The sequence below is a fragment of the Mastacembelus armatus genome, chromosome 1 (assembly GCF_900324485.2).
Source record: "Mastacembelus armatus chromosome 1, fMasArm1.2, whole genome shotgun sequence".
In the NCBI taxonomy this organism is placed as follows: Eukaryota; Metazoa; Chordata; class Actinopteri; order Synbranchiformes; family Mastacembelidae; genus Mastacembelus; species Mastacembelus armatus.
In genome coordinates this window covers 8045619-8167514 of record NC_046633.1, presented here as the reverse complement: position 1 = coordinate 8167514, position 121896 = coordinate 8045619, and the positions used below count along the sequence as shown (strand labels likewise).

The following is a 121896-nucleotide window of genomic DNA, read 5'->3' as shown; positions in this document are numbered from 1 at the left end:
GATCTTCTGATTTTATATATAGCCCCATCAATAGATCAGAATTTTTATTTGTACTTTGGTTAATGAACAAATTCATGCAAAACCAATAACATTACCATTAATCCTTTTGCATTATGTGCTAATAAGCACATGTAATCATACTAACATGGGAGACTCAGTAAAACATTATAGAGGCTAAAAATCAGCATGTTTTTATATTATCAGTGTGAGTGTGTTGCATTTAGGACCAAGCACAACTGTTCTGTCATGGCTGAGGGTTCAGAGCAGGGTCAGAAAGGACCAAAAAACAGACAAACAATCGTCCAGGTATATGGAAACTTTTTATTAAAAGAATATTGAAGCCAAATTTATAATGTAGATAGATAGGTAAGAGGTAGAAAATAACTCCTATTAATCATATCATATTCAGATCAAGCTGTTGCTTGCTTGCGGTGTAAAACAAACAACAAAAAAACATACAGTGCATACAGTATACTGTACTTCATAATAAAACATGCAATGATTCATTATCATTCATTACCATAATCATGTGCTGAGACAGAAAAGAAGAAATTATAGTCCTCACCCAATACATTTACATACATTAGTTTATATTGTAGTACCCTTAATCCCTTTTGTTAAAATGAAGCTGAATTTGGCCAACAGCTTGAAGAGGCCACACCTCTTGATATTCAAATGGACACACTGTTTTCTACCTCCGCTGGATCCATGAATGTGTACGGGATTTCCAGACTCTCGTTTCTGGCTTTGATGGCTGCACTTAAGACTTTAAGCTGTCCTTGAAAAGCCTTTATCAGCTTGCAGGGAGTGTCCTCACTGAAATGGCCCTCTGGATACTGACCAAGATAGACCTAAGAGCAATAATACATTTAATTTTCTTTGGGTTTTTTGATACTACTTTGTTTTATATTCAATTGGCAATTTAACATACAGGTGTAAGAAGTTAAATTTTAGTCTAATGATTGAATATAAAGGTTGAATATAAATGTGATTTCTGTAGTTTTTTATGAAGTTTTGATTACTTACAGAGTCAGATGAGTGCTTGCTGAGTAGCCACACAGTAGCCATACTCTTCACTGTTACATTGACATCAGGGAATGTCTGCAGCATTTTCTCCTTACTTGTTTTCCCCTTTTTGGTTGGTGGAGGAAGTTGTAAGGAGGAGGGAGTGTTGGGCATCCAGCCACAAAAATCATACTGCAATAAATGAATAATGTGAGAATAACTGATTAATATGTTTTGAGGAACTGCTGGTGTTTAATTTCTGTTAAAATTATGTTTAAACCAAACAAATTTACTTTTAAAAACAAGTTTGTTCATCCATTGATGGTGCCCTGAGCGTGAAGCTTAATGATGTTGGTGATCTCTCTTCTTTACCTTTAGCGCCACGATAAGGCCTATAACAACTTTTGTGATCTTCCAACTTTATATCTAGTCCTTTTATATCTTGATCAGAATTTTTATTTGTACTTTGGTTTATAACCAAATGCCTGCAAAACTAATGACATTACCATTAACCCTTTTGTGTTACATACTAATAAGGAAGTATTAGCATGCGAACATCCATCTATCCATCCATCCATTTTCTATAACTGCTTATTCCTTAACCAGGGTAACAGGGATCTGCTGGAGCCTATCCCAGCTCTCTTTGGGTAAAAGGCAGGGGTACACCCTGGACAGGTCACCAGTCCAACACAGGCCAGCATGCTAACATGGTGAACTAAAACATTATACAGGCTAAAAATCAGCATGTTTCCATTATCAGTGTGAGTGTGTTGCATTTAGGACCAAGCACAGCTGTGCCAGAGTGCAGCCTCAGAGTCATTAGCCTGGCTGTAGACTATTAGCCTTGTTCATGCTAAAGGCTCACTAACATTCCTTAAAGTCATTTATTAGGGTCAAATTCATCAACCTCTTCTAGTTTCAAACAGACTGAAACAACTCATCAACCCATTCCACAAAAACAGCAACAGTATAACAGTTGATGCAGGTAAATTTAGGGTTCACCTGTCCAGAATTCACAGCTGCGTGCTGCGCTGAGCAAGTGAAGATCACCATGGTCACAAACTTGACCAACTCAGCCACAGTGGTAAATCTCTCTGGGATTCCTGAGAATTTTAGAGGATAAATTTCATTAGACTGCTTAAAGACATCATTTAATCTGAGTGACTAAATCAAAGTTTGATTCATGACTGCATTATAGTAATATAATGATGTACATATATGCGAAGTATGCACAATTTATATATGAAAAGTTTGAGATTCTCTTTAAAACCCACCTGTGGCTGCCTGAGAAAGGAATCCATGTTCAAAAATGTCTGAAATCCACTTCTGCAGCTCAGGGTCATCCTGGACCTCAGTGTCTTTCTTGTAGTAGTAGCTGAGTACTCCCTTCACAAACCTGTGAGAAATGTGGGTAAGTAGCTAAAACTCTTTTTTTTTATACACACGTAGTAGTGGGAGGCTCATTCGTGAGATATTTTAATTTCTTTAGCGGAAGATTCTGAAAAATTATCTGTTATGCTATTTTTCTTTTCTGGACTTTAGTGTAGCATTTAAAACAGTGGAATGCTTTTTGAGAAATGTGCTTATGTGTGTTCTTGCTGAATTAGATGAGAAGATTGATATGGTAATGAGAGAAACCGCGAGCCTGGGAAAAAAAATGATTATATTTTGTTGAAGGATATTACTGTAGTTAAATCTACCTGTGTCAACAGTGATTGCTATATAAAAGAACATATGTTTTCACGTAAACTGCTCAGAGGCAACTTCATTACACTGAGATGTCTGATGCAGGGAAAACCAACTGAACAAATGCTAGGTAATAAACAGGCTCTCTTGCCTATTTCAGGACACCTCATTGAGCATGGTCACTTAATTCAACAGTAAATTATCTCTGCATAAATATATATTATATACAGTGTGCAAAATTGACAAAAAACAATCACAAAATCATTGGCATTTTCTGTAAAATCATGTGACCGTATACTAGTTATTATATCCAGTATCCAGGTTAACACAGCCTCAGCCAACTGTGAATGATAAGACAGATACTTGAGTAATTATAGGTGGCAAAATAAAACCCTGACTCCAAAGAAACAATCTCATTAAAATCATTTGGTAACAAAATGCCTTATCAACTTGAATTTCATGTCAGGCTTTCAATGCTAAGTAGAATGTCCCATCAGAAATCCTTTACTTAGAGGGCCAGCCTCTAAATACATTTTAACTGACCCAAGAAAGGTGTAAGTCTGTACATGTAACATGACAAATACATGTCACTACAACAGCTATGATTTGACACCAATATCATGATCATCACCTAAAGCTGAATGAAAACATCCTATAATACCTGTGGATGATATCCCAGAGCTTGAGTCCATCATCCCTGTAGTAGAAGTTTGGCACATCTTCCAGTCCACGGTCGGCTATGTCTTCTGGTATACAGAGGGATCTGTAGGTCAGTGAGGACAGTGATCTCTTCAGGATTGTGGTCATAGCCTCTCCACCAGAAGCTGTAAACTAGGAGACAGTCAAACATGTGAGAAATATACCTAGACAAACACTGTTCTTAATATTGAAAAAATTATTAATAATAATAACAAGATTGTTTAGGTCAACTGAGTGTTGGTCTTTTCATACCTGTGTGAAAATTCCAGTCGGGGATATCAGAGTAACACGGGCTAAGACGTTGATCTGTAGAGTGTAGCGAGTGTGAGGAATGAGGAGCTGAGGAAAAGAGGAAAACACACTATTATCAGTGTCACATATTTCATTGCTGAGACATTCTTGGTTATTAGATTAGAAAAGTATTAAAAATCAACAAAAATACAGTAAGTTCAGTATTTTCTCATTTACCTTGTACAGTGGATGCACCATGGGTATGTTGCGCAGCAGAGACACTGCAAAAACCTCAGCCAGCAGGTGAGTGCGCAGCAGATGAACATTGAGTTGATGCTCATTGAAATCTGCACTTCTGACAAAGATCTTGGCGATCAACCAGTCGTACTCAGAATCAGTGGGAAGAAAGATGGGGTTGTCATCTGCTGGGGTCTGCTTCAACTACAGGAGAAAGACAAAGGTTTGTTCTGCTTCACCTTAATGGAAATTTTACATTTCTACTGAATCAGTTCTGCCAGAGGTAGCTATATTAGAGTACTAATCTCACCTGAATAGCAATCGGCATCAGTGTATCATCAGGTCTTTTGTGAAGCAGGACGAGTGGAGCCATCAAGTACTGCTTCTTCCCATTGATGGTGTTTGCCTTCAGTCCATCCAGAAGCTTGTAGTCACACAGGAATATGTTGCCTTTCTGTTTCAAATTGCAGTGAGGATGAGAAATGACTTGATTCACATGTATACAGTGTGGATATTACATTTACAATGTAACATGTAATTACAGTCATGGGCCAAAACACCTCTCTAATCCTACTAGATACAAAGTTCACATCTAATTTAGTTCACAGTTATGAGACAGTTACCTTCATTTCATCTGTCAAACTACCCTGACCACTGAGGAAGACCATGTCATCAGTGACAGGAAAGTTTTCGGGCAGAGTGGTACAACGTTGGATCATCATGGGGTTGATACCGTTTAGAAACTGGTAGCTGAAAAAAGCGTCTTCCTTCCAGTGTTCCTGGACATAGTCTGGAAAAAGAACTAAGTTGAACATTGAGTTGCAGACTCACAGACATGACTAGACTGTTTTTAGTCTTAATAGTTGCTAGTTTTTTTAACAGCAAAGCCTAGCATTACAGTAACTACATGTTTTGATATATTCAAATTCCCTCTGTCATATTTTTTTGTATTTAATGAGCAATGTTAAGAAGTCATTAGACTGTTGTGAATTCAGTTAAATCTAAGCTTATCTCGGGAATAAAAACATTCATAATATTTAACATAGAATAATGGAATACAGCTGAGTTCTTTAATGAATGCAGGTGAATGTATTTCTACTATGTAGCATCAAGTATTCTATGAACCCACAATGATGGTACATTACTTGGTATGTGACTCAGCTTGTACCAGAATGCCCGCTTGATAGCATCCATGTCAGTCCACTTGGCCTTGTAATCAGCCAGTCCCTTCAGTTCCAAGTCCATCAGCCTGGAGAATGAAAGCAAAGATTCACTTTTCTGTAATGCTCTAAATTAGATAGAGATAGATAGATAGATAGATAGATAGAGAGAGAGAGAGAGACAGATAGATAGACAGACAGACATAAGATTGAGGACTTCACCCTGTGGCTGCATCGTAGGCAAATTCTGTTTTCTTAGTGAAGGAGAATTGGACCTCACAAGGCAGAGAAAGGGGGTCTTCTGCATCTATGCAGTGGGGTATTCCCTCTGCATACACATGCCAGCTAAAAAAGGAAAAAAAAAGAGAAGAGCATAGTGGGGGTGAACATCAAACAGTTATAAATATATCCAACCAAAGAGCTGGAAGACATTTGGATGCATCTTAGTTTTGAGGTGTGCAATGCTAAAATGGCTACAAGCCCTGAGCGCTCACCAATAATCCTTCGCCCGCTGCTGTAGCTCCTCCTGACGTGCATATCTGCCAAGAGGATGGGTGTCATCAATGATTGTCAGGGCTTAAAAAGAGAAGAAAAAGAAGGTTTGTTGGTACATTGATTCCAGGATATGGACATGAATTTGCCTCTTTATAGTCCAGCTTCCAGGACCTGTCTGTCTTTGACTGTATGTCCTCTGTCATCATTTAACATACAGATAAACATAATTCTCACAAACCTGTTCCTTCTCTGAAGCGATGCACCTCACAGTCAGTGATCCAGCGGTAGATGGGAAAGGTGTAGGTGTCTCCTTCAGGAGATTTCACCTCCACCTTGGCAGGGAACCAAGAGTCTTCTGGAAACAGTGGAAGGTGGTTTTTATCTAGCTCTATGAGGACCAGCTTTCCAAGGGAGGTACTGCAGTTTACAGTAAAACACGACTCCTGAAGGAATGAAAACATTTATACAAGTAAATGATAAAATGTGTATCAGCACTGAGCTGTAACATCCAAATAGTTGGCATCCAATTACTGACTGTAGAAGGGCAGGCCAAATCAAACTCATATAATAAACTGACTCTGCATAAAATACAAATTTTGTGATGCTCAATATGGGGATTTTTCTTTGACTGGTACAGTTGGCTGTGGCTGTATGTTGTAGTTACACAGCTACACTGTTGCTGCACATGACTGAGTTGTTGACCATTTCAGATTTCTAACAAATGTACCTATAATCTTATACAGGCAAAGTTGAGTGAGCATGCTATACATGTACATTTAAACATGAAGGTGGTTAATTCAAACTTACTGCTCCTCTGAAGAAAGATGCTAGCCCTTTCAAGCCCATCAGCCAGGTGCGTTTACTCTCACCATCTGTGCCCACCAACTTAATGTGGACATTGTTTAAAGTTGTTGCATTGAGAAGATCAGCAGTGAACACTGTCACGATGTAATCCACCATTTTCAGTCTGGAAAGCAGAAATAACCACTCAGCACAGACTAGGTATAAACCTGACTACATAAATCCTTTAAAATACTTGTATCACAAGAAAGGAATTTACAATAGGATTGACAAAAATTGATGTAATTTGCCCTAAAGAATAACAACTATGGTCAATTACAGTACAATTCAGTTTTTACTTAATGCAATCATTTCTAACAGCATCTCTCATACCACTGTTGACAAGATGAAATACCAGAACAGCTTCCCTCTGGGATCAAGAAAGTTGACTGAATCTGAGGTTCAAGCTCAATGAAATCGCTACCAGCCTATCCTCTTTTTATGCAAACACTTTTGTGGGTGTGTCCAGTCAGTATAACTATAGCATATTGAAATTATGCCTTGAGGTGAAACTTACTTTAAAGATAAACCAGTTTTTCCACTATTAAATATGAAAGCATCACAGTCAACTAAAACTATTGGTTCATTCTAAATGCTAAAAGCTTTTGCCCAGAAAGTTAATCCAAGCTTATCAGTTTTATTGGAAACAATTGTAGCATGATAGGAGCTAATTTTTATAACAAATACATAGAGCAAAATCTAGAGATAATTAAGTGCTGTAGATTTAAACACTAGTTGTGAAATCCCAAATCCAATTTTTATTGTTTCTGAAGTTATTTTCCTCCCTTGAGGATGAGAAAAAAACACAATAGAGAATAGACAATACCTGCTCCCTAGAAATCAGGAAACAATTGATTTAATTTGGACTAACCTTACAAAAGCCAGTAAGCCCAGTCCAAATAAATATTATGGTGCTGTGTGTGCATTCATATGTTTATATCAGAATACTTGCAGAGTTGACTATACTGATGCCTGTATTTAAACTGTGTAAACGAGGAAATCAAGACATAGCAAAACACCAGAATACACTTTAGTCAGGTTCATAGGTGAGTCGCCACTACTTTATGCATCTCTTTCTCAGTAGGATGTGCAGGGGCAACCAAGTGCATATGAAGTGAATATGCCTGACCGAAACACTCAAAAAAATAGCCTGTTGGGTGCAACTGCAATATGTTACAGTTACAATATGAAATTATATTAAAGCATTTTATTAAGGTGGAAATTCTTTCCATAATTTTATTAAGTTCACCCAACAGGTTATTTTTTTGAGTGCAGTAATGCAACTTTATCTGTCAGTTTCTCTGCTTCTGAACCTGCCTGCTTCAGTTGTAGTCACCCGCATACTGCAGCCTTATCTATAACTGTCAGCACTATACATCCCGTTTTGGCATAAGAGCCTGTTTTGGCTTTTCAGTTTCAATCTCCTTTTTGTGTGCAGTAAAGAAAAATATTGAGCAATGCACACATCACCATCACATGCACCATCACTTATGACAGAAGGTGAGACAGAGGTGTGGTGCTATGCTTCGCTTTGCATATAATTAATGTTTGGCTCTATAGATAACATTCTAAGTACAATTTTAAATTGCTTTTTCTATATTTGAGTATATTCCATTTTAAGCTACTATATATAAACCTGCTACACTTATACTTTTTATAACCTCCTGAGAACCGAGGAAAATAAGTGTCTTCCAATTTCTTCTTTTTTGTAATTTCCTACCTATTTTTGGTTAAAAAAAAAACATATTACAATTTAGACTTTTTTAAATGTATTTTTATTTTTAATTTTATAGCATGTCCACTGTAGTGGACCATAGGACCGTGTTTGTGTGAACAAACTGTACACTACAAGAGACACAAGTCAGTGGGCTGAGTCTCAGGAGGCTATTTTATTTCTATACATAACCTTCTGTACTTACTTATCTTATACTTATCTTTTACATTTTTACATGTAAGTCTTACCTTACACAGATCCAGATATAGTAGACAATAAGTAAATTATCTTATTGTATGTTACCATATGAACTTTGGTATAACATATGAAAGGAAGCATATGTTTTTGTACCTTATATACTGGTAGTGTTTTAAGTCACAATGTCAATCTTTCATGTGCATTGCCTTTTGAATTTTACAGAGCATTTCTGAATGTGTCTGAAAGTCTTAATTCTTTGTAAAGACTGTGGACTGTGACATAAAGCTGTTAGATTTTGTGGCTTTAATTTTCTAAAACAAATGGCTTTTCAATTTTACTATATTAGTATAAATATTCATAAACTGATTAATTCAGAAGGTAACTGCCAACAAACAAAAGTAATAATTTGGTTTTGGACCAGATACAGTATGCATGTATTCATAGAGGTTGGTCAAATTTAAGACAGCTCTTCTTTACATTAAAGCTTGACCTATTTCGATGTCCTCCTGATGATATTTCTTTCTCTATTAGTTATTTTTAGGTGTACATACTGTTGATTCACAATAAACATATTGAGAGTCGCTGTACTAGAGGCAAATTCCTTGTGTGTCCAACACTGGCAATAAAACTGATTCTGCTTCAGATTCTGAAAAACTTAGAGATCATGGTTGAATTTTAAGAGACTCAGCGAGAGCTGAGCTCCCTCCACAGCTTCCAACTTACTACTGGAAAGTGAAATTTATTTATTTCTGATCTAAATTATACTCTATGATATGATATGATATAATACTGAAATAAAAAGAAAGAAAATCCAACTTCAAAGGGATCACATAACAAAAATCCATCCATCAGAGGAGAAACAATCATTTGGTTTTGGACCAGATACTGTATACGTGTGTTCATAAGGGTTGGTGAAACTTAACACAACAATAACAACGTGTTAAAGCAAATTCCATTTAACGGCAGTTTTGCAGAGATCTATACAATCACACGTTTCTGTGTTGTGACGTAAAATATTGGCAGAGGACCAGGATTCTATAGAAAAACTTAATCTCGATGAGAAAATGTTAACATGTCGCAATGAGGATAATAGAATAAAAGGTCAGCCTGTTCCAGTTCAGTGAAAACAATAGTGTATTATGTATAATTTAAAAACAACTGAAACACATAACACAGTATGCAATTATATCATCAATCTTTGTCATACCACACATATTAAGGTAGTGAAGGATACTTTAAAGTAGAACTAGTTTAACCCTATAACGCCAAATGTATCATATATGATACATGAGTTTTTGAGCCCTCAAAATTACTAAAAAATTGCATTGTATCACATATGATACAAATTGAAACTCAGGTACAGAAATTAATATTTGATTTTTTTTTTTTGACTGACCAATAAAGGCTCCAGGTTCAAAGAATTAGAATCTTCTGTCAGAATTTTACAGGGTTAAAGATGAATCAGTTTTTCCACTACTAAATACAAAACATCTCATTCAACTAAAACAGTTAGTTCATTGCAAATACACAAGTTTTGTTGCTACATTGATTCCAGGACATCATCAATCTGTGTCATACCACACATATTAATTAACATGTTTGAGTGATAGATAAAAATGACATGGTAGGTAATTTGAATGCATCTTGCTCTATAAACATATGTAATCTGGAATTTATAACTTTCTGCATAACAGTGCCAGGAGCTGAGCTCTGTTTAGGCACAGATTATTCCTAGGAAGAACTTACAATTTGATATGCAGTATATTTATATCAGATTTATGTCATACTCCAGGATTAATACTGAAAAAAGAAATCAAATCCAAAACAAAAGACACCTCAGCGACATTGATTTCTTCATCAAATGAAAAACAGCAATTTGCGGGTCTGCTGGAGCCTATCCCAGCTCTCCTTTGGGTGGAAGGCAGGGGTACACCCTGGACAGGTCACCAGTCCATCACAGGGCCTCTGCAATACCAAAGGTGTTGAAGTTTTGGCTTTAAGGAATGATTTTATGAGATTACTCACAAAAGTTTTAAAAAATGCCTTTAACACACATTACACACTTGACATAAGAAAGTAGTGGTGCACACTTAACCAGCAGTGCCAACCTTCTGCACACATTATTAAGGATGAACTTTTTGATTAATTTTTGTGAAACTTCATCAGCCAGTTTGCCATCTTTCATCCCAAATGTAGTACATACTGACTAATTGTTAGAAAGTACCAGTGGGTCATTTTGAATGTACATAGTAGGCGTAACCACTTGAATTACCATGTAGGATCCGTGCTGATACAGTGGTCTGGACGAGCAACTGAGTAGTAATGTCTGGATAGTGGTTGAGGCGACTGGACACCTCCATCAGTTGAATAGTCCCATTAGCTTAGCTGAGCTCTATATGTTCTGCTTTTTCTTTAATAAAACCAAACAATCTTTCTCTCTTTTGCTGGTGCAGAAATATTTGCAGAAATACTATTTGCAAACTACTCTAGATAGAAAGTGATCAATGCACATTTTGCGACATGTTAACGTTTTCTCAGCAACACTGCTCTCTCCATCAAATGAAAAACAGTAATTTGGTTTTGGACCAGATGCAGATGCGTGTGATTAGCAGGTTTGTTGTCCTCAGCTGATAGGGCTTTTTCACTGTGATGAGCATATACATCGTACGTGGTTGTATCGATCTCTGGAAAACCGACATTAAAAAAAATTTTGACTTAACACATTGTAATTATATTGTTATGTTTGACCAACCCTTCTGAACACACACGTACTGTATCTGGTCCAAAAGTAAATTATTGTTTTTCATTTGATGGAGAGTAGATAATGATTCTTTGTCATACCACACATATGAATTAAGATGTTTGAGTGACAGATAAAAATGATATGTTGGGTAATTTAAATACGTCTTGCTACATAAAAACATGTAACCTGAAATTTATCATATCAGTCCCAGAAGCAAGAGAAAAATGAAATGTTTAAAAACTGAACAAAGTTTCTTAATATCACAACATATACACACTAAATGGGACTGTTCTGGTGTTTTACCGTGATCCCCCACAGATGAATGTGCTAGACCTACAGAATCAAAGAAAAAACATGACACATACCAGGTTTTAATGAACAGCTTATCAACTTGTCTGAATTCTCCATCGCTGCTTTTGAATTTTACTTTACATTTTACTGCAAAAACTCAGCGCATAATTGTAAAATGAAACTGTAAATTAGTGCAATAGGTGTTAAATCACTGTTAATATTTGTAAATACACAACATTCTTCTGGAAGCTCTTCACCTATTTCAATGTCCTCCTGATGATATTTCTTTCTCTATTAGTTATTTTTAGGTGTACATACTGTTGATTCACAATAAACATATTGAGAGTCGCTGTACTAGAGGCAATTCCTTGTGTGTCCAACACTGGCAATAAAACTGATTCTGCTTCAGATTCTGAAAAACTTAGAGATCATGGTTGAATTTTAAGAGACTCAGAGAGAGCTGAGCTCCCTCCACAGCTTCCAACTTACTACTGGAAAGTGAAATTTATTTATTTCTGATCTAAATTATACTCTATGATATGATATGATATAATACTGAAATAAAAATAAAGAAAATCCAACTTCAAAGGGATCACATAACAAAAATCCATCCATCAGAGGAGAAACAATCATTTGGTTTTGGACCAGATACAGTATACGTGTGTTCATAAGGGTTGGTGAAACTTAACACAACAATAACAACGTGTTAAAGCAAATTCCATTTAACGGCAGTTTTGCAGAGATCTATACAATCACACTTGTGACGTAAAATATTGGCAGAGGACCAGGATTCTATAGAAAAACTTAATCACGATGAGAAAATGTTAACATGTCGCAATGAGGATAATAGAATAAAAGGTCAGCCTGTTCCAGTTCAGTGAAAATGATAGTGTACTACGTATAATTTAAAAACAAATCAGTTAAAAATGTGGTCAAATTTCAAATATATAGAGAATTTAAGCCAAAGCAAGATAGTTAGAAAACATGACTGTTCTACATTTGAGAGGAAACTATTTGCAAACTACTGTTGGTAGAAAGCGCTCCATGCACACCTAGGGTATACCATCAATCTTTGTCATACCACACATATTAAGGTAGTGAAGTATACTTTAAAGCAGAACTAGTTTAAAGATAAATCAGTTTTTCCACCACTAAATACAAAACATCTCATTAAACTAAAACAGTTAGTTCATTGCAAATACAAAAGGTTTGTTGTTACACTGATTCCAGGATATGCACACAAATTTACCTTATTATAGTCCAGCTTCCAGGATCTGTCTATCTTTGACTATATGTCCTCTGTTGTCACTTAGTAGCCTAAACACAGCTTTAATTTACAAAGTTTCTCCAAATTGATCATACTTTCTTCAATAAACTATTGTAACATGATAGGAACCAAGTTCTATAACAGAGCAAATTCACAGAGCAGAGTCTAGAGACAAAACCATTCATTCATTTATGATCTATACCTGGTTATTCCTGAACCAGGGTCACAGGGATCTGCTGGAGCCTATCCCAGCTCTTTTTGGGTGGAAGGCAGGGGTACACCCTGGACAGGTCACCAGTCCATCACAGGGCCACACAGAGAAAAACAACCTCACACACTCACATTCACTCCTATGGGCAATTTAGAGTCACCAATCAACCTGACATACATGTTTTTGGACTGTGGGAGGAAATCGGAGTATCTAGAGAGGACTGTGACAAAAGGCTGGTAAGATGACTAAACAAAAGTAGCAAAATTCAAATACGGAATACAAAAAAGTCTGTATTGACATCCACTCGGAGAAATTAAACTCCTGCCTGCGTCTTCTGCAAAGTTTCAGACCTGTCGCCTGTGAAAAAAGGGAAATGATCACACAGAAATGTGATCTGACTCTGCAAAAAAAAAAAAAAAAAAAAAAGAGTTGAAACAATAATAATAGAGTTGAATGTTTGCAGAGCATGTTTCAAACCTTTTTTGCACAGTATTATAACACTGAAAAAAATAAAGCCACATTTTCCGACATTCAAATCTTACTTTCCAATGGTTTAAAGTTTTAAAACCATTTTGTGAGTGTGGACCTTTTGTAAATTTCAGATCATTTTTCCTGTTAAGACAGGCTCAGAATGACAGATCTGAAACTCTGAAAAATGTAAGTTGAATATTTGCAAAGCAAGTTTTAAAACTTGAAGAGACTGAAAAAAATGAAGCATTTTTTTCAGATATTCAGATTTTATTATCAAAGGTTTGTATCATAGCTTTCTATTTTGAAACCAACAGTTTTATATTTAAAATGGATTTTCAAACATCAAAATCCTAGTTTTCAGTGTTACTGTTACTGTGACTGTATCTTCACATCATACAAAATAGCAAAGCCCAACAAAATAAATAAAAACACTCTAACATGTGAGCCAGATGTAAAATGGCCAATGGGAGAAATTTATTGTAACACATACACAATAAATTAACAAGGACCGACTTTGTGAATAAATAAATGGGTACCTTAAAAGGTTTAGAGCACAAAGCATTTCCCCCCCAAAAAAGGGGGAAGTTCCTTAAGTGAAACAAGGAGAAACACAAGACAGAGTTTTCTTACAAAAGAGTAAACAGCTAAGTCACTAAGTATACTAGTGCAAACATGAAAAGGACAGCATGACAGACTGCTCACACAAAATCACAGCTTCCCCCAATAGTGGTGATGAGACCTCTTTAAAAACCCATTCTTGAGGATGTCACTGGCTCCTCAGGCGGTGAAACACCAATCAGCTTCAGGCCAGGGCGGGATGTCGGAGAAACACGAGGGGCCAATCACAGACGAACAACTGGTGCAGTTGATTTGCATTTTCACACAGTCCAGCAGGTCAGAGATAGAGGGAGAAAAAGAAACAAAACACAAGACCAGGGGCCGTAACAAACACCTACAATGTGTAAGATGTGCTAAAAAGTATGATCAGATCTCCATGTTCTAGCAAGTGTCATAACGGTGTATTCTGACTGGTGAAATATTGCAAAATAAACAGGAGAAGCCAATCAAACACAGGCAGTATATGTTCACACAGTCCTGAGAAGAGCTCTAAACTAAACAACATGAGTGAAATTACTTGGGTGGGTTTACTCTGGTTATTCAGTCTTTTTATGGACCATGCAAAACCATTTTAGATTTAAAATTAAGTCAATAAACTGAATGTTGTGATGGTTTTTAATCAAAAGTAAAATAAAGTGAAATGACAAGACATCAAAACATACATTAAGGTCAAGAGATAAAGGGTCTATGGGACTAATACTGTAGTTATATTATTTTCAAATGTATTGAAAGAATCTCTCAGTCTCTCTATATGTGTGTATACCTATATGAAACTATATATAAGTAACTAAATACATACTCAAGGTAAGGCAAGGCAAGTTTATTTATATGGCACAAAATGTTTTACAGAAATAAAAGACAAGTCAAAAGTACATATGCAAAAATCAAAATAGGAAACAGCAACTAGTAAAAAATGAACTTGAAATATAATTAAAGGAGAATGAGTGCAGATAAAATACTTTAGATAAAACACTTTCAGTTGTCAGTAAACTTTTTAGCTTGGCCTTAAACATCGCCAGAGATGAGGCTTGTCTAACATCATCAGGAAGGCTATTCCAAATTTTAGCTGCATTAAACTAAAACGTTGCTTCTCCATGTTTATTTCTGACTCTGGGCACAAACAGAAGGCCTGTCCCTGATGTTCTTAGAGTCCGAGATGGTTTATATGGCACCAGCATGTCTCAACATGTCAGAGATGTACTGTGGTGCTGAGCCGTGAAGAGACTTATACACAAGCAGTGCTGTTTTAAAGTCTATCCTCTGAACGACTGGAAGTCATTGCAGAGATATGAGAACAGGAGTAATGTGGTTGTACTTTCTGGTTCTAGTCAGGACATGAGCAGCAGCGTTCTGAATGTACTGTAGTGCAGCTGCCTTACAGATTGTTTTGAGAGGCCCGCAAGCAGGCTGTTACTGTAATCTAACCTGCTAGAGATAAATGCATGGATTCTTCCAAGTCTGATTTAGACATGATCCCTTTGATTCTGGTAATGTTTTTGAGATGGTAAAATGCTGATGATGTTATGGATTTAATGTGGGTGTTAAAATTCAAGTCTGAGTCCAACTCAGGCTGGTTCCACAGGAAATAAAATTATTGATTAAACTGATACAATTATTACATAAAGATCTGACATTGAGCACTCCAAGTTTCAAATTAGTTTGAGTGAGAGTGAGTGATCAGTGGTTTATTATCGCTATAAGTCCTGGAACAGCAGCGGCCCTGGGTGTCCTAGGTGTGGGTGTTCACATTCTCTACAGATGAATTCTTCCATTACTCTCTTATTTCACTGGAGTCTTTGCAACTAGGTTAGACAGTGAGTTCATGCTGCTGCTTCCTAAAAAATGCTAAACTGCCTCTTCTAATAAGGACTACTAATTATTCTCCTCTTGTACTTCCCAACATTTAAAACAAGGACAAGTTTTCTAAACTGGGATTTTGCCTGAAACATTATCCTTGCTGGGTGTTTAAATTTAAGCTTGGCTAAGTTATTCCAAAAATAGCATGAAAATGCCATCCTAACACACCTTAGGGCATTCTGAGTACAATGTCATTCCAGGCTTTGGTGAGTGATGCCCTCTGGGACTTTTTGAATCACTTCGTGTTTGTTTATTTAAAGAACATCCTCGTCTTTTCAGGAGACCAATAGGAAGACCAAGCCCACATCTGCCAGGTACTACACTGCCTACTGGAAAACAAACTTTTTGTAAAGGCTGAGTGTGAATTTCATGTGTCCTCTGTTTCTTGTGGTTTACATCATTAGAGTGGGCAGGTGAAGATGGACCTATCTATAGACCGCCAATCTGTCCAGAATGTTCCCCAACTCTTGTCCATGTCAGCAGGGATAAGCAATAGCCACCCCAAACTATCTGGAACAAGCAGGACATAATGAATAGATGGATGAATGAATGTCTGCTCTTACAATCTGCACGTTTTTCTGATAAAAGCTTAAGGGATCAGCGCAGAGACAGGAAGGACCAAAAACAGACAAACAATCATGAAGGTGTCAGGATCTGTGTTTTGAGTTCCTGTTTTGTGCTTTTATTTTGAAGGTTCCTTTAGGATTTGGTTTTGTTCTGTCTTGTTCCACTTTACTTTGACCAAATTAGTTGATTGTTTTCACCCATGCCTCGTTTGAGTTCTTCCCTTCTTATACCTTTGTTTAGTCACAGTTCTTTGCCAGGTTATCTGCTCAACATGCGGTTGTTCTGCCGATCACTGCCCAGCATTGTTTTCAGCTTTGTTTCGAATCTGCCTCAAGATAGAGATTCCAAGTTTGCTTTGCCTTTGTTTTTCACATCTGGTTTTTCTCCTTGGTTTCTGTTCATGGACCTTCTCGTTTAAGTTAAGTTATCTGCCTCTGTTTTGTATGTGTTTTTCACCGTGTCTCATGTTCCTGTTGAGCTCCCTGGTGTTCATGTTTAGTCCCCTTGTTCATGCCTTGTCTCACTAGTGTTCATGTTTGCCTCGTTCATATTTAGTCTCTTCATGCATGTCTTAGTCTTGTCGTGTGTCTCCTGCTTTGTCCCTGGTGTGTCCACGGCGTATGTGCGTGTGCGTATGTGCGCGCGACCCCAGATCTTTGACCCTTGTTTGTCTGTGTGGAGTCTGGTATGTCCCTGGGGGGTGTGTGATCCCAGACCTATGATCCTTGTTTGTTTGTTTGGAGTCTGGTGTGTCCTGATATGTGTGTGAGACCCCAGACATTTGTACCCTTTGCTACCCTTTACCCTTTGTTTGTTCCCTCTTGCAGTCTGGTGTGTGCGTGACCCAGACGTTTGCCCCCCTGAATTCGTTCCCTTAAAGTCTGAGGTGTTATTCCAAATGTGTGTGTGTGATCTTGATCCTCCTGAATCGTCCCCTTGGCTCATGTTGTTTTGTCCTTTGGCTTATGTACCTATGTCCCTTTAGTTTCCTGTGTTCCTGTTTTGACTTCCTTTTGAGTTCTGTGGTTTTGAATAAAGTTTTGTTTTCGAACTTGAAGTACCAGAGTGGGCACTCATTGGTCCGAATTCTTACCCCCCCAGCAGCAACCCTGACAGAAGGTACATGCAAGTTTTTATTAAAAGAATGTTGAAGCCAAATTTATAATGTACATGAGGAGGTAACAGGTAGGTAATCTGAGAGTTATCGGACCTGGTGGCAGGATCATACATCTGCAGCATGAAGCGAGACAATATGACAACATAAAGTGCACATACAATATACTGTAGTTTATGGTATAGAATGGATTCATTCATTTTTGTGTTGAGATGGAAAAGAATAAAATAAAGTCCACATACAATACAGTCACATACAACAGTTTATTTCTAACATAATACCAGTTGAAACAACATGCAGGTGTTTTTTTTTTTTTTTTTTTTTTTTTTTTTATCCCTTTTGTTAACGTGAAACTGAATTTGGCTGGACACATTATTGCTGCATATTAACTTGCCTAAAGGAAACAGCTGAGGAGGTCACATCTCTGGATATTCAAATGGCCACGCTGTTTTCTACCTCCGCTGGATTCATGTATGTGTACGGGATTTTCAGACTCTTGTTTCTGGCTTTGATGGCTGCACTTAAGACTTTAAGCTCTTCTTGAAAAGCCTTTATCAGCTTGCAGGGAGTGTCCTCATTGAAATGGTCCTCTGGATACTGACCAATAGGGACCTGACAAGAGCAATGATACATTTAAGTAAAAAGAAAATGTGCTTAGTCAAAGGAAGGTTAGCACTTTTTTATGAATAGTCAGGGCTGTATAGCCTATACATAGGAAATGTTAATGTGCTTCTCTAAAAGTTATGTTTTTTTTCAGCAGCTCAAATAATGTCATTTTGCTGAAATGATCAGTCTACCTTACAAAAGTTAAATATACAGTAAATGTGATTTATATCATTTTTTATGAAGTAATTTATTACTTACAAAGTCAGATGACTGTTTGCTGAGTAGCCACACAGTGGCCATTCCCTGCACTGTTGTGTTGACATCAGGGAATGTCTGCAGCATTGTCTCCTCATTTGTTTTCCCCTTTTTGGTTGGTGGAGGAAGTTGTAAGGATGTAGGAGTGTTGGGCATCCAGCCACCATAGTCATACTGCAATAAATGAATAATGTGGAAATACCTGCTTAATATGTTCTGATGCATACACTGCTGATGTTTCATTTCTGATAAAATTATGTTTGAGCCAAAGAGTAAAATTTACTTTTCAAAGCAGCTTAACAATGTCAGTCTGTCAGTCAGTTTGGTCAGTTCACAATAAAATATTTAAAGAATTTTTGATTGAATTGTCATGATAGTTTGATCATCTACTCATGGTGCCCTGAGTATGAATCTTAAGGATGCTGGTGAACACCCATTAGGCTAGTTGTAGTTTTGAAAACAATGCCTCACCAACTTTTTGCTGCATTGTCATGAAATTCATTTAGGAATGGTTACAACAAGATACACTATAATAACTTTGGTGATCTTCTAATTTTATATATAGCCCCATCATTAGATCAGAATTTTTATTTGTATTTTGGTTAATGAACAAATTCCTGCAAAACCAATAACATTACCATTAATCCTTTTGCATTATGTGCTAATAAGCAAATGTAATCATACTAACATGGTAGACTCAGTAAAACATTATACAGACTAAAAATCAGCATGTTTCCATTACCAGTGTGAGTGTGTTGCATTTAGGACCAACTGTGCCAGAATGCAGCCTCAGAGTCATTAGCCTGGCTGTAGACTATTAGCCTTGTTCATGCTAAAGGCTCACTAACATTCCTTAAAGTCATTTATTAGGGTCAAATTCATCAACCTCTTCTAGTTTCAAACAGACTGAAACAACTCATCAACCCATTCCACAAAAACAGCAACAGTATAACAGTTGATGCAGGTAAATGTAGGGTTCACCTGTCCAGAATTCACAGCTGAGTGCTGCGCTGAGCCAGTGAAGATCATCATGGTCACAAACTTGACCAATTCAGCCACAGTGGTAAATCTCTCTGGGATTCCTGAGAATTTTAGAGGATAAATTTCATTAGACTGCTTAAAGACATCGTCTAATCTGAGTTACTAAATCAAAGTTTGATTTATGACTGCATTATATTGTAATAATGAATGATGTGAAATAAGCACAATTTCAGATTGGGAAGTTTGAGATTCTCTTTAAAACCCACCTGTGGCTGCCTGAGAAAGGAATCCATGTTCAAAAATGTCTGAAATCCACTTCTGCAGCTCAGGGTCATCCTGGACCTCAGTGTCTTTCTTGTAGTAGTAGCTGAGTACTCCCTGCACAAGCCTGTGAGAAATGTGGGTAAGTGTTAACATCACACTTTCTTCTATTTTTTTGGTGATTTTAGCAGTAGGAGACTCATTTGTATACTTTCATTTTAATGTATTTCTTGGCCTTTAAATTCATTCTAATTAACAAGGTGTAAGTCTGTACATTCAATTCAGTTCAATTCAATTCAATTTTATTTGAATAGCGCCAAATCACAATACAAATCATCTCAAGGCATTTTACAAAAACTAAAACTAAAAACCCAACAAATCCCTTATGAGCAAGCACTTGGCGACAGCGGAGAGGAAAAACTCCCTTTAACGGAAGAAAAAACCTCCAGCAGAACTGGGCTCAGTTTGGGCAGCCATCTGCCTCGACCGGTTGGGGGTGAGTGGATAGAGGAGAGAGAAAAGAACAGCAACAATAAACAACAAATATACACTGCAGGCTGTCATGTAGCATGACAAATACATGTCACTATAACAGCTATGATTTGACACCAATATCATGATCATCACATAAAGCTGAATGAAAACATCCTATAATACCTGTGGATGATATCCCAGAGCTTGAGTCCATCATCCCTGTAGTAGAAGTTTGGCACATCTTCCAGTCCACGGTCGGCTATGTCTTCTGGTATACAGAGGGATCTGTAGGTCAGTGAGGACATTGATCTCTTCAGGATTGTGGTCATAGCCTCTCCACCAGAAGATGTAAACTAGGAGACAGTCAAACATGTAAGAAATATACCTAGACAAACACTGTTCTTAATATTGAAAAAATTATTAATAATACTAGTTATATTTTTTAGGGCAAATGAGTGTTTTGGTCTTTGGTATGAACCTGTGTGAAAACTCCAGTCGGGGATATCAGAGTAAGACGGGCTAAGAAGTTGATCTGTAGAGTGTAGCGAGTGTGAGGAATGAGGAGCTGAGGAAAAGAGGAAAACACACTATGATTAGTGTAAAACATTTCTGAGACATTCTTGGTTATTAGATTAGAAAAGTATTAAAAATCAACAAAAATACAGTAAGTTCAGTATTTTCTCATTTACCTTGTACAGTGGATGCACCATGGGTATGTTGCGCAGCAGAGACACTGCAAAAACCTCAGCCAGCAGGTGAGTGCGCAGCAGATGAACATTGAGTTGATGCTCATTGAAATCTGCACTTCTGACAAAGATCTTGGCGATCAACCAGTCGTACTCAGAATCAGTGGGAAGAAAGATGGGGTTGTCATCTGCTGGGGTCTGCTTCAACTACAGGAGAAAGACAAAGGTTTGTTCTGTTTGGCAGGTTCACGTTTTCCCATCCATCCCTTATCTATATCCACTTATTCCTAATTAGGGTCACAGAGGTCTGCTGGAGCCTATTACAGGGCAAAAGGCTGAGGTACACCCTGGACAGTTTGCCAGTCCATTGCAGGACCACTTTGACCCATTAATCGAAAGTTGACATTTCTATTGAATCCCTTTTACTGTACCATTAGAGCAGAGCACAGGGTTAATTTCAGAACAGTAGTCCTAGTTTCAGTCCTATGTACATCAGTTTTTATTTTCCCAAATTTAAATACATATAACAAAGAGAAAAGAATGGAGCAGGATGGCAGCAGCTGTATATGTTGCTTTGTCTTCTGTTCCACATTCTGCACTCTAGCAGTGTACTACTCTATATACTGTATGATACATACAGTATATTACATGTCTATACGTAGTGGAAGATATCTGAATCAGGAGCCTATGAACAGTGGGTGTCTTATGTTTTACTGACTGTAAAGCCCCTTTAACCTAATTTGTGATTTTGACCTTTATTAATAAAATGCAGTTGGATATGTTATGACTATAAGAGGAACTTTTTAAGCGTCTCAGGCAAAAAGAAGCTTAATCAATACACAGAGTCAGTTGCAGCCTAGGTATCAGTTATATTAGAGTACTAATCTCACCTGAATAGCAATCGGCATCAGTGTATCATCAGGTCTTTTGTGAAGCAGGACGAGTGGAGCCATCAAATACTGCTTCTTCCCATTGATGGTGTTTGGCTTCAGTCCATCCAAACGCTTGTAGTCACACAGGAATATGTTGCCTTTCTGTTTCAAATTCCAGTGAGACAAAGTGATACAAAGTTCACATCTAATTTATTTCACAGTTATGAGACAATTACCTTCATTTCATCTGTCAGACTACCCTGACCACTGGGGAAGACCATGTCATCGGTGACAGGAAAGATTTTGGGCAGAGTGGTACAACGTTGGATCATCATGGGGTTGACACCGTTTAGAAACTGGTAGCCGAAAAAAGCATCTTCCTTCCAGTGTTCATGGACATAGTCTGGAAAAAGAACAAAGTTGAACTTCATTGAGTTTCAGATTAAATAATCCTGATGTGCTACTGCTATTAACAGTATATGCAGGATACACTGCATATAAAAAGTCACCTACATGACACTGTTTTTAGTTGTTTTAAAGTCAAATTCTTGATTATTTGAAATGTACTACAGTTACTTTATCTTTCAGCAGGTTTTAATGCATTCAAACTGTCATGACCCACACTGATTTCCTGTCTCTGGGTTTTTAGAGTCACTTCATGTTCACTGTTTTTGCTCCTGGAATTCTGTTTGAGCACTGTTCTGTACACTATGTATAAACTATATTTAGTATTCCATGACAGTACATTACCCGATATGGAAGTCCTTTTGCACCAGAACACTCGATTGAGATCATTCATATCAGTCCACTTCACTTTGCGATCAGCCAGTCCCTTCAGTTTCAGTTCTGCCAACCTAGAAAATAAAACCAAAGATTAACTTTACTATGATACCTTAAATATATTGGATGGATGGATGGATGGATGGATGGATGGATGGATCACCCTGTGGCTGCAGTGTAGGCAAATTCTGTTTTCTTAGTGAAGGAGAATTGGACCTCAGGAGGCAGAGAAAGTGGGCCTTCTGTCTTTATGCAGTGGGGTATTCCCTCTGCATACACATGCCAGCTACAAAAACGGAAAACAACATAGCAGTGAGGAACATGGAACATTTTTAACAGTTTAATGTAGAGAACTCAAGCATAATATATTTGGCAAATATGTTATAGTATAATTATCCAATATCTTCAGTTTTAATTTAAAGTATATAAGCATAACATACTTAACATATACAAATATGGATACAGCTCTTTGAGCTCTTACCGATAATCCTTTGCTCGCTGCTTTAGTTCCTCCTGACGTGCATATCTGCCAAGATGATGGTTGTCATTAATGACTCTCTGAGCTAAAATAAAAAAAAAAGAACCAAAAGATTTATTGATATATTGCTTTTACCTCACTATAATCCAGCTTCCAGGACTATTCATTTTATGTCTTCTTGGGCACTGAACAGGCTGATAATTTCCACAAACCTGTTCCTTCTCTGAAGCGATGCACCTCACTGTCATTGATCCAGCGGTAGATGGGAAAGGTGTAGGTGTCTCCTTCAGGAGATTTCACCTCCACCTTGGCAGGGAACCAAGAGTCTTCTGGAAACAGTGGAAGGTGCTTTTTATCTAGCTCTATGAGGACCAGCTTTCCAAGGGAGGCACTGCAGGATACAGTAAAACTCGATGTCTGCAGGAATAAAAACATACATACATAAAATTACTGACTGTAGAAAGATGGGCAAAGTAAAACCATGCAATATACTGACAGTATATTTTTCAGAGTTACACATTTCCTTTTGATGCAGATATGAGTTGCAACGGTTTACCTTTACCTTAGCCTTTAAACTGGTATTAAATCTGCAGAATCTTTGATGGCCAAATTTAGTAAGCACACTACTGTATGAATGTACTTTTAAATATAGAGATGGATAAATCAAACTTACTGTTCCAATGACAAAGGACGAAGCCCCTTTCAAGCCCACCAGCCACTTGCGGTTACTCTCCCCCTCTGTGCCCACCAGCTTAATGTGGACATTGTTTAAAGTTGTTGCATTGAGAAGATTCGCAGTGAACACTGTCACGTCGTAATTCACCATTTTTGATTCTAGAAAGCAGAAGAAGAATTCTCAGCACTGATTAAGTATCACTGGATGAACCAGCATAAAATCTCGATTAAAAGGATCACAATAAATATTAAATTTGCTTTATTCTTTTAGTCCATTAGAGCATAATTGTCTAAAATAATTTCCCAAAGCATCTCTCATACCTCTGTTGAGATGAAGTTCTTTTGATGAAATGGTCTTTTGAGTAATCACCACTGATTCCTCTTTCTTTATACAAACATTTGTGGGTGTGGCCAGTCCATAGTCAGCTGTGGTAATGGTAAATTGGAATGATGTTTTAAAGAAGAAAGTTTGAATCTAAACCAGTTTTTCCACTATTAATATTAGACCATTACAGTCAATTAAAACCATTAAGAAACACAGCTTCAACATAGAGCAGAATCTAGAGATAATCCTGTCCTTTGTAAACGTGTCAGTGAAGATGCTGGTTGTCACTGACTTTTATTTATTTTTTTTAAATCAAACATTTAATACATTTCCATACATTAACTGGCTCAGAACAAACAAACACATGAAGATACTGTATTGTATGTATTGGTCACAGGCATTTCAGTTCATCAGTGTGAAGCTACTACAACACACAGCACAGAATGACTCCATCATTCATTTTGAAACACAACTACCCTGTACATCTATATGGTAATGAAATATGTGATAAGGTCAATGCAGTTTGTCATTTTGTTTTGCTTAGAATATGTAGAATCCCTTTTGTTCATGTGAAGCTGAGGAATGTGGTCAGATCTGGGGGGAGGGGACAGTCAGCAATCCAGTGGTCTTCAACTTGTTGATCCCTCCATCCAGTATACAAACCCGTGGAAAATTTACCTTGATCAAGTGGGCTGACGTCAGCCTACTGTCTCACCGACAACAAGATGCACAGCAGAAACTGAATAGACTTGCAGAGGAAGCAGGCAAAGTTGGACTTAAGATCAATATCAAAAAGACAGAGACCATACGAATAAATAACAAGCAGCAAGATCAAATCCAACTTCAAGGATACAGTATTAGCGATGTTGACAAGTTTGTCTACCTGGACAGTGTGGTGAGCAAGGATGGAGGAGCAGATGAGGACATCAAAAGCCGCATCAATAAAGCTAGGCATGCCTTCAATACCCTGCGGCCCATCTGGAAATCTACCGCACTTTCCAGACAGACAAAAGTCCGCATCTTCAACACCAGTGTGAAAGCAGTTTTACTGTATGGTTCAGAAACCTGGAGACTGACCAAGACAACAACCACCAAACTACAGGTGTTCATCAACAGATGCCTTCGCACTATCCTACGCATCAGATGGCCAGAAAGGATCTCTAATACCACCCTGTGGGAAAGAGCAAGGCATACCCCCATTAACCAAGAGATCCGAAAGAGAAAATGGGGCTGGATAGGCCACACTCTGCGCAAGAGCCCAGATAATGTCACAAGGCAGACGCTGGAGTGAAACCCACAGGGAAAGAGGAAAGTAGGCAGGCCAAGGGAGACGTGGAGACAGTGCACTGCGCGAGAGATGAAGGTAGCCGGATGGACATGGGCTCAGTTGAAGAGAGATGCCCAGAATCGAGTTCGCTGGAGGAGTGTTGCTGAGGCCCTATGCTCCCAAGAGGAGCAAAATGGACAAAAGAAAAAGAAGTGGGCTGCAAACTGGGAAGAACAAAAAGAAAAACTCAGATTACCCGCACACACACACACGCACACACACAAACAACTGGTTTCCTACGAAACTACAACTTCCTTACATTAGAATGACAAGCTTTGGACTACACCATCCCCACAGCACTTACATGATTCCACAACTGAAATCATATTTTGACATGAACATATCAGGTAATTACTGTTAGTGACGCTTCTACTTTTGATGGAACTACAAGTATTTGGAAAAAGTTTAACATAGGCTATCACTGGAAGAGTAATATAGTGAATATTGTTAGGGTTTTAGGTATGAGCTGAGAGAAGTGGCTTGACAGGACAGACTGAGTTTTCTACTGTTTATTAAAACATAGATAAGTGGCTAAGAGCGATTCAAGTGAACTAGGTAACAATACAGAAAGGAAACAGAATTCCTTCCAAACACACCAATATGTGGCTTAACTTAACATGTAGAAGGCTGAAACAAATTAGAAACCCAGCCAGGGTCTATATAGTTAGCAAACTAAGTGAAGTCCATGAACAGGTAACAATAGCAGGCCTCGGGTCAAACAGTTAGCAATAACTAATGGAATTCTATGAACAGGTAACAATAGCAGACAAAAGTGAGTTTAAGGAAACAAATCAGATTTACAACTTGGTTGAGTCAGTCAGGCAATAGTACTCCCACTCCAAAATTCAGGTCAGGTACCTTAGGAGTTAGTTGTGTGTGTGTTTGTAGGGTGAATCAGGGGGAACCTTCATGAATTAATTAAAATTAATGATTAACACCACTCTGTCGGCTCTCAACAGAACATAGTGGCCCTATCAGGAATGACAATGCCAAGACTAATAGTGCTGAGATTGTGAAAGAGTGAGGAATCATTCTCACAACTGAACTGGCCACCAGAGTCCTGACTTTAACTGCATTTAAATATTTGTTTGTGAAACCCGCTGAATGGGTTTTCTGCATAAGAAGGAATATTTTACCATCTAATCATATTATTACTTATCTTATACAGTCCTGTCAACATCATGCTACATTGAGCTGTTCATTGTCTTCACAAATGTGTGTGTATGTGTTAAAAAACAGTTGCGGCTGAGGGCTGAGTTCTTGTTTCTGTAAGTTCTGTGGTTTGGGGACAGCGAAGCTGCAATAGGTAACTATAGGATGTAGAAACAGAATGCAGGAGGATGAAGAAATATCTGCACAGGTTTCTTAAGATAGTCTAAGTGTTAAACATCTGCATAGAATAGCTTAACTATCAACACTTGCTGTGCTTTACGTCTCCTTAGTGGTGTGTAGATTAGTGGCCATTCGATTGATGTACCATATTACTTATAGTATGCTTGAAAAGCATTTGATCATTCATTGCACACATTCACACTCACTCCTATGTTTTTGACTGCATACTGAAGCTACTACTTTTAATGTGAAGAGTTTTGAGTGATGTATTGCCATTAACAGAGAAACACACTGAACATAGAACATAGACTTAGAGATCTAATATGATTTTGCAACTGTTTGCGAAATTGTAACTTAGGTACACACACACTATCCTATGGGGAATTTAGAGTCACCAATCAACCTGACATAAATGTTTTTGACTGCATAAGGTCAAGTCAGTCAGAGTTGAGTATAGTGATGTGCTGCATGTCTGTGTGTGTAACTGCTTTCTCACCATAGCAGCACTCTTTACGGCATGGCTAATGACCACAATGACATGTCCTTGGTAGTTTTAGAGGACTCCTGTTTCTGGACACTGCACCAGCCCACCATCAGGGCTGAAGTTTTGATAACAGGTAGCAAGTGACACCAATTTACCCAGATTACTACAATCAATCAATCATATCAACTGCCACAAGAGAAAAATATTGCGTGCAGTAGATTCTACTTGTTGATAAATGCTATTGTGCTACAAGTAGCCATGGAATTACAAAAAGCACATGCCTTTTGTTTCACAGCAGAGAATATCCACCAGATATCTTTCAAGGCTAAATCTAGATTACCCTGATTTACTACATAAAATCTTAATTTAATCCACTTTTTGTGACCACAACAGAGTTTTGCCTAAGATCAAGGGTTGCCAAATCCTGTGGAAATTGTCAAATCCCTTTTGCCCATGTGAGTTAGCCTGAGGAGCCTCTTGTTTATGTGAAACCTGGCTAGAGGAAGTGGTATTACAAAATCTTGGCTCTAGCCACTACTCGTTACTGATAAATGGCTTTTTGACCCCACTTCACTGTTTATGTGAAGGACGATGCTCAGTCCTTCTGCTGCTTTGGAATTTTCTAGGCAGGGTTTTCTGGGTCACTTTATTCTAGTTTTTTATTCTAGTTTTATGCAGTTATGAAAAGATGGATAAAGAGGCTATTGAATGTGGCAGGCAATAGACATTTTCATTTCTGATCAAAGAGACTTAGAAGAAATTTGTTTTATGGAAGACCTGTGTGTATGTGTGTGTGTGTAAGCACACCATCCCCATACATATTGTCACTGTCTTGTGAAAGTCGTGTATCTTCAAAAAAAAAAAAAAAGTTACAAGACAAAGGATAGGGATAGAGAAATAGAGTAGATAGAGATGAGAGAAAAAGACAGACAACAGAAAATAACTGCAGTGATGCAAAAACTTTTAAACAGATTGCTAACCTAAAAAACGTGTAATTGTAGTATTTAAATACTTATAAGTCAAAAGTTTCTTATAAAAACTAATTGGAGAAATGGGATATTTATGAATAGTCAACTTAAAAACATGTTTATAATGTCAGTATTAAGGTGGGTGGTAAATAAAGATGCATTTACTTATAGCAGAAAAGCTAATTCCCTTTACAGTCTTACTGTCTTACCCCCATCCCCCGGTCAGTAATTCAGTTCAACCTGTCAGTTTCCCTGCACCTTAATCAGTCTGCTTTAGTCCCAGTCTCCTGCTTACTCCCTACCAACCAGTATTTCAGTTTCACCTGTCAGTCTCCCTGCACCCAAACCAGTCTACTTCAGTCCCAGTCTCCTGCCTCTGAGCAGATCTACCTGATCTGTCCAGAACCTCTGAAGACTGTATGTATTCCACAGCCCTATCATACTGTTCAGACTGTTTTATTTTGTCCAGACAAAGACTGTTGCACAAACAGTTACCCAAAGTAACAAGGTTAATTATCAAGATATTGCATAATGCAGGGTAATAAACAGAAAAAAACATTTGGGGGTTTTTTGAATGAATGTTTTGGATTACTAGTTTAATTATGCATACAAAGCAGGCATAGAAACATAAAACAAAATCCATCACATGTAACTTGGTTTTGGTTATTAAGTTGAGAGGTAGCAATTGTTCATAAGACTTATTTAGATGTGTTCCGAAAATCAGATTTTTTTTTTTTACACCAAAATGAAATCCTTAAGGTTATACTGACAAATGATTAAGCAATTTGTGGTAAAAATCAGTTTATACTGTCTGTCTGGTGCAGAGACTGTTTCTTTAGAAGGCCATTGTTATATCTTGCAACATGCTGTAGTGACACAATGCTGGCAATTGGAATATTGAAAGCAAGTATTTTGTAAGTTTTTTTGCAATTTCCTATATTCTGCTAATTTCTGTGGTTTGTTACTTGTTTGGCAAATTGTTGGCAAAGTAATTTTAAAATGGGAGTTGAACTGCTAGGTGTAATAAAGTTAACTGTTTACCAATTATATTGGTGGATGAACTCATTTGTGAAAGCTAGTAGACAAAAAAACAGTAAAGCTAAAAACTAATACATAACATCTATTTGGGGCAGCACAGTGGCTTGTTAGCACTGCTGCCTCACATCAAGAAGGTTCCTGGTTCAAAACCAAGCAGGTTAGCAGAAGATGTTAAAACATTGGATGCTTTTTGGAAAATGTGCATTCGTGCTGAGTTAGATGAGAAGATCAAAACCAAGATCATACCCATGTGTTGGTATGGAGCCACAGCTGAGTATCTGAGTTTATTTAAGCATAGAAGCTGGAAATTTGAGAAATTATGCGCCTGGCAAAACCTTAACATTATAATCTTCCTCAGCATTTTATTACAGTACTTTAAAAACTGCAATGATAATCTGTCTAGGTTTACTTTAATCTGGCAACTTTCAGCAGTGCCTCTGGCAGCAGTGACTGCTATATAAAAGAACATATGTTTCCACATAAACTGTGCTGAGGCAACTGCAACTGATCTTAATCTGATGCAAAGAAGCAGTTGGTAAAATGCAGAAGAAGGAAAATAGGAGGGATGGAGATTAAATGTTCAGTATTTGATAGAGATGCTTTATCTTTTCAGAAGAAATCCAACTGAATTATATAATAGAACAAAAGCTAGGTAAGGCCAATATAGGTTCTGTTGCTTACTGTATAACATTTATTTAAACAATAAATTGTCACTGCATAAACATATATAGTATACACAAAATTAAACCAAAAAATGAAAGTAATTTTCTGTACAATCATGTGACTGTTACTGTATCCAGTATCTAGTCTAATATAGCCTCAGTCAGTAAATGATATCAAGACAGATACTTGAGTAATTCTAGACCTTATGGTGTCTAAACACATTCTGAATAACCCTAACAAGGTGTAAGTCTGTACATGTAACATGACAAGTACATGTCACTACAACAGCTATGATTTGACACCAATATCATGATCATCACATAAAGCTGAATGAAAACATCCTGTAATACTTGTGGATGATATCCCAGAGCTTGAGTCCATCATCCCTGTAGTAGAAGTTTGGCACATCTTCCAGTCCACGGTCGGCTATGTCTTCTGGTATACAGAGGGATCTGTAGGTCAGTGAGGACATTGATCTCTTCAGGATTGTGGTCATAGCCTCTCCACCAGAAGATGTAAACTAGGAGACAGTCAAACATGTAAGAAATATATTAGGAGATAAACACTTCAGAATTGATTCATTCATTCATCCATTATCTATACCTGCTTATTCCTAATTAGGGTCCAGGGGATCTGCTGGAGCCTATCCCAGTTCTCTTTGGATGAAAGGCAGGGGTACACCCTGGACAGGTCACCAATCCATCACAGGGCACTGTTCAAAATATTGAAAAGAATATTAATAATACTAAGAAAGTTTTTAGGTCAACTGAGTTTGTTAGTCTTTTCATAGCAGTGTGAAAACTCCAGTCTGCGATATCAGATCACATCGAGCTAAGACGTTAATCAGTAGAGTGTAGCAAACATGCGGAATGAGGGGCTGAGAAAAAGACACTATTAGCAGCGTAAAATATCAGAGTCAAAGAATACACATATCAACAAATTGAAAAAATAGAAATAGAGTATGTCCAGTATTTTCCCACTTACCTTGTACAGTGGTTGCACCATGGGTATGTTGCGCAGCAGAGACACTGCAAAAACCTCAGCCAGCAAAAAAGATGGGGTTGTCATCTGCTGGGGTCTGCTTCAGCTACAGAAGAAAGACTAAGATTTGTTCTGCTTGGCAGATTTGTGTTTTCACTTTGATCCCTTAATGGAAAGTTCACATTTCTATTGAATCCTTTTTACCAGTGGTGAAGAGCACAGGGTTAATTTCAGAACAGCAGTCCTAGGTTCAGTCTTAAATCTTTTGTTTGCTTAAATTGAAATATGTTTAACAAAGAGGAAAGAAGGGAGCAGGCTGACAGTCACAATTAAAACAACTGTATATGCTGCTTTATGTTCTATTCCACATTCTGCACTCTAGCAGTGTACTACTCTATATACTGTATGATATATAGTACATGTCAATATTTACTTGAGGGATCACTTCTTTGCTCCTCCTTATCTGAATCAGGAGCCTATGAACAGTGGGTGTCTTATGTTTTACTGACTGTAAAGCCGCTTTAACCTAATTTGTGATTTTCACCTTTATAAATAAAATTCAATTTGATAAGTTATGACTATAAGAGGAAGAGGATTCACATGTATACAGTGTAACAAACAGATAGGTGTGTCCAGTTTAACTATCAGTATCTTTAGTCAACTATGGTGATGGTACTTCTGCCTCAAGGTAGAAGTAGCTTGAAGATAAACTAGTTTTTCCACTATTAAATATGAAAGCATCATAGTCAACTAAAACTATTAGTTTACTGTAAATGCTAAAAGCTTTTGCTGAGGAAGTTTATCTAAATTCATCAGTTTTATAATAAACAATTGTAGCATGATAGAAACCAATTTTTATAACATAGCAAATACATAGAGCAGAATCTAGAGATAATCCAGTGCTTTGTAAATAATGTAAATTTAAACATTGGTTGTGAAATCACAAATACACAAGTCACTGTTTTATTTTTTTGTTTGTCACATAAACATTTAATGTAGTTATTCAGACCAGGCAGACACACTTTAAGATTCTATTGGTTACAGGCAGCTCAGTTTATCAGTGCAAAGCTACCACAACACATAGAGCATAGAGCAACTCCTTCATTCAAGTTTTAAAACACAAAATGATACAACCACCCTGCACTTTTATATGGCAATGAAATAAAGGTAGTTAATTCAATGCGGTTGTAATTTTGTACCACATAGTTTGTGTAATAGGGCCTAAATTTTTCACTATCCAATCAATGAACAATGTACAGTCTTTCTTCTCATTCCTTTTGGTCATGTGAAGCTGAGGAATGTGGTCAGATCTGGGGGGAGGGGACAGTCAGCAATCCAGTGGTCTTCAACTTGTTGATCCCTCCATCCAGTATACAAACCCGTGGAAAATTTACCTTGATCAAGTGGGCTGCAAACTGGGAAGAAAAAGAAATTGTTATTTATTATTTAAAAATACCCATTACTTGCACCTCCATGGACTCTATCATTGTTTTTTCCTTGCATTAATGCTCAAACTCGCAAACTCACACCTACAGTTGCTTTACAAGAAAAAAAAATAAAACAATAGATAGTAGACAATACCAGCTCCACAGAAATTAGGAAACAGTTTGATGTAACGTGTGATGCAATATGTATTGTGTCATGTCATTGTGACTTTGAGGAAGCAAAGTAAAAATGATCATGAATTTCCTAGAATACATTTCTTCCTTCATGAGATTCCAGGATGACAATGCGAGTATTCATAGGGCTCAAACTGTAAAAATGAGTTCTGGGAGCACAAGAAATCATTTTCACATATGACATGACAAAAAGACATTCGGGTCTCAGTTCATTTCAGATTCTCAACAGAATATTGAAGTTTCTCGAAATTTCCCACTGAAATATCAGTGTCACTGTTACAGTGTCATTTATCTTCATTCACTCTAGTAACAAATATTTCTGGATAACAATTCAGTGCTATTACTTACATGATTCCACTAGTAGAATCTGATAGTTGCTTTACTGAATTTACTGAAGCTTCTACTTTTAATGTGAAGAGTTTTGAGTGATGTATTGCCATTAACAGAGAAACACACTGAACATAGAACATAGACTTAGAGATCTAATGTGATTTTGCAACTGTTTGCGAAATTGTAACTTAGGTACACACACACTATCCTATGGGGAATTTAGAGTCAACAATCAACCTGACATAAATGTTTTTGACTGCATAAGGTCAAGTCAGTCAGAGATGAGTATAGTGATGTGCTGCATGTCTGTGTGTGTAACTGCTTTCTCACCATAGCAGCACTCTTTACGGCATGGCTAATGACCACAATGACACGCCCTCTGTAGCTTTGGAGGACTCCTGTTGCTGGACACTGCACCAGCCCACCATCAGGGCTGAATGCTGAGCTGAAGGGAATGTTGATGCTGCCAGAAATGTGGCCTCTGCTGAAGCTGAAGGCAGTTGGGTTAAGGAGCTTTGAGCAGGTAAGGTGCCTGTCAGGGATAAAGGGCAATAAGGCCACAGACAATGAAACACACACACACACACACACACACACACACACACAGAGTTACACCTTAAATGTCATGAGAACCATAATATCCTTGAACTATATAAAGTCAGTTATATACCTCAGTTATAGTGCTTGTTATACCGCTTCAAACACAAAAAGTATATAAGACCAGATTTATCATAGTAGCACAGGAAAAAGGGAGGGAGAAGGCATAATCAGAGATGGAGTATAGGAGACATGATAAGGGAATTAGTTTGATTAAAAGAAAGGGAAATATTAGTAAAAAAGGAAAATGATTAGAAAATGACTTTGTGAAGGACTTGGTATATGACTGAGCAAGTTCTGAGAACAAGAACATTAACAATTGACATCAACTTACCCAGTCAATTTACTACATTCTCTAATTCATATCATCTGCCACAAAAGAAAAATATCATGTGTGCAGTAGTCTCCATTTGCTGATAAATGCTATTGTGCTACATTTACAAGTCTTGGAATTACAAGAAGCACAGGCTTGTTGTTTCACAGCAGAGAATATCCACCAGATATCTTTCAAGGCTAAATCTAGATTACCCTGATTTACCACACAAAATCTTAATTTAATCCACTTTTTGTGACCACAACAGAGTTTTGCCTAAGATCAAGGGTTGCCAAATCCTGTGGAAATTGTCAAATCCCTTTTGTCCATGTGAGTTAGCCTGAGGAGCCTCTTGTTTATGTGAAACCTGGCTAGAGGAAGTGGTATTTCAAAATCTTGGCTCTAGCCACTAATCCTTACTGATAAATGGCTTTTTGACCCCCTTTAGACAATTACCACTTCACTGCTTATATGAAGGACGATGCTCAGTCCTTCTGCTGCTTTGGAATTTTCTAGGCAGGGTTTTCTGGGTCACTTTATTCTAGTTTTATGCAGTTATGAAAAGATGGATAAAGAAGCTATTGAATGTGGCAGGCAATAGACATTTTCATTTTTGATCAAAGAGACAGAAGAAATTTGTTTTATTGAAGACATATTGTACATTGTGTTTTCATGAAGTAAGAATAATTGCATTGTTTTTTAATAAATAATTATTAATAAATAATAATGGACCCTGGACCCTAATAATAATTTATTAATTATTAGCTAATCCAATAGGTTTTAAAATTATTTACTTTGATGAGCAAACACACACATACAAAAGTGTGGCTTCGCTCCAAAACAGTAATTTAGTTTAACCTGTCAGTTTCCCTGTCACTGAACCAGTCTGCTTCAGTCCCAGTGTCCTGCCTACTCAATAACGACCAGTAATTCAGTTTACCTTGTCAGTTTCCTGCACCCCCTGTTCTCTGTCTATAAGTCTACCTCATAGTAGAGTGATCTGCCCTAACCTGATCCCACCTGCCTAATTCTACAGTCTGCCCTCTGTAAACATCTCTGCTATTATTGACAGCAGTCGATACTGTTCACCTCATTTGTCATCACAAATGTCACAAAGACGTGTTAGGACTTTCCAGTTTCTCAAACAATCTTCTGTTTCTGTGAAAAGATGAGCAATATATAAATTCTTAAAATATCATCCCTGTTGAGATAAGGTGAGAAAGAGGTGTGGGGCTAACAGGTAAATTTCACAACCTCTCAGAAATCATAAAGGATACTCCTCTGCACTGCGGATGTCGACAGCAACAATTTTTGGCTTGCCGGCTTTGGTTCTCTTGGTTGGCCCGGTCAACGACAGCTCACAAAGGTCGATTAAATCCTCAGCTGAGATTCTTGGAGAAACTTCTGCTTTCAGGTCACACAGTGCCAGAGGCTCCCGAGACTACAAGAAAGAAAGTCACAGGAGATCAGATAAACAAAAAGAAAATTACACTACATCCTTCAAAGTGACTCCGAATGGCATTATGGATTAACATAAAAAACTGTATTACAGCTCACAGAGCACCATAGATGACCAGCAGTAGTGGCCAGAACATGATCCCTTGCCAGTGTCCACCTGCACTGCACTGTTCATTAAAACATCCAGCCAGAGGTGTGACTGCAGGAGACACTGGTCTGCAATAGTGAGGAAGTGTTATGGTCCCATGATTCCCAACTGCTGTGAAATGATTTTAATTAAAAAAAAAAAAAAAAGACAAAAACTGAGGATGCTGAAAGTATTTTCCATGTTCCTTAACAAAAAGCAAACAAATGTACTGTGATAATTAGCAGTCCTTCAGCAGTCTGGTGCTTCTACTCACTGACTTGCAAACTAAATAGAAAAGAAATGTTAACAGCATTATCTATGAATTTCAGCACAGTGTGCGAAAGCCAATTACAGAACAGTGAAGGGCCAGCTCTACATGGAGTAGGTAAAGTGCCAAAGCTCAAATGTTTGAAAGCAGTTAACTCTTTGGACTAGCTGAACAATCTTTCGCCCACCCAATGGGGAATAACTCAGCATTACCAAGCAGAGACATCTATGAGTCCAGAAAGACTTTATGCAACAACTGTGTGCACGTGAGTTACTGCACAGAAAGGCAGGCATTAGTTGTGTATTTAGGCAACAGTGCACATAGTTGTATTTACTGTATTTTACATAGTCCCTTTGCATATAATTAATGTTTGGCTCTATAGGTAACATTCTAAGGATCACATTAGTATAACATATGAAATAATCCTATCACCTGTGGTAATAGCACAGTCTACCGTTTACAGTAATAATAATAATTTGTATGGAAATGTCCAAAGCAGTGTCAGCACTTTATTCTTTCAGCCTCACAATAGCCTTTGAAGGCAACATGAGAGCACAAACAGAGAAATGATCTACATGCTCACAATGTCCTACTGCCGTGACCAAAGCTTGTATGTGTTTTAAAGAAAATGTCACCTACACATTGGATTTCTTCCTTAACTTTTAATCTGATGTCTACAAACACTGACGTGTAGATATTTATTGAGAGAACGGAAAAATGGACATATTTGATTTAATACATCAGCCCTGGGTAAAAACAACCATGTAGATCATTTTCAGTTTTTATTGAAAACCAAGTTAATCATTTATCTTTTGAATAAATATTAATACTTTCAATATTTTGCACACCTTTAATCAAAAACCAAAAGAGAGAAGCAAAAATAGTAAAAACTCATTAAACACCACAGGTTTCTATCTGGATTGTGAACTCAAGGTAATAAGCCACCCATATATTGATGCACATGACCAATCGGTTAAATTTTATGGGACCCTTTTACAGCTGAGCTCCCTTCACACACTGAAGCTTCCCTGTAAGCACCTATAATTTATTTCCAATCTAACTTACACTCTATGACTGAAAAAAAAAGAATAATTTGGTTTTAGTAATAATGCGTTAAAGCAAATTCCTTTTAATGGCAGTTTTGCAGAGATCTATCCAGCCACACATATTTCTGTGGTGTGATGTAAAATATTGGCAGAGGACCAGGATTCTGTGGAAATACTGTTTAAAGATGTTAATCATGATAAGAAAAGGTTAACATGTCGCAATCAGGGTAATGGGGAAAAAAGGCCAACCTGTTCAAGTTGAGTGAAAATGATACTGCACGATGCATTTGCAAAACAGAAACATATTACACAACACATAATTTTCAAATTATGTTAAAATGTGGTAAAATTGTGATAAAAGACAGTAAGAACACATGACTGTGCTACATTTTAGAGGAAACTATTCGCAAACTAGCTAGAAAGCAATCAGTGAAGACTTAGGGTATGTCAAGAATCTCTGTAAAACAACACAAATCAATTAGCATGTTTGAGTGACATGATAAAAAGGACATGGTTAGGTAATCTGAATACATCCTGCTCTATAAAAATATGTAAACTTGAATTAATCATTTCCTGCATACCAATGCCAGCAGCAAGAGAAAAACAAAATGTTCAAAAACGCACTAAATGAGACTGTGACTGGGACTTTGACAGCTGAGCTTCCTTCAGACACTGAATCTTCCTAGAAAGTACTTATAATTTGATATGAAGTATACTGTATATATTTCAGATTAAATTTATACTCCAGAATTAATACTGAAAAACTAAGTCAAGTCAAAGACCAAAGAGACCTCAGCAACACTGATCCCTCCATCAAATGAAAAATAGTAATTTGGTTTTGGACCAGACACAGTATGTGTGTGTGTGTGTGTGTGTTCAGCAGGTTCGTTGTCCTCAGCTGATAAGGTTTTTCACTGTGATGAACATGTAGATAATTTTCAGTTTTTATTGAAAACCAAGTTAATCATTTATCATTTGAATAAATATTAATACTTTGAATATTTTGCACACCTTTAATCAAAAACCAAAAGAGAGAAGCAAAAATAGTAAAAACCCATAAAACATCACAAGTTTCTATCTGGATTGTGAACTCAAGGTGATAAGCCACCCATATCTTGATGCACATGACCATTCGGTTAAATTTTATGGGACCCTTTTACAGCTGAGCTCCCTTCACACACTGAAGCTTCCCTGTAAGCATCTATAATTTATTTCCAATCTAACTTACACTCTATGACTGAAAAAAAAAGAATAATTTGGTTTTAGTAATAATGCGTTAAAGCAAATTCCTTTTAATGGCAGTTTTGCAGAGATCTATCCAGCCACACATATTTCTGTGGTGTGATGTAAAATATTGGCAGAGGACCAGGATTCTGTGGAAATACTGTTTAAAGATGTTAATCATGATAAGAAAAGAAAGGCCTGCCTGTTCAAGTTGAGTGAAAATGATATTGCACTTCTTCCTAGAAAGTACTTATAATTTGATATGAAGTATACTGTATATATTTCAGATTAAATTTATACTCCAGAATTAATACTGAAAAACTAAGTCAAATCCAAGACCAAAGAGACCTCAGCAACACTGATCAACAATGAAAAATAGTAATTTGGCTCTGGACCAGACACAGTATGTGTGTGTGTGTGTGTGTGTGTGTTCAGCAGGTTTGTTGTCCTCAGCTGATGAGGCTTTTGACTGTGAAATATATTTTTTTATAAATAATCACTTAAGTCAAATACTAGATGTAAAGATGCTGGACATTAAAACACTTCTTGTCTCATGCAGGCAGTAAGCACCTATCATTTATAAGTTATAAGTTTCAGAAACTTTTGTAAACTTAAGTTTTACTTTACTTACTGATTAATAATTTCTTACTCCAGTAATATTCACTGGTTCTTGGAGGCTGGACAATTGTTTATCTAAATAAATATCTAAAATAACAAAGGTGTTGAAGTGCTGCCTTAAGGGAATGCATTTATGAGATTACTTACAAGTAAGTTTTTAAAAAAATGCCTTTAAACACACATTACACACATAAAAAAGTACATTGGTGTCCAGTTAACCAACAGTGCTAACCTTGATCTACACATTATTAAGAAATTGCTTTTTGAACAGTTTTTGTGAAACTTCATCAACCAGGTTACCATTTTTTTGAAATGCATCCATACATGCACAATCTACTGGCAGAAATAGGTAAAATATGCAGTCTGTTGTTGCCTGGGGCTGATGAAGCACTGTGTGGTGACTTAAATGTCATGGTGAGCAGAGTGTGCCAGCTGAAAGTGGCTTAATGACACTTTAGCATTTCATTGGCCTGACAGTGATGAGGCTGAACTAGAGCTGCTGATAAGCAGACACAAATCCTTCTGCAGTGGTTTGTCTTTGCATGTCTACTCCCTAATGCTCATGGTACACAGTTGCCAAAAATCCTTATCACTTCACATATGGAGCTTGGAACTACAGTGTTGTAGAGCTTGGATAAAGCAAGGTCAGTGAATCATTTAAAGTACCTTCACACTGCATGAGTGTAACTGTGCTGAGACCTTCACATATCAAACACAGTTTGTGGTGTTTGAGAATAATTTTTAAAACAAAAACCCATGCCAAGTCTGCAGTCAGACAGAGAGAGGAAGAGCATAACTGAGGCCATGATCTGAGAAAAATGCTGACAACAAACAGTGAGGGCTATTTCTTGCAAAAAGAAACACACATACTAATTTCCACATCGAGGAGTATTTTTTTAAAAAAAAGAATCTCGAGCTTTTGATATACAACACTTTGTTTTAATTCTTGGCCACACAGCAGCTGCCAATATTGCTTTACCACAAGTATTTTTTTTTTTCTGGGAATAGCAGTAAAGCAACTTCCCCTAACATAAATTCAACTCTGTTTTTGCTGACAAAATACATTTGAGTCCAAATATGACCTTTAACAAATGCGTTATCATGCTTTAGTGTTGTATAAGCAACTTGCATTGCATTTGTAATAACAAAGTATTTCATATTTTGCTTAAATATACAAAAACTACCTAAATGAAATAAAAAACGTTAAGATTAGGTTCATAGGGTGCTGGAGCAAACCCCAGTTAATACTGGGGAGAGGCAGGGTACATCATGGGCAAGTCGCAAGTCTATCACAGGGCTGACAGAGAGAGATAGACAAACATTTGCATTCAGCCTTGCACCTAAAGTCACCAATTAACTTAACATGCATGACTTTATATTGTAGGAGGAAGCAGAAGTATCCGAAAAACCCAGTTACCGGTACATGTAATGCGTACAGTGTAATTCAAAAGCTCGGAAACAAACTAAATATATATAAAAATACAAGCTTATGTTTTTGTTTACATTGTCAGAGAGGTGTTCATTCAGTCCCTGACAGCATTTGTAGCGTTATTATAAACTGTATGATATTGACAGACATCAACAAAACTGTAAATAAAAAGCACCAAACCAGCAAAAATACTCAATAGGCACAACACTTTAAAGTCTGTGTATATTTGCTGGTTTGCTGCACACAAATATTAGTTTGCCTTGCGCAGTTGACCACATTGTGAGTGCCCTGCAATACATTTTATAATGTAATTGCAGGAGTTTTTTACTAAATTGCATCATATACTGTGTAAATGACAATGGTCTTCATGTGATTAAGGCTAGGCCCTGTGCAACATAAGTCCTAGTAAGTGAAGACTTAATAGACCAGTTTTACCCATTCACTACAAATCTTATTTACATTACCTAAGCTAATTAAAGTGCTCCAATAACTCTCTGTTTTACATCTGCACAGGAACATACAGCAAGGAAGCCCTGAAAAACTGGGACCGGGGAACATTCCTGTTTACTCACGGATATTCATTTGCTCAATCACCGAAATGTGAGCTCTACCAGCTGTTGGATGACAGTAAGCAAAACATCTGCTCATCCACAGGGAATAGCACTAGCCTTCTGTGTACTGTGCCGCATTTCGATTAATATTAATTTCTCAGAGGAACCGATGTTTGGGATAGCTTCCTGATCCAAACCATCAAATGCCATTTACATGCCTCCTAATGGAAAACGCACTAATTTATCAATTATGTTTAGTTTTGAGACAGATGACTGGCAACACATTTAGTTCAGTACAGAGATTATTGCCCAAAAGTTGCTCTGTTCTGGGGTGCCACTCACTGCCTTCAGATCCACAAATGTGTATGTAAACACCATTATCAAGACAGAATTTTTCAAATAGTGCTAACATGATCAACAATCTAAAGACAAACTCATGTCAAAGACTGATGAAACAGAAGTGCATCTGCACAACATTTTTGTATTTTGTTTTGCTCAAGATGGGAGAGGGAAAGCTTGCTGAAGCCTATTCACTCACTTAGAACAAACTACCAGGACAGCAGTTGTCCAATGAGATGGATGTCTGTTTGCTAAAGGGTTGAAAATCTGCTGACAGAACCTCCTGCTCTGTTGCCAGACAGAAGGACTATAAGGGCACAAACATGCAGTATACAGTATGCATCAGTACAGCAGCAGCCATACCACTTTTTAGAAAACATTTGGACAGTTAAGTCAATGTAGGTCACCACAGATATTGTCAAAATCAATTGTCTGCATTCATATTGTGCTACTTGGAACAGAGCATACTGGAACCTCTAGTATGTCCTTTTAAATTAAGGCTTAGAACAGTTCTGAATGCAAATGTCCACAATTAATTATGCATTTGGGACTATTTATTCATTTCTTGCAAATTCATGTTTCCTTCAATTTTAGATCAAAGGGTAGCCTTACATTTTTTCATTTCTATCTAAGGGGGATATTCCTATTTTTATTCAAGAGCACTTCTTTTTCAGTTTGAGAGTATAATTTCTTAATTATATGTTCTAATTTTTAATTGCTTTCTCTTTACAGCATTACACCTTCAGTGCCGCTCCATCTTGCTCAAAGGCCACTGCTTTGACAAAATTTGTGCACTTGCTCCCAGATTTCTGGGCAGTAACCCTTTCAAAATCTGCCAGGCAATAGAAAGCCACTTACAGTGTTGACCAAAAAAAAAAGGATCATGAAGGACTAAATCATAAGCACAGGAAATTTGTCCAAGCAGCTTTATGTCTGAGAGCAGACTTACAGTTTTGAGTGCAAGCAGAGAAACTATTAATTTGGGGCTATTTGAGTGTGAGGACAGGGTTTTCGAGAGAAAGCATTACAAAAATTTTAAACGTGTATTTAAAAATTATACTCCCAAAATGAAAAAAAAAAACATGCTCTTGAATAAAAACAGGAATAAGTTCCCCTATCAACAGTCAGGGGGCCATAAAAACATTTAAAGCAGCTTTTGATTGCTCTTGTTCATACCAGCTTTGTGTATGTGTTCACACACCACATTCACTGGGGTGAAGACATGACCAGTCCTTTCAAATGCAATAAAATAGGCTAGCTTATTTTGATCAAGGTGATTACATAACCATAACCTTATTTTCATTTTCAAAAATTCAAGTTTTCTAGACTGCACATTGTCAGACATGACTTCCCATAAATCTCTATTTCTTCAACGTCATGCCTGTATTAATTCTTGTGTTATACAAACCTTTCCAGGCTTTAACTGAGAAACTTAAATGGGTGAAGAGGTTTCACTCAATCAGCATCAGTCAGGTCAAAGAACAAACTGTGTCAATGTGTAATAAGGCAAAATGAATGTTACATTAACATATTAACTTGCTGTTTTCTCAATAGGTTCCCTGCAGTCATGGAGTACAAGTGGTTTTGTGTATACCATATGCGTCTGTGGTCAGCTCAGTGATGAGAATGACATTTCAAAACAGTTCACTCTGTGAACTAGACACTCTCTGGAGTGCAGATAACCTGAATGTTTTCTGAGGAAGCCTGGGATGCAGAGAGGTGCAGCCATGGATCAATGCCACCACCCATATAAATGAGCCTCAGCTGAATGAGAAGGATTACAGCAATCACTTGGGCACACATTAGATAGGGCTGACAAGAGTGTTTGTGAGCTTTCTGGACATGATGCATTCAGGTGTGAAAGACAAACAGGGCTGCGCATCAAAAGCTAAACAAAGACAAAAGGCCTGTGTGAATGAAAGCATCACATTATTATACCCTCCTAAAAAGTATGGACACTTTCTATCCAGGTTTGTTACACATACAGTACATGTCTGCTAAGCCATTTTTTAATTCTCATATGTCTGTATTATTCTAATAGCACAATGAGCAAAAGATTCTTGACATCTATCCCATCTTTGGAAATTAAATGCACTTGGATTGGACAAAAACATCTGCCAAATTAATCAAATATAATGCAATTTGGAAGTGTTTTAAAAGTGCTTTTTAAATAGAACATTACTTTGTTACTATTTTAAATTGGTTGTAGGATAGATTTTATAACAAATCAATATGTTGCCACTTTGGGAATTAAGTACTAAAGTTGCCGTGTACTGTATTGAGCATTAAACTATAACTTTCCTGTTCCTGTTCCTTGGGAACTCATTCAAACACGAAAAATCAATACAGCTTAACAGATCTACTAGAGTCATGCTGCTGCTTTACAATCAGATGCTGATTAGTGAAAAGGAACAGGTGTTGAGTAATGTGTGAAGTCACTCTTTTTAAGCAGCAAGAATTTATAACCTGTGACTAAACACATAAAAATGGGTGACGGCAGTCTGAAACTATTCAAATTTGGGAGTTAGATCACAAAGAAAATAAGGATAAAAGAAAGAAAAACATCTCAATCAGCTGCCAATAATACACATTCAATAATGTTTTTATAAAAGTGTCAGGCTGTACATACCTGTCTGTATAAGTGGCACTGAGTGCAATCTAGAAAAGATCCTGCAGTCTTGTGTTACAGAATAATTATACAGTATAAAAACTATATTTATTTTTACTATTTTTACTGATTATGTAAACAAACAATACATTATATATATTTATTACTCAATAAAAAGCAGAAAGTGGTTCACTAAAATTTAGAGGTTGATATTTATATTTCATATTATTGAACAGTGCATCTGAAATGATGCTGCACTGATTTTGATATTGTTACCTTACATTAAAATAATGTTTGGAGTGTGAAGGAAGAGTTCTGTGCTTCATTTATTGTTAAGTATGAATGGCAATTGCATTTGATTGGTGAGATATTACACTTTGAGTACTGTAATAAACAATAATAAATAAACAAGTATATTAACCTGTTATTATCCCACTAATACTTTGATTAAAAGAGATACTCTCATATAGGACTCAGCATAAACACATAATTACAGAAAAAATCATGAAAGAAATAATAATGTGTATGTGATGAGTAACACTCACCAGGTCTGTCTTGGGCATGTCCTGGTAGTCAGACGGGTAATATGTTGCTGTTTTCCCAAAACCATTCTCACCAGTGGCCTTTGGTGGCTGAGCATGTTGTCGGTATGTTGCGCTCTTTGGAGTCCAACAGAAGAGGCTGATGGATTCACGGACACATCGCTCAATGTCAATTTCTGTGCAATCAAAGGACAAGAGAAAAACATAAAAACATTGCTTGCCAATGTTGGAGTTGCTCTGGGGTAAACTCATGAACAACTACTGTAAGTAGTCCTAAACTTATAACCTTTGGATGAAAACAAAAAGTCTACAGTCACACCAGCGGCTCTATGAAGCTTCACTTTAACACAGTGCTATTCTGACAACAGGCAAATGTTCTTCAGCAGGTATAGTGTTTGATTGTTTGCTATATTTGTTTAACGTGTGAGCATGTTAACATTTACTAAAAGTACACTAAAGCTCAGAAGTCATGTGTTGCAACACTTCAACTACAGTGTTTACCTGTTGTTTCAGAATAAGAATTAATGAAAAAAAATAAAAGTGTGAAAATTTAAAAAATGGGATTCTCTCCACTGAGTCAGACATAAGGCATTAAGAGTTTATGTAAATGCAGTGTGGGAGGTTGGGCTGCAAAAGAAGCTTGACCTTGGCATTTTGTGGCTATTAAAAATATTAAGTAGTCCTCCAACAGCGTCAGTTGCTCTTTAAAATAATAACTGGTCATTTTTTTAGCTGCTGTCCTTCATCTGAGCAAAGCAAAATTCCTCCTCTTTCCACTAATGCCTCTCCAGCAGAATCCATCTTTCTCCTTCTTGTGCTGAGAAAAGAGAGGATTAAGGAACTCACTGGATTAGTCGAGGATTTGGGTAAATTAGGAATTCTTTCCTTCACACTCTTTCACACTGACAGCCTCTTTCACTACCCCTTTTGTGGCTAATAAGCAGGTCTGGGTAATGAGCATTTCTTAGTATGACCTCCACATGCACTAGGCTCACGTAAAATTATATAGAAGATGTATCTTTTCCCCACTCTGTCCCACAGCGGCATCAAGGTTTGGGGGTTGTCAGTGCTCATGGCCTTGGAGTTACACGGTTCACTCTAGTGAAAAACACACTGGTGGTCTGGGATTCCTCCCCAACACACTCTCTGGCAGTTCAGGGAAACACATTTTCCCTCCCTAGGGCAACGACTGCTGCATGCAATCACTCCTTCTGCTAAAAGCGGCAGGAATGAGAAAGGCAAGATTGATAGCAACAGTAACAAGCCCTGGGCTCAGCTGGGCATACCATGGCAACCAATTCTGTTAAGGAGCATTTTTTTTCTTTTTAGTCAGACAAAATTACATTTTAGTAATTAGGTATAGGTGCTTATTGTGCACTGTGACTTGTAGCCACAAATAATAGAATAGCATGATTTGTTAAGAGCAACTTGGGGGCTTTGTGGAATTGGATTGTGGTACAAAGCAAGACGGAGGTAAACAAGAGAATTTGCTGAAGTAAAATAAATAAAATCCGTTGTACTATAATGTTCCCACCCTTTATTTTACCATAAACAATATTACAATGATTGGGTTAAAGGAGTAGTCCAGAGGTTGTTTGTTTTGATGGTCAAAAATGTGCATTGTATTTGTGGGGCTTTAAGGGATGCTGCCATAATTATTTCTTTACTTAGCACTGGTTATTAGTTCTGCATGTATGATCCTTGATGTTGTGGCCAAATGGTCTGGCTCTGCATGACACACAGATGCACCAGAAACATTTAAAGGGAGCAACAGCAGTGCCAAAGCATTATCTAAATGATAACTGCGACCAAGGGATGTTCATGTTTAACAGTATTCATTATACTGAATGTGTAACGTAAAAAACATTTACTGGATAAAATGTGGTTTCTACCATACACAATGAGATGACATTAATTAAATCTGATGGATCTGATCATCATTCCTAAGAGAGAATGTAAAAAGCTCATAAATGACTTACATTCTTTTAGGTTGTTTTTTTTTTTTTTTGACATAATTTAATTTCCAATACTATTACTGGGCTGAATCTGTAATGATTGATAAATTTGTCCCCAGGTCGACATTGTCAGATATTATCCATGAACATCTATTACTTGTAGGATTTTAAGCTTATTTGTACTCTAATTTTCAAAAGCACTCCACACCATACTATACCTAAATGTGAGTACAAATATGTCATTCTAAATTTGTCATGCATTCCCAACACAAAGCCTTCAGCATCAATGTTCTGTTTCTCCTTCTGCCAGGGTTCGTCATGTGTGCAATGTTGCCATGAGCACTTTCAGCAGCTCACGGTTGTTTTTCTCTGAACTAAACGTCTATAACTAGAGCTCATCAGTTCTGTTCCTAGCTCTGCTCATTGAGACAGATGCTAATGTCCCGTGAAAGCAAATGTCTCAGCATCATCAGTAAACATACGGTTCTTTTCAGCCAGAGAGCCTCTCTGGTCCATTGTGAATCAATGAAGACTCCAAACAAGAGAACATTATAGATTACTGGAGGCTACAAGAGTAAGCAAATGGGAATCACAAAAAGAGATTAATTGCCAAATGGCAGGCTGAGATGTATTGCTGGCTCCGAGGCAAAATGTTGCAGCATAGTTCTTACCTGCTTCTCATTTGACTTTTTTTTTTTTTCTGGGTCTGACATACTGAACAGGATATCATTCACAGAACTTAACGGAAAACAATATTTTCCTCTTTTCTGATAGTCTGGAGCATCAACATAACTTCCATAACATTATTGTGAAGATAACGTTTTGTGCATTATGATGAGTTAGTAGTATACAACATACTGTGCATGAATTAACTGATATATTGACAATATGGGGAACAGGTGGTTGAACATGGCCTCATATTCTGCAACCCTTCTCTTAAATCCAGACCTCGCCTCTTCACCAGAATATTGGCAACTATAGACTTCACAGTGTTGTACGTAATAGGCTTGTCACTGAGAATTATGGCTACTGGCCCCATGCTGCCCAGAAGGAGAGAGAGAGAGAGAGGACTGTGTGTGAATCATTTAAGAGCCCGTGTCCTGTAACGTTATCTTGACCGTTAACTTTTATTCCAACTATTGCAGACAGGAAGAGAAAGAGAGGTGACTTTTTTTTTCTTTCACAACTGAATGCCAAGGCTACTTATGCATCTTTCAAAGTTCATATTTAAGTCAAAATATATAATGCAAGATCTTTTACTGCTTTAGCACCAACACAGTCAATGCCACTAAGGCCTCCATTAAAAAACTGACAAAAATGTTAATGATGTGTACAGTGCCTCAAATGAATGTAGGATGTGGGGAATTATGAGATTTAGGTAGTCACTTAACAGCATGATGGTTCAGTTTATGTGACAGTTTTTTCAATAGCAACTGAGCTTATTAGATAAATACACTAACATTTTCAGTACTTTCATGCAGGGCTTAAACATAATATGCACATTAGAATCAATTATATCCTATATTTTTAAATATTCATTATTGTTTAAGAAAATATAAGAAAACATTCTCCCTGTCTGAATTTTTTCTCAGCGTGTGCTACATAAACTAGACCGAGCTTATTTTGTTTCTCTTGTAATGTCCAGCCAGCATCAGGTTATGTTTTTTCTGGCTTCACACATGCAGTTCCTCTAGTTACACGCACATGAGGCATGTGAAGTCTACTCTGAAACAAATGAATGAGGACATCAATTCACTATGCCTGATGGCAGAAAGGAGCAGGTGTGGGCCACAAATCAAAAAATATCTACCATAACTCACAATCTATGTATGTGTGTGGGTGTTTATAACTACATGAACATGGTGAGACAGAGCATATATGCACTGACCTGCAAAACCTTGCTTTCAATAAAGGCTGTCAAGGACTTTTCAAAAAGTTATATACAGTAACTGGCAAAACTTATGTTTACTCGCAGGTTCTATGCACTGCATCGTATGTACTGCAAGACAGTGGATGGTATTTGATTTTCAAACGATATACGATTCTACAATATACAGTCATGCCAGTGGCAATATAAGCTGAGGTTCGACAGACATGATGGTTGAGATGATCACACTCCTAGTTTAGCATGCGGGCACGCTCAGATTTTCTAATGAGCCAAAAACACAACTACAGCTGAGAGGGCCAAGAATGTCACCAGTTTTGCACGAATTTGTTCAGCACTGAAAAACTGAAATAATAATTTAAACCTGACGGAAGTAGGTTTTATTTTTTTCGGAGCCTATAATGTCTGTACTAAATTTAGTGTCAATATATCAACTAGTAGTTCAGGTATTACAATGTGGACCAAGCTGGTGTACTGACAAACTAACTGTAAGTAACATCCCTAAAATCAATGCGAAAAACTCAACCCTTCACATTTCACATCAACAACCCCACAGTAGTAAGACATGTACAGTCATTAATAAAGGCATGAGCCTGTGTCAAACTGTTTGCCATTGAACTGGGGCCCCTGTCTGTAACAAATTAAATCTTAACTAGCTTGAGCGTGGACCAGAACATTACTGGAGGCTTAAGTAAACACATCCTGTTTGAGGTCACTCTACAGTCCAGAATTCATTCCTAATATAGTTTAGACAGAGTGCCAGATACTACACTGTAACTACCCAGGTATAAACAAGCTGAGATAATAAGGCTGGCAGTGATATAGAGAAACAGGCTGGCAGAAGCAACCACTCTCTGGAAATCTTGCAAAAGAAGCTGACTGCAGCTCTAGGCCAACATATTTTACCTTTATAAGGAGAACTGGCTCTCCTTTTCCATTCCTCCTCAATCACATGAATCTGTTGGAGCTGAGCAGTAAAACACAGTGAAGTATTGCAACACTGAATTTAGGCAGAAGGGGAGTCTGCTAGCCTTAGTGTGAAAAGTGCTCCAGCATCTGTTTCGGACAAATCATCCCTGTCTCTGTTGGCTTTAAAACCCCAATGTCACTCTGCCTTTAAGCTTAAAAAAAAAAAAAAAAACAGGATACGCAGCATTTGGAAATAGAGTTCTAAAGGAAATTGTCTGAGCTATCCCTCAGGTGAGAGGTACAGTCTGAAGACATACATTATGAATGCTGCTCTAGGATTTTATGTCACCAATTCTTTGCTAAAGTAATTGCTTTGCGCAAGTGAAAAGAAGCAGTAAAGTGGGTGCGTATTAAGAGACAATGTTAGGAGTCCCCACTCTGTGTGGCATGTGCAGTTGACAGAAAGAACAAAATCCCTGTGGCAATATGTTGTCTGCCTATACCGCTATCAAAAACCCCTTTGACTGGGAGTCAGTCTGTTAAAAGTACTTAAACACATGGAAGCAACTGAGCAAAGCTAATAAGTATGTGTTTCTCTCCATGTATGATGACAATCCTTGAGTTGTCAGTTCATCCTGCCTTTTCTGCACTGAAACCCACAGGGACTACAGCCATGTTGCTTAGTGAAAAGACTATATTTAAGTATTTACCACCCCAACAACCCTTCTCACACACATTATTTCTGCAATAGTGTGACATGTCACTTAGGTGGTGCAATGAGTTTGGGGCGTTTAGGGGAAAAACAAATGCAGATACATGTATCACATGTGATGTTTCTTGTCATATGTTACACCTCAGTATTTTCTACTCTTTCTATTCTGCCAGCGCCATTTCCCCCCACCACACCTTTAAGCGGTGTTAGAGCAGTTTTTAATACAGACCTCAGTATCTTTTATTAGCAAAACAAATAGATGCCTCAGGCATGGGCATACCATCCTTTGGCTTTAGTTATGTATGTCTATTTCCATTTCTTGCATGGGTAATCCTGTATTTTTGGGCTTCAGAGTTTAAAAAGCTCCAGGTTCCTGTCTGATAGCAATAAATAAATGTAACTGCAACTGTTTCCTTAAATGATACCCTACCAGAGTGACCAAACAGTCAACAAAGGGCTAAAGACAGACTTAAAACTCTGAAAGATTTAAATGAATATTGAGGAACCACAGAGGTTGTGATTTCTGTGGCAGACAATTCCCTGGGTGCAGCAGTTGACTGTTCAACAGATGCAGCGCACAGCGCGGCGCACATATAGCACATCAAGGAGGGAGTATGTCTGCGTAGGAGTGAGATATAATTAACTCAGACACATCACCAAACATTAGTACTCTGAGGAATGAAACAGCCTTCTGCAAATGCTAGTTGCTGATATAGATGGACAGGCTTTGAGTTTAGGTTTGCAGGGAAGGGAGAAAAAAAAAAAAAGCATTCCAGTGTGATTTTCACTTGTTTATGGCACAGAGTTGCTAAAGCTGAAGACATGCACAAAATAAATAAGCCCATTGTATATTATCAAGTAACATTTAGTTTAGCCTGACTGTGGAATGTACCTAGAAAGGGGGATTAAACAAAAGACAATGTAAATACCAGCTCATATTCTCACCGGGCAGGTCAGAGAACAGTAGGATGCACTCATTGAAGCCATTAGCCAGAAGACGATCCCTGAGCTGCTGCAGTATGGCCACACCGATACAGAAGGGGAAAGAGGAGTTACCCAGCAGCAGTGTGTCCCACAGGTGGAAGATCTTGTGCAGTGGAAACACATCTATATAGTGGGTATATAAATAAGCACGACAAAGGAAATTTTTATAAAATGACTGAATACAATAGTGCACGAAAAGACAAATCCCTTAAGGAATGCACAACAGGACACTGAATGTGGATCAATAGCATGCAATATGGACACAGTGAGTAAGATCTGTATATAATTAGTATGATTTGCATGTGCATAGTGCATTTACTTAACATTGATATATGGTTTTAAAATGGATGGGAAGCTCACAAAACAAAACTGTATATTGGAAAGGTTGCCTGAAGGGATATTTGATGTGGGTTGAGGCAGCTGGGAAAATGTTTTTAGGTGGGTGTTGTTGTGGAAATATGACAGGAAGAACATCAGGGGGCTGAGAAGCTTTAGAGCAAAGAAACTGCACAGGTTATTTCAAGCCAAATAAAACCACATCCTGATTATACGTCCCACTACAGTTATTATTTCAATCTTATTATCTTCAACATTCCAAAATTTTATGTTTCCTTCCTATTGAGATTTATGCATGAGAACCAGCACTGTCCACCTGTTTATGTCATGTCAGGGTTTGTTAAGGTGGATACGAGGCAGTAAGTGTGTGTGTGGGTAGGGTGAGAGAGCAAGAGTGGTGAGAGGGTTTGCGCCACATTAGCAGTCAGCTGAGCATGCTGGTGTGTGTGAGTGACAAGCTATGTGTCTGAGTGTGTGTGTGTTTGAATGGAAGATGACCCTCCAACCTTGTCTCATATTGGATTGGGGACATTAGCAGTCAGTAGGGCACACCTCCTGAATACTGGACTCACACACAGCCTCAGGGGGAGGATAAGGGGTAAAAGGGTCAGAACTCACACTCTCCACCCCGTGAGTGGTCTCTAGTGGGTATGAAACATCCCACTGCAAAGCATTGGGTTCAAATAAATCAATGGTTGCAGTATATCCAGAATAATGTTATTTATTTTTTATTTGAATTCTCAATTTATGTCTAAGTATAATATCAAGAAGGAAAAATGTTAGTTAAACCATTGTGCTGTATGATAGTGTTGTACCTAGAAGACACAAAGGCTGATCACAAATAATTTATTAATTGTAACAATTATCTGTGACCTCTGTTAATATGTTCATATTTCAAGAGTTCCAACTGTGCACAGTGGAGGGATAAAGGTAAAATGGTGTCATCAGCTGACAAATTGCATGCTGAGAACCAGCCAAAATTAAACGTTTATGCATTTGTCATCAAGCACAAAAGGAGAAAGGTCTTCTAAATGCTGCTAAGATTTATCTTCCATTAGTAAGAAGTGAAAGATGCACTCATTGGTAGAATGTGGAACATTTATTTGTAGAGATCTAAGTAAAAAGTGCTGGGAACATTGTGGTTTTTATTTAGTAGTGATGTTAAAAACCACACAGAATACACAACTGACTGCAGCAAGAAAGTCATGACTTACTGCTGTCAGACCAAAGAGTTTACAGCCTTGGCTTGTATACAGCCCAAAGATGTCCATATTTAAGTAGTCTTCCACATGGCAATTTTACATTTATCAATAACACATAATCAAAACGTGTCCTGCTAAAGTGTTGATCTAACTGAAATTTGGGAGGCAACAACTCAAGCATCTAGGAATCATTTCAATTCATGAGAGAACTGCTGGCATTCAAATCATTTGGCCACAGTGACTAATGTATTTTTATAAAGTGTTAAATCCATATTTATTAAAAGCTTTTTTATTTTTAACATCCTGGAATTGATTTTCCCTGCCACATTCTGCATTCAACAATACATGAATTGAGAACTGTATTTTTCCCCATTTGCATTAAATGTCTTTTCATTAACTACAGGCTATATTTCAAAAAATATTTCTAGCCCAATTGGGTATTACACTTTTACTTTGCTGCATTGATTAGTGAGTCACACCTTGGATGCAGATAATGGTGTAGACTGGTCCATGGGGGAGCGGTATAATAAGCCTGAAAGTCTACAGCTCAGTTACACCACTCTGTTTAGTCACAGAGACGTGACCATTGGTACAGACATGGATCAGCATACAAAAGACCAATGCCTTTTAAAAACTGCACTATAATGTCCACAGCCCATTATAGAATAGAATTTTAGATTTTGGGAAACAAATGTGATGCAACACAGTCATCATCACAAAAATCACAATCACAGATGATCATATTACCTGGGAAGCACTTTAAATAATAAGACAACTCTCCAGCGATACAACTTTACTATTAAATAATGGTGGAAAATGTTTTCATTGATTTAACTAAATGTTTAAATACCAAAATTCAAAAATATAAGTGCAAATACTGCAGAATGGTTTGTAAAAGTTTAACTAAACACAAAAGTACTGGCAACACAATATACCCACTACCTATGTAGATTTAGCCTCCTAGGACCTGGCGTCCACATATGTGGCCATCACATTTATTGGTTGTCTGCAACTTAATACTTAATTCTGTGTAATTTAAGCCTGTTGTACATAAATGTGGACACTTACAAGGGCTTCAGATAATATCTGGTTATTATATTTATTGGCTCCACCTAGAGAAATCTAAAATGCAGCTTGGGTCTTATGAGGTTTTAAGATTCATTAAGAAAATGCAACACTTGGTATTTTCTGGTGGTTACACAGTAATGACAAGATATTTATGAATAATATATTCTATTTATGCTAGTAGATCAAATAGAAATATTACGCATTGAACCTTTAAACAGACTTGTCCCTATCAGTATTATCAAATCATTATTATTGACATATTAACACATGGTCTAAGTAGTACTTTAAGTTTGTAGCTGACCTTTAACTGCTTTATCCATCCATGCCAACATTATCTATAACCGCTTATTCCTAACCAGGGTCACAGGGATCAGCTGGAGCCTATCCCAGCTCTCTTTGGGTGGAAGGCAGGGGTACACCCTGAACAGGTCACCAGTCCATCACAGGGCCACATAGAGACAAACAACCACACACACTCACACTCACTCCTATGGGCAATTTAGAGTCACCAATCAACCTGACATACATGTTTTTGACTGCATAAAACCAAGTCAGTCAGAGTTGAGTATAGTGATGTGCTGCATGTCTATGTGTGTGTAAGTGCTTTCTCACCATAGCAGCACTCTTTATGGCATGACTAATGACCACAATGACATGCCCTCGGTAGTTTTGGAGGACTCCTGTTGCTGGACACTGCACCAGCAGAGGGCTCAAGTTTTGATAACACCAAGTTACCCAGACAACCTGACATACCATGTTTTTGGACTGTGGGAGGAAACTGGAGTACCAGGAGAAAACCCACAGAAGCACGGAAGAACATGCAAACTCCACACAGAAAGGTCCCTGCCGGGTTGCAAACCCAGGACCTTGCTGTGAGGCAACAGTGCTTACCACAAAGCCACCATGCTGCCTGTACCTGCTTCATATGAGGAAGTTTAACCTAGTGAGTGCATCATGTTTTGTTATTAGATTACATATTTGGCAAAATAACCCAAATAACCAAAAATTGTGCTTACAGTAAGTACAATGTTTGAGTACTTTTACTGCACTACACTATCTTTCTATTTGTAAAATCAGCTTATTAAAACAACTAAAACTAGAAACATGAATTTGTCAGTTGTCATCAATCCTGTTATGGATCAACTGAGGAATGATAATAAAGAAGGTTCTGGGTTGGAGCCCGGAGCCGACCCAAGCCTGTCTGTGTGGAGTCTGCATGTTATCTCAGCATCTGCTTGGTAATCCAGCTTCCTCCCACAGTCCCCTCTACCCCCTTCCCCCAGTGCAACCTTGACAATATCAATATGGATATTTCAAATTCCACAGACCGTAAGTAAATCCCAATATTTTGTTGAAACACTGACACTTGGTTTTCTCATTTTTACACACATGGAGGACACTGCAGCAAACAGCTTTCTTATCAGCTTTATGTTGGGATTTTTACATTTACACAGATAAATATAAAACAAAGATATCTAAAGATGTTCTTTGCGAGGTAAATAGAAATCAGCGATCAAGTCATTCCCCTTTGCGACCAGAATTAATTAGCAGCTGGAATAAAGGTCACCAAGTACACACAGAAACACACAAAAACTCAGAGAACTTGTTCATACTGAAGCCACTGACCTTTTCAGTCTCTTTTATTGATACTCTAATTGAAGCAGACTCAAAATATTCTCTTTTGGTTATATGCACTCAGGGCCACATCACATCCACATTAGGAGAACAAAGAGAAGCTACTTACGTGTAAACATAGTCAGGAACCATGGAATAGCATAAAGCTGCATGGAAAAGAACAAAAAGAGAATAAGCTATAGGCACATTTATGAGATAATGTAGCAGCCATTTACATGTAATGTTCAGTATGTCAAAACAAATTGCTGGGAGCTCAAATGAAATGAATAAGCTGCTTTCTCACTAGAGAGAGTCAGGAGTCCTTAAGAAAAGCAGCACACATGGCTGCACATCTCCACAGCCTCTGAGAAACAGAAATGGCAATAAAAACCAAACTGCTGAGTTTGGTTATTAGTCAGTGGGGAGAAAACTAACAGTGAATCTAATTATACCAATCTTGTCACCCCTCCTTTTTTTCTCCTACTTTACTCTCCCAATTCCAGTCTTCCCCAAGAGGAAATACATAAAATTTAAATTAAAGACTGCATTTTCACTCACATACGAATGCACACACACACACATGTGCACACTCCACCATTAACCACCTGCTCTCACACCTGCCAATCGCTGGCCACTGTTGCTGTGGCTCTGTTATATTCAGCTGAAAAGGGTCTGGAACTGAGCATGCAGAAGCTTATCTCATCCAGGTAATTGATAGCTAATTACAGGGGAGCTGGTGACTGCTCAGCAGACCTCTTCTGTGCCCAAGAGTGATGAGCACTTAGAGTTTCAGCCCAAACCTGAACAGCTAAGCAGCATGATAGCAAGTCCAGCCAGACTGGATAAATGTAGGTGTGAATGGCAGACCCAAGAGCGGAGATTTGGCCAAATTAAAAATGGCCTGAATTAATCCACTGGCTACATGCAATGTGACTCTCTGCCTATGTTAACAGTGAAGCAGAGACCTTGAATGTCAAAAAATCTCCAGATATTATTACTATATATATATATATATATATATATATATATATATATATATATATATATATATATATATTGAGATAACCATTTTATGGATATTTGGAAAACCAAAAATATTTCATTTCATACTGCAGTGACATTTGGTGTGTTGGGTGATGGATTTATTGCCTCAGTAAAACAACAGAGTCGAATTTCTTATCTGTAAATTCTTGTAAATCTGTAAATTACTGGGATTGGCTTCAAGCATGGAAGCTGTATTGACAAATTCTGTGCCAATATTATGCTGGCCTAACAATTAAAACAAGCTTACAATGTCTTGAGATGTAAGTCAATGCTGGTAGCATTGTATGTGGAGTAAGTGTCATCTCATGATCAGAAGAGCATGCTTTTCTTTGAAGAGCCAAGAACCAAGATTCACAGTTGGACATCTCTTCAAGGTGCAGCTATAGTATCAAAAACACACAACTTTCCTGCCTCACACCCTCTGGCTTGTTCTCTAATTTTTTTTTTTTTTCCCCCCATTGCCACTTTAAATGATGATAATCAACAAGAGCAGTATGGTGTTTCACTTGCACCACTTTAAATAATCCCTTACTCCTCTGTAACAAGGACCTCACTTTTCATTGGATAATGTCCCAGAAGCTGGTCTACAGGTGACACATTCATCAGCACACTAACTGAAACCCCAGAGAGACACTGGAGACTTTAACCTTGTCACTGTCTGAGCAGAGCTGTAAGAAAGAAAGTGAAGGGCAAGAGGAGGTGGCACAGAGTAAGAGAAATACGGTACATCTGCAGAGGACAATCATTAAGGGTGCCTGGCAGACATTAGTTACTGTATAAATCATCACCATAGGCAGATCTTGACCCTGGCCACAAATTCCGGAAAGGAGGATATTGAACAAAAAATGTCAAAGACAATGAAAATATATATATGGCGATAGATGGATGTCATGTCCTTTCTGCAGTCAGAAACATTAATAATTTCTTCTTATCTTAGACTTCCCATTAAAGGTAAACTTGCAATAATAGACAAATGTTATTACTATGTCTGTTTACTGTCATCAGTCTGTCAGAGCACTTGCACTTTTGGTAACTTACATCTGGGATGAAGCCAATCTCATTTAGATGGTTGCTTAGCTCTGGGTCATGGAAGGCAATCATCTGGGAGAAGACAGTCAAGTACTCTGAAATACAGGCAGAGGTTTGAAAGGTATACATAAGGTATATTGTGTGCTATAACTTGGAGGGAAGTGCACTCGACTGAACAACAGACAACACAATCAGTACTGCAAAATAGATACACTTACCTAATCAATGGCTGGATTTAGTAAATGAGCCATCATGTGATGAGCTCTGATTTTACACTTTTGGGGGATTGAGGGATTATTTTATCTTCTTACAAAGAAACCACTGGGACCAGTAGTACTGTTACAAGTGTTTTATTCTGTGTTTGAATGATCAGAAAGAGTCAGAAAAAAAAATGCTGCAGGTACACTGCTGAAGCAAATTTTTTGTACAAGGCAACAGGAAATTCATGCAGTGTAATGCAGTGCTACCACTATTCTTCACACTGTAAGTCAATAAAAGGGCTCTGACCAGACAGATACACAGTAGCTACGTCTCCAGGGCATCTAGCAGTGGAAAGAAATGATAGTAGACACATTCCCCACAGAGTTCAAGAAGGTGTAAGGTGTTGCTGTTTATCAGTCACGTAGGAATTTTTTGTGACATTTCTCCACAGGCTTTTACACTTTCATTTGTTTTCCTTTCTGGCTCAGCTGCAACCTCCATTAAGAGAGACTGAAATTTGTTTTCACAGCTTAGGAACAACATGGAGCCAAAATTTAATCAACATTGAGCTGACAGCTTGATGCTCTGTGCCCGCCAGCGATAATTGGTTTTGAACTTAGCTGAATGCTCTAAAAATGTTTAATACTTATGATTTAACTTGCAGTGGCAGTTTACTAGATTAGCTCAACAACACTGGATGTCTACAGTGGAAACAAGCTAGATGGATAAATGATGCAGTGAGTGCAATTTTAATTTTTTTTTTCAGGGGAAACAATGATGCTTTTGAGAGGACAGTACTATATTACTGCAAAAGAAAAAAGTAAGAGTACTTTTTTACCTTGAATCACATGGGAGTTGTCCTTCAAGAAGAAGTTGTACAGGTATTTTGGAATGAATGCAGACATGCAGGCGTATGCCAGGGCTGTGAAGGACGTGAAATTATAAATGACAGGTAGCCAAAAGAAATGTAGTAGTGAGCAATTTAAGAAGTTCACATTAAAATTCTTACCTTCATTGTTAAAATTCAAGTAAAGGAATGGAGCACAAAGTGAATCCAAACCTGAAATAAATAGAAAATCAAACCAGTTTATAATATAACTTTACTAAAAGGGTTGCCCAGTTGTACCTGGGCACAAAGCAGTTTATAAGATGTGAAATTACCACCATCTAGTGTTCAATCATGTTATGTACAATATAAAGAACAGAAACGGGAATAAAGTGAAAGTGAGTGACTGACCCTGCCAATAGACCAGGTCAGGGTGAGACACCACCCAGGCTTTCAACACACGTCTGAACTTGATGTGGCCCTGAGGAGATGAAAGCAGCTCATCGTATTGGTGGCAACGTGGGATGTCCACCTCAATCTGCAAACATACACCAGAAACACAACACTCAAACACATACACTCAAAGACAAAAGAATAAAGCAAAACCTGATTAAAAATGTGAGCCAACATTTTAGTGCTAATTCTCAACAGACAAGTTACCTGTCTGTCAGTTGGAATGGGAGTGTCCTTGTCTATACTCTCATATTTAGCTTGAATGTCACCCTGTACAAAAAAACAAACTATTAACACACAAAACATACTACAATCTGTGATTTTTCTCAACATAGTAATACACTTTCTCTTGTACCTCAATGCCCAGCAGCGCAGCCCATGCCAGTCCTCGGACAAGAGGGGGAATATCCACTCTGGCCTCTTTCCACACCAGGTTCTTCTTGTAAGGATAGGCCTGAAGCAATAAAGCATTAAACAGAAATTATATCACCCAGCTTTAATTCCAAAAAATTTGAGTTGAAATCTAAGCGCTTTGAGGCAGTATAGCATCCCATGTTTGTGAGACTTAAAGTGTGTGCGTGTGTGTGTGTGCGTGTGTGTGTGTGCGTGTGTGTGTGTGTGTGTGTGTGTGTGTGAATTTATATGAAGCCCAGACCTTGAGCAGCCTGTCAAAGAGGATGATTCGGATGAGTTGGTACTCGGTGTCTCTCTCACGGATGATGAGTGGCAGCGTGACCGTGGCCGACAGCTCGTTGCTGCTATTGGAATGGGACATACTCGACTGTCTGAAGGAGGGAGAAGTAAAGGGCATCACCTAAGCCAAAATAAATGTGTGATGTAAAAAAAAGATGATATGAAAAATAGTGACAGGAGAGGAGAAGATGACAGCAGTAGGTTGGGGATAGAGACTGCTTACTCATCTTCCAGCAGAGGGTAAAAAGCTTCTCCTGCTACATCCTTGAGCCTCTGAAAAAGGCAGGGAGATATTCACAACTAAAAACAACTATTGCACATTAAAAAATTAGGAGTTAGGTTTAATTAATCATATCATGTGCTACTATATTTTCCATCCATTGGTGTAAGAAGGCAAGGGCATATTTTGCAATCCTAATTATAGACGACCTGAATACTTCATGGTACTGTTCTGTCAAAAATATGATCACTTACTTATACAATAATATATACAATAAAGTTATTCAATGTATAGTTTATCTCATCTGACAGTATGAATGCAAATAATGTGCTGCATTTAACGAGTTACTGGCAAGACTCTAGGTTCATGCTCACATCTTCATGCACAGTATATTATTTTACACAATAGTGTACTTATTGTCTTACATTTCTAAGTTGGCACAGAGATAGTGTCACTGTAGTGTCATCTAGCAAGAAACTCCGATCCCTACCCTGGCCAAATGACTCCCCATCTTCCAAGACAAAACTAAAGAAAACAGAGAAAAAAAAGACACATTTTACAATGTCTGAGTATGACTTTAACCAGTACATATTGTCATCAGTAAATGCATATGTTTACGTATGTGAAAGATGTACTTGGGCAGAGTGCAGATGGGAGGTTTGGACTGTATGATCTCCTTGTTGGTCAGCTCCTTCTCCAGGTCCCCCCCAGCAAGGCACCACAGATGGTACACCTCATCTATGGCTCGCTCCGACAGGTAGTCGTCATCGTCATCTGATAGCACACACACAAAACAGTTCAAATCCTCCACAGACGCAGGTGGTGCTGCAACATGTGCAGATGACTGATTATCCAGTTCAACTATAAATTAATAAAAATCACGATATGTTTACTCGCAGGACTAGGCAATTACTGTAGATCTTTGGACACTAAATACTTCTATCTACCTGCTACTATGTTTATAATTATAAAACTACACCCTAATAATTAATGCAGCTTTAAGAAATTGTATTTGTGAAGTGACTGGTGTGCCAGTGTCAATATGTGTTTACATCTACATGCACTATGTGTAATTGGAGCAGACCTTTGCAAAGGTCACTGATGTCATCTGGCAGCTCCAGATGTGCACAACGCAAGGAGGAGGAGAATAAGCTAACAGGTTTCTGGAAAGGCATATAGAGGGAGGAGATCTCACTGAACACATGGTCTCGCAGCAGCTCTGTAGGAGTTGGCCTGCAGAACACACACAAGGACTTAAAGATCATAACAACAAATTATCCATAAAAACAGAGTGCTATTAAATTGTAATTATTTGAAAAACTCTGGAATTATGTTAAACCTTTGCTATAAAAACTGATAAAAGCTGTTAATCACTCACTCAGCCAATAACTTCTATTTATTTTGGTATCATTTCTCTCACTGGTCTGAGCATGTTGGAGTCCTCTCTGACGTGCATGTTTCAAGACCATTTCATACTCATAACAAGCGCGACTGAAGCGTCTTAAACACTAAATGGCCTGTGTCTTTCAACAGGATATGATAATGAATAGGGTGTGTATTTACCTTTTGGATGGAAAAAACGTCAGGCATTTCCTTAATAACTCAAGAACATTCTCAGGCAGATCCTGCAAAAATGACTTCATTAGCTAAAATGTACAACAGACAGGCCCCATTTAAACCTACATTAAGCAATTTTTGTATTATTGTTAAAAAATGGAAAAGAATACTTAATTTAAGGTACTGAAAAAAATTGTTTTAGTATCTGTACTAATAAAGAGTCCTTGTGCTTAATAAAGACCAAATTGTTATTTTTTACCATAATATATTGACAACAACAATATAATTTAAATTTCTGTAATAACTAATAGCTCTTTCCTTAAAAAAAACAAACAGGCCATTAAAATGACCATTAATTAAACATACTGTATCTTCACTTGACCAAGACTGAAGCAACAATTATTCTGACTGTACCTTAATGGTGTCCAAACAACCATGTTCTTCAGCAAGGACCGTGACAATGTCATCCATGCAACCTTTGGATTTAAAACAATATCACAACATGATTCTACCTACGCTTGAGAGCATTTTCCTCACCTCTCAAAATACAGTAATTACACCTTTTTCACTTACCCAAGGTAAGAATGAATTTCAGTCTCTCAGTTATATCAATATTCTGCAACAGTCTTCTACCCTGTAACAAGAGCAGATTTTACGGATAATGTGATCCACATAGCAGGAAATTCAGGCAAAAACCCAACTGAAAAATAAATTTTAAAAATCTAGCATGGATGTCTAGTTCTTGTAGGATGGGATTTCTGAAGGACTCTTACTGCACACAATTCAAAGAGCAGCACCCCTAGAGACCAGACATCAGTCTTGGGTCCTGAGGGCAAAGGGTCTTCATCATGGGAAGGATCACTAGGGTGGAAACAACCTTGAGCAATTACCTCTGGAGCAAGGTATGATGGGGAACTAAGGTAAAGAACACAGAGCAGATTAACATATTACTTTTATAGGATCTAAATAAAAATTTGTGCAAATACCTATTTTCGTCAAAGAATTCAAACTGTGCTGATTCAACAACTAATTGAAGAAATGTGAGCTTAAAATGATGAGGGAGTTCTGTTGAATTTCTGTGTGCTTTTGAGAGAATTTCACCTGGGAAAAATAAATATGTGATATTCTCTGAGTTATACTATAACAATTATTATGTTCACACTTTTGTCAGTAAGTGACCTAGGTATAGTACAGTTATACCTCAAACAACTGTCATTGCTGTTTGCCTGATTTATTTTCATTTTCCTGCCAGATGTTTTATTGAAATCATGGGCATTTGCCATCATTTCCTTGTTGAGTCTGCAAAAGGATATTACACAAAGATACTTGGTAGAACACAAAGGCCTTTGGATTAGGACAAAAGGCCAACGATCTGTTACAGTTCTTCAACAAGGAAATTATTTTTGCCCCCAAACTTATTTTCTATGAAAAAGGATGAGATTATTTTACATCTTTGTTATGGTCAATTGCCTTTTTCATGACTTGACTAACAGCAAACAGATACTAGTGAACGAACCTTTGACCCTGAACAGACAGCTCACATATCTCCCACCACTTGAAGAGTTCCAGAGGAGCACTAATGGACCCCTCTATGTGATAAATGAGGAGAAAAAGACATACCCAATGGGAAAATCTACATCAGCCCCATGATCAGTCATGTGATAAAGGCCAAACTTTGCTAGCTTGACGTTTCCCTACAAAAAAAAAAAAAATCCATCCACAGTATTGTAGGTGATCATTTCATTTTCTTTTAGTCAGACAGACATTGAGGCATATGTTAAACAGCTCAACATAAGAGAAAAGATACCTTGCAGTCCATTAGCACATTGTGCGCACTGAGGGCTCTGTGCACCATACCGTGATTGTTCATGAACTCCAGACCTTCAAGGACCTCATAAGCTATCTGCAGCACCTTCTCTGGGCTGGCACAAACACAATCATGACAGTTTGTCAAACCTTTTCGAATGTTAGAAGCTAACGGCATAAAACAAAACAATAATAATAAAATATTCATTTCATTCATTTCCACCCAAATAATTTATCAGCACTTAAAAAATATGAACTGAAGTCAACAAACTGGAATTTTGCAAACCCAACTTTGGCCAGTAGATGGCAAGGTTAATGTATGCTATCTCTCTGTCTGTGATGTAAAATATAATTTATGACTGAACAGAGGTTTAACAATAAATACTCACCAGTACATGTACACTATCCATGCTGTACAGTTAATGATTTATAATGATAATCTCACCTGACAGTCTTCCCCAGTTTTTGAAAATCATTTAAACAGCTTTCATAGTGTTCAGCAACAACAATGAGCCGTTCTGTAAAGTAAGAAGAAAAAAAAGTAAAGACATATAAATGAGTTAGCAAACATTTCTGATATTTATTTCTGATGAGTAAACATGTATTGACGCTTCATCTGCAAAATATGAAGTGAGACAAAAATTTATGCTGAATGAAGATTTTACAAGCTGAACACAAGGTGAAGCCGTTGACTTTGATACATTATTTAAAAAATAAAATAAAATAGTGCATTTAGCAAAACCGCAGCCCTAAAACAATGTATGTTCAGATATTGGATACTGTGTTAAAATGGAGTTGATTAAACTATAAGGTTATAGTTTACAAGAAGTGGACACAATAACATTGTGTTGGACTGAGTTTTGTTGTAGTGTATAGCAATGTTATTGTGTACAACACTTAATGTAAGCTGTCAACAACAGAGTGACACAAAAAGCAGTCAGGAAACGCGCATTTCACATCAGGAACTAATAGAAACACCAGATGAAACAAGATGAAAAGACACTACTGTCATCAGTTCATACACATCAACTATCACTCACTTGTATCCTACTATTTTGAAGACTCAAGTTAAAAAACCTGGTTTGTTTTAGATAAGAACATATTGTCAAAGAAAAAAAAAACATCACAAACCAGTAAATTAAATTAAATTAAATTAGAGTGCCGCCTGCACAATAGGGTTGGACTGAAAATCATACCATGTTTCCCTCTGGAGATGTCTACATACTGGCAGAGTCGGGGGTGAGTGATGGTCTTGAGGATCTGGAAACGGCCCAGGATTTTGATGGAGTTGGGGGTGAGAGGGAGCCCATTGCTACCACAAACATCATGCGGCAGAGCTGAGGCAAAGAATGTGAAAGCCCCCAGCTGTGCATCTTTTAGGGGCTTCATCTGGTGACTGGCTTGAAGCAAAGATATGTCCAGTATAACATGATTATTAGGTGAAAATGAATGAGAAAAGACAGAACATGGGATATTAACATCACATTTTTCATTGATTACGTTCACTGTCTGCTAGGGTGTTAACACCACTTAGTTAGATAAAGGCCATCATTACACCTATTGAAAGTCAGCATTCATTGTAATCACAGCACTTTTACAGCTTATATTCGAGATGTAAAATGTGGCTGTAGCTTAAACCACTGTAACTACATACGTTTTCAAAATAAATGTCTCAGAAGACCGCATAGGAAGCCAATAATGTAATCTGCATTACCTCAGAAACAATGTGTCTGCACACGGTTAATAGAAAGGACGTATGCTGAAATTAAAAGGAAAATCGTTTTGAAATAAATTCTTTTCCTGCATCTGCGATGTGACAGGAACAGCTGAGTGAACGTGATGAATTACGTCATTTCTACGCGACAAATTAACGCAGGAGGACACAAAACTACATGCGTGGAAATTAAATAAAAAATATATCAAATCCTCGAAAAAGTCGCCTTTGAAGAGACTGAAGCTCCTAGAGCTTCCGCTGTCGACCTAGTTTCTTATAGTAGTATTTACAGTCAGGCAAATGATGTTGTCTTCTTACAGCTCGGCGACAGTATCCGATCTATAGAATATATGGATAGAGGACGGAAGCCCAAACATAACGCCTGTTTGCTACCCTGTAGTGTGTATATCTACCCACGGGGGCCTGAATCAGCTTGTTTGGGGCTAGTGGCTAGCTGCCTCGAATCGAAAGCTTAGCACGGTACCTGTCAAGCCCCTGCATTCCCTGAAACGTGTTGGGGTTGCTGCACAGAGTTCATGTAAGTTTAAAAAGCCTGCATGCTTTCTCTGCTCGAATTAATAAAGTCTGTATTCGAGTCGTTAGCTGATAACAACGTGTAACCGAGCGTTAGCTAGTAGGTTACCGGTGCTACACACTGGAGAGTTAGCCTGAACCGGCTAATAGCTCACTGACGTAACGTGGAGTAACACTGTTGAAAGTCTGTTCTTCGCAATATAACGTTAACTTTAATTATATCTCGAAAAAAACAACAACCCCTATATGTGATTTGTAGATTATGTTAGTAACGTATACACCTATAGGCCTCTTTGTTTCTTTTTCGTTATTTGTTTTGTTAATGAACAGTTGGTGTTTTGTGATTAATCTGCGGAAAAAATATGAACTATTTCCTACGTTGTGTATTTTGTGTTGCCACGAACAAAAAGCCTAAAATTGTAATAGTTATTCTAACATTGTTTTTCATCTGTGATAAATTAGCAAAATAATAACTAATCAAAATCGTCGACAGTTATTGTGTTATCTATATATAATTTGGCCACACATGATGGACGCCTGATTTTATTAGACATTTTTATAATCTAACCAGTGACTTGGAAGACACATAGATAATGAAGATCATTGATTAGTTTACATAGAATTATGAGGGAGAGTGTTTCTACATTGCCTGTCTCTCAGCTGAGCATGAGATCATCTGTATTCTTGGCAGTGCATCTTATTTTAAGTGATTTTCATCAAGTAGCCTGTGTGTATAAAATAGTTACCTGTTACCCTTTTGTGTTTACAAGTACATTGAAGAAAAACAATTATTTTTGACCCATCTGTCAGCATGTCTCTGTCTTGTTTTATTAAAGACCAGACATGAGGAAGATAATTCCATCTGTCTTGAAAACCTAATCCTACATCTGGTGCTAAGGACTAAACATCACACAAATCTGTAGGTTCATCTAATACGTTCAGCCGGTGCTGGCATTCTGCTCGCTCCTTCCTTTCCTAATGGTGTAGATGGTCGGGAAGTATTGTCGTACAGTATATCTTTACTGAGGGAATGAAGCATGAACAGAGGAAACACTTGCATGCTGGTGGGGGTGTTCAGACACCACCACCACCACCATGCCAGAGAGGGCTGCTGGTTAACAGATTTACAGATTTGAATCAAACCACCTGTGCTGGCCATGCACAGCAGGGCAATTTTCTTTGATATTTTGCAGTAATTTTAAAGTGGATGTAGACATAAAATGTTTTTGCTGGGTGTGGAGAACAATGACAGGTAGTCAGAGGACTTCTGCTCAGTGAGCACCACTTGTGCTTTGTGTAGTTGAGTTAAACAGCTAGATTTATACAGTTGCAAACCAGAGGATGGATGAAAGATTGTAATTTGAAGTGAGGTCAGGTAAATTAAGCAAAATCAAGGCCAGTGAAAGCCCATGCCACTGTAACACATTTGGTAAAAGTTGAAGTGAGTCCTTCATGTCTCTATGCTGCGGATCATACCTCTGCCCCAGGACCTCTTTTCAGAGATTATCCAAATGAGATCAGCCTTATTGTGGCTCTTGTTATTACTCCACCACTGGTCCTGTTTAAATCAATTCAGTTTCTCAAAAAACAATGCTTTGATCCTTGATTTTATCAACTCCAGCTCTTTTGTGTTTCTAATTTCCTCATACCCCAACATTTTGTTTTCATCTTGGGCCAGCTGTTGTTTTCCAGCGCCTCCCTGTAATATGTGTAAGAAGTTTTCTTCTCTATGCCTCGGTCTGTAAAAATCCTTTTTTTCCTCTTTCCTCAAAAAGTAGTTTGCACAGCACAATATGATAAAGGAACATTACACCAAACCCAGACAGGTGTCCAGCTGTAAATTGTTTGAGTGGCTGACCCCTTTTGAACTTAATCTTCAAAAGTAAATGCATAATATAATGGTAAAGTCATTTAAGGGATAAACATTGTGAATGGCACTTCCTCACTTGCAGCTATGAAACATTGATAGAAATTCACTGAGCTGAGCCAAGTTAACTTAGCGAAGAACTCTCACAGCTTTTAGAAGTTTATTTTTAAACACTTAAATGTTGTAGCGGGTTTTTCAAATTTGGCAGGTTTGGAATCAAGATTTGCTGATTTTCTGTCACTTTTACAGAAATCAGCTTAAGTTGATTATCTCTCAAATATGCTTTCTTGACAGTTGTCTGATTTTGTCACTTTGAGGAACCAACCAAAGGATAAATGTCTTGAAAATCCCATTAGCACATAGTTTAAAACATGTCAGAATATGAATGTTCTGCCAGACTTGTTGCTGTTTGGCAGACGCAGTGTGTTACTTTTGATTTAGGAATTAACTAAGGAATTAATTAATAGTAAAGCAGTTGAACTGTTGCCACAATACTGTACAGTGTGACGGTGAATAAAAATAGGAAACTCCTGCACAATCAAGTTGCAATCAAACGGGCCTGCAACACATACCGACTTTGCTGAAATGACTATATTGAGTTTTGTTGAGACTGTCAAATAGAAGTTGACTCAACTCTGTGGTCAGAGGCTGTTGTTTGTGGTTAAGTTGTACTGAAATGCAAACATGGTAACTCCAAACATCTATAGCCTGGTACTTCTACATACCAGGTCTTTTTACACTGCTACTTTTTTTTTTTCTTAAAAGGGATGACCTAATAAACATTCACTATAAAAGACCCTTCACACTTAATTAAAACAAAGAGAAACATATTCTGTATGCAAAACCCAAAACATGTATTGCATTCTGTATTTATTTGATAATGTTGAAATATAATTGTGTCTATATTTTTCAGCTTTATTGTCTGTTCTTTTTCATGTAATGTTTTGCAGTGTTGTGATGGTTGTATATCTTTATTGACTTTCAGGCTTCTGGCACGCTCCTTAGCCAAGATGTCAAGTCACAATCCTTTGTTGAGATTGGAGCAGCGAGCCGCTGAGGCTGACCAGATCATCGAGTACCTCAAACAGCAAGTCCAGCTGCTGAAGGAGAAAGCCAGTAAGAGAGGACACCGCACATTCAAACCTGTACACCCTGATTTTTGGCCAGTTCACCGTAGGCCAAGATACATATTCGAATTCATGTTCATATTCATAAAACACTGTAGCTGTGGCTACAGTCTAATAATCCCTGTGTTGCTGGTTTGCACTAAGGGTCCTTAAGCAAGACACTGAAACCTAGTTGCTCCCAGCAGTTACGCAAGTGCCTTGCATGGACACAATTCAGTATGTGTCTCCTGGAAAACCACAATATAAATTCACTTCATTTATATAAACTTAAAATCTCATTTTGTCTAGGCAGAGATTATTTAGTTCATACGTCAGCCTGATAACATAAATGGTATGTGTATGTTTGATTGAAGAAACAAGGTGCCACATCATCCAAATCTAATACTGTCTAATGTTTTTATAACAAACTGAATTGATTGTATTCAAGTATTTTACTCATGAACACTTATTATTAGCCAGCCCAGCACTTCACTTTTACTGTCAATAATCAAAGCAACTTTGAAAACAGACAATGTTTGTAATAGACCCCTGATAGAGTTAATAATTTCTCTGATTTAAAGAGAAAATTAATAAATGTTAAGCAAATAAACAATTATAAAGCTCCATTATCCCCATATCATTCCACACTTTAAAAGTATCACCAGCACAAATTGAGAAAGATGAATTATGCCATAAGTGTAAAAAAACAGTATTAGTACACTATTTTTATGGCTTCTTTATTTCCACAATATTGATTTCAGTACTCAGTGTATTTGACTTGTTAGTACATTTGTACTTGTTAAAAAGCACTTCTTAAAATGTCCAGTGGGAAGCTGAAATTTAATTCCCATTCTGAGCGGTAACAAGAATTTGCCTCATTGCAGGCGTCCAGGCCAGTGTCAGAGAAGAGAAGAAACTGATGGTGGAGAATGCCAAATTGAAGAATGACATAGAGGAACTGAAAAACCAGCTGCTGGAAAAAGAGAAGAAGAGGGGTGGTAAGTTGAGTTTGGTTCCCAGCAAAGACAGTTATTTAAAAAGACTTTCATGTTGTTAGCCTGTTGGCTGTGTATCCTTGATTTGAGTTATCCTTAATAGTTATTAGTAACAGTAGTAATAATAAACAGAACAGTTAAAAGTTTGATTTGTGTCATTTGTACTTTCAATGATTACATCGAGTGCATTCTAATATTAGGCCATTATAACCAGATCTTATTAGTTTTTATTATAAGCAACCACAATGTTTCATGAAACGCCATTATTATGATGAGGACAGCATGTCTGTTAGCTTATGTATGTCTAACACACATTAACATTCAAGGGCAAACAGCTCAGATCATTAACGCATATTTAATATTTTCCAGAAAGAATCTGTGGGAATAAAGGGGCCCAAAGAAAGAGGCTGTTTAACCATATTTAAAAAAACTAAATGTGTTGGTGTTGGAAGATTGAAGGAATGTGTTCCTGATACACCCACGACTATGTTTTTCTACATATTGTTTCAACTGTGATTTTTATTTTTCTAGTTTATTTTCAGTGGTTTTAAATGGCATAAAGATCAGTAAATAATAGGAATTGGATTCTGCTTTGCATATTTGTTATAATGATGCATAAAATAAACTAGTCAATCTGACTATTATGTTGCCTTCAGAAAAACATTTTTGTAGCCAGGGAATAAATGACAGTGATAATTCTAGTCTATTCAGCATGAAATTTGTTGCAGCACCATTTTAAAATTGAAAATCGTAAACTTCGCTGCACTGATCAGTACATCCTCTAAGTTTACGTTTGACATATAGTGCAAACGGGCATAAATTGAACCCACAGAACTTATAGATACGTTCATATTTTTTAGGTCCACTTTGGTTGTCAAATCATTACCTCATAAAGTTTGCACAACAGGCTGCAAATGGTTGTCTCTCTGTAAATCTAACATACATGGAGCAACCTCAGCAGTAGGTGCTGTGTTTGTGGCCACCTGACAAATTTAAGTGACTCAGTCTCCTTTTAGCTCTGGTCAGTGTCCACTGCTTGTTTTGGGGTCCAGCAACTCCCACATTAAATATCCAGCTGTTTAACTGCTGAATGCACCATTATGTTCACTAGCTAGTTGCTAATTTGGTCCGTCTGGTGTTTGGTGCCGGGCAGGGTGAAAGAGTTGGATTACGTTTGCATCAAGTAATGCAAAAGACTTTTGGAATAAAATGAATTTGATATATTAGTATTATTATAAAAACATGGCATCTTTGTATTTACTGCCTTTTGTGATACTATAGTGTGGATTTTTTTTTTTTTTTTTTTATCTAGATCTAAAAAAAAAAAAATACACAAAGAGGACACTTAAGGAGATTGTGAAGAGTTTAAGAGGTTATTGCATGTAATTCCAAGGTAAACTGGAAAGGTCCTAATCTCAGGTCCTAACATAGAATTATGGTAATTAAAAGCATTATGGTGACGGTGGTGTGCCTGCAGACCAGTGTTTGTCAGACACAGGCTCTAGATTTTGAAGGAACTCAAACATCAGGCGCCGTAAATGAGGGGTTATGTTTTTTCAGGGGAGTTATTGTAAGACATTGTTCCCTGCTTTAATGTTCCATTTCCTTGTTTCCATCAACTTGGGTACTGTGTCATTTTCCCATCAAAACTGTTTGCATCAGGAGAGCAGTCCTCCCACTGGGTGTGTAAATAAAGCTCCCTCTGTCTCTTTTCTTTCATTATGTTGATGCAACCGGCTCTGTGCGTGAAAAGGGTCAACTAAGAAGTAGTGTACTTTGAATTTAAATTATCTGTCTTTCCCAGTAATGCAGCTATGCTTGTCTTTTATTTCACACAGCATTTGGGAAAACAAGTGTGTGCAGACAGTTGTCAGTTGTGAGAGGTATTTGAGAAAAAGCTTCTAAGGTAATAACTATATTCTTCTGTTAACCGTTTCTTCATTGTGTTGCTTATGTCCTTCATGTAGTGCAAGAGGTAAGCGTGCCACCAAGCACAGCAAGTGTTGACTGCAGTTCGAAGCCCACCCCTCCCAAGGCTTCTGACCCCGCACCCTCTGGTCCTGCACTCCCTGCCTCCCCTTCTGCTGCTGTCCAGAGCGCCACTCCCAAAGATGAGAGTAAAAAGAAGAAGCCAGAGAAAAAAGGTAGCGGCTCAAAAAAAAAAAACACTGCAGGGTTTTATAACTTGTCCTTTGAAGTTTTCACATAAATAAATAAAACAATTTTAGAATGTCAAATTAAGCCTGATCAGACATTTCATGTAGCAGCATTCATGTCACGTCTTTCATTTTCATTTTGTTAGCAGGGCCGTATTAAAGCTATAAAAGTGACCACTGAGCTTTCATCGTCATCCTTCATCAATTTTGTTTTTAATTAACCTAGGGTTTTGTTTAAGCAACCCACAGAACTTATAGATATGATCAGGAAGTTGCTAAATGCAACACTCAGAAGTCATCTAACCTTTTTAAACATTTTTCTCCTTATTTGAATTTCCAGTATTTGGTGATGATGTAGTGTCATCCTTCTTATTGATCCAAGCTGTCTGGGCCTCAGTAGGAAGATGTTTATTTAAACTTCGTATCATATGGAGTTTTATTATTTATAAGCTACATTTATAAAGAGACCTCCTAGACTTCCTATGCAACAAATATCATGGAGATATCCCTGTCATAGAATTTTGAATAATTAACCATGTGATTTTTAGCCATATGCTGAAATTGAATAAAAATAAAATTTTAAAAGAGGAAGAAACGTTAGCTTTAAGACCCAGACAAATTCATTTGTGTGTCTGGCATTTTTTATATCCAGATGTTGGAGAGCTGTTCCTTATTCCTCCTGATAAGCTGTTGGACATACTAAATTCTGTCTTATTGTAATGTAGCTATGTTCTCACCTCATCCAAACACTCATCACTTGTTAGTCTACACACCCGTGTGTAACCTTAGTGGAGTCCTGGAAATGTTACTGTCATCACTGCAGAGCAGTGATTACTTAGTAGAGGAATGTTCAGTATCAAAGGCAGGAGTTGGAGTCCTTATTCGTCAGAACTGGTGTCAGCTCAAAGGAATGATTAAAGACTGTGTGACCATTTGATCAGTGCAATTCACTGGAATGAATGTGTATAAGTAAAGCAGGCAAGTCAGCAAAAGTCAGCCCTTTGGCTCTGTCTTCGCAAGGAAGCATCTGTTATTCTGCTATGCCACTGTATCAAGTAGCACTTACCTTCAGCCAAACTGGGTATTGGTATTGTCATTTAGTCAAGGTATATACCTCATATTTCTGGGAAAAGGTGGAAAAGTAATCATCTTTTCCCATTTTATTTTTTTTTGTCTTTATTTCTGGATCACATGAAACACATGCCAGCCTGAGGCCTGTCATTGGTAGGCTTTGTTTTCATTTATGGGAGGAAATTAAATTGGATTCCAGATGGATGCCCATCTATGATTTGTTTTTTATAATACACTTTGGAAAGATACCAGCTGCTAAAATATTGTCAGTGCTTTTAAACAAACATTTCCTACAATATCATGCACATTTAATATAATAGCATGAAAACACTCACAGATGCCTCACTTCAGCAGACCATTCCTTAACAAGTGATTGACAGCTACTGTGTAACATGTGCTAAAAATGCACTGCACCCAACCAAAATGTTGTATCAAGCGTTCAGTAACATAGACCAAATTAAAAGAAAAATGACATTTTAGGGATGTGTGCGTGTGTTTGTACACTTAGTGTAACAGTTTTTGTTCTTTTATGCCAGGAGGGGAGAAATCAGAGAAGAAGCAGGCAGCTCCCAGTCAAGAGGATGCCAAGGTGGACGTGTCTCGTTTGGACCTGCGTGTTGGATGTATAATCACCGCAGAGAAGCATCCAGATGCCGACAGTCTCTATGTCGAGCAGGTCGATGTGGGAGAGGCTTCACCCAGGACTGTGGTCAGCGGGCTGGTAAAGCACATACCTGTGGACCAGGTACAGTCTTTTAGATGCACAGTAATTAACAGAAGTTAGTGGATAAACTTAGTAAATTGATGCACTGGCAACCTCACAGTAATCTCACAGCAATCTCCCAGCAAGTATGTAGAGGCACATATTTATGTGTCACTTCTGTTGTAAACCAGTCTCCATTGCTCTTGTCACATGAAGTGATCGACCTGAAAGACACTAAATGTCTCACCAGGCCTCAGCCTGTAGATGAAGAGCAACACCTTCCAGTGTCCTGGCCTACTACTGCATCTGTTTTTGAGTATGGAAGACAAAAACAAAATCTAGAGTTTTTTGTATTTGCTTCATGAATCCCCTAAGAGACCCCATTTATTCTTGTATTTCGAAGTTTTTTCTTTAGATGCACAAGCACTATGGTATATTTATTATTTGTGACTTACTAGGGTCTAATTAAAGTGACTTCTCAGAATGACTGGTGATGATTTAGCAGTTAAACATTTTTTTGTTGGTGATTTGTGATCTCCATTGAATATCTGTGTTTTTGATTTCACATGGAAGTATTTAAATTTTGCTTACCGGCATATTTGTTTTATTTATTTTCTCCTGAAGAAAATTAATCTGTTAGTACTGTTACTTTTAGTATTATCATCAAGTTAGAGTGAAATAGGTGAAGAGATACATTATGTTATTTATAGCTTTTACCATTTAGAATTACAAGTCTGAGACTGACTAATCGTAAAATAACTGTTAGGACCTGTCTACAGTGCACATAAATGTAGTGTAAGTTGAACAGTCTATTTTGTAAATACCATTTACACAGTACTCCCAGATTGCCTAGAGATGAAAAATGAAAATTACAACCAAAACCTTCTGAAAGCAACGTTAGTAATTTTAGATTTATGTTGCAATTTCTTAAAGGATGGTCCTGCAAAGAAAGGTGGGATTATTTTCCAAGGTCTGTTACACATCATCTCATGAAATGCTGGATTTCTGTTCTTCTCCGCTTTTGCCAGAAACTGCCTCTGGTCATCTTTTAAATTTTGGTGAGCCACAGTGGTCTCTAGGCTCAAAGCCTAATGTTTTCCTGTTTTCTCCTTTCGTTTATGAAATGAGGCAAACAACCCACAAACCCTTGGACACAGTAATTTTAAATTAAAGAGATTGGAATTGGCATTATTGTTTATATTGGAATACAAAATTCTCTGTACTGTACCCAAATAGACCACATCAGTCACATCAAGGTGTTTTTTGAAGTAAATTAGGTATGTTTTTTTCTTTCTCTCTTGTCAAAGACATATGGGCTGCAAAAATGTGTTTATTTCTTCTGTCTCCCATGCAGATGCAGAACCGCATGGCAGTCCTACTGTGTAATCTGAAACCAGCCAAGATGAGAGGAGTGGTTTCCCAGGCCATGGTCATGTGTGCCAGTTCCCCAGACAAGGTCGAAATTCTTGATCCTCCAAGTGGAGCAGTACCAGGGGACAGGGTTACTTTCCAAGGATTCCCAGGTACCGTCATCCTCATGAGTGCAGTTTACTACTGAGTGATTGTTGATGAGTGTCACTGAATTAATCCTACTGAAAAGAATTCTCAAGACTAGTATCCACAAACTTCATCTGTTGTTAGGAAAATAAGGGTGTGTCTGAACCTTTTCAATTCTAGAAACAACAGGGCAGCTTCAGTATTTATTTCTTTGAACACACCAGTCATGGTGTGTTTTCAGATGCCACTTGAAGCTCTCAGTGAAGGGCTTCCTCAGTTGTGTTTGGTGATGGCTAAATGATCTGTGACTGCTGGTTTGATAGGCTAATCAAAGCTCATTGGTAGGAATGTAACACAGTTGTTTTTATAGTCATTTGGAAATTTAAGTGGCCTAACTGTCCTGTTGATTTCAGCCAAAGTAAGTTTGGAAAGAACATGTGAAGCCCATTTCTGATTAATTAAGACATTAACTGGACCATATGAGTGTCAGTGTCCTTTCTCTGAAGTATTTTAAACTGTTGATTGAAATTAATTTTTTTTTTTTAAATCCTAAAGACTAAACCTCAGACAGTTAAGTATGCTGTGATTAGTGTAGTTGTTCGTGCTCTACTGAGAACAAAAACCAAAATACCGACAGCCCAGCTGCCAGTCCATTCATGAGGGATGCCTTTGGCTTGAATAGTTTTTAATGGATAGAGTCTCATTTAAAACATCCTTTGAAATTCTGGTTCAAGACAAAATGGGATTAGAGGTAGAAAACAGAATGGATTGGTTAATGCCTCTTATAGTGTTGCATTACTGTTTGTTTACAATGATAAAACCTGACAGTTTGAAAGTACATAAGCAAAAATTAGGAATTAAAGAATTTTTTAAAAAGTGTCTTGTCTTTTTTCTACTTTCCCTCCTTTCTTCAACCAAAGCTGGTGGGAGTTCATGTTTGTAATTGCCTCCATTTCCCTGACTAATGGGGCCCAGTACTTTTGCTTGAACTTAAGAATGTGCACAAGTTACTCATCAAAACCTCTTTCACGCTTCTGATCAAAACTGATTGTTGCCACTCTTGTGTTGTAAACCGGCAGAAATCGTAGCCTTGGGAAATGAAACACATTTGTGCCCTCAGACCCTGAGATGGTTGTGTAGAGAGGAAAATGTTGACACCAGACAGAAGCCAGCCAGTTATGGCTATGAAGTTTAACAAATGCCAGCGAACATCAAAAACAAAGCTATCATGAAATGAGAACCTCCCATAATTGTTTTCCATGAATGCATATTTTCATTCTGAGAAGTTGGCTTTAGATGTTTTGAATTACATCTAAGAACAAATGCCTTCGCTATAATAGAATACGATAAAAAGTATTCACAATCTAGACAATTCATGGGGGAGACATAAAGTTAGAAATGGCCTAATAAATCATAGATATAATTTTTGGTCATTTGCTCACAATTTGTATTGGCTACAGATTGTGTACTTAAGATAAAAAACCCCTAAAGAAAAGTTTCAAGTCATCTTTCAGTGTAGGAGCTTCAATATATTAAAGCAGTTATGTAGGTTATGCAAGGACATGGCATGCTACAAAAAGACCACAAAATGGATGGATGGATGAGCAGAATAGAGCCATTTCTAATACATCAATCTTATTGCAGGTGAACCAGACAAAGAGCTGAACCCCAAAAAGAAAGTGTGGGAGCAGGTACAGCCAGACCTACGCACAGACAGCCAGTGTGTTGCAACCTACAAGGGAGCTGCCTTTGAAGTCGTCGGCAAAGGCGTGTGCAAAGCTCAGACCATGAGCAACAGTGGAATCAAATGAAATAACAGAGCTGCTTGAAATAGCTCAGTGTTTACTTGGCAATCATCATCAGTGATGACGATGGTGCTGAGAAACATGGTTGTGATGAGTGGAAGTAAATGCTTTGAAAATATAGAATAAAGGGATTTGAAAATATGTTTTGTGTCCTAAGAATCTTTACTGTGATGATCACTTCAAAAATAGACAGAGTCACGGTCTATAAAGTGCAGTTGATTAGCACAACTACGTATATGCTTTAATTCCGCTGGTTTGTCTCTTCTGGCAAGGCACTTTAGGTTGATTGTGTCTTTGATTTTTAACTAAGGATATCCTGCCCTGGGCTTGAGCAAGCATCATTGGTTTCCACTTCATCAAATCTTGGGCATTTTAATGATCAGGAGATGAAACAGGGATGTTATACTACAAAGGCCAACAAAAACAGATCAGGTTCTCAAGCTTTGCAGAGGCTATTTAAATAGTACTCAGCCCCCTGAACCCCAATCTTCTGGCCCACTGTCATTATCCTGGTCTTCTCTCTAGGATGCCAGTGCCATGTGCTTTGTTTTATTGTCCCTTTGAATGAAAAACACTACCCACTTGTGGAAGTATCAGACTACACAGGAGAAATAGAGTGCTGTGCACTAGAACCTCTAATGTTACAACAACAGTAATTGAGGCCATCCTTTGCAAAACCATATGTCATTGGCCAAAGCCTGCAATCGTGCAGAACTTGATTTTACTGTTGAAGTCCTATTCTAAGGTTCTCATAAGAACTGCAAAAAGGTTGTGCTCATGTCTAACTGTGCATTTAGCCTAGATCTCTTTTGCTATGAGGTCACTACGTGTGATGCAGGGGGAAAGAAAACACTAATTTATTGTCAAAAGATCCTGAATTTAAAAACGAATTCATATACAGAAAGATACAAAGTGCAATGCGTCTCACCAAACTGGCATGAACATAATCCTCATTTAGGAGGCAACACAGTCTCCACAAGGGGAAGCTGTTCAGTCATTGTTAGATCAGTTCTACCAAACTGCCTCCTATAGGAAAGTGAAATGACATCAGTAGTGTAATACCGTTACCTCTTTTTTTTCTGAATTCAAGTACCTGTCTTGTGTTGTCAGTCCTCAAATAGAAAATATAGTTGGTGTTGAACAAGTAGAAAAGAAGTGACTCTAAGTACAACACTTTACACAGGTTCAGTAGTCGAGTTGCAGTAGGATGCGGAGTAGAAACGAGACATACCAACAGAATCTATTAAATTCCTTTTGCTCGTTGTCTGTAGGTGGCAAATTTGCAGGAGCCATTACTTCACTTACCTGTAGGCGGTGCATGTCAACAAACCTGAATCTGCAGCTTTAAAACACAGCTCTGAAACTGATTGTCACCCCTGTGCAAAATTCATATATTGGCTGTGTTTGGTTTATTCTTCTTCAGATGCCTTTAAATGATTTTATCTGTCTTTTCCAAGAACCTATGCACATTTTGCTTCAGATGACATAGACAGCTCTAATGAGCGTCTTCTGCTAAAGCATATTCTCACTTAAACCACAGTATTCTTTCTGGGTTTTCTATGACCACAAGGAGTGTTGCAACCTGAGAGAAAGCTCACTCCAGGACACTTTGAGTCAGACGCTTTTCGACCACAAATTGAATTTTCAGCTGCAGCTGGTGTACACTATATGAAGCGCCTACCAATCCTGACGTATTTGCACATACTTTTACCTGGTTCTGACTTCAGATTTTCAGTTGTCTGGATTATACTGCACATTGGCTCTTGAATGCATGCAGGTGAAGTTTTGGTAGTATTCTAAGGACGTAATTTCATAATTTCCTTTACTGAATAGGTGGTGCACACAGTGCACATGTTCCAAGCCATATATCAAAATAACACCTTTTTACTTGTCAGATTTGACACCAGGTTTCATTGACAAAGTCTAAAATAACAGTGGTATTGCTGTTTCATTCTTCCCACCTCATTTGTTGCCCTTTAAGTTATCACGTCCTCAACACGACCTAAGCAAAGAAAAATACTTCTTCTAGCATATCTTTAATAGAGGTGGACGCATACAAATGCAACACCTTTAGATATGACTTTTTTTGAATACAGGATATGTACTTGTAAGAGAGTATTTTTATACTGCAGTAGTTTTTCTTCTTCCACCACAAAGTAGCAGGCAAATTTAATATTATTTGTCTCTAAACATTGAAGTTCCACAAAATGTCAGAACAGTCCCTACATTCAAAACATCTTGGCCCAGAAAAATACAATTCCCATTTCTAAGCCACGGTGTGAATGTAAAAATATGCCAGGTCTTTATGAAGGAATGCAAACCTCTGTTATACAAGTCATGCTTCATATTGGACAGTATGATTTGCATTTCAAATGTCAAGGATGATTTGGTGTGAAGTAAGAGCTTGTGTGTTTCTTGATTATTTCAAGAGCCTCTGGATGTGTGTTAGGTCCTGTCAAATTGATGGATGTGTTATTGTCTTTTTACATGCTTTGCCCAGCCTTAGTTTCAAAAAACATATATTAGCTGCCAGTATATTTAATTGTGTTTACTATGTAGCAATAAAATGTCTCCATGCAACTTTACTTAAAGTGCTGGATCAACAGTGACCTCATGTCTTAATTACATGCAACACCAAAACAGACGGTTTTAGTTTAGTACAGTAGCTGTGCCATGTTTGATCTGTTCTATACAGTTTGTTCTCTTTTAATGCGTGTATGGCATTTAACTGTGTGACAACAGAATAGTCCAGCTTAATTATGTTAACCAAGTATGACATTAATTATGATTTAGTATGCACAATAGAAAAGTTTAACAGAAGTCTTCAATGAATAGACCAGATCATCATTTAAAGGGTAGTTGGCCGATGAGCTGTACTGACAATCTGTTTAGATATGATATGAAATAGGACTTATGATGAGGGTAGTCAAACCATCTATGGAAATCTAGAGGTGTTTGGAAGGAGGGCTGTCCTCTAGTACACGTACCCTATGTTTTTCTCTTCAGTCACTTTCTTTAATTCTATACTTACATTTTTTTCAGTAAAAACCAGAAGTTTAATCCAGAAAGCCGATGTTTATTTAAAAAAAAAGGTATTAACAAATAATTTATAATATAACAGACAATGTAACTTAATGAACTCAAAATCCTTCCACACACCTTAATGTTTGGTGGTTATTACATAATGGAAACTTTGTCGAATCTGACCATCAGAATTTAGGCCAGATCACCAATAAACTCTACAAATTAAAATAATCAACAGCTTTCGTTCAACAATAGCAATAGATGAGCAAAAACATGTTTCGGGTGGAAAATACTGTTGAGAGTGCCGAGGGAAAGACAAACCTCTATGGACGTTTTTTGGCTGTAGTTGAAAGAGCAGCTCTTGCATGCTCCTCTGTGTGTGGTTTTATGCATCACCAGTGTTCACAATGAACAAAATTATCCAAGCTGCTCTTTCAACTAGAGAAAATCTATTATCCGTATTATGGGCCCTGCTGGACATTTTTAAAGGCGCTGCTTACACATGAGCCAAGATTTCTGTTTGAGTGAAGTGAGTATTTTGATAGAAATTTTTTTTTTAAAAAAAGGGCGATTTCAGCTGGTAGCATTAGTGAAGAAACTCCTGCATGCTGTCAGCACTTGACGCTTAATTGCTGTGACTTCTCTGTATAACCTTAATTCATCAGGCAACTCTAAGACAATCACAGGAATTACAGGATGTATTAGTCCCCGGTGGACGGCACAGGCTAATATAGGAGCAGAGGAAACAGCTGTGGGCTGTCTTCAGTCTGAGTTGTGTTGTCTGACAGGTCCAGCTCAAAGCAGGAAATTCATACCAGTTATTCTGTAAACATAGCCAACCAGTAAAAATGAAAGGGAGAAACATTAATTACGCAACAGACTACTATAAAAAAAAAATACATAGGTCATATAATGGCACTTTAGATGACCATGAGATGTGGTCAAAATCTCAAACTGGATTGTTTGTTGTGTGGCTCAAGAATACACTTTCATACCCAAATAGACATATTGAAGTCATTTACAGACTAGACAAATATTTGTAATTGATTGATATTTTTTAAGTACTAAAAAAAATTGTTAATTTAATAAGGACAAGTAGCCCAATGGTTTTATTGTAAAATACTTAGTCTGAACCAATAACAAAGCCACAGTGTAGTAAACACAGCAATAGGGCATGCACAACCCTAGGACTCTGAAATTCATCCAGCTAAATGGAATTCAACCATTACTGATTTGATTATTTAAATCTGAGCGTTTTCTAATGTCAAAATGTCTTCTCCAAAAAGTCTTAATTGTTCTGACAAATTGGATAACTCAATGCGAGGTGGAACATTCTGAGCCAAATACAACCAAAGCATCTTTGTCTTCACAGATAACTGTCACAGAGTACAAGACCAGAAACCACTAAGAGACCATCAGAGTAGCTGTGCTGACCACAGGAGGGCAGAGCCCCACCACCAAATTACCATTTGCACTACACAAAGAAAAGGCTTTATGTGATGCAGTGAAGAGTTAAATGTGCTTTATTGAGCTGACCTTTAGTGCTGTGATTTCTCTTTTTTCCTCTGTTGACATTTAAGCCAATTTGAAGTAGCAGAAGGAAAGTCCTACTCATGCAGAATCATTCATTGCCGCAACAATGTGTAAGAGGATGCAGATGAGGAGGAAGTATTATATGACTGTATAATTACCCTGCTGAGCTTTGTTTGTGCTTATCTGATCCATTTGTGATCCATACCCGGCTGGTACATCTAGCCATCCATATCTTATCAATGTGCTAAGTGATGAAAGGCTACAATGGAAACAGAAATTTGAGTTGTTTTTGTTTTTTGTTTTTTTTTTTTAATCTATCAGAACAGAGTAAATAAGGATGTGGTTAGTCTCCCTCATTACTGGACGTGCCAAAAAATGAAAAAGGAAAAGGCTGTCGAAACATGTGTTTTGAGTTGCAAACTTCACTCTTATAAGATCATTTGTCTTAGAAGATGGCTGAGAGACAATACAACTCCAAAGATTTTGTGGGAGCTATATTTGTCAGGACAGTATGTGGTAACCCACTTTAGGCTAAAAATAAAACACCACACACAAAACTGACCCTGGAATAACATCTGGGGCAACAACAGTAAAATCCTGCTCAAGGTCTAGAGACTTGATGAGCTCATCCATCTTTCGGCGGGCCGAGGGGGATGCTTCCACATGCCAAAGAAGAAAAGACAATTGACAGAGAGTGTCTCCAGTGAGACTCTCTCTGTGCAGTGTTTTGCCTTCGCAGACAGCTCTGGCTTGTCTTAATTTTCCTTGACAGTTAATGAGTCAGTCTTAGTGTGTCTGCAGGCTCCCTTGGAGAGGGAGAAGGGTTATGGGGGTTGGGGAGGTTTGGAGGGAAGTTCCCAGGGGGAAACTTTTGAGGTGAGGACCATAATTACAATCAAACAAGGACACCACTGTCCCCTGCATCCACAGGTGAAACCCAAGATAACAAGTACGGGAGATGTGAATGGGAGCTTTTTGGACAAATTAAGGCTAGAAATTGAGGCTCTTTACCTGTTTTGGTTTTGGTTTATGGCTTCTTGTCTGTTAATGGGCCTTCTTACTGTATACCATCATGACTGATCTCTATGCAACCAGTTAAGGTGATGGGTTCTTGGGTATGATGGTAGATGACAGTCAGAAGTGTAGGGTAAGGGTAATTTTATACCTGGTGAATTGGTGAACACAGTTATTTGGTTTACAGAGTGAAAGTTGGACAAGGAGCTCTTGTTTCGCTGTTGTGGTTGTTTATAATGTTTTATTATTCAGAAGACGGGATCAGTTTACCTTTCTAAGCTCCGTCAGGGATTTTGTTCGAGGACAAAGTCCAACTCACATGAAAGCAGACGGAGAGTACATGCAGTCAATTACCATATGAGGACAAGCGATATTGTGATATTGGTAAAAGGCACCATGTAATTCAGCTTTGTCTTGAATAATATGCGGTGCACTCAGCAGAGCAGCTGTTTTAGTTATAAACAATGCAGACAGACATGATTGGTGCCCACAGTCCTTGCTGTAGTTGCCACATTGGATATAATGTTCCTGTTTTAATGCTTGTTGATTTGGTTTATTGGCCCATAGCATTTTGGGGAAAACCCCTCATTCATGGACAGGAGGGGAAGTGCTGATGCAGGGTTTTGACATCCTGGTGCTGAATCACTAAATAACCACATATGCACATAATCAGGCCATACACTAGACTTAAAACCAAACTAACCTTTTACAGTGTATCCTACAAATATGTTGGCATGTTCTACAAATTGGTCCCTCATCAATGTATTTCAGCTGAATAGTTTTGACATTGAGAAAAGAGCATGGGATTCATATTGCAATGAAAAAGTTATTTGTTGAATAGTCTATGTAGTATTTTATTATGAATATTAATACGCCATTAATCTATTCAGATGCGTAGGAGGCAATTCCATTTGAAATATCAATACTTTTCAGCTGTGTACAGCTCAGCAGTTGTGACTAATGCAGATAAGCTCTGCCAAAGTATTCAGGGGACCACTCATACAAACACCAGACAATGGAAATACTGAGTGTAATGACTTCAGCGTCTCCTAATAGTCTGACCAAAGGGCTGAACTCCAGATCCCCAAAAAACACACCTGAACTATGTGGCTGACTCATCACACTGGGTGCATATTGTGTGTGTGCGTGTGCGTGTGCGTGTGTATATGTGTCCTACTAACGTCACTCAGTAGCCAAGAGGGGCATGATGGGAAAACAGAAAAGCTATGACTGTACCTGACAGATTTCTTGCCTGGTGGTGAAGCAGTCACTTTTCAGCAATAATCTCATGTCAAGCTGCTCTGTACTCATTTTATCACCAGTCGAGTCTTGAATGTATCATGCAGCGCTCCATCCGTTGGATGCTCAGTTGGTACGCCACATTTACACTGAATGATCTGAACAATTGCTATGAGATTTTGTGCAGACGTTGATGTTCCATAGAGGACTGTAATATGGCGATTCTCTGACCTTTTCTCTAGTGCCACCACAAGATCAGTATTTGTGGATTTGGGGCAAACGTCTCAACAATTTGTTGGATTGCATGACATACAAAACTCTTACAGAGAATATTTTTTCATGTTGTACCTATATGCATTCTATTAGCATGCTGGCATTGTTACTGTGAACATGCTGACAAGCAATATGCCAAATACCAGAGCAACTCAGTCAATCTTACAGTCTAAAGTGAAACCATGTCTTTTAGGGTTAACCATCATAAATCACAGGCCCTGAATCTTGTATAATGACCCTCAGTTTAAACCCTGTCAGTCATGTCTGCCTTATCATCCAGCAGTTGATTGAGAGATATGCTCAGGATCACGTAGGAGTATAAAGCTGTCCCTTCTACTGATCTTATCTCACAGGAGGAATCGGATTATGTTACAGGGGTAAACAAAAAAAGGCACAGGGATAAATGGAGCTCCATACAGGCTCATTCCACTACATAATGACAAAGACATGCAAATCATTTCCCTTTGATAAGCAGGCTATTAGTGGCTCCCTAAACTGGCTGTGGATTAAATGTGCTTATAAAAATCAATTCTGAACCAGTTACACTAATGCAAGCTTATTAGCCTGGGGAGGAAATGGGAACAGTTTTCATGGCTGTTATTCTTCAGAACTTTTTAAAGGATCTTTACAGAAAAGCATTCATGCTTCATGTTTAGGATTACGTCACTAAGCAAAGCCAGGCATTTAAAAACTGAGCTGTCCAATGTGCTGAATCCCAAGAGAAAAATACAACAGGAGGGAAAATTGGATACCATCATATGACCTTATTAAAGATAAATTAATAATAATAAAAAATAAACCCAGGCCCTTTTACTCCTAAACTGACTTTTTGAATGTATTTTTCATTTCAGGCATTATTTTGATTTTTTTTTTTCTTTTGTTTGCCTCTTTGTGTTACTTTATTATTTCTTGTTTAGTAGTTTAGTAAGTTACATACAACATACAGCGCCCATATACATTTGAGTGTGTTAATAATCTAGTTGCTTGTTGTGTGAAAAGAATAGATTGCATGGGAATCCTGTTTTTTTCTCATAGTGTATCACTGAAAGGATGTCCACTAAAGAGTCACATCAGCCTGTCCCATGGAGACACTTAGATAAACACACAGTTAAAATAGAGTGGGAGTCAAGTTGCATCATGAGGTTTTGGTAAGAGAAAGGAGAAGGAAAACGCATTGTGAAAGCATTGTGGTCGCTCTATTTTTTTTTTTTTCCCCCCTCTGTGCAGACGGGACACCCATAATTTCTCAAACAAACACAAAACAACATCATTCAAAGCCTCAAAAACAAAAACCTGGAGACCTGATATAATAATTACAGTTAGGTGAGTATAGCAGGTTTGTCTCAGGAGTCACACATAGCCTGGGGAGACAGGTGGACCAAGAAGGCTTTTAGAAGGGCCTTTGGCCAAGTGTATCAGTTGATGGTCTATGAGGTCGTGACATGAAAAAGAAACTATGAAAAGTCTGGGGTTTCTTGCAACAACTGTCATCACTTAGTGTTAACCATTCCACCTGAGGGCTTAATGGACGGTGCGACTGCCACTGACTGATAGTTGAATCACAGCTTGAATCACTGAGCAGCTCTGCTCTGCAACATTTAACATCTGGGATGTGTTTTTTTTTTTTTTTTTTTTTTTAGCTGACTGCCAGGTATCTGCCACACAGACTTTGATTTACCCAGGAATTATCTATTGTATTTCTGCGTTGTTAAACAAGACAAAAGTGGCAAGCAAGACACAAAATGGTTTTGACTGTGCTCCACCTTTTATATTAATATAAAAGACTTTTGAAAACACCCAGGCCTGAAGTGAAATTCCCCTTCTGAATCACCCACTAGTATTTGGAAACCAGAGTCAGACTACCAGTGCCTGTTTTGGTGGGGCCAACATGTTCATTTTATCCTTTTGAACCTCAAAACTACTCAAGTTGTCAAAGACTTTCCTTTATATCCTTTGCCAGAGATGTTTGGAGAGTGAGTGATATGGAAAGCAAAGAGCTCAAATATACTCAAAGCACTAATTCTAAATGCAAATATACAAGTGCATGATTACAAGGTTTTTTAATGTAGATGTTTTGGTTCCTAATCAATATGAGACAGTGAAACAATATGCGGTAAAGGGCAACACTTTGACATGAGATGACTTTTTTTGATATTCCCCCATTATGTGATGAGCTTTGTAGAAAAACCAATAAGCAAAGCAAAGTATTACATCAGGCTTCAGGGAGCAGGATTTTTTTTTGATAATTTATTTTTTGCCTGAATTGCACATGAGTCAAAAATACATATGCCAATTTGTGAAATCTATCATAAAAATGTTATACTATTTGTAAATCAGTGTCATTGGCAAGAATTTGCAATATTTATAAGTAGAGATTTTAGTTGTTTAAATCCTAGTCATACGATTTTGGTGCTGTACTATACACTGATTTTATGTCTTCCAGTTCAAAGAAATCCCCAAATATGCCATAAATAAATAAAACAGAGATATAACCAAAAGAATGATTGTTTTTCTGATGATGACAATGACAAGATCCCAACTACTGTATGCAGACATCTTAATGCTCACCATCTGATGCGTCAGAGTTCTTCTTTTTTTTTTCAGTGTACAAAGGCTGCAACAAAATGCCAAGAGATTTGTTATACACTGGAGTGCTTTTAACTGTACCAAACATGAGTTCACTTCATATTAAGACTGACTTTTAATCCCCAACGGGTCTTTATCAGGACGTGGTGAAACAGATACCTGAACACATGTACAGTATAGTCTTGCACTGTCTGACTCAAGAGTAATCAGGGCTGTCAGGTATACTGTGCCAAAGGAAAGGAAAGGAAAGCAGTCATTCGGTATGGTTATGCATGGATAGAGTTACAAGAGGAAAACACCAAAACCCATTAATAATATGCAGAGATCCGTGCCTATGAAAAACACTTAATTGCACCTTTTTTTTCCCCCAAACAAAATATAAAGCTCCATGACACAAATTGCTTCAGGTCTGATTATTCATTGCCAATGGGTGGCAAAGTGTTAAGTCTCAAATCTATTTAATGTCACGTATGAGGAGTAGTCCTAATGACCCAGCAGATGAATCCATATGTTCCAGAAAATCTTGTTTTAGTCACCATTACTTAACCTGGTGTGCATGTATAATTTATAGGTACTGTATAATTGACCATATCCCATAAAACATCTTGAGGGAAACAAAGCTGTCAATTTGTTATGAGATGAAGGACTGGTTCACCTGCCAATATAATTCTTGCAGCAGGACAGAGACCTCTTACTTGGCTATGCTGAACAAACAGATTACTTCAACCAGGTTATTTCTGGTTCTGTACCACAGGGTGTCATTAAAGCCTCTAAATGAATCTTTATTTATTGTGAAACTGAAAAGGTGGATTTCAAAACAGGACTAAATTACCCATACAAACTCAAGAGTCATGATCAGCCCACTTAACGTTTCTCAGTATTTCCACAAATGAAAGCAGAGGCAACAGGAAGAAAAGTATGCTACAGCAGAAAAAAAGGGCTTTTAATTTCACCTATAGCCGTGGAGGTTAAGAGTATGGCACCAATCTTGTGCCGCAGCTGATTGAAGCAATGTGTCACACTTTAAACGAGGCCTAAATGCTTCAAAGAGCCGTCCTTTATGCAAGCACTCATGCATATCAGACAAGTAACTGCTTATTGTGCTGAGTTCAAACCCCTTCAGGGAAAGGTATTTCAGATCACTCCCCTTTGACAAGTGCCATGAACTCTGATGCTACATGACAACACTTGCTTTGACTCTAGAAAGCGCCATATTACCTTTGATGGTTGATTTTCTCCTTTTTTCCTGGAGGTTATTAGCTGTTGAAACCATTGTGGCAATGATAAATAAAAACCAAATGTTATGTAATCTAACATGAAAGTAGTAATCTGAACATTTTAGGTGAGGTTTTCCACAAGTGAACTAGCCCACACAGGACCTCACTGCCTATCAGTTATGGTAAAGGAATCTGGGTGGTAGCAGTTAATCAAGAAGCGAGTGGGACAGCACCTCGAGTGTCTGTGAGAAAACCTCCCAGTGAGCCATTGATAAATGATGGCAGTCAGTTTTGCGGTTTTGTGTATGTGTGTGTGTGTGTGTGTGTGTGTGTGTGTGGGTGTGTGTGTGTGTGTGTGTGTGTGTGTATCTGCGTCTGACTGCGTGTGTGCGTGTGTGTGTGTGTATCTGCATCTGACTGCATGTGTGTGTGTGTGTGAGTGTATCTGTGTGTGACTGCGTGTGTGTGTGTGTGTGAGTGTATCTGCGTGTGACTGCGTGTGTGTGTGTGTGTGTGTGAGTGTATCTGCGTGAGGGTGCGCGTGTGTGTGTGTGTGTGTGTGTGTGTGTGTGTGTGTGTGTGCATGTTTCTGTGAGAGAGGAGGGAATCATGGCTGGCAGCTTCACAGTTTGCACATGGGCACAGCTATAAAAGGAAATTAGAGGCCAATGTAAAACTGTTGGGCGCAGCCAAAGGTCCTGCATGTGTGTCTGCACAGGTTTGTGTGTGTAAATGGGGGTGTGTGTGTGCGTGTGTGTGTGTGTGTGTTGTCTATTGAAGTCGAGGAATGGGTGGGAGGATGAGCTGTCTTTTGAAATGGCCAGTGAGAGGAAGGATGTCTCCAGCCTTGACTCTGGCGTCCCTTTGTTGTTCATGAAAACAAAACAAAAAGAGAGGAGGACAAGGGGAGAGAGGGAGGAAAAAAAGGGGGAAAAAAAGAGCGGAAGGGAGGAGGGAGGGAGAGGGAAAACAGAAAGTTAGAGCCAGTCCCTGACAACAATGCAGTCTGCTCTGTGACAGAGACATGATGTCACATTAGTGGAGTCCCTGGTGTGGGGGTGGGAGGATGAGTGGGTTGGGTGGGGCCATACCTCTGTCCTCCCTTCCCTGTGTGTGTCTCCCTTTTTTTTTTTTTAATGAATGAACCCGGGGAAACATAATGGGTGAGGCTTGCAGCTCCACTTCCGCACACCTGTCATTTGAAACAGTGAGATTTCCAGGTCGTTCATTCATGTCCTGGTCCCTACTGAGGGAAGCCTGGTAAAGGATCGCCCTCAAGGGAGTGTGTATGTGTGTGTGTGTGTGTGTGTGTGTGTGTGTGTGTGTGTGTGTGTGTGTGTTTGACTGAGTGCACTGGATTGCAGGTGGAGAGAAAAAGGAGAGAAGGCATATGGCTGATATAAATGTCTCTGATGTGCATTTCACTTAATATGCACCTGGTTCATGGTCTTGTGAGTTTGATTCACACGTGGTTTTTGGCTGAACTCGATAATATAATTGGTTTAGCTTTAAAAAAAAAAAAAGCAGGGCTCTCACTGCTGAGTATTTTCAGTATTGACTAAACTAATTTTTTTCTCAATTAATTTACTTCCACAGATGAATTTTCGAAAGAGTGCAGGATTACATTTTTTTTGGAGCAACACTCCTAAACCTTCAAAATATTCAGTTTACTATGATGTAAGAGAATGAAAAGCAGTAATTTATCCTCATCAAATGTTTGACAGTTTTTGGTTATAAAGGATTTGAATGACTAATTGATTATTAAAACAGTCGACAATTAATGACTAACTCAATAATATGTGCAGTTCTGAAAAAAAGGCAGGCGGTTTAGAAAACAGGACCGTAGTGTAAGCTTTATCATTCAGTATTTTAAGACTTCCATTAAAGTTTTTTTTCATTCATATCAATTAAGTGATAAATAATAAAACTATCATGTAGTTAACTCAAAACATATTTTGACCAGTTGGCAAACATTGCAGCTTTATTTTGTTTAATTCATGAACTAAATATTTGAAAAGTACTTCAAGCTTCAGTAAAATATTTGGTGAGACATTTATTCAACAGATTAAAATACGATAACTTATCACCCATGGCTAACATCACCTGCTAGCATGTTTCATTTTGCACATGGAAATGAGACAAGAATGTCCACTTTATCCCTTACTCTTCTCAGTATTTATTAAACCATTAGCCTTTTTACAGTCTCAACAAAGATGTTAACATTATAAAATTCACAATGGAATAATTAACTACAAAGCTGTTTTACTGGACTTTATTGTTGTGTGTTTTTCCTCCCATTTGGTGCTCTCTGTTCATGCTCTGCCATTTCCTCTCTTATAAACATCCACAGCTTGATGTTATTTTACCAGAAACTTCCTAGCTTGATTAGCAATACTGCATAAATTTTAATTGAATCCAAACACATTCGCTGCATGTGCAGAGACACCTGGGTGGCCAATCAAGCACAGGAAAAAAAAAAACTTTCAGTTGGCAGGAGTGCAGTTTTATTAATATACTCATTTAGCTGTAACGCATGATTACGCACAAGTGTGGATATGAATCCCCCATGGCACATGAAGTTATGCTTTTTTAATTAATTTGAGCTAGCCAGGGAGAGCGAGAGAGCCATCAAACAGTCCTTAATAAATGCAGTACAGTGTTGGCTGCTGCGGACCATCTCTCGAGAAGGCATTGAGTCAGAAACAGTTTCAGCAACGTTCTCATGTGCCTTGTCCAGCTTGTGCAACAGAACTGACCTTAGGGAAGCTTCCATTATTGCTTTACAGCAAGGACCAAAAAGTAATGTCAACAGCGTGCTCAATTAGGTGTACACAGCATGAAGAAGACGATAAGCAAAGGCAAGGGCATCTCATTGTATAAATAAATAGCAAGTATGAGCTTGCATGACTTTGGGACTCTGCATGTGTTTGTCTCATTGTCTTGATTACTTACAGAGTCGGTTGGCTCCCGCTTGCTGCAGAGCTGTAGAACTAAATCAGAGCTGGTAGGGCCGCTTGGAATATTCCACTTTCTTCACCACAGAGCAGTAGGAGGGAACTAAAGATTGATTGCCATAGGTTTTGAGAAAGAAAGATGGACAGAGATTCAAGAGATCAAGGACAGAAGGACTGGCAAATAGAGAAAGGATCTGTGGATCCACCATGGGAAGGTTCCAGTAATTGTTGGAGTTTATTATCTAGCCAGAGGAAATTGTACCCTTTGCCACCCACAAGCACTCAATGGTAACTATCAAGTTAAACTGCCAAAGTGAGACGTTTTGACAAAGCCTCCTTTTAAAGATGAGGGATGACAGTGAGATGGGGACGGGGTGGGGGTTAAAGCTTGTCCTCTGGGAGTAGGAGGGGCAGTGTCACCATTTGGAGCTGTTGAAAGGAGCATAATGACGCCCGGTATCAAATTTGCCTGTTTGACAAATGGATCTCCTGCTGTGATCGTGGCGAGTGCAAGAGCCCTTATCTGTTAACACCAACAGACGATGGACATAAATATGAAGCATGTGAAATGTTCACCAGCAAACAGCTATTCTTACAGTATATGAAATCACAGTGGAAAAATATTTTCTGTTGCCACCCAGGTTGTCAGAAAATGACTGGATAAGACACTCAAAGCAAAATCCAACAGCTGTCCCTCATCATACTTTGAAATATTATGTGAAAAGTCACCCAAAGCAGGACTGAACAGTTAAGCTGAATTGAAACTTCTGCATGGCTGCACATATGCGTCTTTTGTCAGAGGTGGTTGCATAGTTTTTGTGTTCTGGCTGAGGGGACAACAAAGTACAGAAAACGTGGAAGAAGGCTGGAAACAGACTTAGGTGAGGGAGACGACTTCTTTGTAAAAACAAGCAGAATAATGGACAAGGAATAAATGTTTATATTTCCTCACCTTATTGGTCACTCAGGTGAACCAATCAGCATGCAGGATGTGCGGGTCAGCATAACGCATAACTGAGATTTGGAAAGTGTGCACACCATAAACCCCTTTGGTGCAGAGGTATGGGTCAAAGGCTCCACATAGTTGCAAGACAAGTCTAAATTAGCTATTGGTAACAGTGGAGCTATTACATGCGCTACCTGCGCTATACTGAAAAGTCATTTAAATAGAATTTCAAAATATGTTGACTACAAACTTTCATTTAAATAGATTTGAGTCCAGCTTTAATCAGGGCACATGGATATCTCTTCACCTGCAACCTCTCAAAACCATTTCAACTGAGAACCTACTTTGAATTGGCTGAAGGGACACAGACACAAGCACACTAGACCTCACATTGTGTTTACTTCAGTTTTATTCTGTGATAAGAAACACACGCAGGCACTAAAGCGTGATTTAAGGAGGTCAACATCAACAAACTGTTTCTGAGCATGACTACATGACAGCCCCTTGCCACACACAGGCATGTGTTTTCTTACCTAATAACCTATCTGTTTTGACATATTCGGCTGTGAAGTCAGCATGACCTTCACCTTTATAGAAAAAAAAACTGAGAGCTGAAAAAAACAAACTATCCTTGACATATTCTCAACAAAACACACAGACACACACACACACTTTCTATCCAGGCCTTATAAATCAGAATACTAAACACATTCTCAAAAGCACACCACTTGTTTGTTCACCCCTTATCCATTTTTTTGAAGCTGAGTTCCTCTGACTGTTCCCTTGAATAGGATCTCGAAACAACATTAAGTTTGTTCTCAGCACAACAGGAAGTCTGGTCACACTCTGTCAGAATTTGTCATGTTTTTTAGTAGACTGTTTTTAAATACTGACACGATGCTCTGGAGTATATTCAACAAAGGTAATTGCTTCCTTTAAATTTGTGTGTTTGTCCTTGATAAATCAAATAAATCAGACTGTTTGCAAACTGTATGCATTACTGAGATCACATGCCATTGTAGCTTGATCACATCCATTGGCTTCCTTCTCCATGGCTGAATTAACCTACTTAGATGCCCCGTGCCATGAAAAAGTCCATCCATGTGTGATGGACTAGTGGAATATTGGAATAGTTTCATGATGAAACATTACATGGCTCCAGGTTTGCTGTGTCGTAATTTGATTAAACACAAATAAATTGAGGAAGGCCTCCTTTATTTTGGTATTATGTTTTACATTTCCAATTAATGAAATTACCACAAACCATCTGACTAAAAAAAATTCCCTGCCCCGAAGTAAGCTCAGTGCAATCAAAGCTAGTGACAGTAACTGGGCGCAGCAGGCCTGTCAAGCTTGCTGAACACTCGCATGCGTGCTATGGCCCCACATATAAGTGATGCATATGAGGCTATAGCATAATTTAATTGATCCTTGATTTTGAAGGGTAGTTCTTGAGGTTCTAAGACAAGAAGGTGCCAAATGTTGGACAGACTATAGAGCCCTTTAATGCAGATTTGTGATTTGTGATATTGGGCTATAGTTCAGGGTTTAAGTTAAATGCTTATAATACTAGAATAAAACAGCTTCACAGTCAGTCTTTTAGCAGGGTATCCTTTTTGCAGCCATAAATGCATATTTATGACCCCTTTTACTACATGACTGTTTTAAACTAAGTCAGCTGGAAAGGTTAACCAGAGACATCAATATGAACTCATGGAACAAATGTTAGCATATTTAGCCAGCAACAGCTAATACAATAAGAAAGAGGCAGATGTCATGTCAGCTCAGCTACCTCTGTTAACCTCTGTCTGAAATTATAGTCCCATTTCAAGAAGGACTTGGATCCAGGGCACTTGCTCGCTTGGCCCCTCTGGTTTTAAAAAGCTGCGGTTTTGCACAATCCAGCTTATGTATTGGGTAACACCATTTTAGATAAGAGTATTACATTTTGTTCTTTACAAAAAGTACATTTCATATTGCAGGTTTTCCAGGGTTTTTATGTTGAAGCTGTAGTGCAGCTGACCTTACTGTGACTCGGAAAAATAGCAGGTCCTTGCTTGTTAGCCCATAAAAGTCTATTGTGCTTTGTTGCGAAATGTAACAGAAACCCAATTAGTCACGTACACTGTAAACATCTGTCTGGCATGAAAATTGAACATGATTACTAACTAGCAACAGGCATTGAGCTAATGTGAGGATTGTAGCCTTAATTTTGTTGTACCTAAACGTAACTGACCTGACACATTTTTTTCTTCTCTGCTGTCTTACTTAAATTGGAGTGTTCAGATCTGCACTCACCAGGGTGGCCTTTCTCTCATTATTATTCTCCTTTTCAGTTGGCTTTACTCCTCATGCTGGTTCCTGAGAGGAAAATCAGTGTGTATACCAACAAACAACCGGTTCCCTCTGGGATTCTCATAAATTTTAACACCTCATAGTCTGGCAGAGGCAAAGCTTGAACAAGCCAAAACAGATGTTCTGAGATTGAAAAGGTGAGAAAAGAGGCATGACCTCCAAGGTGCGTTTGAGTTCAGCTTCAAGCAGGTGTAAATGGATTTGCTCTGACGATGGAAAAGCTGTCATGAGGTACAATATTAGCTGACGCAAGCTCGCCTGTGGCCAGATGCTGCTGAATATATAATATATTTAGTTGAAAACAGAGATAAACTGTTATCACACAGTATTTAAACCATTAATGCATAAACAAAATAAAAGCACTGACAAGGCCTTGACATATATAATGTGTATATAGAAATACACTTAAGGTTATACACATATTTAGATGTAGAGATATGTAGATATCACCCACCAGAGATCATATATGCAGGCTGTTATACAGATGTGAGGCCTTGAAAACAGAAATAGTTTGAGCACATGTTGTCTGATTCATAACTTGTGCATGAAGTAATTGGATCTTCTCAGGAGAAGTATACGGACAGAACTCTCTGGCAGTGCGCCATGTGTTTTTGTTCACTTGTTTTGGACCGTCTTCTAATGTTTCCCTGCCCTGTTGTATAAAAAAGGGAGTTTATAAAATCTAAACTTTGCGAGTATAAAAACAGAAATGCATAAATACAAATACATAGAATATGGAAAGAAAGGACATGCTTGAGGTTTGGCACATCGTCCAGAATTCCTTTCTCGCTGCATCTCGACCTGCCCATGATAGAAAACTTGACTTTTCTCTCTTCTGAAATCGACTGACACCCAGATCAGGTGGCAAGAAAAAAATCTAAAACCCTTTTTAAATGTATTTAACTTTGAAGTAACTGAATAAACCAACAACCACTACAATAACGTTGGGTCATATGCAGTTCTGTACCACTTAACAGCACTTTTAGTCATTTAAGACATTTGGCAATTAGCACTTTAATGTGAATGTTTTCAAAACAACATGAGACAAATAACATAGCTTCAAAGATGTTAAATTGCCTGTGACCAAATTCCAAAATGGTTTGGTAAGTCATGGGGAAACTGTCTAGAGAACTGTGAGAACATATGTTCAACACACAGACAAACAGCATCATGCAACAGTGGTGGACATTAACCCATAGGGGAGACATGTATGGAAAACAGTTTTCTAACCTAACGTGACTCCATGAGAGTTGTTGTTAACATCCATTTGTTTGCTTAGGATTTAACTTATTGTCACTCGAATGGTCAAACTTCTTGGCGCAGATCGACGTGTGTGAAGGGTTTAACATTACAACTAGTTAGAAACCAGTCATGCTCTGATATGCAATTTACACATTAGAAGTGCACATACACTGAGTATTGGTTTGTTAGTCCAGTATTGGACATCTTGTGTCCCACTGTTAAACTTGTATTATTATCAATGAGGGCGAAGAACTAGATGTGCTTTTAATAATATATGTTTTTGTTTTGTTTTGTTTTGTTTTGTTTTTTTAGAAAACACAACTCAGACAGACCATTATTCAAAGCAGAGTATTATGTCCTAAAACATTATCGCATGGGGATCTTTGAAGTTATTTTTGTATGAAACTTTTACATCATTCTGTCCACATATACAAAGTATAATTATTCTAAAAATGAGACCAAACAAAGCTGTGAGTCGTGTTGCAACTGTGCTCCAGAAAAAAAACGGTTCCGTCACTGTCACTTCCCCAGCGTACACCCCATCGAGGGCTGCTCTGGGTTCTCAGCTGACTCGGGCAAGAGGTTGGGTACACTCTGGACAGGTCAACCAGTCTATCACAGGACTGATTCAATGTTCAATGATGTTTAATATTTTATGTTTTTGTCAGGGCAGCATGATGGTGTGCTGGTTAACAGTGCAGGTTCCAGATTTGAATCCCATTGGGTAATTGGTGACTCTAAAAAAGCTGTAGGTGAGAATGTGATTGTTTGAGTCTATGTAGCCCATGTGCTAGACTGGCAAACTGTCCCGGATGTACCCCACCTCCTCCCCAATGTCAACTTGGAGCAGCACCAGCCCCTTTTGACCATGAATTAGACTAAATGATATAGAAACTAGATGGTTTTAACACATTTTGGTGACATTCTTCTGTCAACAATTGGAAAGCACTTTACCGAGTGTGAACACAGTGAGTGCAGCTTCTCTACAGGGTCCTATTTTATTGCTTCAGTGTTTGTCTTGCAAAACAGTAAACCTAGGACTTTGGAGGACTGGGGGCCCCCGAACATTGTTGTCTGGCTCTATACCATTTAGACATAAGTACCTACGATACGTGGAATATATTTTCACAAAATAAACACTCAACATTATAGGTTTTCAAAATGGCATTTGTTTAATATGCATTGTAGTTCACCTGACCTTAGTATGACTCATAGAAGCCAATGGTGATTTATTGCATAATGTTATAGTGAGTTAGTACAGAAACAAAAGGAAAAAAAAAATAATTGGCCATTACATTTTGCAGCCCATCCCACAGTGAAAAGTATCCCAGCACCATCATCTGCTTCTGATAATGACAGACAGATCAAACAAACCCGTGTTCATGTTGTCCATGAGATGGGTGAGCATAAACAAATGGTACAATAACTAACAATATTGAATTGTGATGTTAGTTAACAGAGGGAATAAGAAACTCGCTGTGGGAATTGAGAGGATTTACAAAGTTCTAATATGACCTGAGTGTTGCATGAGTGTTTTGGATGGAAAAAACGCTGAGATACAACATGATTTACTTATCAGTCATAGTTAATCCGTCAATCCGTTAATCCGTCCATACAATTTCCCTATATGGCACCTAGTATAGACTCTCACTAGGTTACTGGACTGCTGTTGCACACACTGCGGTATTTCCATTAAGTACTGATGCAACTGTTTAATAACAGTGGAACAGAGATACTGAAAATTGACAAAAAGCAGTGGTTGACCAGACCATAGTCCAGGGATTTAGACTTGGCAGAGAGCTTTCATCTTTTTGGATCACCTCTGATGTAAAAATAATTTTGTTTTCTTGGACCAAACGCTGCTGTAAAGGGACTTCATGGAAAATAATAACCATGAACCTTGCTGCAATGATAAAACAGAAATCTTGCCAGTTGTATTTGATTGCTTCAATCACAGCGGACTGCAGATTTAGATAAGAGCAGATAAGCACACAGCAAGGAGCCTCTGGGTTGAGATATTATACCATATCTGATATACCTTTGGCTGTGTCCATACATTCAAAAAAGCCCTCAGTATATTCTATGTTCACTGTGAATGATGTTTTGACATCTACTGCAATGCACTGTGGGCCTCTTGGAAACTAACACAAGTGGATTTCTTTTATTCAAGAACCCAGCTGTACCAAAACATTTCCATTTCAAGGGGGGCCTTCACATTTAACTTAATTCTTATACTAACACACTGATCAGAACACATGCTACTACCAACGACTATGAAAAACAGTGATGGAAATTAACTAAGTACATTTAAAATTTATATGACTTTATACTACTCTACTATATTTCAGTCTAGAAAGACAAAGTTGTACTTTTTATTATGGCACCCAAAATTTTGTTCAGAACCACTGTATTAAACTAAAAACCAAGCATATATTAACATAAATAAATTAACAATATTAAACAATTTATTGGTGGTTCAGGAATTAAGACTGCTGCCCCACAGCATAAAGGTTCTGGCCTTAAACCCCTGTTGACCTGGGTCCTTGCTGTGAGGAGTTTACATGTTCTCCCTGTGTGCGTAGGTTTTCTCTGGTTTCGTCCCACAGTCAAAACACATGCAGATTAGCTTGACTCAGTGGATTATAGATAAATTAAGCTCATAAACCTTTTTTTTTTTCTTTCTGTCACATTATTCTTTAGTTTAGTTTTTTTTTTTGCTAACATTTGTTATTGCTCTTGCTTTCAAAGGTTAGTCTTTATTTGGTTCTAGTCTTTTGTTGCCATGAAAAATAGGATGTGACCGAATATCTTTGGTTATTTTTTTGTTTGATGGAATTACTGTCATACACAGATGCAGAGGACCCTGTATTGAAGTCACGCAGTTTGAGACTTTCCATCTCTGCCACAGTGAATGATATTGTATGAACCATACAGACTAAAATTACATTTATGATTTACACTGTGCCAACATGGGCACGAAATCAAAGCCTTCCACTGAATCGTTTAGCATATTTATTTAGCTGGCAACTTCACGTAAAGTCAAACCTGCTTGTGTGTGAACTCCTTCATTTGTACTTTCTGCTGACACATCCTGGAAAGTGCAGCGCCAGTGACAGTCACTCTCTCATTAGCAGGTTTTTGGTGGAGACTCCAGAGCCTGTGGGTGGCCTGGCACGGAGGAAAAGTGTTTTCTTTCTGTATCTACCTCTTCTTTCCATGGAGACCTGACGTCTCCAGTCATCCTGACTGTACCCTAATGTCTGTGGAGATAAAAAGGCATCCAATAGTTCAGCAAATAGAAACCTTATCCAAACAAAGGTAAGGTAGAACCATTACTTTCAATCAAAAGCACATGTGACAAAAAAAAAAACAGACTGGACACTTGTTGGATTGAAAACAGATCCTTGTAAAGTGCAGAGTGCAAACTTAGATGCTGAATAATTATTGCAGATTTCTACATTTTACTGTCAACGAACGTGAAAAAATGATTTATTGTGTCTATCACCACCTTAAATTTAAAAAAGGTTTATAAGATATTCATCAGTATGCGGCAAATTTAATGGAAAAGTTCTTAATTTCTTTTTATTACTGTAATTATAAGAAGAAGAAAAACTGGCAAAACAGAATATGAAGATAACCCTGTTAATGGGAATACCTTTATTAGTATATAGATTGTTTAATATCTTTTTTTGAAATAAAAGTTTGAAACATCTGGTGAACACATTCTCGTAAGAGGTCACAGACTTTTCCGCAGTCTGTAAAATAAGCTAATAGCTAAAGGAAAAAACTGAACATTATTATTTAATAATTTAGTGAGGACTTATGAAGAGACAACACAGCAAACCCAGCAGCAATAACACTTTCAAAAGCCAGAAAATATCGTCTATAGTACCAGATTTATAGTAACTGAAGAATTTTACGATGCTAAAGCATTGTACTTACTGATCACAATGAGTAGAGCTTATCCTGGGATTCTGACTACACTGTCAAGTAAATGCATACTGACAGTATGTCTGCGAACTTGACTACTGAAATCCTACAAATATTGCAGTTAATATAGCACTGCATCAATTTCTAGGCAAATATACCTTACATATGGTTCATATTGCATTTATAAGACACAATAATATAATAATAGGTGGATCCTAAGTGTTGTTCTGTAAGTCAGAGTCAACCAAGCCCTGTTCTGTTAATGATCAAACTTTTGAATTTTTTATATCATTACTGTAAATGTTGGGCGGACAACGCGGGGCCTTCGTATTGGGCTTTTGCATGTTCTGGCTGTGTGACCTGGTGTTCCAGCTTCCTCTCACTGTCTAATGACATGAACGTTAGTTTTATTTCTCACTTTCCCGCTGGGGTGAATGTTTGACTTTGCTGGACTTGTAATCTATCCAGGGTGTACCCCACCTCTCGCTTATATAAACATAATACATGATAACTTTACATTTTGTCTCAATTTTATCATCTGAATTAAATTCTAAAAACTCAAACGTACAACAAGGAATAACAAGTTCTGCATAATCAGTAATACAAAATACATTCTTTTATTCATTCATCACTGTAAATACACAAAACAAATCGACAATATTTAGCGGCATAGAAATCTTGACACCATTTACACACCATTTACACAAACTGTTTGGGGAAACAAATATGCTTTTCTGTCTTTTAAGAGTTATCGAATGCATCCAGTTTGTAATCTGACAAAACTATCTATGCCTTTCCCTTCTTGTCTATACACACAGCTTTTTATTATTACTACATTGTTTTGAATCTATCCAGCTGTGCTTGTGCTATCTCATCCCTTTGCTTTTCTCACCTAAATCATTTTGCTGTAATGTTTAAGATTCATACTTTTATTATATGTACATGATATACATTGATTCTTAAATACATTTTCATTGTTTCCAATCTATTTACAATATAAGAGCTTATTAAGATTTTTAAATGGTTACGAAATATGTGTACTTGATGCTCTAAAGACATTAAAGCAAAATGAGGCAAATGTGATATTGTATTAACTATGTATGCAGCAAGTGGAGTGGAACTGAAAACAAGCATTACTTCACCTCCAGTACAGAAACAGAAAACTGCACAGTATTTTATGAGAAGAAAGTATGCAGTCATACAAGAGAAAAATAAACAAGGCCATGTGCCGTCAACCAAATGTTGACTCCAATTCTCTTTGAAAACATGTGGAGCATTTTTGTAAGTCTAATTAATCTTTTCACATCTCCATTCCTACTGGCTTTGTCAATGGAAAAAATTGCACTTCAATCATACATTTGAATCCTGTTGATGTGATTGGAAAAGCAGAACCATTCTCGGTTTGGTATTGGAAACACTAAGTCTGCAGCAGAGCACTACCTCAGTGCAAATTGTTTTAACCCAAACAGTTGTACCACAGTAGATTGCAGTTGCATCGGACAGAGCAAATGAACAAAATGTTTTAGGAGCTAATGAGCTGACGCTCCAGACGAAAAGTCGTAACTCTAATGCAAGTGTTCTCTCGTTCTTTGGTTTAAGAATATTATGCATCACTTTTTAAGTCTCAGGATGGTCTTACACAGGACAAGCCCTGGAGTGAACAGTGTATACAATTAGCTCTTCGTATGATACGACTGGTATTTAAAACAAACAATATGACAAATGAGATACTGAAACATGACGAAGTAGACAACACATGGCAGAATTCAGATGCAGTGGTGAAACAAGATATTACTGATCTTTTAAACAAATTAACTCTGGGGCTTTGGCAAAGAGTGTACTGTGCAGTAAATATATGGCTTCTATCTAAGAGTCAGTCATTTTAATATAAGTTGAATCTTGATGAAAGACTGCTACGTCTGTTGCCTCCACCTAGAAAAGGTCCACACCTATCACAGCAGCTACTGGTTTGTGGCTCCCTGAATGTCATGAGAATGTGTAAAAAGCTTGTTGTATTTGGGAGCGAACACACCATGAGCTCATTGATATTGTGAGGTGAGTTGCCATGTGGTGTATGTCCATTTGTGTGTGTATGTGTATGTGTATGCGTGTGTGTGTGAGGGTGTGAGAGGGTGTGTGTTTAGATGTGGGTGCAGGGATGGGCCGCTCACAGCAAACACATTAAACCATTTCTATTCGTTCTCCACTTGCTGACTAGCGAGCTTGAACCCACAGAGTCTGTTCTGTCTCTTGTTAGTCTCTGTCTTTTACTCCTTTTCAATACAGCCACAACCCATATTTTAAAAAACTTTCCCTGGCAGATGGAGACAGAGGCCTCTATGCCGACAACAGCTGCCTCCGCTTCAGATCTTCTGGCAGATGTGGAGCCTGGACTTGGTCGAGGAGGTGGCGTCTTTCCACACCTTGCAGGAGAGGCCCTTGGCACAGTCACAGCGCTGGAATATTTCCAAGCCGTGAGAGCCTTTCTTCCTTTGCTTGGTGCATACTTCTCCCTGTCTCACCACCGGCTTGCAGATTTTGGTCCAGAAATGACGGGCACAGCAGTAGCCCTCCGAGCAGTCAGACGAACGCAGGCAAGCGTCTCCTTCATGCCCTGAAAGTGGAAAACAAGAAATCGCACTGATCAGTGATCAACCAGTGAACAATGTAAACTCTTAATTTCTACTTCGAAAAACAAAAAACAAATACTTCATCAGACACTTTAAAGTCCTGCGTGAAATTATAAACCATCCAGTATCTTGGAGATTGCTGCACAGTGCTTGAGTTAAATAGAGCAAAGGAAATGTATAATCACTGTTCATTAAGTTTGTTATGTTTTCCATACGGACCCTCACTTCACGTTTCAGTTCAGACTGCGTTGTGTGTGGCCATTTCAGAGGCAAAAGAAACATCTGAAACTTTGAACATAAATCAAGCAAACAATTCAGTTGTAAAGCTTATTCTGTATATTAACCATATCATCCCATATGGTCTGAGTCTGATATGTTTGGCAGGAAGTTACTCCTATGAATGTGTAATTAGTACAATTTCTTTAAACTTTTTTTTTTTTTTTTTTGCAAAATTCTTTAAATTTGCACCACCTTTTGCCAAAACTGCTTTATCATTTAAACTAGTCATCCTATATATCTGAAAACAAAACCACACTTTAGTGATTTGTTTTTTCAGTATGAAATTCCATATGACGGGGAGTGAATCATTCACAAAGGTGAATGCCTTTTTTTTATAGCAACACGTTGATTTTAATATTGCACCCTGCTGTTTTGAGAGTGCATTTAGATTGGAGTAATTTAAGTGTCTCATTAAACCTATTCCTTTACGAATAGGCCCTTACATTAACTTAAATCAGGTGACATGAAAGCTAAGCAGGCGGTGCAGTGAGTTGTTAGCTATAATTGTGCCAGACCTGCATTCTGTGGTTTTCACTTGTGTATCACACAATGTGTGCTGTCAGTGGAAGTGTTTGTAGGGCTTTATGTAGGTGCAGAAACAGCAGGGGTATTGTGGTTTCTTCTAGGCCCCCCGTGCTGTGCTGCGAGCTGACAGACACTGATATATGAGCAGAGAGGTAATTATAACATAGTTTTGTGGACTGGCGTCGTCCATGAACTCTGTGGAACCTGCAGACAGTCAACAACACAAAGGTTCAGCCATCTAGGCCAGGTTCAGCAAGGAGCCCAGTAAAAAGCACAAGCGAAACGTGAAAAGCGACAGTGTTTAGAGAGCACAGAGTTTCCAGTGGACATGTTTTCAAACACACAATCAGACATATGTAGTTAAGCATTACCTTTAAGAGAATGCTTAGTATGTGCTTTGCCATTCTTCCTCCAGCTGTGGTCTTTGGTGGAGAGTTTGTTATGTTCATCTAACGCTGAGATGTGAGGTGAGAGTACACTCTCAGAGATAGGGACACAAATATCTGCAGACAGATAAAGGTAGAACATCTTAAAAACAAAAGCATACTAACTCCTGTTACTGCATGCATCTAGGTCAAGTAAAAACAAAGAACATGTCAATTTCAGTACACCCACTCTGCCCCTTGCACACATACACACATTCATGCCATTCACGCTGTTAATTGCTGAAAATGCCAAAATGTGACCACTGAATCATTCTGACCTCTAGCTATCAATACAGTTCAAATATAGTGTAGGATTCTATCTAAAACCATGTGTTAATCATTATTTAAATTTTTGTCTCTGGGTTGCAAGCCGTGGTACTGTTTGTTCAGTAAACTAGAACAAGTCACTTTTTCCAGAATATTTGCATGAGGCAAGAAATCAAATTTCTGAATCACACCCTGCAGTCAACTGTAAGTGACTTGCACTGAAACTGTGTGTGTGTGTGTGTCTGTGTGTGTGTGTGTGTGTGTGTGTCAGATACATACAGTTACTGCAGCGGTTCCCAGGGCAGCACATGGCATCTCGATGACAGCGTTTCTTTCTCCTGCGGCAGGTGAGGCAGTGGGAGGCAGCGTGCTGTGGGCTGTGGCAGTAGCTGCCGACACTGCACTCCTTGTCATTACTGCATAGGTACACCTGCTGTGGAATAGATACATTCAATATATATTGACTTCATGAAAGAAGCTACATTGCATGGTCATTCGTCTTAAAGTTGAGGTTAGAGCACATTCATTCAGGGATGTCAGACAGGAATATCTAGTATCTTACAAAACTTTGTATTGGTCAGGTGGTATTTTCCACAGAGTTCTGGTGATGTCAGTGAGAGTCACTACTTTGTGGATTAATGTCAGGGACTGGCTGGTGGACACGCCACTCCCAACGACCCACAGGTCCCATATTGTATCAGACTGTCTAATGTCATTAAACAGTTAATGGGCAGGTAGCCTGGTCTTGGAATGGTAATTTAATGGGTCATATATTTTATGGTGGCAAGTCTGTAACTCACACACAAGGACATCAATGTCCACCAAATATCTACCAAATTATCAGATTGCTGTGCTGTAAAAACACTACTGTGAAAGGCGAAGAAACATAGTTAATTTTATTGCTCTCAACTCAGAAAGCACCCGCTACTTACACAGACCTTAAACAATCACATCATTCCTTCTCACTGATGTACCACACTTGCACTATGCACCTCAGGAGGCAAAGTTTAAATTGTACTAAGCCGTTAACAAGCCAAATGAAGTCCATATTACTGCATGTTCTGGTTTATAGCTCTTTGGAAAGACTCTATCCCTAAAACAAGACCACCCAACCCGACTCCCATCAGGGTTGTGGTGGATCCATTCCTCCTAGTCTGCATCGGTTCTTAAATTGCTTTGCAATATTGCTAAGTGAAACCACTGTGCAAAATTTTGGTTGGACTCAAAACAAGACCTGAGAAACAAAACAACTCAGTTCAACTCATCATATCAAAAGCTTTCACTACATTTTGTTGAGTCGACAGTCCATCCAAGAAACTATTATGACTATTTGAATTTGTGTGTACTTACAGAAAAACCACAAATACATTAATATAAATAAATATTGCTGTTTCAACATAAAAACGTTACACACAGTTAAAGATATTCCGGTTACTGTAATGGTTACTGCGATTTTAATCAAAGGTTTCCCAACTGGTTGCTCATTCTTAATGGTTTGGGAACTACAAGCATCATTGGTTCTGGAAAGAGACATGGACTTTTCAGATGTAGTTCTTTAAGTTTGAACATTAAAACCAAACACCATTCATCTTAATTTTATTTAAGTGGTGACAGTAGTAGGAATCTACAAGCGCTCTGTAAATATACCCAAAAACTGCCTGTATGGCTAGATACCCCTTAGGATGAGGGGGGGAAATATGATGGCTGTTTGTTTTGGGTGCACAGACTACAGGCTATGGTCCCTCTGAGCCCAATTTTAGTGGACAAACTGTTGTAGGCTTTAGCATGTCTCTCACTGGTGTGGTCTTTTTCAAAATCCCAGACAATAGAGCAATTAGAATTTCCAAACCCAGAAAAACCACTTTAGTTTCTTTTAATTTCTCTTAAAGTGTTCAAAGGTTTACCGAGTCTACAGACATAATTGAGGGGTAATTACTGTAGTTAATCAGACTACTTTATAGACAATTTGTCATGGTTTATGTTTTAGTATTTCTTGTGTTTACACTGAAAGGTTGTGACATATTCTGTAGTCCAATAAAGCACATGCAGAACCTTTTAGGTCCCTTCTGTAAGTGCACTAAAATGACCATGCTAGAAAAACCACCACCCTACAAATATTACATCCACTGTCCATAGCAGCGTGAAGCACAAACTCACTTTTTCCATAACAAATGTGTACACCAATGGGAAATTTTACTGGAACTGCTGTGTAGATATAATTCCTTGCACATGCAAATCCTGCCGCCATTAGACTTGGAGCAGGAGCAAAGGAGTTTACATAAATCATATCACAAATCAAATGAACTCTTCAGACAAATGAAATAATGTCATGAATTTTCATTGAACCCAAAGCGCGAGGGACATTTGGAACAGCTGCAGGAAGGCATCAATACTCTGGCGCGGGTCCACATCCGTTTGGCGGGACACAATAAAGATCAGGCAGCATTGTTTCCCCAATTGCTTTTTCTTAGTTTAAGCCATTCAGTTTGATTTTAGGGTATTGTTATTGCAACGGATGGATTGAATTGTCAGACATTTGCGCAGCAGAACATCTATTCAAATATGCAGATCAGTAAAAAAAGGAGCAGGATATGGATTCTGATTGTGTAAATTGTGTCCATTGTAGGCTGACATTAGAACAATATGTTTGACTGGCACAACACCGCCGGCACCACAACCACATTTCACTGGGACTGCACTGACAGATTTGATTTAGTGTGGCTTACCATGGACAAAAATGGAACAATAAACATGTAAATGAAAAAGGTTTAAATCAAAGCAAAATCACTGTAGCCACAATAGACTGTAAACTGTATTTGGGGTATAATGGTCAGCTTGAGGTGGGAAGCCATACCCAACATAGCAGGCATTAATCCAAACCTGAATGTACATCACAAAATTAAACTCTCAACAATATCATTATTTAGGCATATTAGAAGCTGTTGCTCTTGTGCTTCAGAAAGCCAACAAGATTAGATTTGTTGGATGGTTGCCATACTGACTTTCTCACGCTGCAAACACATGGAGGCAATGATGCAGCCATAGAAAAATGCACAGGAATATTAAACTGAAAGCTCATCCATCATTATGACAGATTCCCATAATGCAGATGCCGAATGCATTGATGAAAATAACAAACACCTGATGTCTCATGATTCGAAATATTTTTTACTACACAGACTCGTTTTACAGGGGGAATCATATAAAATTCTGTTTTATATAATCAATTTAGTCACCATGAGCCAGTCGTTTTTCTTTTGTGCTTCTGGAGGAGGTTTTATCAAATTTGAGTAAAATAACAAATAATGTCATATGGATTATCGCTGATTGAGCTTTTTAGCAGAAAGCTTACTTCAACAAAAGGCACAGGCATGGGTGTTTACAATAAAAAAAATACTGAGTTTATGGAAAGCAGATGAGTTATTTTGTACATTTTTTTATTTAAGTCCCTCTACAAAGTCCCTCAACTTCATGGAATTTTAATCCTAAAATAAAACAAAACTTGATATAAATAGTTTGACATTCTACTTTAATTGTATTGAAGGGTTATCCAGTTTTTTTTTTGCCTGGCATGAAAAATTTGATGCGGTGGTACTCATACTACCTATTCTGTTTCCTATCTGTCATTCTGGCCAGCAGGCTTGGATTGATTACACTGCCATTGTGCATATGTGCAGGGGAGCAGGGTAGAAGAAGAACAGGGCTCACCTCTTCCATCACAACTGAAACTGCAAGACAGCCCTTTGAAACCAAATGATACAAGCCTGACCCCCAAATCACAGCTGATAATCCTGCCTTATCTTGTCATGTTTTAAAATGCCTCGTTCACAACTTCTGAGAGATGGTACTTCATTAAAATGCATCTTATTCATCTCACATCTTCTTTCTGTTGCTCCCTTATTTTTCCCTAGACAGCTTTCACACATAAAAGCACAGCCTTGGATCCTGCACAGGAAGTGGGCTGTACTCTGCAGCCTCTCTTGGTATGCTGGTGAGACGATAAAGGCAGAGACAGACAGAAAGCCATAAGGGAAGCCCCTGGCGCTGTCTCGTGCTGTTCTCGTGCTGGTAAAGCACTGTGGCTTTGAACAGGAAACTTAAATGTGCGGGAGCAACAATCTACAAGGGATTTATTGTAGGACATACAGGGCTTTGAACGCACCCATCCCTGATCTTTAGGTCCCTTATTTACCTTGTACAGTCATTCCAAAGTACTGCTATAATTCAATGGAAGTGCCCTGTAATGAATAAAAATAACAGAGTGTGTCATTATGTCACGTCTGCTTAGTTTGAGTCTGAGGCTTGAAAATTGTATGGAAATGCATAGGGAACCTTACGTTTCACTTTGAAATAAGCAATTGTGTATAGAGATTATCCTCCTAAGGCGACTGTTTCAGCAAGTGGGCCATAAATGCGTGTTTATGTTCAAGTTATAAAAGCAGTCATGGTTAATTATGAAAGGAGCAAAGTAAGGTGAAGTTATTGAGATCAACGAAGCTCATGATGGGAGTAGGTTGTGGTGGATAGATAGGTCAACAATACACTGGACTTCAAAACATGCACCACATATAAATCAAATCTGCTGCTCCTTTATGGGTCATGCCATATTGAGTAAATGTTGTCTTTTTGATGTATATATGTAACAGCATTGAAAAGGAATGCTGAAAGAATCTCTAAATAACCTCTGCATTTCATTTTTTTTACCCCCTCTTTCACCCTATGACTTTTCACGCAGTCCCTTACCATTTCTATATCAAAGGATTACCTGAGCAGTTCATAAATACAATACTGTCATTGTTTTTGCCTGAAAAACTGTAATAATGTAAGTAAAAAAGGCCACAGGGCTTCTTCACAGGTTCAACGCAGGTCCACACTTCGTGAGCACCATGTAGTGATTGCACTTGACCTGCAGAGATCAAGCATGCAACCTGAAACTGTGAATGGTGTCAGTGAGTGGCAGGGGCCTTACAAACTCAAATAAACAATGTCACTGAATAAACAAACTTTAAATGGCCTGAAAGCACAGCCAGCCAGTATCACATAACATAGGGATGGCTGTGCACATGTAGCCTCATACAAACTTTTCAAATACAACTTGCTGCCTTTCATCACTCAAAACACATGTGTTTATGGGCATGTCCTTTTGAGTGCTAGAGCCCAACATGTCCAATAACTAGACTTTGTATTCCGAGCTGATCTTATTCATCTGACATGAAGAAAGGCACAGAGTCACAGTGCATGTCTGCTCTCTTCAAAGACTATCAAAGGAAGGAGGGAACACGCGTGATGGTAACGTAGGAGGTGTGTTGCTCTAAAAGGTGTAATCCTGTGGAATGAGAGGTGCTTGGGTCTCCTCTCTCATTAAGACGCCAAATTACAGTAAGGGAGATCGCCATAGGAGGCCCCTAATGGCTCCAGCGCAGGGCCTTCACAGCGCCCAAGGGACCCACAGACTGGAAAGGCCATAGAACAGGAGACTTCAGCACAAACTGCACCAAGCGCTAACAAGCAGTCACACCTCCCCCTGCATTTTCTCTCTCTTTCTCAGCTCATTAAATACCTAAACAGTCTTTTTTAGGTTTGAGAGTGGGTAGGCAGGAGTGAGAGAAGGGACGTGGCTCTCCTTTTATAGGCAGCGCCCTCTTGTTAATCTCTGTGTTGAATTAAATAAAGCAATTAGTTAGGGCTGACCAAGCAGCAGATGATGTTTTACAGACGCGTACTGCATGAATGCTGCCACGCCGTCGGTTACCTTGTGGGTTCAGGGGTTACAGTGGTGAACCATGCCTGCCAATGTGATCCATTTCTGTTGGTTCCCTTCCAAGAAGCCAATAGTGCCACCGCAAGTGCTGGCTGTCAAGGTCTTAGAGGTTTTGGTTTTGTCAGTTTTACTCTAGTCAGGCTGATGTGAAAAAGGAGAGACAATGGGAAAACACTCTGCAGTCTGCACCAACTGAACACCAAGGAATAACCAAAACCTAAACCTGATTTGTGTATGATTAATGTAACCCTTATCGCCAAAACTTGTCAGCAGCTACAGGAAATAAAAGCACATTAAGTTATCAAATGCTTCCTAAAACAGGAGGTTTCAACCAATGTTATTAATCTGATTGATAAAACACCAAATTACACCCTTGTTTCCTGCTGCTGCAGCTCATCTCCGCTGGTTGGCTGGACTCCTTCCCTTGATAATTTTCGACACTTAGAGGGTAAGCCAATGAGGGCAATTTATTGGAAGATCTTTTGTAATTTTCTTCACTTTTCCTTAAACGTCAGGAGATTTTCAGGCCAACAAACAGATGCAGAAATCATTTATAGTTGTGTTTTACTGCAGACTAAAGTCGGGGTAAAAATAAGTAGGATTTTTTTAAAGAAACGGTCATGGTGATGGATTGCAAAGATTCCCATTAACATAGCTGAGAAGCTCGCAATCACATCCTGAACCCCTTTTCTCCAGAGGTGTGATGATCTGCCAACTATTCCTCTCTATTTGTAGCAAAATCAACAACATAAGAACATGAGCATAAATCTACTTGTAGAATATCTGCACTGAGGTTTCCCATAATGCAGAATTCCTCGATGATGCTTGCCCACTTTCCAAGCAGCCAATCCTTAATCAGCAGTAACTCACATCACGAATGCAGACGACAATGAAAATATTTTGAGGTGCCTGCTGTGAAAAGACTTTAGAAAGAAAATGATTCAGTAATATGTTGGCTCGTGTTTCAAAGCAGTAATTGCAGTACACTTAATAAAAAGGGATTAGTATCCTTATGATCAGTCATATAACCGAATCTATGCAACACTTTGCCATTACAGTGTCATGAAGCGAGCAGACTTATCTTTGATTTATTTTGCTCATAAATGGTCACTAAATGATGAGATGCAGAAGGTCAGTGTGGTCTGCCTGTCGGAGTCCAGCCACATATTTGGACAAGGCTGAGCTGAGGCTGTTACTTCACAGCTCTGGAAAACCTCCTGGATGCCAGAACATGCACATGTGTGCGCGCAAGCACACACACACGCACGCACACACACACACACACACAGAGGCATATATACCGCCGTCCTGCCACGAATTCTCTTAGCCATCTTCATTTAGTTACAGTACACCAAACAGTACAATATGACAGTTTAGCAGTAGGTACAGTGGCAGTTGCACATTCATACTCTATTGTTTCCCCTCAGTCCACACTTCCAAACTGCTCCATATTACTGCCATTGCAAAAATGTAAGCAGGCGTTAAAACTGAGGTCTGGCAGGCTTGCCTGAGGTTGAATCTCTACACTCCACAGAGAAGAGAAAGTGGCTTTTACATCATTTTCTTCAGGCTGAGCTGGATGTTAGTGCGCTGCCATCTCAACTGCACAATGTGTGCAAGACTATCAAAAATGCAACTGATATCACAGAAAGTTTAACAGGTCAAAAGTAAACATTAGGTGGTGGTCAAACTACAATGCAAGTCCGACAGACATAAGAAATTTAAATAGGTAAACTGTCTCAGCGAGCTGAGAAATGTTCTGCTGTGGGGGATGTGGTAGAGATGTAGCAGTGCCATCTGCTGCTCAGAAAGATACTGTTAAGACATCCACACACTGAGCTGAACTTAAGCAGAGTCCTACATGTTTAATTCACGGTGACAGCTAGTGCTGATCTTTTTCAGTAAATCAAAATTTCAGGGACATGACAGCTTGTTGGCTTTTGTCAGCTTTTTGTTTGACGGGTGTGTCATGTTTCTTTTCCACATTAATATCACTTTGCCAAACACCTTTCAGAACTGACAAAAACTAAAAACTATTCACTTCCCTCAGAAATGATTTGGTATATGGAGACCATTGCTTTCTGAGCCATGCAACAAATATGCAGCCAACCTTCCTCACTTGATAAAAAAAAAAAACTCATAATGTTCACAGGATTTTGCAATTTTTTTAAGAGAAAGATGCCAAGTCTTTAACATTTTTTGATCTGTTGCCACAATATGGCACTTGGTTGAAACAGCAGAAACTGATAACTTTTTGAGTGGGTATTAACTGGCTGGTAAGAGTATCCCTTAGAGGCCCCACAGTAATAATCTCATAATCCCAGCAAGCGTCTGGACCACTTTAATGACACTAAAACTCAGACAGAAAATTACCCCAAGTGTTAACTTTTTCTCACATTTAAGCTGCCATTAATGATTTACTGTGGAACTGAGCTGCAACCAACTGTGGCGTCAGGTCTGAAAGGCAATTAGGGTTTATGAGGGGTCCGAGCCCTGCAATTTCCAATAACGATTCACATATGAGAGGTTTTTTTTTTTTTCATGGCAAATTGGGCTATTTTACTTGTTCATCAGACACTGTAGGCACAATTTTAGAGACGTAGGCTGCTGCACAATTACGCACGCTTATCCATATCAATGTCAAAGTCATGATTGAAATGAACAGTTCTCTTTCTTACCATGCTTATGATATGTCAGCACTGCTTATGGAATCAAGTTATAATTACCACTTATGTCATTTTACATTACCCAATTTGCGCTAATTCTTCCGTCCAGTTCCAGTCTCTGTGGAAATTTCAGTCTGTAAGTGCTCTGACAATTAAACAATTACCTGCGCACGGATGTTGATTTTTTTGGTGGTCCCACTATAGACAGCGGCAGAGCGGTTCGTGGTGGGTGTAGGGGTTTCTTCCAACAGAGCTGGCTTGATGGAGTTTGCCTTCGGGCGCGCTTCTGATACCTGAGATGTCCCTGTCCTCAGTGTAGCGACGAGAAACATCACAACACAACATCTATTCCAAGTAAAGGCGAGCATCCTTGAAAAAAAATACTGAAATGCCCAAAAAAAAGGGGGACACACTCGCTTGGAAAACCTGAAAAAAGTTTTTCAATGAGAAATGTGCGCCCTGGTAGTGTCCATGCGTCACGCTTGCCCGGCTGCAACACAGAGAGCACTACTGATGAGACCAAAGTTTTGTTCCTGAAAATAATCAGATATTCGGAAAAATGACTGCCATCAACACAGGTATGTGAAAACAGAGAGCTCGGTGTGAGAGGGAAAGACAGTCTGTTAAAAAATGTTGATGCTCTGAGGGTCAGATAGAAGTTTGACAGGAGGTTTACACTCTGTCTCCGTGTGTGAGTGAGCACTCCGTCCTCTTGCCGGGTGTTTTATGATCTCGGATACTTTCTGTTTTTTTCTAATGACTTTGCTTCCTCCGCCCCTGTTCACCACTGACAAAGAATGAAACTGATCTGTGCGCGGCACTGCTGCTCGCACATTGTCGTTTCCACACCGGCACCAGGAGCCCCGTTGGGGGAAAAAAGCTTTAAAATTATACACTGTGTATTTTAACTGCGCGCTTGGCACTTTTTTTTACTGCGAGGTGGTCGGGGCGCGTAGGAAATGAGGGAAACGTCTCATTTAGTCTACTATAAAGATTTGTAGGTAACGGGAAAGATTTCCCATAATCTCAAAAATAAACCTGTTTCTTGGAGACCGTTACCTGTATGCGTAAAAGTGTAAAACCTTAAAATATCCACAGTTAAGGTGACGGCAAAGCGCCTTTTTTAAACCTAAACTTATATTTGGGATTATTTATGTTTCCGACTGAAATAATTTTTTGACCAATTCAAAATGAATAATTAGCAAGGGCAGTTTAAAGGGTCTGTTTAAACCAGCATTCCTTCATAAGACAATAAAAAAAAAATCTATCTGATAACCATTGTTTCCCCCCTGTGGGTATGGCATCCCTCATGATGATGATGTTTGTGATATAAGTATTATAGAGGCTCATTTGTATGATACCTAGATTCGTACATCAGGATAAGTTATATTCACGTTGGCTTAGGTGAAAATACATGTGGAGTTACAATGATGTCTTTCAGTACCAAGCCTGAGCCTTGTGGAAGAATAAGGTGTCTAACAAGTATAAATTTATGCATTTTACTGCATTTCATGTACACTATATGTATTGTTGTTGACCAAGCCATCTTTCCCACAAATGTTCTATGACTCTGGGCCTGATAATGCGTCTTCACACAGCCTGGAAGCGTCTATTCAAGGCTGCAGCTTGGCTGGGCTGGGATGAAACCACTATACCGGTAAAGGCTTCTGACCTCAAAAGTGATCCATCAGAGGCTCCAATTCAAAGTGTCAAGTTCTTTTGTTGGAGACAATGGACTACCAACTGAACTGGGGAGTGGGAGGAAGTATTGGACTTGTTGTATGTAACTGTATATGCTTAGAGGTGGTACTATTTTAGCCACCTTTGTCACCTGAGTACACATTGATTTACCTTGAAAGACTGCCAGCAGGCCTTTGCTTTATGCAGAAATGCATTATGAAAGAAAGCTTCCATGCCCATAAGCTGCACATTATGTTTAAGAATTTCAGAAAAAGAGTGAGACTCCAAAAAAATAATCTTCAACTAAGTCAGTGATTGTGAAGGGTTTTGTTTATGTGTTCTGTAAGAAACAGAAGCACAGTAGCGCCCTAATTTGTTTTTGTGCAACTGACTGTTCTCTCTCTCTCTCTCTCTCTGCACCTTCTGCAGGTGTCCCTCGTCTCTGAGCTGTATATTGGTGATGTGCAGTTACTGGCCCCACCAACCTTCAGTGTCTATTTGTTTCTTGTTGCTGTTCTTTTCTCTCTCCTCATAAGGGATTTGTTGGGTTTCTATGTAAAGTGCCTTGGGATGACTTTAATGTGAACTATACCATAAACTATGCTATACTATACTATATACTATAAACTGAATTGAATTTCACTGAATTGAAAAAAAAATTAATAAATTCAAAATTGAACCTACCTGATCTACTTCCAGGATGCATGTGGAAAAGAAAATGTCTGAAAAGGATAAAAACGCCAGCATCACTTATTGGTAAAGACAATAAAGTTGTTGTTATGGTACATGTGTTACTGAAGGTTTTGCTTTTTCTGCTGGATAAATGAAAGATTATTTTCAAATAACACGTCAAAACAAAAGTAATGGCTCATAGCCAAACTTTTTTATTCAGTAGATGTTGAGTGATACCCAGCTGGATTTTGTCTGCCTTCAATACTGCTGATTAAACAGCCTATGAAGAGAGGGTGAAATTAGCTCACAGTGAGCCAAAGGACCATAGCAAAGAGGGATGGGGCTGGTTTGGAGCCTCTATGGCATTTCAACACTTTCATCACTTTAATACATGCAAGCAGAAAAGAGAAGACACTTAAAATGACATACTGTTGAAACTCCAGAGGGCAAAAATCAGTATGTTGTATGCTCTGGTGCTCATAAGTGTGGAGATGTCTAGGGGAACCACAGCAGATGAGATGTGACAGACCTGAGTAACACATTAGAAAATGTCTTGATGGAGGAAAGGTGATGTGAATGTTTTGAACGGCAGAACGTCTGGTGTCATAGGCTACGTAAAGGTTCTGCATGTGGTATCTCTATGTAGCAGCTTTGAAGGATGGCGGCATGAGCATGTGCTTTGTCAACAAAGCATATTAACAAAGAGCTTTGAGGTTGTCACCGATTAGTGTCGAAAACGTGAACTTTAAAAAATGAGTTTCTCCACAGCTTGACTTATCAGAAATACACAGAGGAGCACCTGGGGCATCTTGTTTTTGTTAGTTGGAAGGAGTACGGTACTGTATGCCATTTTCTTGTGTTCTGACATGCTATCACTACCCCTCTGCTCTGTAATCAGGCCTTGACCACCGTTTTGCAGCTTTAATAGTCTGATGACATAACTGCTGTTGACTCAGAGAAATGGAAAAATCTAGACCATTTGTAAAATAACATCTTAGAACATGTCAATGTCAGTTCACCTGCTGATTTGCAATTTGCATTTTGAGGGAAAAATAAAAGTTATATCAATTCAGGTAGGCTCCCTTGATGCCACAACGGATAACTTTAGCATCACTTGCAGATGAATAATAACTAGAAAAGGTCTTCTACAGTGAAACTTTAGTGATAATATAGCATGCTTGGGCATGAGTGGTATAGTGTAGCAGTGGTTAGTTCTGTGGTCTTAGAGTAAGAAGGTTCTGGGTTTGAATCTTGCTTTATCTAAGGGCTTTCTGTGTGAAGTTTGTATTTTCCTCTCATGTCTGTACATCTTTACTCCACATTTCGAAAACAGTGTTAGGTTAATTGGTAACTCTAAATTGTTCATAACTGAATTGACTATGTATGATTCTCTGTTTATGTGATGGAAATCTCTGGCTTTTGCAGTTACTCGTTGTATTTGACACATAGAACAGTGTGACAAAGCTCTGATTTGTCAAAAGAGATTCCTATTTATTTCCTATTTAGTGACCCTGTCCCAAACTTTGTGTTTCTACCATTCCTGTGACTATGATAAACATTATACTCCCTAGATAAAAGCTTATACTTGGCAATTCTGACTTAAAGTTAGATTCAAGCCTAACTTGTTTGTTTTCGATTAATCGTGGTTTTCTGTTCCATTATGTTGTCAAGTTCATAGTGTCTAATATGCGATGGACATGTTTAAAGTGGCTGTGACATTGAAGAGAACAGCAGTCTGTAGACATAACATTGCAATGCTGTATGAAGTCCCAACATCAGAATAAAATTCTAGGATGGGGATTAAAGTAATTGTTTATTAATCTTTTCATGTAACAGACAACAATGTGAGCCAGTTTCACTGTGGCACAGTTAGACTGGTTCTTAAATCATTGATCTCCCAGTCGTCCAGGACTTTCGACCGACCACCCGCAGCCACACATCAGTACAGCACATCAGTCAATCCACCCCAAGTATGACTTTGACTTTCAGGATTGTTCAGAAATGTGGATGTTTATATTCTTGCAGAATATGGGGTTCCCCACAGTTGAGCTCCACCAATGCCTGTAAATCATGCTTTGTTAGTGCGGTGGAGCTCACTGAAAGGCTGCCTCGCTGACTTTGATGTGACTCACACAGAACATGCATATGGACAACACCCACACTAGATGATAAACAAATAAGACTGTCTCTCCCTTCTTTAGTGGATAACTACCGCTGTGTCCGGCAGATGTGAGCTGGCCTGATGACGCAGGTCATGCAGCAGGTGACTAACCAATAAAAAGATAAGCCAAAAGGAAGCAGGTCTGGTTCCAGAAAATGAAGCATTTGGACCGTACAAGAAAAAACACATTTGTTGGGAGTTGTTTTTGGTTTTTAAATGCAGATGACTGTTTTTATTACTGGAATTTTTTAATATTGATATTGTTGATGGATTATTTGGAAATCTTTTCAATAGGAGACATGATTTTGGATTTATTTTTTTCCAACAAAATCAGAGATAAGGACTATCATTTGCAGAGACAAGCAAATAATGGATCCGTTTTCTTTCAACACTTGCCAAATTCTTTTTAACTCTTTCCAAATATCTTTAAAAAAACATCCTATGCATATGGTTATGATAAGGGCAGCGCTTTGTGACAGAAAATGTCGTCAGAAATTTGGGATCAAAGGGCTTTGTTCAAATTGAACCATACCAAGACACAAAAACCTTTGTTACCCATTCCCAGAAGCTTAGTACTGATACTGTGAACCTATTAAAACTTATCTATGAATATTAAAATGCTGTTACTGGCTTTTTGTTTGATTTTACCCTATTTCACAAAATCACAACAAGTTTTAATCTTTAAGAGTCGATTCACATTATTTCAAGTCAATCAGTCGGTCTTAAAACAATACTCACATGTTCACTTGTAGACTGAAAATATTTTTGCAATAAAACCTGCCATGAAGAAATTGCTTCATGCAGCAATTCAAATGAAAGTCCTTGATCTGTGTATAAATGACATTTTAAAAGTTTTTTTAAATTAAATGTGTACTTTCATAAGTTTCTTTGCTGACCTGCAGCAGAGCAGTACACAAAAATGGATTACAGTACATACATACATACAGCTACATGTCAGTAACTCTGGACTGAACAATTACAGCAGCAATTACAAAACGTATAGACCTGTCTTTTAAAGTAGAATTAGAATTTAATGGGTGTATCTTGCAGAAAAATAAGAAGTATTAACATGTAAGGAAGTGCAAAAATAAAAAAGAAAGAAGACACAGACATGCACACAAACTCACACATAGTCACACACACATGCATGCACATACACACACACTCAATAACTAATCATAAGCCAGATCATACCAGATAACTAAGTTTGCTTTTGAAACAGATCAGGTGATTAAGCAGTTTTTCTCCAGCATCAAAGGACCCTAACTAGACAACGGTACAGAAAACCAACTGCTGAGGTCAAAGGTCTGAGAGAATTATAATCAGTGATCAGGTTATAAATGTACTGAGGAGCTAAACCATTAAAGTTTTATCAAGTATTAGTTGAATTAATACATCCGTGCATTACATTAAACTCAATGTTGATACCTGAATACCTGAATTTCCCTCCCAGGAGTTCAATAAAGTGCCATCTAATCCAGTCTAATCTAATGTATGACTACTTTCCATGCAGTTGTAATCTCAGTCACACAACAACCAAGTGCTTAATTATAGTTTGGGAAAGTAATTATTTGGTCATTAGTGCAATATAAATTCTGATTATGTAATCTCTACCATGTGTGTCTGTGCATTAGTCAACAAATCAAAGTCTTTTGTAAGACTTAACCCAACACAGGAGCTCAGGTTGTCTAGATGTTCACTTCTGTGACTATAGTAACTTTGAGTCAATGGAACGAAATCCACTGAATAACCTTCTTTGTAATCAAATGTTTCATTGTTCTAACCAGTCGACATATTGCAGCTGTGATCTGGATTGTTAGTAACCACTTTAATCAAAAGTCTAACTCTGCTTTCATAACTTTTTTCAACAGCACATTCCAGGAGGATGAACTGGAGGCTGCAGTGAGCAGTGGGCACGGCACCGTTTAAAAGACGACATGTTGCTTGGCAGATAATTGTTCTTATCCTCTCATTTCCCAGGAAGATGGATTAGGCCATTTCCGAAGAGTCGGGCCTTCAGTTGAGAGCATGAATGCGCCCTGTTTCTGCCTTCAACTGGCTCAGATTATTTAATCGATAACAGTGACCCCTTCTCTGGCAGAATGCTGACCACATGAAAGCAAGCACGTTTCTGGTAATCAAGGGCCCGAAAGGCCATTCCTGCCTCTAAATCAAATGATGCCGTCTTTGCCTGGGGCTGTTGGAAGTGGTGACACACAGAGGCGCACTGTCATTGCTGCTGTTGTTGTATGAAATCTCTCTTTTAAAGATGTTGCTGACTGTCCTCCTGAAGTTTCACTCTAGATAAGTGATATGAGAAAAAAAACAGCTTTGGCATTCTGTGATCATGCCTCATGGGCAAATGCAAAGTATTACAAAGCCATATACCAAAAAAGACATTAGAGCATAGGTATCCCACAGAACAATAGCATGCATACATTCAAGGCTTTTGTTCATTCTTTCACACCAAGGCCACCACTGCAATATTAAATGGGAGGAGGAAGGATTAAATATAGTTGTCTATGCTGAGGTTGACATATTTGAAAAGAAAATTTCAGCCTGTGGTTCGGACTAGCTTGAACCATGAATAACAGACACCAGGTACATATTCAGCACAGCAGTATGCTGGGGCCAGAGTCTGTCAGCTTGCGGCCAACTCTCCAAATGAGATTTATGATGTGCCTGACCAATATAGGCTATAAATACCATGTTCTCATCATAAACTGTGATTTTCCAAATATTCCATCGAATCAATATGGTAAACCAGAAAATTAGATAATACCATATGTGGGATTTTAATAGCATACTGAGAGCCCAGCAGTGCATGGACAGCAGATAAATGCAAGCTTAATTATTGCTGTTGAGATCCCCATGAAGAGTGTTGATTAATTTTGACAGTAATAGTGTTTTAATTGAAGCCAGCCCCAGCCACATGCATGTGAGCCTGGTGGTATACATGCTATGTCTGGCTCATGCATGCACTTTGGCAGTTTACCCTAAAGCGTTGCTTGAAAATGTCTGTAGCAATTACAATTGCATACAATTTTGGGTCTGTAAATAGCAAACCTGTTTGTGTGTTTCTATAACAGTGTTTTCAGGTTTTGTAGTTTCTGTAGCCAATAGCTGTTGGAGCAAGTTAACTGATCATATCACAGCAGTTACACAACGTGCTGTATAGGTGTAAAAGCTGTGGACAGACATTATAAACAAGGGTTTTAAAGAAGCAGCAATTTTAATTAGATCAACAGGTGAATTGTAAAGCATTTTAACTTAACTTGACTTCACAATCATACATCTAAAAACCAGTATGCTAGTTTATCTCTGCCACACACAGTAGGTAGATTACAGAGAGACTGAGAAAAGACACTTGGAGCTAATTCTAATAGAAAGAAAACCCGAAAACTGTGTCTAACATTGAGTTGTTTTCCACTGAGTTCCAAGTTACTTAAATACTTGGATTTACTAAGATCTAAATTGATGGCATTTGACATTTTCTAACAAAACAGAATGAATATTGGGCTTATATTCATTATTTGGCCAAGAGGAAAATTCCAAATATATTAATATTGCTCCATAACTGCTGCAAAGGTTACACTTCACATCCTCTACGTCGATTACTCAGCAGTGCCATGTAATTGTGTGTGTGTGTGTGTGTGTGTGTGTGTGTGTGTGTGTGTTATTTGGCTCTGCAAACTCTAGGTTCCTTTTTGGCTCTAATCTGACTTCAGATCTGCCCATCCTAAAAGGTACTTCTTTGTTGTTCCTGCAAGCAGCTGTGGTGACATCATTTTTCTGTGATCACTCGCTATCAGTGTTACTACATGGTACTGGATTGAATGACTGCCACACAATGCTTCATTGTCCCCAGACCTGTGATGTCGGTATACAGGAAAGTCACGGAGATGGACCTCTTTGTCTATTTCAAGCATGGGCTTCTATTAGTGTAATTCCTGCTCAGATATTTTTATCCCTGCATATTTGTGACCACTCAGTCTGTCCAGCACTGTATACCATTGAAAATCCAGCCTGCCTGGTTTGTTTTAAATACAGACTATAGATTTACTTTATGCATACCTTTCTTAAGGAGGTGTTATGTTGATTTTTATTTAGTATTAACTACTTGATGGAATTTATATGTGATAAGAGTGACATGTAAACTCTGGCATCTTTTGAAATATAATCTTTGAAAGCATGGTGAGTGAGTGGATAGCACTGTTGCCTCACAGCAAGAAGGTTGTGGGTTCGCAACCCGACCTTTCTGTGTGGAGTTTGCATGTTCTCCCTGTGCTTGTGTGGGTTTTCTCCAGGTACTCTGGTTTCCTCCCACAGTCCAAAAACATGTATGTCAGGTTGATTGGTGACTCTAAATTGCCCATAGGGGTGAGTGTGAGTGTGTGAGGTTGTTTGTCTCTATGTGGCCCTGTGATGGACTGGTGACCTGTCCATCACCTGCCTTCCACCTGAAAGTTGGATAGGCTCCAGCAGATCCTTGTGATCCTGGTTAAGGAATAAGTGGGTATAGAACATGGATGGATGGATGGATCTTTGAAAGCAAAAGCTTCCTTTTATGTATCCTCATCTGATTATTGGACATTATTGGACAAGATGTAGCGAGACAACAAAAAAATGCAGCGACAAGAAAAATGGGCAGCAACCTTGTTTCTAAGCTATTCTTTCAATTGTCTTGTCTTGGCAATGCATAATCTCATCACTCAGAAATAATCACTGGCTCCTTTGAGGTGGACTGACCAGTGCAGTTTACAGTACATCCCAAGCAAGTTGCATAATTTTCCACCACTCATCTTTCAACAACCAGGCTTTAACTCAGAGCTACTGCCCTGCTTGTTTTCCAACTATCCCTGCTCTATCCACTACTGATTACTTGGACCCCTGAATACAACAGCGGGACAGGAGGTGGGCTTAAAAGAGTTTATTAATTATCCAGCATCACTCACAAACTTCAGCTCAACCATCTTTGATCAAACAACTTTCACTGACATTAACACATGCGCCTGCTGTCCATCTGCTGTGAATAAAACTTACAGGCTTTCATGACTGGTTGAAGTTTATTTTATATTTGTTGAAGGTTTTTTTTTTTGTATTATTTTCTAATATGTTTCCCTTTTTTGCAACTTTGTACAGTACAATTAAGGCACAAAGTACTTTGAACTTTGAGTGAATAAAGTACTCTCTCTTTCGTTCTATCTATTATTCATGTTTGTAATCATTAAAGTAGAACTAGGGTCTTTTGAATTGAGTGCATGAAAAATCACATGCATTGTTTTGCTACGATCATTGCTGTGCCTAAGTTGGCCTTTCATCATTCTGCTGTCAGTGTTGGTGATATTTGTTTGAGTCTGAACGTTTTTGAAATTGGAAATAAAGGGCTTTTCCAACAACTTTTTGAAACTGTAAAAACAAGCAAATGGTCTGTTGTGCACCAGTGAAAAACTAAACAGTACTTCAACTTCTCTCTCGAGTTGTTTTAAATTCTTTGTGCAGAACCATTTCAATTTTAGCATGCACAAGCAAATGCAACACCATGAATACCAAAGTGACCATTAGCATTCTATTACTAACCATTGTACTGTAGTGTTCATGTCAACTTCAATGTAAAATAAACTCACTTTTGATGGTTATAATGTAGTTTTGTTAACACACAGTATTGTAATCTTTCTTGTGACCAAGTTTGTAATCATACAGCTATCTTTATAGCATGAAAACATGGACATCTTTCCCATCCAGCTCATATGCAATGAGTCCAGGATTATTACAAAGATCTCCTCTCCTCTCCTCTCCCCTCCTCTCCTCTCCTCTCCTCTCCTCTCCTCTCCTCTCCTCTCCTCTCCCCTCCTCTCCTCTCCTCTCCTCTCCTCTCCCCTCCCCTCCCCTCCTCTCCTCTCCCTCTCCTCTCCTCTCCCCTCCTCTCCTCTCCTCTCCTCTCCTCTCCTTTCCTCTCCTCTCTCCTCCTCTCCTCTCCTCTCCTCTCCTCTCCTCTCCTCTCCTCTCCTCTCCTCTCCCTCTCCTCTCCTCTTCCTGTCCTCTCCTCTTCTCTCCTCTCCTCTCCTCTCCTCTCCCCTCCTCTCCTCTCCTCTCCTCTCCTCTCCCTCTCCTCTCCTCTCCCCTCCTCTCCTCTCCTCTCCTCTCCTCTCCTCTCCTCTCCTCTCCTCTCCCTCTCCTCTCCTCTCCTCTCCTCTCCTCTCCTCTCCTCTCCCTCTCCTCTCCTCTCCTCTCCTCTCCTCTCCTCTCCCCTCACATTTTTATGCCACCATTAAATGTCACTTGCTTTGTGTCATTTCTCTCCCATAGTTTTGGTATCCCTGGTCCTGGAGCTGTATATTGTTATATTGTTGGTGTGCAGTTAGTAGCCCCACCAACTTGCACAGTTTATTTATTTATTGCTGTTTATTTGTTTGTTGTTCTTTTCTTTCTATTCTATCTACTCAGCCCAACTCCGTTAAACTTTTTCCTCTCCACTGTCACCAAGTATTGCTCATAAGGGATTTGTTGGGTTCCTACGTAAATTGAATTGAATCGAACTGAACTGAATTAATTGAATTCAATTATCCCCATATTCTTTGTTCGTTCTTCTGTCCTTTGATAAAATACATTTCCAGTCTATCAGTGAACGTCTACTTGGAAACCCAGAACAAACTGTCATGTGCAGCTTATGTGAGGCAACTGGAGACTGAGAGGACTTGCTCCGAAGCTCCACAGTGATAGGAACTATATACTGTATGCTTTGCATTACATAGACCAAAACATGCAAACAAATATGGTGCATTAAGAAGCAGCTTCTGCAAGGGTTGTGTCAAAGTCCTTTTCCTGGAAGCCTGACAATAAAAAGAGGCAGAAATTCATTCCAAAAAACTCTTAGTGTCAATTCAAAAATACTATAGACACCTCAAATCAAGAT

At 38.3% G+C, this 121896-nt stretch overlaps 5 protein-coding genes and 1 long non-coding RNA gene across 8 annotated transcripts; 2 read left to right on the top strand and 4 right to left on the bottom strand.

The window, feature by feature from the left end:
• Positions 1-671: 671 nt before the first annotated feature.
• LOC113128152 (arachidonate 15-lipoxygenase B-like) lies at positions 672-6473 on the bottom strand. The gene is made up of 14 exons (XM_026303229.1): positions 6321-6473; positions 5752-5956; positions 5513-5594; positions 5241-5363; positions 5004-5107; positions 4482-4648; positions 4169-4312; positions 3859-4062; positions 3643-3729; positions 3353-3522; positions 2280-2401; positions 2008-2108; positions 1027-1197; positions 672-851 (listed from the first exon to the last, which is right to left on the bottom strand). The coding sequence occupies exons 1-14, from the start codon at positions 6471-6473 to the stop codon at positions 672-674; spliced, it is 2013 nt and encodes a 670-aa protein (XP_026159014.1).
• An 11175-nt stretch (positions 6474-17648) lies between these two features.
• LOC113128150 (hydroperoxide isomerase ALOXE3-like) lies at positions 17649-23884 on the bottom strand. Its single transcript, XM_026303227.1, has 15 exons — positions 23794-23884; positions 23471-23631; positions 23010-23214; positions 22801-22882; positions 22483-22605; positions 22290-22393; positions 21776-21942; positions 21558-21701; positions 20671-20874; positions 20460-20546; positions 20165-20334; positions 19513-19634; positions 19247-19347; positions 18269-18439; positions 17649-18016 (listed from the first exon to the last, which is right to left on the bottom strand). The coding sequence occupies exons 2-15, from the start codon at positions 23621-23623 to the stop codon at positions 17837-17839; spliced, it is 2013 nt and encodes a 670-aa protein (XP_026159012.1). The 5' UTR covers positions 23624-23631; positions 23794-23884; the 3' UTR covers positions 17649-17836.
• Positions 23885-24149: 265 nt separating this feature from the next.
• Positions 24150-64012, bottom strand: tbck (TBC1 domain containing kinase). Of its 3 annotated transcripts, XM_026302853.2 has the most exons (27): positions 63868-64012; positions 63350-63553; positions 62599-62671; positions 62155-62269; positions 61968-62041; positions 61121-61262; positions 60921-60981; positions 60762-60823; positions 60354-60415; positions 59875-60023; positions 59426-59564; positions 59216-59315; positions 58794-58843; positions 58533-58662; positions 58233-58331; positions 58085-58147; positions 57836-57962; positions 57608-57658; positions 57437-57520; positions 56407-56492; positions 54455-54491; positions 50066-50227; positions 43663-43835; positions 34727-34890; positions 32870-33029; positions 31876-32005; positions 24150-24366 (listed from the first exon to the last, which is right to left on the bottom strand). In XM_026302853.2, exons 2-26 carry the CDS (start codon positions 63540-63542, stop codon positions 31895-31897), a joined length of 2667 nt encoding a protein of 888 aa, XP_026158638.1. In that variant the 5' UTR covers positions 63543-63553; positions 63868-64012; the 3' UTR covers positions 24150-24366; positions 31876-31894. The 3 variants fall into 3 exon arrangements, with proteins under 3 accessions (XP_026158638.1, XP_026158637.1, XP_026158639.1); XM_026302852.2 differs by lacking the exon at positions 24150-24366 and having other exon boundaries at positions 31540-32005; positions 63868-64011; XM_026302854.1 differs by lacking the exon at positions 24150-24366 and having other exon boundaries at positions 31540-32005; positions 63350-63549; positions 63868-63993.
• LOC113127926 (uncharacterized) lies at positions 38616-43131 on the top strand. The gene is made up of 3 exons (XR_003295487.2): positions 38616-38834; positions 40133-40246; positions 42064-43131. It is a non-coding gene; the product is annotated as an uncharacterized LOC113127926 (long non-coding RNA).
• Positions 64013-64107: 95 nt separating the features above from the next.
• Positions 64108-75742, top strand: aimp1a (aminoacyl tRNA synthetase complex interacting multifunctional protein 1a). The gene is made up of 7 exons (XM_026302855.2): positions 64108-64405; positions 67254-67384; positions 68259-68372; positions 70337-70513; positions 72133-72341; positions 73654-73822; positions 75441-75742. Coding segments are annotated over exons 1-7 (969 nt in total). The 5' UTR covers positions 64108-64403; the 3' UTR covers positions 75608-75742.
• A 22765-nt stretch (positions 75743-98507) lies between these two features.
• dkk2 (dickkopf WNT signaling pathway inhibitor 2) lies at positions 98508-111173 on the bottom strand. The gene is made up of 4 exons (XM_026304492.1): positions 110632-111173; positions 102320-102473; positions 101720-101851; positions 98508-100528 (listed from the first exon to the last, which is right to left on the bottom strand). Exons 1-4 carry the CDS (start codon positions 110833-110835, stop codon positions 100278-100280), a joined length of 741 nt encoding a protein of 246 aa, XP_026160277.1. The 5' UTR covers positions 110836-111173; the 3' UTR covers positions 98508-100277.
• Between the last annotated feature and the right edge of the window lie 10723 nt (positions 111174-121896).

Coding starts and splice junctions, on each gene's coding strand:
- LOC113128150 (XM_026303227.1), bottom strand. CDS start 23,623: ATGGTGAATTACGACGTGACAGTGTTCACTGCGAATCTTCTCAATGCA. Junction 20,547..20,670: donor TGGTGCATCCACTGTACAAG/GTAAATGAGAAA, acceptor TCTTTTCCTCAG/CTCCTCATTCCTCACACTCG. Junction 18,017..18,268: donor GCAAACAGTCATCTGACTTT/GTAAGTAATAAA, acceptor TGCTCTTGTCAG/GTCCCTATTGGTCAGTATCC.
- dkk2 (XM_026304492.1), bottom strand. CDS start 110,835: ATGCTCGCCTTTACTTGGAATAGATGTTGTGTTGTGATGTTTCTCGTC. Junction 101,852..102,319: donor TGGGAACCGCTGCAGTAACT/GTATGTATCTGA, acceptor ATCTGTCTGCAG/ATATTTGTGTCCCTATCTCT. Junction 100,529..101,719: donor TACTAAGCATTCTCTTAAAG/GTAATGCTTAAC, acceptor TTCCACTTTCAG/GGCATGAAGGAGACGCTTGC.
- tbck (XM_026302853.2), bottom strand. CDS start 63,542: ATGAAGCCCCTAAAAGATGCACAGCTGGGGGCTTTCACATTCTTTGCC. Junction 57,963..58,084: donor CCATTCCAACTGACAGACAG/GTAACTTGTCTG, acceptor GTATGTTTGCAG/ATTGAGGTGGACATCCCACG. Junction 33,030..34,726: donor GACATCCGCAGTGCAGAGGA/GTATCCTTTATG, acceptor AACTGCCTTCAG/CTTCAGCAGAGGCCACATTT.
- aimp1a (XM_026302855.2), top strand. Junction 72,342..73,653: donor AGCACATACCTGTGGACCAG/GTACAGTCTTTT, acceptor TCTCCCATGCAG/ATGCAGAACCGCATGGCAGT. Junction 73,823..75,440: donor TACTTTCCAAGGATTCCCAG/GTACCGTCATCC, acceptor ATCTTATTGCAG/GTGAACCAGACAAAGAGCTG.
- LOC113128152 (XM_026303229.1), bottom strand. CDS start 6,473: ATGGTGGATTACATCGTGACAGTGTTCACTGCTGATCTTCTCAATGCA. Junction 5,595..5,751: donor TCGCTTCAGAGAAGGAACAG/GTTTGTGAGAAT, acceptor TCTCTTTTTAAG/CCCTGACAATCATTGATGAC. Junction 4,649..5,003: donor CAAGCTGAGTCACATACCAA/GTAATGTACCAT, acceptor TTCTTTTTCCAG/ACTATGTCCAGGAACACTGG.